The sequence below is a fragment of the Pteronotus mesoamericanus genome, unplaced genomic scaffold (assembly GCF_021234165.1).
Source record: "Pteronotus mesoamericanus isolate MK-2021 breed Mesoamerican mustached bat unplaced genomic scaffold, CSHL_Meso_final contig_835, whole genome shotgun sequence".
Taxonomy (NCBI): Eukaryota; Metazoa; Chordata; class Mammalia; order Chiroptera; family Mormoopidae; genus Pteronotus; species Pteronotus mesoamericanus.
Genome location: NW_026555266.1, coordinates 63,268 through 181,155, shown reverse-complemented (window position 1 = coordinate 181,155; position 117,888 = coordinate 63,268). Strand labels below are relative to the sequence as shown.

General features: G+C 53.3%; 5 protein-coding genes and 1 non-coding gene across 9 annotated transcripts; 2 read left to right on the top strand and 4 right to left on the bottom strand.

Annotated features, from left to right (window-relative positions):
• Positions 1-4,805: 4,805 nt before the first annotated feature.
• Positions 4,806-7,209, top strand: GPX4 (glutathione peroxidase 4). Its single transcript, XM_054585311.1, has 7 exons — positions 4,806-4,939; positions 5,918-6,012; positions 6,088-6,232; positions 6,360-6,511; positions 6,623-6,647; positions 6,821-6,880; positions 6,956-7,209. Exons 1-7 carry the CDS (start codon positions 4,856-4,858, stop codon positions 6,986-6,988), a joined length of 594 nt encoding a protein of 197 aa, XP_054441286.1. The 5' UTR covers positions 4,806-4,855; the 3' UTR covers positions 6,989-7,209.
• Positions 7,210-8,416: 1,207 nt separating this feature from the next.
• Positions 8,417-57,757, bottom strand: SBNO2 (strawberry notch homolog 2). The gene is made up of 32 exons (XM_054585312.1): positions 57,676-57,757; positions 44,361-44,552; positions 38,960-39,033; positions 38,246-38,354; positions 24,253-24,414; positions 22,524-22,607; positions 22,136-22,232; positions 21,574-21,728; positions 21,158-21,291; positions 20,983-21,073; positions 20,756-20,898; positions 18,294-18,412; positions 17,817-17,922; positions 17,232-17,385; positions 16,197-16,373; positions 15,606-15,703; positions 14,814-14,896; positions 14,232-14,423; positions 13,802-13,971; positions 13,198-13,329; positions 12,577-12,712; positions 12,344-12,456; positions 12,146-12,217; positions 11,957-12,065; positions 11,703-11,777; positions 11,474-11,617; positions 10,890-10,984; positions 10,721-10,813; positions 10,416-10,547; positions 10,110-10,186; positions 9,639-9,829; positions 8,417-9,552 (listed from the first exon to the last, which is right to left on the bottom strand). The coding sequence occupies exons 2-32, from the start codon at positions 44,478-44,480 to the stop codon at positions 9,062-9,064; spliced, it is 4,128 nt and encodes a 1,375-aa protein (XP_054441287.1). The 5' UTR covers positions 44,481-44,552; positions 57,676-57,757; the 3' UTR covers positions 8,417-9,061.
• Positions 57,758-68,302: 10,545 nt separating this feature from the next.
• On the top strand, positions 68,303-71,411 carry GAMT (guanidinoacetate N-methyltransferase). The gene is made up of 6 exons (XM_054585307.1): positions 68,303-68,588; positions 69,441-69,586; positions 69,751-69,814; positions 70,159-70,226; positions 70,368-70,478; positions 71,042-71,411. The coding sequence occupies exons 1-6, from the start codon at positions 68,408-68,410 to the stop codon at positions 71,180-71,182; spliced, it is 711 nt and encodes a 236-aa protein (XP_054441282.1). The 5' UTR covers positions 68,303-68,407; the 3' UTR covers positions 71,183-71,411.
• A 681-nt stretch (positions 71,412-72,092) lies between these two features.
• NDUFS7 (NADH:ubiquinone oxidoreductase core subunit S7) lies at positions 72,093-80,168 on the bottom strand. Of its 2 annotated transcripts, none has more exons than XM_054585310.1 (8): positions 79,984-80,168; positions 78,597-78,630; positions 77,644-77,712; positions 77,008-77,125; positions 75,256-75,435; positions 75,135-75,181; positions 74,167-74,255; positions 72,093-72,226 (listed from the first exon to the last, which is right to left on the bottom strand). In XM_054585310.1, exons 1-8 carry the CDS (start codon positions 79,997-79,999, stop codon positions 72,177-72,179), a joined length of 603 nt encoding a protein of 200 aa, XP_054441285.1. In that variant the 5' UTR covers positions 80,000-80,168; the 3' UTR covers positions 72,093-72,176. The 2 variants fall into 2 exon arrangements, with proteins under 2 accessions (XP_054441285.1, XP_054441283.1); XM_054585308.1 differs by having other exon boundaries at positions 72,093-72,270; positions 79,984-80,131.
• An 84-nt stretch (positions 80,169-80,252) lies between these two features.
• Positions 80,253-80,326, bottom strand: TRNAN-GUU (transfer RNA asparagine (anticodon GUU)). Its single transcript has one exon. It is a non-coding gene; the product is annotated as a tRNA-Asn (tRNA).
• Positions 80,327-83,565: 3,239 nt separating this feature from the next.
• PWWP3A (PWWP domain containing 3A, DNA repair factor) lies at positions 83,566-102,010 on the bottom strand. 3 transcript variants are annotated; one of them, XM_054585304.1, is made up of 14 exons: positions 101,954-102,010; positions 100,701-100,825; positions 100,038-100,117; positions 98,878-98,948; positions 96,675-97,454; positions 95,117-95,218; positions 93,047-93,117; positions 91,341-91,417; positions 90,589-90,649; positions 88,448-88,523; positions 87,985-88,035; positions 87,021-87,457; positions 85,921-86,009; positions 83,566-83,968 (listed from the first exon to the last, which is right to left on the bottom strand). In XM_054585304.1, exons 2-14 carry the CDS (start codon positions 100,755-100,757, stop codon positions 83,914-83,916), a joined length of 2,007 nt encoding a protein of 668 aa, XP_054441279.1. In that variant the 5' UTR covers positions 100,758-100,825; positions 101,954-102,010; the 3' UTR covers positions 83,566-83,913. The 3 variants fall into 3 exon arrangements, with proteins under 3 accessions (XP_054441279.1, XP_054441281.1, XP_054441280.1); XM_054585306.1 differs by having other exon boundaries at positions 101,951-101,994; XM_054585305.1 differs by lacking the exon at positions 101,954-102,010 and adding an exon at positions 101,822-101,943.
• Between the last annotated feature and the right edge of the window lie 15,878 nt (positions 102,011-117,888).

Here is a 117,888-nt window from a genome sequence, read left to right as displayed (position 1 = left end):
GAGAACTGAGGACCAAGATAGTGGTGCCAGGGGTGTGCTCTCCGTCCAGGAACAGTCGGGCTGATTAGTAGTGGCTCCATAAATATTTGTGCATCCTCTTTAGGGAGGTTGTAGGGAAGTCCTCTCAGTTGGCTCTGGGCCACGTGCAACCTAATGGCCTCGGCCTCAGCTTTCCCATCTGTACAATGGAAATAATAAAGTGTCCTCACTTAAGAGGGTTAGCTGAGAATCTAAAGGGGCAACGATGCTTGGGACCAAAGTGGTCGGCATAGCTCCTGGTGCTTATGACTTTTACCCACTTCCTGTCCCCTGAACCCCAGCCCTATCTCTGCCTGGATAGCTCCCTGAGGCTATACAGGAGGCTCGCCAAGCCCAACCCAGTCCCTGCCACTTGGAGACCATCAGTAACTTCTCATTCAGCAATACATTTATTCAATCAGATATTTACTGAATAACCAGGGACAAGCACACTTTACAATCCAGGAGGAGATGGGATAGACACATTGAATGTAATGGACAATAATGTGAGAAGGTGACAATACTTTGTGAAAGGCCAGCTATGGGTAATGGGAGGTTTACAAGTGCCAGATGGGAGGTCAGGAAGGGTGAGGAGAGTTTCCAGCAAAGGCCCAAAGGAGAAGAGAGAGGGAGGTGGGGCTGTTTGGAGGAAGGTGTACCAGGGTACCATCTGTGCCAAGGCTCTGGGGCTGCACCTTGCCTGGTTGGCAGCTGTAGGTCTCTGGGGGGAGGGTAGGAGAGGAAGTCAGAGGATGGGGTGGAGCAGATGTTGCAGGCATTGTTAATGGGGCTGAAAAGTTTGTGTTTTCTTTTCAGCCATTTTCAGAGAGACAAAGGAGGGGCTGCAGAGATTGCCCTGCCCTGAGAGTGGCGAGTGGTGGTCCTGGCTCTAGGTGTCCTGAAGGAGGCACCCACAGGATTTGCATGATGGGGTTTGGAGATGAGGGAAAACAGAGGTGCCCTGACTAGGATGGGAAGACCCAGGGGGCAGACTTTGGGGGACTCCAGTGAGACCACAAGGGCAGACACTGATGAAGCGGGGAGGATATGAGTCTGGAATTCAGGGAGAGGTCCAAATAGAGATAGATGTGTGGGCGCCATGGGCACACCGTGGAGATTAGAGCTGGGAGCCTGGATGAGGTCACTCGCACATCCAGACCAGAGGCCAGGAGGAGGGAAGGGAGCAAGCAGTAGAAGAAACAGAGGTGTTTGCTGACCCTGGACCAATTTTGGCTATGTGACCTGAGGCATGTTATTTAGCTTCTCTGTGCCTCGGTGCCTCCCTCCCCCTACCAAGAACAGTATCCACTTCCTGGGGTGACATGGCTAATGATTGAGCGCCTGACACTGGCATTATATAAGTGATCTTACATAGAATAAAGGGAAGTGGGAGGCTGCCAGGTGTCCCGGAACCAGGTGAAGACGGTGTCAGGAGGAGGAGGGAGCAGCCATCAAAACCACCACACTGCGAGTCTGAGCAAGCCTGAGGACTGGGTAGAGATTTAGCCAAGTTGACATTGTTCATGACCAGGAGGAGGGCAGATCCAAGGAACGGGTAAAAGCCCGGATGGGGCAGGTTTGCAGGAGGAAAGGAATTGGAGATGTGACTAGATGCAAAGAGGAGCAGTGGGAAGAAGAATGAGAGGACCAGGTTAGGTTTTTCCAGGAGAAAGGGCTTGCAAGAGCAAGTGGGCCTCAGGACCCCAGAGAGGCTGGCAGGGCTTGACCACAAGGCTGATGACTCAGAGTCCTGCCAGTGACCATGTGGCCTCAGCGCCAGGACACAGACTGGCAACCTGCTCCTTCACGCCCTCACTATGGCGTTCCACCGGCAGAGCCTGAGGCCCAGAGATAAAGGCCTCCACCCACACACTTGTGCGTGGGCAGGTGAAGTGGGTCAGCCACTGTGGAAAACAGTCTGGCAGCTCTTCAAGCAGATACAAAGAGTTACTACGTGATCCAGCAATTTCACTCCTAGGTTCATAAGGAGAAATGAAAATACATGCCAATACCAAAACTTGTACAGCATTACCAAACCAAAAGGTGAAAACAACCCAAAAGTATATCAGAGGATGAATGGATGCAGAAAGTGGTCCATCCACACACTAGAATATTATTCAGCCAAGGAAAGGACTGAAGCAGTGATACTTGCTACAACATGGATGAACTTGAAAATGTTGACACTCAGTGGGAGAAGCCAGACACGAAAGGCCACAGAGTGCGTGATTCCATTTTCATAAAATGTCCAGGGTAGGAAAATCCACAGAGCTTGGAAGTGAGTTAATGTGTGTCAGGGGCTGTGGGGGATGGGGAGTGACTGCTAACCAGGACTAGGTTTCTTTCTTTCTCTCTTCCTTTCTTTCAGATTCTATTCATCTTTAGCCCTGGCTGGTGTGGCTCAGTGGATTGAGTGCTGGCCTGTGAACCAAAAGGTCAACGGTTCAATTCCCGGTTGGGGCATATGCCTGGGTTGCAGGCCAGGTCCCTGGTTGAGGTCACACGAGAAGCAACTGCACATGGATATTTCTTTCTCTCTTTCTCTCTCCCCTCTCTCTCTAAAAATAAATAAATAAAACTTTTTAAAATTTATTTTTTAAAAAGATTTTATTTATCTTTAGAGAGAGGGGAAGGGAGGGAGAAAGAGAGGGTGAGAAACATTGATGTGCGAGAGATATATTGATCGGCTGCCTTGCCTGGCCTCTTCCATGCCCTCAACCCGGGGACCTAGCCGGCAATCCAGGCATGTGCTCTGACTGAATCAAACCGGTGACCTTGCGGACTGGCACTCAATCCACTGAGCCAGACCAGCCAAGGCAGGACTGGGTTTCTTTTGAGATGATGAACATTTTGAAATTAAATAGAGGTGATGGTTAATGTTGTAAATATACTAAAAACCACTTTAATTGTATACTTTAAAGTGGATAAAATGGTGAATTTTGTGTTATGTAAATTTTATCCCCATTTTTTTAAAAAGAAGAAAATCAGACCACAGGAAAGGCCCTGTCCAATCCTTCCTGGAACTGGCTGCCACTCTAGAAAGGCCTCTGGTCAGTGGGCAACTCACCTTCCTCACTGAGGGAATTCAGCCACCACAGGGTAGCCTCCCTGGAGCCTTGAGAGGACCCCAAAACCCCATTACCCCATTTGTAAAATGGGGTCCCTTTGGCAAAAGCTGTGAAACCCCAAAGGCAAACCCCTTCCAGACCCTAGGGTGTACTTCCCCTACTGGGCAGCTGCCCCACCCCCGTCTCTAGGATTGTCTCCTCTCCTGCTCTTATCTCCTATGTAATTGACAGGAAGTTAGGAATGGGGTGAAGCACCCCATGCTCCATCTCTCCTCTTTGGTGCAGTCCAAGGGAACCTCTCCCTGTGCTGTTTTTCTGGCAACTCCAAAATGAATTACAGCAAATACCAACTTAAACAAAACTGGCAACAGCTCAGCCTTCCTAATGGCCAGACTGGCCAGGGCACCAGTGCTGCCAAGGGGAGGAAATGCTGGGGATGGGGTGGGAGTTGTTCCTGAGAACTGAGAAGGCCCAGCTGAAACAATGCTTCCTCCCCAGGGGTGACTCCCAGAACTTGAGAGAACTGCCATGGTGGCCTGTCTGGAGGGAAGAAGCCACAGTGAAGAACATTGCGCAAGGAGAACTAGCAACCCAGCCTGGGGGAATTTCTCCCTCCACTAGTTTTACCACCTGACTTGGCCATTTAAGAACCTGCTCTGCCCTTTGACAGGCCTGGGTCTGGGGCGAGGGAGAGAGAAGGCTCAATGGCTCCCACAAATAAACCTAGCCCCAAGTATTCCTGCCCCGTGGCCTCTGCATAAATGTTCATGGGAGGGTCTGAGAAAAGGATTTTTACAGAGCACAAGAGGCTGAAACCACCCTTCTGTCCCAAAGTCAAGGTTCAGTAATGGCTGGGGGATGGGGGCAGGGGAAGCCAGGACTGCTGTGGAATTCCATGACTCAGGTCCCAAGAATGGGGTGGGTCATTTTTCTGACCGCTGTGGCCCAGTGTCTAAGGCTTTGAGTGCGGCCCTTCCGGTTCTGTGTGCGCATCTGCCTGTAATTCTCTAAGTGGATACGTCGCTCTGGGGTTGTCTTTCCTTGTAAGCACACACCTGGACATCCCTGCGTGTACTCCCTGGGTGGCAGGATACGAGGGAGTGTTTTAACGAACCCCCCACAGGAATCAGGTGTGACATATAAGCGGCTAAAGCGACGGTTCCCTTAGGACAGTGACGCCTCGGCCACTGTGCGCAATGGCAGACACTGCGGCAGCGGACGACTCCGGCAAGGGCACCCGCCACTAAGTCACCTCCATGCAATCGCTGGGCGCCCACAGATGGAGCCGACGCGCCCCCACAGCCCCGAGAGAGACGGAGTCTAGCCCCGTATGGTTTTTATTGACATTAAAAACAAAACCCCCAGTTTTCAGGAGCTGGGGCGGTTCTTCTGCGAATTCGAGCCATCTCCACTCCGGTTTCCAGTAGTTTTTCAAGTTGTCTGGTATCCCGCGGCGCTCTGGTCTACCATTCACATAACTGTCTCACCGCCGCGAACGAGCCGCTAGCGAACACGCGGCCGCCCACCCGCCAGCGAGCAGGCGCAGTCACAGACAACAACAAAACCGCAGCCCGCGACCCCACCCACGCAAGCCTCGCATTCCGGCCCCCCATTGGCTATCTCTGTGACGCGTAACAGCGCCCGGGCGGCCGGCCAATGAGAACGCTTATGGGCGGGGCCGAGGGCGGGGAGGCGAGGCGCGCCGCCCCGCGTCCATTGGTTGGCTCGGCGTGGGGTGGAGCCGCTGCTTTTCAGGCACCCCCTCCGCTGCGATGAACTTAAGCCGCCTGTGCCGCCTGCTGAAGCCAGCGCTTCTTTGCGGGGCTTTGGCAGTGCCAGGCCTGGCCAGCACAATGGTGAGCGCGGCGCTGGCTGCCGGGTCGGCGGGCCGTTGGGGCGGACGCGCGGCCTCCACCGCGACGCCAGGGGCCATTCATGGTGACCTTGGGTGGGAGGGTGCCGTACGGAGCGCACGCGGGGCGGCTGTCGGGGCCTTGGCTAAGCGCCAGGGCCGAGTTACGGGCGGCGTCCTGGCCTGGGGCGGTGTCTGGGGATCAGCGGGCAGGGCTAAGTGGTTGAGACCCTCGGGTAGCGCGGAGGCAGCTGCGCCTGGGGAGCTGGGAGGCCCTCGGTTACTGGCGCCCAGGCTGGGGCCCTCAGAGTGGGGGCGCCCCTTGGGTTGGTTAATCCCCCTCCCGTCCCCCGCCCTGTACGGCCCGGGACACTGCGCAGTGGCGTCACAGATGGGCGGCCGGGAACCCTGGTTACCGGCCCTTTGTTCCCCGGGCGCGGCACTTGGTGGGCTCAAGCGCATCTGGAGAAGGGTTGGCATGGGCCGTGCAGCCGCCTGCTCCCCCGGTCGCTGCAGACAGCGGCGCCGGTTGCCGGGCAGGCGGCGCCGGCGCCGCCGAGTCCCTGGGCGGCGGAAGGCACGGGCAAACGGGCGCAGGAGGGTGCGCCCCCGGCGGAAGGAACCCTGTCCTCAATGCCTGGGACAGGCACAGCCCGCGGCCTGGGAGAATGGCTGTTGTGTCCAGTGTCAGGATCCGGTGCGCGCGGGGCCCCTACACCCGCCAGTGGTGCCCCTCGCCCGCTGAGGCGCCTGGCGGGATCCCCAACCCTCCCTGGGCCTCGGTGTCTGCGATTAAACTCGCCCAGCCGCACAGGGTGCGTGCACCTTTGAGGAGGAGGAGCCCTCACTTTATACTTGTCCTAGGGCCCTTTCTTTTCCGCCAGGGATCTCCTCTTCCTGTGGGGACCGCGGGCTGAACGAGTGGGCTGGGGTATCTACACCCCGAGGTCTACCAGTCGCTCAGTGCACCCTTGCCTTGCAGTGCGCATCCCGGGACGACTGGCGCTGTGCTCAGTCCATGCACGAGTTCTCAGCCAAGGACATCGACGGGCACATGGTTAACCTGGACAAGTACCGGTGGGTACCTGCCAACCTGGTTGGGGGAAGACAGTAGGAAGGTCAGCGGCTCTGACGATCTCATTCCATCTCCAGGGGCTTCGTGTGCATCGTCACCAATGTGGCCTCGCAATGAGGCAAAACAGACGTAAACTACACTCAGCTCGTCGACCTGCACGCCCGATATGCTGAGTGCGGTTTACGCATCCTGGCTTTCCCTTGCAACCAGTTTGGGAGGCAGGTGCGTGCCTTGTGTCCCTGGGTGTCCTGTGTGTGGACCTGGGGAGAGGGTCCGAGTCTGTGGAGGTGAGGACCAAAATGGGGTACACATTTCTTCTTACTCACCCAAGCACCCCTGCTTGCCACAGGAACCAGGGACTAATGCAGAAATCAAGGAGTTCGCCGCCGGCTATAATGTCAAATTCGATATGTATAGCAAGATCTGTGTGAATGGGGATGATGCCCACCCGCTGTGGAAGTGGATGAAAGTCCAGCCTAAGGGAAGGGGCATCCTGGGAAAGTGAGTGGGGCAGGGGATGGGGGGAGGGCAGGGCAGGATGCCTCTCCAGGGGCTGTATGGTGGTGCTGCAGTTGCCATGGGATTCCTCACGACTTGTTGCTTTTTTTGTAGTGCCATCAAATGGAACTTCACCAAGGTAAGGAAGGGCTTTGGGGGGCAGAGCAGGACAGGACTGTGTCCTAGGCCAGCTCGGTGCCCCCCACCCTAAAAGGCCGTAGGCCTGGTCCTAATGGGGCAGCAAGTGGAGGCTGCTTGCTTGCCCCCAGCCCCCTTGTAGGGGCCTCATGCTAACGCTGCCTGTCCCGGCAGTTCCTCATTGACAAGAACGGTTGCGTGGTAAAGCGATATGGTCCCATGGAAGAGCCCCTGGTAGGTGCCTTTCCAGGGAGCCTGCTGGGAGTGGGGCCACGGAAAGAGGTGTTCCTGACCCTGCTTCCCCTGCAGGTCATAGAGAAGGACCTGCCCTGCTACCTGTAGCTCCACAAGTGTGTACTCCCCATCCGAGCCCACCACCCGTGCCCCTCGGAGCCTTCCACCCGGCACCCATGACAGTCTGTCTAAAAACCAGCCTGCTGGTGGGGCAGACCTGAGAACCTGGCGTGCACCCCTGCCGGAGGAAGGCCCTCGGCCCGGTCTGGCTCGTAGCTCGGCATCCCCACCCCCTGGCTGTCTTGTGGGAATAAAACATACAAATTGGCCTGCTGGGTGATTCTGCTTCCCTGGGGGGTTATGGGGTGGAGTTCCCTTAGGGTTCAGAGGGCTGCACCCACTCTGCAGCCCCGCTTCTAATCTTGGCAGCCCCACCTCTTGGGCACTGGCAGAGCTGATCCTGGAGGTGCTCATTTCTCCTAGCTGGTGCTATTCCTGGCCCAGGGCCTTAACCTGACCACAGGCAGCTGTTTGGAGCCTGCCCAGGGTGGTGGTCTTCCCCAGTGGAAAGAGGTGGGAGGGTCAGGGGAGCCAGGCACCTGGGGTCAATCATCCACTAAGCTGCTCCTGGCACAGAGCCATGCTGGGCAGGGCCTGCTCAACAGACTGGCTTCATTGTGTGGACGCTGAGCCAGGGCACCCAAGCCTCCTCATGGTCCTCACTTGTAAACAAGTTGTTTACAGTCCTCCCTAGAAGTAGGGAATAGCTTGAGGCCAGTGGGTGGGGAGTGGCATAGCTGGAGAGTAGGCGCCCCCCCCCCATCTAGTACCCCCAGGGAAAGCCAGCAGCAAAGGGTGGGGATCTGCAGAGGGAGGTAGCTCCTGCTTATGCAGCTTTCTGATAGGAGACAGCCCTCTGCCTCTGGGTCAGAGGCCTGGTGTGCTTCCCACAGCTCCCAGGAGGGACTTGGCGTCCACTCCTGCCTTCCATACCAGACCCAGCTCTTGGGCCTTCCCATCCCTGAGCTGCCCCACCTGCTGGGACCAGTACCCCAGTACCCCCTGAGGAAGTCTTGGGAGGAAACAGGCCAAAGTCCTACACATGGCGGCGGGGGAGGGGGTGGGCGGCGGGCACGGAAACATTTAAGGAACTGGTCTCACCGCAAGGGTCCCAGCTGGGTTTGTGTCTCTGGGGGGCAGAAGACAGTCAGCTGACCTGCTGTGCTGGTACTGGGACTACACAGTAGACAAGTCCTCTACCTGGTGGACCTATTTCTCCCATCCGGGCTTGTCATCCACAGGGCCAGTGAGTGGGTTGAGTCCTTGTGACCAAAAGCAATGGCCTAGGGATAGGTGTCTGGGCAGAGAGTGGGCCAGTTTCACACACTCCCACATCCCCCACTGGCCACGCATCCCCTAAATGCCCCTTGTGGAGGGGACATGTAATAGTACCCCCACCCTCCCTCCTCACTGCCCCTGCAGTCCAGAGGAGCAGACAGCCTGGGAAGTAGTGAAAAGACACATATATTTAAAAAAAGATCTTTTTACATATATACACTTGAATTATAAATACACATAGAAACCAGGGACCGCCCACCCCTCCAGTTCCACAGGCAGATTCTGGGTCCTGGAAGAGGCACTTGGGCAATAATTTAGGGAGCAAAGAGCAGGTAGGGGGGAATTGCATATATTAATGGGGGGTCTGCCCCACATAGCCTCCCAGAGACGAAGGCCCTGAGAACCGAACCGGGGGTTTCCTGAGTTTCCAGCTCTTGGGGCCACCCAGTTTTGTGTATTTCAGGGGTTCTGGTCTTTCCAGGCCTGATGGGGTAAGCTGGGGAGGGGAGCCCCACCCAGGCCTGGAGGGCAGGATTGAAGAGGCAAGGGGCACCCTTCACCCCTAGGCCCTGCCCGGACATACACACTTGCTGTTCAACCGGGCAGGGTGGCAGCATCTTGAAGGGTCTGCCCAGGCACCGGCCAGGGAAGGCACTGCAGTGGAGGCCTTGAATGGCTGGATGAGGGACGCGCTAGCACCCCCCCTGCCCCGTCCTCTCAGTAGTTGGCAGGGGGACCTGCCCTGCTCACCACCCACTTTGGTACAAGACCATATCTGTGGCATATTACAGATAAATAAGTTTTGTCCTGGGAGAACACCTGGCTGTGCACTGGAGCCTAGACCTAGGAGTTGGGGAAAGGGGGGCTGAACTGGATGACACTCTGCCGCTCAGGGCCCCCACCACCCCCTGGCACACCCACCATCCCTGCACCGCCACCCAGCGCCCCAGGGGGCTCCGGGGGCGGCACAGCATTGAAGGAACGCATCATGTCCTCTAGCACCTCCTTGAAGTTGATGTTGCAGCCCTGGTGCATGAGAGCCGCAGGGTCAGCTGGGGCACTGGGGGAGCCCAGCAGCAGCCCGCTGGGGGTGGGAGCGGGGTCTGGGGGCAGTGGAAAGGCGAAGGAGGAGGGCCGTGGGAAGGCCTGGGCGGGTGGGCTGTACGTGAGGTCCAGGACCTCACTGGGGCCGCAGGACAGCGGGAGTGGGCGCAGGGCTGATGGCGGTGGCACTGGGAAGCCCTGGCCTTGCGCATTCTTGCGCTTCACATCCGCATCCATGCTTTGCAGCTCCTGTAGCACGCGGGGCATGCAGCTCTCAGGGATCTTGATGCCTGCAGGGCACGCAGAGGATGGTGGGTTAAGGCCTCTGGTGCAGCACCCACCAACCCTCACACCCTCTTCCTGCTGGCACGCTCACCAACTTGCTTCTTCTTGTCCTTGGTTTTAAGGCGAACGATCTGCAGGTAGCTGCTGCTGGTAACATCAGCCATGACAGCGGCAATGCGGCCCCACACACGCAACAGTGCCCCGCACAGCATGTAGTGGTGCCGCAGCCTCAGGCCCTGCACGCACTCCTTGCCCTCCTGCACCAGCCGGCATTGCCGGTTCCTGCGTGGCAGGCAAGGGGGCTCAGACACAGTGTCCCATGCACCTACCCCCAACATCCCAGCAGTCTACTCCTCCAGCCCGCAGGTTCCTCCCCAATTCTAGCACCCCTTGTCTCTTTAAGTGCCATCTCCTGGGGGTTCTGGGATGCCCCAGATGCCCAAAGTGCCCCTTGCCCTGTGTATCATGTGCGGACCATCCCTAGTAGAGCTGCCCAGAGAAAATGGGGCAAGACTGTCCAATGCAGTGTGCTCCCCCAATCCAGTCCAACCCTAGTCCTCACCATGAAGTGTGGCTGCAGCGCTTCAGCGACCAGGTGTAGTTACTCTCCCAGGGCTCCCTGGCCTCCTCTGCCATCACCTAGGGACACACAGTCATGTGAGACCCTGAAGGAAAGGCCCATTCATACTTCTGGTGCAGAGACTCAGAGTGCCCCCGGCTGCCTCATCTCACACCTGGCAACCTCTCCTGGAAGTCCTGTCAGGAAGGGTCACAGCAGGGGCACCCAGAATAATAGGGATATATAAACCTGGGGACATGGGCATCCTGGGGCCTCCCTGCCCGTCTCCTCCCCTGCCCCTGCCCCTACCCGGTGGAACTTCCGGCACAGGCTGTCGAAGGTCTCCAGCTGGCTCTGCCGGCCGATGTTGGGCTTGTACACAGTGAAGAGCTTGTTGTGGTTCTGCTCGGCCAAGAGGCAGCTCGGCTTGTTGCCACGAGCCTAAGCAGGGGGTCTTGTGAGGCTGGGGCAGGTAGCCACATGTCCCAGATGGGGGTCCCCAATGCAGTTGTGCTGGGGAGGGCGTGAGGCTGGCAGCTGGACCTCTACCCTCCACTCTTCTACCCTTCCAGCACTGTTCTCCCTTCCCCAAGCCTGCCCCCAGGACTGCCCACCTTGTAGGAGAGGTAGAAGCCATCGTAGGGGCCTGTCAGCTCCAGTGACCTGGTGTATGCCTCCTCCCACTTCAGGCCACGGTCCACAGTGATCTGCCACAGCATTCAGGCATTAGGGGCAGGGGCAGGTGCTTGGGGCAGGGGTCAGGGCAGGCCATTGTCCTCTCACCTTGTATAAGACCACCTGCCCATCCTGCGGGTGTCCGGGGGCCAGGAATACCTGCTGGCTCTCTTCGTAGATCTCCTCGATGCCTGGAGCCAGGTCTAGGGAGGACACCAGGGTGAGCAGGGTCCCACCTAGGGGCCATAGAGCACTCCTCGCTTGAGTGAGGCCCAGTCCTGCTCAGCTGGCTCCAGTTTCTGAGCTTTGGGGGGGTGTCAATCCCAAGTTTTCAGGTGTGCCATAGAGGGGGAGGTTCCCCCAGCATAGCCAGCCTTGTCCAGACCTTGCCCAGCACCCTGGATTGCGAGGAGCCCCTCCAGCTTGGTGGCCTGGACATTGTGGGGTCCCAACCACAATGTGCAGGCCACTCACACCAGGTGTGACCACAGACAGCGTGCCTCTTGGGGTCCCTCTCTGCACGGCTGTCCTGGGGACAGTTCGGTAGGGGTTTACACCCTCTGCAGATTTTATGAATAAAGCTTTATTGGTAAGAGGCCCCTCAGCCCTTGGTGTGCTTGGTGAGGAACCGGTGTGTGGGGTGCTGGCTGTCGGTTCCTTTAGGTCCCTCCTTCTCCCTTGGTGGCACTCACCCAGGATGCCCATGTCGTATTTGCCCTCCTTCTTGTCCACCTCGATGAGGTGGTCAAAGGTGTCAGAGAAGTACTGGAACAGCGCGTTTTGCTTGTGCACCTCCAGTCCCAGGATTCGGTTGAGGAACTTGGTGATAGAGCAGTCTGTGGGGGCAGGAGGGTCTCAGGCTGAGTCAGCCCTGCCCGCCCACTCCTCACCCAGCCCACCTGGAAGGTAAGGGGGACTCACCCTTCTCCACATCCAGGCAGCCAGACCTGGACTCCCGCCCACCGATGCCAACTGAGAGCAGGCCCTGCTTCATATCTGTAGGAAGAGAGGACTTTTGCATGTTCCCCTTACCCCAGCCTGCCCCTGGTCCCTCCGCCACCAGTGTCCCTTAGGTGGTTGTTGGAGGGATCTTTAGACACAAATCCAGTCTACCAATCCCAGTGCCCCAAACTGGTCCCCCAGGGAGACCCCCATGTGCCACACCGCCAGCTCACCCCGGAAGAAAGCGGCGTCCCCTCCTGGGTAGCCCTGTGGCAGAGGCACCTTGTTCTCTGTCTGGCTCAGGATAGTAGTGAGGACGGAGCTGAGGGCCCGCGCGCCATACTGAGCAGAAAGGCCAAGTCAGAAGCTGGGTCCAGGCACCTGGGACCCCTCCTCTCCAGAACCTCCAACCTCCCTGGTACCTTGTTCTCAAAGTTGTACTTGCTCAGGTCTCGAGACTCAGTGGCTCTGCGGTCCCCGTGTGTCAGAGCACCCTGTCAGGGAGGGGGAAGCCTTTGCACATTGCCCGCACTCTTCCCCATTCTCCTCCTCAGGTAGCCCCACAACAGCCCCCATGACCAACCCCCGCTATCTCACTCTGGCCCAACCCAACCACTCACCAGGCTCTCTAGTCGCTTGGCGACAATGGAGGCAAACCTGCGCTCTCCAGCCAACTCGGAGATAAGGAAGATGTATTCTGGCGCAGAGACCTGGTTGGACCGATGGGTCCGGCCTAGAGACAGAAGGGGCTCTCAGGGACCGCCCCCAAAGGGGTGGGGCCAAGGTGAGGGCAGGTGTGGGGCAAGGCCTGGGTATCCTGGGGTAAGGTGTCCTGGGGAGGGGCAGGGCTTACCAAACTGTTGGATGGCGCGATCGGCACTCCACGGCAGCTCAAGTGTCATGTGGACCCGGCGCCGCTGGTTCTGTACCCGACGATCGGCTTGGAGAGAGACACCAGAGCTGGAAGCCTCTGAGATGATGGCCACAAGCTAGAGGGACGTGGACAGGTCAGGTTGGTAGAGCGGTGGCAGCCTGCTCTTCATTGCCCAAGTACCTCATATGCCCTGGGTCACCCTGATATGTTTAAGGTGACCCACACAGCAAATCGAGATGCACTCCATGGCAGGGGGTCATGTGGGCTTAGAATAAAATGTAGACCATCCCCAGGTCACCTCTGGATGGAGTGGCCGCCCCACCACTGCCCGCTTCCCTGCTGTTTCCTTGGGCAGCTTCCACTGGGGGTAAAGGTAGGGCAGCTAGGGATGCCTGAGTCCCCCCACTTGGGCACATACACCCAAACAAAGCACACTCATATGCACACAGCCACAACCCGGCTGGAGTGGTCAGAGGTCCACAGCCAGCCCTCTGTGACTCAGGACCCCTGCACCTCCCCTGGCCAGCAGACCCTCACAAGCTCTTCCTCCCCGCCCAGGTGCACGGGCACACAGGGGTGCCCTGCCTCCACGTCCCCCACCTTTTCCCCTCTCATGAAGCGCTCCTTCTCCCTGAGGTTCACGTGGTCGATGGAGAGGCCCGGCTCCGCCCGAGACTCGAAGACTACAGTCCCGTCCGACCTGGACACCACGCGGCCCTTCCTACCAGTCATCTGTGGCAGGGCAGGGGCAAGGGACAAGCTGTCAGCCTGTGTGGCTGTGCAGGAGCTGGTCCCCGTGTGCCTCAGTTTCCCCATCTCCCTCCGCCCAGCCTCTGCCTTGGGTGAGGAGAGGGCTGTACGCCCTGGGCAGAACATGACCTCTACCCTGGGACCAGCCACATGGGGCCACAGAAGATCTGAGGTGGCACCAGAGGGACATCCCAAGAAAGGGTATAGTGTGGGTTGGAAGAGAGGACAGGCAGAGAAAAGTGGGGGAGATGGAGGTTCAGTGTGGGCCCTGAGACCGCACCCAGAACCCACAGGCCCTGGGGCATATGGGGTGTGGTGGGAGGTGGGCATACTTGCCCCTACTGGACGCTGGACCCTGCAGTTGGCCCCCCACCTCACAGTGCCAGCAGGGACTTGGGTTGGCCACCAGGGGGCACCGGAGTCTGAGTCCTAGTGGGCTCTTTCTGGAGCTCACCTCTGCCACCTGTTCAGGGCCCCCCAGCTGGTCGATGAGCTCATCCAGAGTGTTGACTGGCAGCTCCCGGCCCAGCACCTGCACCTTGGCCAGCAGGTCCTGCTTCAGCCGCTCCACCCGCTCCAGGATGCCAGGTCCATGGGGGTCCCGCTGTGGGGGGCACAGGGGGCCTGTGGGGCCGCACGGTCAGGGGGGGACCAGCCAGGTGACTTGACCAAAACCCCACACACAGAACTCAGCCTTGGGTCCTCAAGGATAAGGGGGTCCCCTCTAGATTCAGGGATAGCCAGGTGCAGGGAAAGTATAGGGGCCAGGGCAGTCTCCCTAACCCCAGGCTGCCTGTGTAAACCCAGCTCTGCTGCTGACCGGCCATGGGGCGCTGACCTCCCCTCTGCTGTAAAGAGGGGAGATCCTGGGTCACAGTCCTCACCGCGGCTGTCAGCTGGGAGCCCCACAGCATCCACGATGACCACATCATCGTCTGCCAGGGATTCCGGGGAGGAGTGGAAGTCGCTATCCAGGCCGGCATCTGACTCGGTGCTGCTGTCATCACTGATTCGGATCACGCCTGCTATGTCATACACTGGCCTGGACACCTTGGCCCCTCGGCCTCTAGGCCGTCCTGAAGGGGAGGAGCCAGGGGTCACCTCGGCCCAGCCCTGCTCCTCTGTCCTATGTGGGTCTGACTGGGGGCGCAGCTCAAGGCAACTCACAAGCGGGCACTGCGGCTGGGGCTGCCCGCACCAGTTCTCTCGGGAAACTGTCGTCAGGGCGCTCTATGCCTGTTGCCCCCATGCCCTCCCTGCAGGTGGTATGTGGTTGCACACTTCTCCAGCCCCCTTTGCAGGTGGACGGTGGGAAAGGGGCACCCCCCGCAGCAGAGGGAGCAGCAGGAGTGACTGGCTGGCCTGGGATGAGGCTCAGGAAGGAGGGGCTGAGAGGCAGCAGGAGAGGACGGGAGGGAGCCCCAGGAGGGTCACAAGCCACAAGTGCGGGCAGGACGGGCACTTACGTTTTCTCTTACTGCCTGCTCCTCTGTCTCGCTTTCTTTTAGTTGAAGGAAAGTGCTTCTGAATTAGTGACAGAAAGACGCCCCTGAGAGTGAGAAGCAGGGTTTATTCTTACTGTGAGGACGAGCGTGCTGTCCGCCAGGAGACCTGGAGGGGGGCGTCAACCTGTATGCAGTAAGGCCTGGAGGACAGTGGGGCAGAGCCTCAAGGGGGCGGTTTTGCTGTGAGGGGCTGGGTGTGGGCCGGGCTCTGAGTGGAGCCAATCAACTCTGAGAGACAGGGGAGTGGACACATTTGGTGACTCTCAAGATCAGGGTAGGCAGGGTGGGTGCGTGGGCCTGGGGGCTTCCTGGAGAAGGCAGGCAATGTTGGGCTGTAGGGGATGAGCCAGAGTGAGGAGTTGTCATGCTAGAACCCTTGCTCACTATGGACTGGGAAGAGGCTTGGGGCTTTGGGGACCCTGAAGACCAGTCCCTCAATTTTGAGGAGTCTTCCTTAAAACAGCACCATCCCCACGTGAGATGGGCTCCTAGAAGCCTTGTTCTGAAATTTTGGGACACTCCACTGACCCTCTGATCCCTAAGCTACCACAGTTCACCTTTGCAGCTTTAAAACAAACCTGGGCCTGAGGTCTCAGAGGATGATGCTCAGCAAATGTGTCCCAGCCTCCCATGGGTGAAGCCATGGGGCAGGACCAAGCAACAGGTTACTACTGGGGGGCGGGGGTCAGTGAGCCACAGGGTGAGGGGGTCTCTGGAGTGGCCACCCTGCCCACCCCCACGTGCAGCACTCACTCGGCAGCTGAGACGAAGCAGTCAAGCTGCCCATCCTTCTCGTCCAGCACCTCCCGAGTCCGTGCCTCGCCTGTGGACTGCAGCCCAATAACCACGCACTGTGGGAGGTGAGGTGGGAGTGAGCCTGCTTGGAACCCCCTCAACAGCTCTGGAGCAGGCCCCAGAGTAAAGCCCCTGAAGCCAGAAACCCAGTTTGCCTCAGTTTCTCCCTCCTTCCTCCCCTTGGGTCCCAGCTGGTTGCCAGGCCCCCACACAACCAGACCCACCAGGGAACTCTGCGTGGCACCTGCCCTCCGGCCTCAGCTCTCCAGACCCCCTCACTACTGTCTGTTCCTTCTGGGGACCCGTCAGCCCTAGACATGGAGAGCCCAGGGCAAGGCCACACTTACCTCCTGCTGCAGGGAGCTGGGGTCAGGCAGGACCAGAACCTTGTGGACCTCAGTTCACTGTCCCCACCCTTGTCCTCCTGGACTTAGCCCAGCTACACTTGGGCTTGTTTGCGACTGTGAGGGCACCGGTGCCAGATCCACCCACTCGCCCCTCACACACGCATGCAGGGGAGAGGCCTGGCCACCGCTGCTGCCAGCTCACCTTGTCTTTGGCCAACTCCTCCCGGGCCAGCTCCACGAGCCGGCGCACCTTGGCAGCGATGCACAGGTACTTGAAAAAGCGCTGGTGGGCTGACCAGAACTGACCCCACAGGGACTTGCGGGACTCCAGGCCAATCCAGTCGGCTGCCTGCTGGAATACGCCCAGGGCCTCGGCCCACTGCAACGACATGCCACCGAGGCCGAACTCGCTACTGCCCAGCTGGCCCCCACCCTCGCCCTGCTGGAATGTGGGACTGGGGGTGGGGGTGGGTCGTACACAGAGCAACAAGGAAGCTCTGCCAATACCAGAGCAGCCAGAAACATTAAAAAACCAAAATGTGTGATGCGACGTGTGGGCCATGAGTTCAGAAAGGGGAAGAGGCGTCTGCAATGACTCCTATCAGTCACTTGACTGTTGTCACTTTAGACCAAGGACTCTCACCCAGGATGATCTTGCTCCCAGGGGACACTGGACCATGTCTGGGACATCTGTGGCCATGACTGGGAACTGGGATTCCTGGCATTGAGTGGGCAGGAGCCAGCAATGCCGCTCAGCACCCGGCAGCGGCCAGGGCGGACCCCCACGGAGGGTGACCTAGTCCTGCTGTCAGGCGTGCTGAGGAGAAGACCCCGTCTTGGTTTGAGGTGAGGGTACAGCACGGGCAGAGCCGATGCTCAGGGTTTGTATTGTGTGGGTGTGAACTGACGGTGAGAACACAGGACCCCGCCACACACGAAGGAGATGGTGAAGATTAGGGCCAGGCCATAAGCCAAGGGACAAAGTGCTCATGATATGGGAAGGGTGGTGGGACCCACATCACTACAGTCACATAAGAATCCCCGCCTTGAACAGAAATGAGTTGCTGGGCCCCAGCCGAAGACCTCTGCAGGTGGGCTGGCTGCTTCCTCCTCTCTGTAACCTGACAAATCCATGTAGCGTCTCTAAAGACAGATGCCGAAGGTGATGGGCATAATTTCAAGAGGAAATATGCAGTCTGTCTATGTAGTCAGAGACTACCCTGGCCACACTGCTCACCAACAGGGCTGCGTGGTTGTAGACACGCTCGAAGGTTGGGTCCAGCGGGATCTCCTCAATTCGGAAGGTGACGCCACTGAAGCTGAGCTGGCGTGCAATGTACATGCCACTGACCTTCATGTCCATGGCCACGATCTCCATGGCGCCCACGCCCCTGTGGATGGAGACAGGCATGCCTGAGCACTGACAGGGACCTGCCTGACCACATGCTGGGTCCTACTGAGTGATGGAGTCGCTCCATGGAGGGGCTGACACCCAGAACTGAGCCCTGAAGGACAAGGAAGGGCCAAGCACATAGTGGGAATGCAGACAGCAGGTGCAAAGGCCCTTTGCTCCCATTTGCCTGATTTTCCTGCACTGAAGAGGGGCAGGGGGATGCAGGAAAAACAGGAAGGGGCTCTTTTCCCTAGAATAGAAAGGGCTGAACAGAGAAAGGGCAGGATTTGTGTTTTAAGATCCATCTGGGTGCTGGAGGACTGTGGGCCAGGATGCGGACTGGGCACACTGACACCAGTCCTCTGCATGTGACGAGCAGGGACTTTGTGGTCCCAGAGCCACCTGTCACAGGCAGGGAGGGACACTCACCTTTTCTCAATGGCATGCAGAAACTCCTCGAAGGTCCGGAAGGGCGTACCCTCACCCCAGATGCCCAGGCGGCTCATGTAGATCATGTTTCGAGGCTCAGAGGCACCTGGAGGGGAAGGGGTGAGAGTTACTATCAGCTCCTCCAACCAGCAAGGTTAGGGGAGGATTGTGGACATGGCATAGGAAATGACCCGAGGACCAGGCACAAGGACCTGAATGAAGGTCCTAGGGAAGCACCCACAGCCAGGGAGCTGGAGCTAGTTGGCAGAGGGAAGCCACTGATACGGGTTGGCATCCACGAAGCTGTGGAAGTTATTACTGGCCTGGGGAGAGTGAACTCCACCCTTGGGCCAGGCTGCGAGGTCACTGAATGCATGGCACTTGTGATACCCCTCCACGGCTGCAATCAGTGATTGATAATCAACAATTGTGTGTGTGACCAGGCTTCTTCCCTGTCCCTGGCAGCTCCCCCCTCACCTGTGGCACTGGCGTACACCACCCTGGCCAGGGGCAGCTTGTTCTGCAGGTCCAGCACGGCTTTGCCCATCTTGGTGGAGCTGGCATTCTTAGCTTTGTGGCACTCATCAAACACGATCGTTGGCAGGCATGGGTTAAGGACTGTTCTGGAAGGTGACATCTGAGCCTACCCCTTCCTGGTAGGGTGAGGTCAGCAAGGTGCTGGTGGGGGGAGGTGTCTGACTATGGGCGGGGACCTGGGCGTATGCAAGGTCACCAGGGCAAGTGGGAAACAACCTCTGGGCCCCTACATGACTACTGAAGGAAATGTAGTACGTGATGGCCTTGTGAAGACCTTACAGATGACACTGATACAGACATGCAACAATGAACATGAAGAGAAAGGAGCCTTGGAATGAGAGAGGTGGGATGTGACTTCCCATGGGGAGCTGGGGTCTCTCTCTATGACTTCTCACAAATCTACACTTATCCCATTAAAAAAAAAAAGATACTGAAGAAACAAATGGTACGATATAGAAAGTTCTTACTATTTTAAAGGGGAAAAGGTTACAGGCATGCGCTCTCCCTTTTGGGAGCATGCCAGCGCCTTTCCTGTCCTCCCCCCATCTTGTGTTACTTTTGCCTTTTCTCCTCTCATGTTCCAAGGGCCTTTGTTTTGCTTCTGTAACTTGTTTCCTGAGGCTACGCAGCCCAGCTGGCTCACTTCTATTACTTTTATAACTTTCTAAGTAAACTTCTTCTCGCCCTGGCTGGTGTGGCTCAGTGGATTGTGCGCTGGCCTGCAAACCAAAGGGTCTCCAGTTTGATTCCCAGTCAGGGCACATGCCTGGGTTGCAGACGAGGTCCCCAGTTGGGAGCACACAAGAGGCAACCACACATTGATGTTTCTTTCTCCCTCTTTCTGCCTCCCTTCCCCTTTCTCTAAAAATAAATAAAATCTAAAAAAACCCAAAAAAAACAAACAAAAAACTTTCTCTTATAATTTGAAAAAAACATTATAGGCAAGTATGCTTATTATGAGTCTATTTGAAAAACAAGGCATGTGTCTACCCAGATGTGCACATATACATGTGATATGCATGTAAACAGTTGACAGAGGATTCGCAAAATCCAAATAAAAAGGTAATTCTGGGGCTGAGCATTCATCCCTCGGGGTCAAACATCACTGTTGTACTTTTCTATGCTATCCTTTCCCCCAGGCTATGCGAGGTGTCCTGTGGATGCCCAGGATGTACCAATAACCGTGTTTTTAATTTGGGCACAGGGCCCGTGTTCCTATTCTTATCTCTGACTGTGACCAGGAGCTCCAGAGCTGGTCACCCCACTTCTGGAATGGCCCCGAGGACACAGTGGGAATGGGTGATGGGCTCACACAGGGCTGTGTATTACACAGAGACTGGAAACCCCCGGAATGTCCCTATGATGGGGAAATGGCTGAGTAAGAACAGAATAGAGTTGCATGATGCACAGTGACAGGCAAACCTGCCCTGGCTCAGGTGGGGAGAAGAGGAACATGGGTTGGCACACAGGGCACAACTTGGGGAGGCGGTGCACAGGAGGATGGGTACCCACAGGATGCCCACAGCACTCAGCCAATGTGGGGCTGCACAGCGGGGCTGTGGGATGCACTGTCCACGCCATGGGCAGGTCCTGTGAGTCAGGGGGCAGGGTGCTGCAAAAATCCTCAGGAGCTGAGGGCCTCCCACCCAGAAAGTCACTTGAGGGGTGAGCCTGGGGGGCTGGGATTTGCAAAAGTTAAAAAAGAGGCATTAAACTGTCTGAGCTGTTGCCGCCACTTTTCTATTCTTTGCTTTTCCAGTCTAGTAGCAGCAGAAGACAAAGTTATCCAAGTGTCTAAGTTTTGAGAGAAAAGGAGGAAAAGGTCAAGAAACCCCCAAATCTTGGGGTGGAGACAGGAGGAGGAGGAAGGGCTCTGCACCCCACACCTCTGCCCAGGTGGCACTTTCCCACCACCAAACACTGCCCAGAGTCTGGGATGACAGTCCCGCCAGCTGGAGCCAGGAGGCCCAGCTGGATTGCGAGGGGCAGATGGCTGCGGTCACTGAGAGGAAGCTTTCCCTGAGGGTGAGCCTCACAAGCAGAGTCCTGTGACCTCTGACGGGAAGTCTTCCCACACCAGGGTGACGTAGCTGGACTCCTTGGCTCCAGGAGCCCCTTCAGCCCCTCCTTTGACCCCGCCCCTGAGCCCCGCCCAGGCAGCCACTCCTCCCTCCCCTCAGCCTCAGCCTCAGCTCTCCTCCTTCCCTCCACCCGCCTCCTCCAGCCCAGATCCACCCTAGGTGCCCACTCCTCCCCCTCTTCCGATTGCTCCAGTTCCCTCATCCTCCCACCCTCGGTGCCCACCTTGCCCCTTCCTCTGACACACCTGCCCCTCCAAACCCCCCACCCTTTGTGCCTACTCCCCCCTCTCCCTTCCCACCCCACCGATGGGCCAGGATACCACGCCATCAAAGGCCTCCCCGCACCATTCGAGGATCTGCCGGATGCGCGTCCGATGCTGCCCGCCAGCCTGGCTCTCCCCAATCAGTGCGGAGTAGGTGGCGAACAGGACGCCCTCTGAGGTAGTGTTGTCACCATATTTGATCTGGGGAGAAGGGTGGGCATGGGCGTGCCTGTGTATCACCAGGACCCTTCAATGGGCAACACGGAGGGGGGGCTACCCACCCACCTTGCTCAGCGCATGCACCGCGATGTTGGGGGCATCGATGTCACGCAGGTCACGCTCTGCATCATACTTGAGATCGTTGGAGACGCTGAACCTAAGGGGTTGCGGGCTGATGGGTGTCAGCTATCCCCCACCTCCACCGACCCCACACAACCCATGTGCAGGGGGGGACACTCACCACAGGGACTTCTTGCGGCCCCGCAGGTAGTTTTCAAGGATGATGCCGGCCACTGTGCGCCCTTTGCCCACACCTGCACCGTCGCCGATGAGGAAGCCTGCCCGCTGCCCACTGGGGAGCAGGATCTCATGTTGCTGCGGGTGTGGGGCAGTGATCAGGACCCCCACATGGGACAGGGTCAGTGGGCATCAAGACTCCCCCCATGTGGGATTGGTCAGGTGGGTACTGAAAACTTCCGGAGTTGGGTGGTGCATTGAGACCTCCCCAACACGGTACATGGTCAGGTGGGCACCAGGGCACCTCCATGTGGGACAGGTAGGGTGGGTACTGAATACCCATGAGGAACAGAGTCAATTAGGGCATTGAGACCCACCCCCCAACAGAGAACAGGGTCAGGTGGGAGACTCTGTGGTCACCTGGCAGGCATAGGTGATGGCCTCCAGCTGCAAGGCAGACAGGACCCCGCTGTCTGAGACAGGCAGGGTAAGGGTGTAGGTGATGTCCGGTGGTGGGACGCTGGACAGTGTGCTGGTCTCCACAACGCGGTCTGGGTGCTGCTTCCCGACCTTGGCTGGAGGGGTGGGGTCAGGGTCTCAGCTGGGTGGGACCAGGATGAGGCCCAGCCAAGCAGGGTTGGGGGAGGGGGCCCATCAGTGCTTTGCACAGAGGACAGCTGGGCAGACCCATCAAACACTCCCTCGGCAGGGAGGAAGCTGGGACTGGAGGAAGTGGGCTTACTTTCCACTGGAGCCTCTGAGCTACCTCCACCTTGGTTTTGGGCAAGGTTTGGATTACGACCAGCATTACAGACCCACACCTCCCTCCACCCCTACCAGGCCCACCTTCGCTGCTTCAGGGACCCAGAACTGGGCACCCCCCTGCAGGAGCCCTGAGGCCTGGTGGGGATGTGCACACCTGTGGTCACCTGCTGGGGGTGTCCTCCCACATGCCAGAGGCCAGGGGAGGCCATTCACTCACACTTGGATGGCACATAGTCCGCGTAGATCTCCGTGTGGCCCAGCTCCTCTGCCTCATCCTCCTCCACCTCATCCTCCTCCTCCGGCTGACTCTGAGACTGAAGGCCAGCATTGTCATGGCAGGGACAGTCCTGTTGCCCAGTTAGGCCAGCCTCCCCCAAAGGGCAGGGACCTGGTCCACCAGTCAGCCCACTGATGGGGGTGGTGGGGAGAGAGCCTGCCTACCATCCCCAGCATGATGCCTCTCGGGACCTCAGCTTCCCCACTTGCAAAATAGGCTGACGCTTCTAAACCAGCCCAGGGTCTAACACACAGTAGGCGCCTGAGTGCAAATGGCCCTCCTTAGTCCCAGGAAGGGCGGGCAGAGCCAGAAAAGGGGCCCAGCTCACCTGGTAGCTGACAAGAAGTGGGGTGCTGGGAAGGGAGGGCACAGGGTCCTCGAGGCCAGTAAATGACCCACTGGGCAGGAACAACTGGAGGAGAGATGAAGGGGAGGGTGGACATGCGCCTGAGGGCTGGATGTGCCAAGGAAGCACCTCGACAGGACCACTGGCCTGGAGTCAGGCCTTTCACGCCATCCTCATGCCCCCTTGCCTCTTTCCTGCTGCCTGCCAGCTGGTTCTGGTGCAAGACCCCTCCCCTTGAGGTACAGGCTGAGGACAGGCCTTCTTCCGGGAGTCTGGTGGTCCAGACCTACTGTGTGATTCCAAAACATGCTTCATCAAAGTAACATGTGGCCATCCTCATCCTCCTTGGCCCTGCGCAGACCCCGCTGTCCCAGACGAATGACTGTGAGTGCTGGGTGCCCCAGGCCACAAGTGTCATTTATGCTCTCAGAGGAACAAAGGTCATCAGGGCATTTAGTAATGTGATAAACAACTTGATTATATGACTCCAGCTGTTTCCAAAGGCTAAGAACATGGCCAAAGTTTAAAAAAAAATAAAAAAAAAAAACGGAAGTCAGAAACCTATGCTCAAGTCCCTCTCCAATTTTTTTTTTTTTTTTTTTTTTTGAATTAACAAAAACAAATAGCCTCAGCCAGGTTCCCAGAAGGCTGAGTCAGGGTTCCCGGCGGGTGGGCTGGCTCACTGCACAGCACTGCATAGTCCAGTGTTGGGTTTCAGCTGCCCTTACTCCCTCCGCCTAGGAGCTGGGAGCTTCCTGAGGGCCCCGGGAGGGGTGGGAGATGCCAGTGTCCCATTGGGCTCCTTCACCTAGACACTGGGATGGGCCTGCACTGTCCACCAAGGCTGCCAAAGGCGGGGATCTTGCTGGGCTGCCCTGGGTACTCCCTGTCCCCCGCCAGTCCCATGCTGGGTATCCCCACTGCCTGGTCCTGGGCATGGGCTGGAATCTGGGCCTGGCATACCTAGGGACCCTGCTCACCTGTGACTCCTCTTGGCTGGCCTCACTTCCTGGCTCCCACCCGGCCAGACACAGGGCCCACCACTGACCTGGGTGCACATCAGACTAGCTCCTGTCACAGGGTCTTTGCACAAGCTGTTCTTGTCACCTGACCTGGCCAGTGACTCCTCCTCCAGCCTTCAGCTCCAAAGTGGCCTCTACTGAAGGATTCCCACCACCTTTCTAGCCCATCATGTGACTTTAGCTAGCCCAAGGTCTTTCCCCCTTGGCACAGGTGAAATTGAGATTGGGTCATTCTCTGTTGGGGGCCGTCCTGAACACTGTGGAGGGTTGAGCAGCATCCCTGGCCCCCATGCACTCGATGCCAAGAGCACTCCCGGTTGTGACAACCACAGATGTTCCTAGAAATGGCCAGGTGTCCCCTGGGGGCAGGACCACCCTGCGTGAGAACCAAGCGATATTACATTTTGCTCCTATCCTGGGAACCCCCATCTCCTCAGCAGGTCCAGCACAGAGCAGGGTGTGGAGACTGAGCCACCAAAGGCACTGGACAGGTGGTGCCTGGCTGTGACACCATTTACACAGAAGGAGGAGTAAGGTGCCCAACATGGACCTTCTCCCACAAACCCTTGCATTTTCTGGGCTGCAGAGGAAACGTGAGGATCCTGGACCAACAGCCTCATCGATGTCTGAACAGCCCTGATCCATCTATCACCCCATCTATCAGCCCAGAGGCCTCGGGGTAAACTGACCTTGTCGTGGGCGGAGGCGCCGGTGCTCACGTCCCAGATGGTGGGCACCTGACTGAGGCTGTCGGCGGGCAGGAAGTCAGGGGTGTCTGCAATGTCTGAGAGGGAGTCCACAGATGAGGAGAAGATGGAGGCATTGGAGAGGTCATCGAGGTACGGGGATTCCTGGAAGACAGGCCGGGTGAGGGCGTGGCTGGGGCAGGCACACGAGGGGCCCGCCATGGGGCAGATGCTGCCCAGCCATGAGTGGAACAAAACTCTGACATGGGCATGAGCTGGACAAACCCTGAAGACACAACACTCGAGAGAAGCCAGACCCCACAAGCAGTGCACTGACTCCACTGAGGTGACGCCAGGAGAAGATGACACGTGCCCTGTGTCTTCCCGGGCCCATTCCTGTCGAGGAGGTGATACCAGCATAAGGATTTGTTAGGACTCAGAGGCCCCACACCTTTGGGCCTGCTTCACAGAGGCTACACACAGTTTACAAACCTAAATTTAAAGAAAATTGGGTACAGCACCAGAGACATGGGTGCCGTCTCCACGCTCCTATCGCTCAGGCAGAGGCACTGAATGCCTGCATGTGCCTAGCCTGCACTGGACATAGGGGCATGTGAGGACCAGCCCCTCAGGGTTCCTGGACCAGGGCGCAGAGAGCCACCAACCAGACTCCCTTGCAGCACCCACTACCTACAGAGAACAGTGAGTGTCCGTTTTGCAGACAGGGACCCTGAATGCCCAGGAGCTGGGGAGGGTGCATGGGAGTTGCCTTTGGCCAATGCTACGGGGAGAAAGCCCCACAAGCCCTCCCAGGTGAGCACCTCCCCTCTAGCCTGCCCTTGAGGCCACAGAGTCCCAGTCGCGCTGACATCAGGCACCAAGCATTTCAGTCAGCCTGTGGGAGCGTTTCCTGAGTAGGTGGGGCCAGTGGCATTGGCAGAGGCCACACCGACGGTCCAGGCAGGGCTGCCCTCCTGGAGCCCCAGACCCTGTGCACCACGTGCACGGCATTGGAGAGCCATGGCCAGGTGTGCTGGGACACGAGATGCACATGTGTCCCACCAACCAGTGGGGGAAGGAAAGGAGAATGAGTTGATAGATGGGGGTCTCGGGGCCCTGTGGGCCCAGTTCAGTGGACTCCAGGGAGGAAGAGTACCCTGGAGCCTACTCTGATGAGCCTACCATGCCACAGCTAACAGGCCCAGGCTCAGCCAGCACCCAGGCCTATCCCAAGCCTCTGTGAGGTCCATGTTTCTGGAGCTCCACTCTCCAATCCGAGTTGGAATCAGATCCCTATTTCTGGGAGCGAGGGGATCTGATCAGAGCTTTGGGGAGATCCATCAGTTTCCCCAAAGCTCTGACTCTGACACCGGTGTACATAAAGCCCCAGAAACAGGCAGGTTCCAAGGGGATGGCTGAGGGAGAGATGGGAGTGGGGTCCACCCAGTGGCCTCTCCAGGGACAGGTGGATGCAGGAGTCTCAGTCTTGCTCATCAGCTGGACAGAGTCTGTCCTGGGGCCAGCCAGGAGTCAGGGGGCATGCAGGGAAGACCACCGTGGGCCAAGGCAACTAGCTGGTTCCAGGCCGGGGGCCTTGGCTGAGCGTCCTGCCACGCCCCTAGAGCCCTGGTTATCTGGGTACACGGGGAGCCATAGGCGCCAGTTGCACTCCCCTGCGGCGTGCAAGGAGAGAGCCCAGACCACCAGGCTCATCCTCACCCCTGCCCCTGGCCGTGAGCAGCCTGGACCCATGTGGGGGCAGGGGTGGGGCAGACCCGGCCCGCCCCACTGCTTCCAGCAGGCGGGACTCGGTGACCTGCACAGGCCCAGGGAAGGAGGTGGGGCCTTCAGCTTCCTGATGGAAGGCAGGAGCAGCTTAGGCACCAAGCACAGATGGCGGCCTGGTGAGGTGTATAAAAGCCCTGAGTTCCAGGACAGAGGCAGGAGCCAGAGAGAGTGTACCTTTATACTCCAGGGGTGCCCAGACCACTCACACAAGAGCCCAGCAACTCGAAAGGCCAATGCAGCTATCTTGGGAGAAAATGAGGCAAACTGAGGCAACCAGAGGCAACTGTGGGCAAGTCTAGTCTGCTGACCCCAAGGCTGGACCTCCCCTGGGCTCTACCGCTCCCAGGGAAGCGGGGCTCAGAGGGGGCCCAGCCCAAGTCTGGTGGACAATGTGAAGGAAGGCCAGGCTATAAGTCTTGCTACCTGGTCCGTGTGAAGTGACAGGGGCAGAGGCCCCAGAAATGCCAGCAGGCTGGGCAGGGTGGGGTTGGGTGCAGGGGGAGGGAGCCACATGTCTTTGGTGAAATCCCTCTGGGGCCACATCTGAGCACGGCCCTGGTGGGCACGGCCTGAGCCTAGTCAGAGGAACACTAGCTCCTGAGGCCCTGAGAGGTGGCCCTGCTTTCTAGAGGCCAGGTGGTCCCTGAGTGGTGGGCAGGGCCTGGGGGACAGAGGAGGAAGAATGGCCTTGGCAAAGAGAGGATATGCAGAGGTACCCCCAGCCTGAGGGGACAGCAGAAGGGAAGGGGACTTGCAGTGGAGAAGCCAGACTAGCCCCCCAGCCAGGAGATGAGGATCTATATCAGCCATGAGGAGCCATGGGGACAGCAGGGACCCCGATGTGACAAATGAGCAGGGCACACCCCTCAGTGCAATCATGAGACCAGACACCAGAAAACCCTGACTGGGGACATCCTGTAAAGACACAACAGCCCCGGGCACCCATGTGAGAAAGGAAACCGACTCAAGGGGGCGGGGGAGCCCTAAGGGCATGTGATGGCTGGATGCAACCTGGGGTCCTGACGGGGTCCTGGGGCAGAGAGAGGCCGTCAGGGGAAACTGAAGAAATCAAGTAAATATGGGCTTCAGTTATTAATGACGTCTCAGTCCTGGCTCATCAGCTGTGACAAGGGTACTGCAGTGATATTAGGTGTGAACAGGGGGACTGGTAGGGGGACCCAAGAAGATACACCATTCACAATAATTCTGTGATCTCTAAATCTGTTCTGAAATATATTATCTGTTAAGAAAGTAGGCGCTCTTGCCCCACGCACACTGTGGACACTGCCTCCAGACACCCAGGCCAGCAGCCAACAAAGTGGGGGCCCCTCAATTCTTAGGCAAAAGAAGGAGAAGCCTCATAAGAGTCACCAGGGGTCAGGGGGAGGTGAGGCCCTCAGGGGTCCTTCCAGCTGCGCCCCCTGTGCAGGGTGGGCACAGCTGGATGGAGGTGAGAAGGGAACCGCCCCCTCCCCCCACCTCGGGGTGGGGACCTGATTCCCAGCAGCCAGCAACAGACCCCCAAGACCACTCACACCCAGAACCGCCCTCCCCGGGTTCCCGCCTGAAGCACCTCTCCCCGGACCCCAAGCCCCCATGCTGCTCTTCCTGCTGTAGCCCCTGAGTGCGGAGGGAGCCGCTGGCTCCTCCAACAGTTCTGAGGGACCAGGAGAGTGTGGGGTCACCCGCTGCAGCTACCACATCCGCCACATTTCAGGGACCCCTGGACCAGGTGAAGAGATGGCAGGACATGACAGAGCTTCCACACAGTGCCCCTCCCCCATGCCACAGCCCAGCTGGATGGGACAGGATGGCTCCCCACCTCTGACCTAGCTCTGGAACCCCCCCAAGAGGGCTGCAGCAGCTCAGCACCCTCTCCCAGCCAACACAGACCCCAAGAGTGACCTTCAGATGGGTTTTCTCACTGCTCAGGCAGGGGCTGAACACTTGCCTGGGTTGCTTGCCCGGGTCTGTGGAGAAAGGAGGAGTGGCACGGACCCATTCCTACCTGTCTGTGAGAGTCAATTCCAAACCGGGTCTGCCACTGCTGGCAAAGAGACTCTGCCAGCTGCCTCAGGACACCACCCCAGAGCCCGAGAGACTCTCAAGGTCCAACGTTCAGGCCACCCAGACCAGAGCAGGGACTGCAGGCACACGGGACACAGCCCCTCCCACCTCCCCGCTGGCTACAAGCACTTTCATTTTGTGGCGCCTCCCTGGTCCCTCCCCACCTCCCCACTAGTTCTCAGAAAACTCCTGCAGATACACTGCTGCTGCCAAAAAAGCCAACAGGAGCCAGGAGGAGGGGAAGAGCCCGGGGTCTGGTGGGTCCAGGCAGTCCTCAGAATCAGAAGGTGTTCTAAAGGTCCCTGCCAGGTGGGAGGGGGCTGGATTACCCTGAGGCCCAGCGGGAGTGTTACCTTGTTGAGTTCTGCAAACTGCAACCAGAACTGTAGCTGGGACATGGCGTGGCCGCCGGTGGGTCCCCTCGAAGCAGCACTCCCTCATGACCTTGGGCGCTGGGCCGGCAGACAGCAGCCAGCTCCCAGCTCTGCTCTCAGCCCCAGCCAGGCTGCATTTGCATGTTGGTTTAGTCACCACCAGCGCCTACTTCCCCTAAGGCCGCTGACTTTCAGGAAATGATGCCTGCCTGGTAAGTCAGGGCGATTACTGGCAGTGCAGGGACAATTACTGTACAGGGCGGAATCTAGCCACAGACGCTGTCAACAACGCACCAGCCCGCCAGGTCGTACCCTGCCGTCCTCGGGTGCCCCGTCGACGGTGGCCAGGCCCTTCTGCAGGCGCTCAGGGTTCGGACGGGATGCTGGGGAGCAAACTGGAACACCAGGCAGCTTCTCCCTGCCCAGTCTCAGCTTCCCCAGACAGTTGGGTTCTGTTCTACCTGACCCCCACCCCTCACTGGCTGGGCCTGGTAGGGACCCTCTGCTGCTCCTGAGATGCCTGCAAGCAGTGATTCTAAGAGGCACAGCCTCCCAGGACACAGGGAGGAAACTAAGGTCCCGCTCTTCCACGTCCCCCTACACCCTCCTGGGCCCAGCCCCCAGCTCCTCAGCCTGAACCCAGCTCCATGGCCTTCACCTGCCACCCTGGAGCTATCTCCGGCACCTCCTGGGCACCTGAGGGCCTTTGCCCATGCTGGGACTCCACCTGGAGGTCCTCTTCTTGGGCGCCCAGACCCACCCTGCTGCTTATCCTCCGGACTTGCCAAGGACTCTGCCTGCCCCGGAAGCCCTGTTCCTCCCCACCCCACCTGCCTCCCTCAGTCCAGCACAGGGTTAGGACCAGGAATGGCTGGTAGGCAAGGTATGCAAAACCATCATGCCCTGCGGGCTCAGGACCCTACGCATAAGTGCCCAACCAGTGGGAATGACTGAGTGGACACAGGGTCCGACTCTGCAGTCCAATGAGGCCCCTGAAGCAGTCCCCATCCTGTCCCCCCACACAGCCGGGGGGCAACGCGGACCCCAACAATGACGAGAGTTGCTGTGGGGTGCCTTGCCAGGCTGTGGCCACCACAGACAGAAGAAAAAGGGTACGCATGGCAGTAAACTCATGAAAAGACACTTGACGCCACAAGGCAACAGGAAAAGGCAGGTCACAAGTGAGACGCACTGCACACCCAGGGGACTGCTGGGTTCAAACAGATGACAGTGACAGGTGCTGGTGAGGACGGAGAAGAGTAGGAGCCTCCAACGCACTGGTGAGAATGTACAACAGGCATCTGTCTCTCTGTAAAACAGTGAGTGGTTCCTCCAAAGATCACACAGTTACCACATGACCCTGCAGTGCCGCTGCTAGGTGCCCACCCGAGAGAGACGCAGGCATGCCCACAAAGAAGCCTGTACACACGCGCCCACTGAGGCGGGATTCAGAACAGCCACAAGGCAGAAACAGCGCGAATGCCCATCAGTGGACCGATGTGGTCCATCCACACACTGGAACAGCACTCAGCCATGAAAACGAGTGAAGCACTGACACTCACTCCAACGTCGATGGACTTCATCATGCTCAGTAAGAGAAGCCAGACACAAAAGACCACATGATGTGTGATTCCAATGTTGTGACATGTCCAGGACAGGCACATACACGAAGACAGGAGGTGGGTTAATGGTTGTCGAGGCTGGGGGCGACTGCTAAGGGGGACAAAGCTTCTTTTGGGGGTGAAGAAACATTCTAGAACAAGATAGAGGTGATGGGTGCACAGCACTGTGTATATACTTTAAAAGGGTGAATTTTCCTGGCTGGTGTGGCTCAGTAGACTGAGTGCTGGCTTGTGAACCAAAAGGTCGCCAGTTTGATTCCCAGTCAGAGCACATGCGCGGGTTGCAGGCCAGGTCCCCAGCTGGGGGTGTGCAGGAGGCAACCAATCAATGTAGCTCACATTGATGTTTCTCTCCCTCTCTTTCTTCCTCCCTTCCCCTTTCTCTAAAAGATAAATAAATAAAAAATATTTTTTTAAAAAAAGGTGAATTTTAATGTATGCAAATTTTGTCTCCATTTTAAAAAGAATTTCTTGGAATCTTTAACAATAGGAAAATGTAATAATAAAATAATTTAAAAAAACAAACTTTTTATTACTAGGTGTAATGGACATAAAATTTGTCAAGTTGCCAGTCAAGTTTGTAAACTCTGACTCTCTGTCCTTTGTATATTGTCAGCAGATGGTTGGCCAACTGGCAAAGGTGACCCTGAGGAGACAGGGAAGCCCAAGATGTGGCTGGGGGTCTGAGGACAAGGAGGGGACCTTGCTTAGGGAAGTCATCACCCACTGGGCACTTGGAAACCTCATCCAATCCTATCCTGGTCTGCCAACGGCCCTGCCATCCTGGCAACCATGGGCTGGGGGTCTGCAAAGGGACTGGGTAGGAGAGTGGGCACGCACTGAATCAGGGCTGTGCGGAGGCCCTGATTGAAGTGAAAGGGGTTCCTTGGTGGGTGGGAGCCACACTCAAGGACATGGATGGCCGTGGATCCAGCCCCGTAAGTGCAGCCAGGCCCTGTCTGGCTGTGTCTGAGCTGTGGGGCTGCCCAGATGCTCCAGGTTTCCCAAGAACCTCCTCATCTGTTCGTGGGGTCTCACCCCTTACCTCCTCTACCTGCCCCGTCAGTTTCTGTATATACACTCGAGGTCTCAGGCAACCATTGACCTGGCCACCGGTAGCCTATCCCCAAGTTACAATGAGTTAAACTAAGGCTGGGGAGTGAGCAGCACTCGCAGGGCAGAGGGGTGGGAAGGGTACTGCAGGTGCCCCTCAGGCACACCTCACTGCTAGATGGTTCCTGTTGAAGGCTCAATTGTGTCCCCCAAAACAACAGGTTTGAGTCCTAACCTGTGAACTGGTCCTTATTTGGAAATAGGGTCTTTGCAGGTATAATGAGCTCAGATGGGGTCACACTGGAGTAAGGTGGCCATAATGCATTGACCGCTGTCCTTAAAAGCAGAGAGAAATTTGGACAGACACACAGGGAGAAGCAACATGAAGACAGAGGCAGAGACACTACAGTGGCACAGCCACAAGTCCAGGATGTTTAGAGCCCCTAAAAGCTAGGACAGGCAGGAAGGACCCTCCCTGAAGCCTCTGGAAGGAGTAAAGCCCTGCAACAGCTTGATCTCAGACACCTAGCATCAGAACTGAGAGGGCATAAATCTGGTTCCATGCTGCCCAGTTTGTGATACTTTGGTGGGGTAACCCCATGAGGCTCCTACAGCACCCCGCTCAGAAGAGCTCTGCTGTCAGCCCATCGTGGGGCCAGCTGCTTGGTGTGGGCCCAGCGGCCTCGGCAGCATGCCACCCCTGAATGTTTTTCAGCACTGCAACTGGGGCCGGGGGCGGGGTGCTGGACCCTGACCCGGGGCTTCCACAGAACCTAAGGGACAGCCACTGGCCTCCAAAACCTCCCTCACTTCCTTCTTCCCTGGTGACTGGATGGCCCAACTTCCACACAGGGACCCTCAGGAGATAACCACGCTCCTGCTCCCACAAGGTCCTGGCTCTTGGCAAAGACCATGGTGGGGGGTGTTCCTGGCTGTGGCCCTCAGCGCAGACTTTGGAGGGGTTCCTGGCTATGGCCAGGTGTGAACCAACGGGCTCCTATGAGAAGAAATCTCACATTCTCTTTTTGCCAATGTTGGTAACTGCTAAGAACCCACTGGCGAGCCAAGACCTCTGACCCTGTGAAATCCACTTGCCAAGCAGTTGATGCCACCCACCCCTCACCAAGCAGGCGGGGAGCTGCCAAGAGTTTGCAGAGCATTTTTCTGAGCCATGACCTCATCTTGGTTTCCCAGAAGCCCTGAGACGCCATGCTGCCTGTGTGAGGGGTGCTTAGCACATGGGGAAGAATCATCCCCAGAGCCTGACCAAGATGCTAGGGGTCCAGGTGGCCTTGGGAGGAGGTGTCAGGGCAGCACGTGCTCCAGGAAACGAGCATGTGGGGTGGTGGGGAAGATGGAATGCTGAGTCCCTCACCACCAACCCTGACCTGACATATCCCCAAATATCCCCACCAATCAGATCAGCCACATCTGGAACACATGTCCACACAAAGGCCTGTACATGATGTTCATAGCAGCAGGATTCACAACAGCCCACAGGTAGACACAGCCCAAATGTCCACTGATGACTGAATGGACAAACACAATGTGGTCCATCCACACAGTAGAATATTACTCAGTCATGAAAAGGAGTGAAGTGCTGACACTCATTACAGCAGGAATGAACCCCGAAAACAACACTCAGTGAGAGAAGCCAGACACAAAAGGCCACACTGTGTGATTCTATTTATATGAAATGTCCAAAACAGGCAAATCCAAAGACAGAAATTAGATTCATGGTTGTCAGGGGCTTGAGGAGGGAAATGGGGATGGGGACTGCTCGTGGGGAGGGCATTTCTTTTGGAGGTGATGAAATGTTCTGATAGAAGACAGTGGTAAAGGGTACACAACACAGTGAGTATACCAACAGCCACTGAATCCTCTGATGTGCAAACTGTATCTCAACTTAAAAATAAATGACAAAAGAAAAGCTGCATGTTCACACACCCCAATGTGAGCCCTTTGAGCTGTTCGGATCGCAAAGGGACTTGGGGCCTGGGTGGCTCCATGCCAACCAGTGTCAGAAGGAGAGGAGGTCCTTCCTTGGGGAGGTAGGAGATGCAAGGGCCAAGGCAGGGAAAGTACAGCATGAGTCTGGGCCAGCCTGAGTTGTTACAAGGGAGGAAGTGCTCCCAATCGGGACACAGAAGGACTCAGGAAATCCCAAGCAGACAATCCTGATGGTGCCTGATCATAGTCCACATTGATATAAATGAATGACTGAATAGCTAAAGGGAGGGAGCAGCCATCTGTACAGACTGCCAGCTGATCAGTAGAGCAGTGAGGAAAACAATCTCTGCTTAGATGGACGCCTCAGTCACAAGTGCTGAAGCCGACACCCACTGACAAATGATAAGGCCATTCCGGCCCCCACCACAAGGGGCCAGCACACCTGAACGACTTTGTGTGACTCTCCCAGGATGAGAGGGGCAAGTAGCAGCTTGAGAGTGGGCAGAGGAGGGACCCAGTGGAGGCTGCCGCAAGAGGGGTCAAGGTCAACCCTGTTGGTAATACCAAGGCCTCAGAGACAATGCACCGAGGCAGACACAGGGTCCGCTCTGTGGGACTTCTGCCATAAGCACAAGGCCCCAGACTCAGCAAGTGGCTCCCAGGCAAACCCATGACCGAACAATGCTCTTCAGAGACCTCAGTGTTCACCTGGCACATGTGTCTGTCACAAGCACTGAATCAGGCTCATTTCTGCCCTGGGAGACCTGGGTCACGGTTATGTAGGATGATGACGTGCATGGAAACTGGGTGAATGAGGGCAGCTGGGGATTCTCAATACCATTTTTGCCACTTCTCTGAACATCTAAAATCTTTTTTTTATATTTACTCATTTTTTAAAGAGAGGGTAAGGGAGGGAGAAAGAGAGGGAGAAAAACCTCAATGCAAGAAACATCCATTGGTTGCCGCTGATACCTGCCCCTTACTGCATGGGTCCCAGACTGGGAGCCAAACCTGCAGCCTATGCATGACCCCTGACTGGGAACCGAACCAGCAACCTTTTGCTTTGCAGACGATGCCCAACTGAGCCACACCAGTCAGGGCTCTAAAATATTTTAAAATTTGTTTTGTTGTGAGAACATTCAAACATACAGAAAAAGGCATCAGAGCTTAACTTTCCAGAGAGCCCCGGGTGCGTGAGCCCTCACCACATTGGAACCTGGGTCTCAGGCCCTGGCAGGGCGGGACGGTGCGGGGCCATATCCAGCACAGCTGCCTTCAGGGGCATGCGGACTGCAGGATCCCCCAGGCTGGGATCTGTGAAGGGTGGGGGCCCACAGAGGCGTGGCCAATCTGTCCCCGGTGTTTCTGGACCCAGATAGGCTCAGGTGTGGAATCAAGGGAGAAACCTAATACACCAGGGGTTCCATGATCCCTCCGAGGAGATAACAGAAGAGCGAAGACTTCACACACAGCAAAGCCAAGGCTGGGGCCAAATAGGCTGGGGAATCAGGTCTGGACGCATCCCCTGTGGAGGCAGGGGACAGGATGCTGACACTGGGGGACTGCTCTGTGCCCCAGAGGGCAACTGAGAGAAGCTTTGTCCTTGCCGGTAACAGAAGTCACACAGCTCCTCTCCTTGCTCTTTTTGTTTTAGCTGCCAGGAAACTTGGGAATCGAGCTTAGTTACCAGGAAGTATATTAAGGCCTACGGGTTTATTTATATTCACTCGTCGACCCCAGCTAGCTCTAGAGTTTTCATTCCAATTCCTCCTGATTTAGACAACAGTGGGGAACATTTCTACATGGTATATCAGTTTCCTTTTGCTGCTGTAATAAATTACTGCAAACTTCCTGGCTTAAACAACACACGTTTATTACCTTATCGTTCTGGAAGTGAACAGTTCAACGTGGGTCTCACAGGGCTAAACCCAGGTGTGGGCAGGGCCAGTCCTGCAGGAGGCTCCAGGGGAGAATCATTTCTGGCCTTTTCCAGCTCCTAGAGACATCACATCCCTCCCTGGCTTGTGGCCCCTTCCTCTGTCTTCACAGTCAGCAGCACAGTCTCTTCCACCTCTGGCTCTGACCCCCCTACCTCTGTCTCTCTCTTATGGGGATGCTGTGATGACACTGGGCCCCCCCGGGGAAACCAGTGTTGTCTCCATCTGAGGGTACTGACTTAACCCTACCTGAAAAGCCCCTTTACCATGTGAAGTGATATTCACAGGACCAGGATGGGGACATCTTTGGGGTTGTGTTCTAACACATCCACTCAGTGAAATGCACTTTTTCTTTCTTTTGGGCTCCTCCAGCTCCTATATGTGGGGCTCTAAAGCAACCTGTATAAACAGGTTTTTTAGAGCCAGGTGCCAGAAGGGTCTGGGGAGCACTTGGCTTGGCCAGGGGGCAGACAAAGAGAAGCTTTCCAGCCCTAAGCCTCCTCCATGGGCCCAGACAGAGGCTTAGGTGCCTCAGAGGGGAGGGTCCTGGGCCCCCTGAGAATCCAGCTCAATCCCATCTCAGGATCCTTGACTTAATCTCATCTGCAAAGTCCCTCTGCCACACGAGGTGATGTGCACGAGTCCTGGGACCAGGATAAGGACATCTTTGGAATGTCCTTACTGAGCCAGCCACCACGGTGATGTGACAGCCTAAATCAGGAGCAGAGGGTGCCTGTGGTGGGCGTGAGGGGCCACACTTAGCAGAAAGGGTCTCGAATGCTAGGCTCAGCCTGGACTCCCTGGCTTGGTCCACAGGCTCAGGGGTCTTGAGGGAAGTGCAGGACGCTGACTGGCAGGGCCTCTCAGGACCCCTCACCCTGAGAGAACTTTGATTTCATGTTTGTCTGATCCCATACTCAGAACTGGGGTGGTATTTTGCTGGAAGGTTCTGCTGCTTTAAAGGGAGATCTGGGTCCAGGGTACCCTAGCAAGGCGGCTGGAGGGGGTGATGGGCTGTTATACGTTCAGCAGGCGCTCAATAAACATCTGTGGGATGGATACATGAGCTCCGAGTGCTAGGAAAGGCAGTGCGGCGCCCCAAGGGGTTCTCGGCTGAGAAACCACGTCGATTCTTGGCAGAGCAAGGGAGGTGGTGGGAGCCAAATGCATTAGAGAGAGAGATGAGCGAGTACGTCTGGGTGGGTTGCTGCAGGGGTCGGGAGGCTTCCAAGGGCCCTAGACTCCTCACACCCCATGTCTTAGTTTCTTCATTTACACATCAGGTGACGTCCAAGCTGGGGAAAGTGTCAAGAGGTAACAAGTCTGGATATTGAGTCTGGATATGGAGACGGGTCAAGAGGAATTTGATCAGAGCTCTGAGAAGGCCCCCTGTACTGCAGGGTAAGCCAACACCCAGAGATGCAGCAGATGAGGGAGGGTCTCGAGCCAACAGCCAGGGCGCCCTGAGAGGCTGACCCCTGCTGGACCTTCCTCTCTGGACACTGGCACCTTCCCAAGGCGGGGCAATGGCACCTGCCAAGCCACAAAGGCCCGGGTGTCCTCATGCATTGGAGCTGGATGCAGAAACCGTGAACGTGCCTGGAAAGGTTGGAGGGACATGTCCACAGGGCCTGTCATCTCTGTAACATCACTGCCCTTATCCTGGGAGACATGGGGGCCCAACTCTCTCCTGCATGACCCCTGAGGGGCAGATGAGCCCTCCGCTCCCATTTCCACAAGACCCAGCCTCATCTTTTCCTGAGTGGTCACAAGGGTCACCGAGGGCAGCTTAAACAACAGACACGTGCTCCCACAGCCCTGGAGGGCGAATGTCCCAGGAGGGTCCCTCTCGCCTCTCCAGCGTTTTTGGCTGTGGCCACATGGCCCGGTCTCTCCCTCCATGGTCATGTGCTCTGTTCTCTGTGTCTGTGTCCCCTCTTCTGTCTAAGGACTCGCCAGGTTTAGGGCTGTCCTCTCACTTCCATGTTTAGCTGATCACTCCTGCAAAGACCCTAGTTCCAAAGAAGGACCCATTGAAGGATCCAGGTGGATGTGGACTTGGGGGGGGACACTGGTCGCCTCAGTACATACCCCTCGGTCCAGCTCTCTGCCTGGTCCTGCTGAAGCCCTAAGTGCAGAGAACAGCGGGCTAAGGTGGGTGGGTGCAAGTCAGCTGAACGGCCTGTCTGGATCCAAGTGAGTCTAGTGGGTTTGAACTGGCTGGTTTGTGCCGCATCCCTCAACAGCCCATCCCCTCGTGGGCCTCACATGCTCCCACTTCTCAGCGGGGAGGAGACTGAGGCCAGGAGCCAAGTGCCTACTGTCTCCTCACTCCCTGATTGGCCTTGGCCCTGTCACACCTGGGTGGTTCCCAAACTGTATGCCAAGCCCCCTCCTCGCCCCTGCCACAGAGAACAGGCTCAGGCCAAGTATTTGAAGTTTTTGAGGGAAATGCAGCGCTGAGGCTCCGGTGGCCCCAGGTGATCACATTAGAACAAAGGCGCCAGTATTCGATCGCGAGTGGGCTTCTTCGCACAAATCATCTCCACGGAGCTCGGTTTTCCAGAGCTGCCACAAGGAGACAAGGGTACCACATAAGAACCCTGAAGACGAGGCTGGGAGTGCAGGGTCCACTTGATTCCCGCAGGGCTGGGTTGTCCCATGTCCCCTCAAGAGATTAAATCAAACATTATCTTCCTTTGGCTGGTGTGGGTCACATTTTCAAATGACCACAGGGTTTCGGACACAGACACTCACTGTGATGTTTGCACCTGATGGGCATTGCTCTGGCCGCAGCACGGGGACCACAGACCCCTGCCCCCAAGACACTAAGGCGAGCACAGAGCCTCTGCTGGGAGAGGGAGGAAGGCACCGAGTTTGGGGAAAGAGTATCAAGCGCTTCGAGAGGTTGCTCCATTACCTACACACAGGACATGAGCAAAGGGGTGACGGGGACAGCCCCCATCCTTCTTTACACGACTTCTGACCCAGATCTCCACTCTGGTGAAATAGCCTCTAACAGATCGGAACATTGGGGCCACACAGTTCAGGCTGGCGGGGCCGAGGGGCACGGTTATTCCCCAGAATCAGCCACATTTCCACATGGCCCCTGGCTCAACAGAGGTTGTTGGTGCCACCTGAGATGCAGCAGGGATCCTGTGGGCAGATGCTGCGTCACTGGGCTGCTCAGACTTGAGTCTCCTACCTGAGGAAAGTCGCTCTTTGGCAGGAAGCTGGGGGTGGTGGCCGAGGGGCCGTAGCTGGTGTCCGCACAGGATTGGCCCACAAGGAAGGAGGTGGAATTCACAAACTGGCTGGAGAGAGACAGGGAAGAAAGTGAGCTGTTGGGTTGGTGGGGGCACTGTCATCCCCGCCTTGATGGCAGACAGGAGTGGGGCCACCCGTCGAAAGGAAAAACTCTAGCCTCTCAGGAACTCAGGGAAAGGGCCCACGCACCCACACCTGAGGACACGCACCCCGGAAAAAGAGGGCGAAGCTACACATGCTTCCAGGCCCTGCACACAGGCCATTCCTTGGCCTGCTTCCAGGCATGCTCCCCTGCAAACTCCTATTTATTCTACAAAACCCAGCTTCTATTGCCCTCTGTAGGAAGATACCCTCCTGGTCCCTTTCGCTCTCCGTTTCTCACCCTACCACACCTGTTGTCATCCCCCACAGTGGAGCCCTCCCTGGTTCCTGTCCCCACTACCTTTACCCCTTTCCCTGGTGGGTTCTAAGATCATAGCTGGATGATCTCAACTGCCTCTCAGCAGACAAGGCCAAGTCCATGGTCTACCTGGCAGGAGGTTGAAGCCCTCCGGCTGCAAGTTCTAGTTTTGTTTAATCTGTGACTGCAGAACAGGAAGGCAGAGTAAAGCCTCTGAGGGCGGTGTGGCTGAACCTGGGCAATGGCACTTACTGGCTTTCCGTGGAGAAGGCTGGATACGGCGCAGGCGGGAAGGTGCTCCACCACGGGTAGTGCAGCACGGCGCTCTGCAACAGAGCGAGCGTGTCAGGAGGAGACCAGAGAAGATGGGAGAAAGGGGACCCCCCCCATCACTGGATAGGGTTCCAGTGGTCCAGAGCCAGGGGCTCTGAGGTTAGGGTACGAGCCTCACCCCTGGCTCCCAGCTGGGTCATCTGGGAATCACTTAACCTCTGTGTGCCTCAGTTTCCTCACATGCATGAGAGAAGCTACTGAGAAGGCTGCAGTGAAAATGAAGATATTGACCAACACATGTGCAGGACCAGGTGGGGATGGGTGGGAGTGGTCCCAGAATCCCGGAGGCCTAGGTAGCCAAGACCGCCAGCTACCTGGGGTTTTGACACTTAGACCTGGGGCCAGGAAACTGCATTTCATGAGGACCCATGTGCTGGTGGCCCAGGACCCTTCTTGGAGTCTCCCCACCCTCGTTCTACAAAGTGAAGGATAAGACTAGATGCAAAGCAAGACAGGGCGAGTCCCTGCAAAGCCAGGCCCCAAGGAGATGTGTGGCCCACCCAGGGAGGGGGTACTTCTCAGAGGGGAGAGGGCCAAAGTCAGGGCAAGGGGCTCCCTCCAACACCGTGAACCGGCCCCTGCCCTAGCAAGGGCCTCATGGCCCAGCCCTTCTTCAGCAGGTTGGGTGGTCATCCCTCCTGGATCTCCCATGGACCAAGGGGGCTACCAACGTTGGCCAGCTCTGTCTGGCTCAAGAGCACACCATGGGCAGGGGTTCTAAGGAACCTGCTTTGGGAGACACCGGTGGGTGGCTGGAAGAGTGAGCCTGAGGTCGGTGGGGGCATAAGGGACCTTGCACTGGGATTTGACAGGACCAGCGTGGAGGCGTGAGACCATGAACACTCCAGCTCCTCTGTATAGTTCGAGTGCCATGTCCTACCTTGACATGTAGGTCAATTCTGCAGGGCTCCCCTCCCCTAAAACAAGCCACAGCCTCATCAACAATGAAGCCCACATAGGACCCCATCAGGGAGGCTATTCCCTTGGGAGAGGCCTACTGGCTGCTGTCATGGTCCCCGCTTCTCCTGGCTGGCCCAGCTGGATGGCGAGTCTGAGGCAGGAGCCCAGGAGCCAGCAGACTCCCACCCCCTGGACCATGAAGGTCTCGGTCTTTGGTTAAGGCAGCTGGATGCAAGTCCCTAGGCTGCTATGTACTCCCTCTCTGAGACCCTAACCTAGAACAAGTCCAGAAGCAGCCCAGATGGCCAAAACCACCATGGCGCCCTTCTCCTGTGCCCCCTCTACGCCAAGGGGAGGAGTGAGCCATGAATTCTCAATGCTGCGCCCCATCCCTGACCCCTGAAGGGGCCTGCCAGGGCCCAGATGTCCAGTCCCATAGAATCAATGCAAAGAAGAAAGGGAGAGACATTATTGGGTGGCAGAGGCCCCAGGGAGGCCTGCCTGTTCTCAGCTTTTTTGCACAGGCTGCAAAATTTTAAAAAATGAAAATAAAGAATTGGGGGGAATAGAAGCATGGGGCCTCTTCTCAGCATGAAGGCCAGCGGTACAAATACTCTTACAAGGAATCCGCTGTGGAAGCCTCCGGTGGAAGCCATGCTGTGGCCCAGGGAGCAGAATGGGATCCCCCAGGTATCCCACTTCCCCCCATGGCCCTGGTCCAAGGTCACTTCCCCCGGTGGCCCCATTTGAGAAGAGAAATCCAGGTCCAAAGGGACATGAACTTCCCAAGGTCACGGGCACTTCTGGAACATTCTACTCCAGGCCATGCTCAGCCTCCTTAGATGAACTAGCACAACTGGTCTCAGGGCATGTAGATAGCACCTGGACCAGGCCAGTCCAGGGAGTGGGGGCCTACACTGTGGGCCCACAAGGGGCACAACTGTTGGCCTGAACGCTGCAGTATTTGGGGATGGGGAGGCTGAGGGGGTTGTTCACTCCCCCAAGCTCCTTCACCTACACCGAGATCAGACCTGGGGAGCCCTTGTGGAGCTCTTGGGCCAAGGGACCCCTAGGTCCTCAAGGATCTCAAGGCCTCAGCTGGGGAGGCAGGATGGTGGGGGTCACTCCTGGCTGTCCACCCAGCAACTTCGACCTCCTCCCCAGTACTCCGCTTTAGTAAGGCTGCCTATCAAGAATATCCCAGTCCTGCCCCACAGACGTGGCACCATAAAAAGTGAACTAATCAGAGCCTTCCTTGGGATTTTCCAGTGCAGCCAGAAGTAGTGGCTTCTAACCCTAATCCCTGGAATGTGATTGGTCCAGAGACAGGAAGCTGACTCCCGCCTGCCTGGGGATTCTCCCCCTGGAAACGGAGCTGGCCCTCTCCGGGGGAGGGCAGGCCCTGGGCTGTTAGTCCTAGCTGCCTTGCCCACCTGTAAGCTGACCAGGAAGATGACACTCCTGCTAGGGAAGCAGATAAAACACAGGATGTCTAGTGAAACTGGAATTCCTGCTAGGCAACAAGTAATTTTTAGTGTAAGTATTACATGGGACACACATAATAAAAAAAAAGATGCATTTATGTGAAACTTAAATTCCACTGAAAAACTGTTTTTATTTGCTAAATGTGGCTACTTTAGTGACACTGAAAATCCTGGGGCCAGCTCCACCTTCTCCGTGGTCCACTCTGGTTCCCCTTCCTGAGCTTGGTTCCGCCCAGCTAGAAGGCAGAAGGCACGTGTTGCCCCATTGACCCACACAAACTCACAGCCTGCACGGACTGCAGGGGCTGCAGGGCCTGATCTGCCGTGGCCTGAGGGGTGACCCCGACAATTTGTGGCCCAAGAGGAATAGGCTGAGAGAACAGGCCTGGGGAGGGGCAGCTCAGCCTTGGTCGGCTGGGCTCTGACTGCCCACAGGGGAACCTGATCCAAAGCCAGGACTTGACTGGCACCTTCCTCGCACCAGGGTCTCCACTGCTGCCCAATGTCCCAGTTTCTGAGGCCCTCAGGCCTTCACGAGCTGTTCAGGTAGAGCTCACATCCTGGCCCCCCACTGGCTTCCTGGGTCACCATAAAGGGGATGTGGCAAGAACACACATTTCTGTCCTTGGCTACTCACTCTGCGTGAGTTCTGACCCAGGAATTTTATTCCAGAAACAGCCAGGGGACGAATCCACAACAGGGGGAAAACACAGAGCCTTATTTATAGCAGCAGAAAATTGGAACTGCCCCAAAGGCCCAACATTACGGAAATAATTAAGCAAATTATGGGATGCTGAGAAGGAAGAATCCTGTGTGTTATAAGAACAGCAAGTTTGCGTTCTGAGCACGTGAAACAGGCGCACTGGAACCACTGGAACAATCACACTGCCACTCGTGGGACAGCACACAGGGACATGAAGGGGACCAGAGGGGGAATGGGAAGGTATCAGCTGTGATGACATGAGCAATGGCTCAGGGGTAGGTGGAGGCATCAGCTTCAACAGGAAGGAGAGAGGAGGCTGGACCAGTTCATGGCAGTGCCTGGACCCTGATAGAGGCCCTGTTGGACCTCGGCTGGACCTTAGCCAGACTTTGAGCTGCAGGTGGTTATCTCAACTCAGTGCTGACTTGTTGCTGACCCAAGGCCCGAGGCTGACTCTAAGTAAGTTCAGACTGTGTTCCCTGTCATGTTATGACCCCGTGTGGGCACAGCTGGGCATGGAGGGAATTCAGAGTCTGAGTCCTCCCAGTCCTTTTGATGCTCTGGTTATGGGCCTGGTGCCTCTTGGTAGTTCCTAGCACTGGAACCTGAGCTCTGCCTCACCTGGGCCCACTTCCCGGCTCCTCTTAACCCTGATCTTGATTCTCTCTCCCTCTGCCCACTTGGCCTTCCACTCATCTCTGCTGTTTCCCAAGCTGTTCTCTGGCACCCGGCACCCTACCTGCTCTTCTCCCGGCCCCCAGCAGCTCTAGTCTGCCCACTGAAAAATGCAGCTTTTCTTTCTACAGCAGAAGAGGAGCCCTGCTTCCACCCAGGACAGGAAGTGCCAGGCTGACTCACTGGAGAATTCTGGAGACTTCTCCTGGCACTTCTTGGGCCTCTGTTATACAAGGGCCCAGTCGTCACCTGTGGTGGTTTTGTTACTTATGGTACTCATTACAGTCGTCAAAACCAAGACACCCTTCGGGAGGTGATGGATAAACTGTGGTCCATTCAGACTATAGGGTGTTACTCAGTGCTAAAAAGGGTGAGCTATCCATCCTTGGCTGGTGTGGCTCAGTGGATTGAGCATCAGCCTGCAAACCAAAAGGTCCCTGGTTTGATTCCTGGTTGGGGCATATGCCTGGGTTGCAGGCTAGGTCCCCAGTTGGTGGCATGTAAGAGGAAACTGATCGATGTATCTTTTGCACATTGCTGTTTCTCTCTTTCTTTCTCCTTCCCTTCCCCTCTCTCCAAAAGTAAATTTAAAATCTTAAAAAAAAAAAAACAAACCTTAAAAAAATAAAAAATAATGAGCTATCCAGACACAAAAAGTCATGAAGGAATCTTAAATGCATATTACTGAATGAATGAATGAAGGAAGCCCATTTGAAAATCTGCATATTGTATGATCCCAACTCTAGGACATTATGAAAAGCCAAAACTGTGGAGACAGGGAAAGGATCTGCGGGGCCCAGGACAGGGGAGGGATACACAGGCAGAGTACAGGTTTCAGGACAGCGACTCTCTGATGATGCCGTGAAGCTGTAATGGTGGATACATGTCACTGTACGTTTGTGCAAACCCATAGTGTCTAACACTGAGAGAGAGGAGAACCCTGATGTCCACTGTGAACTTCAGTGAATAACAATGTATCAATATTGGCTCCCCTGTTGTAAAAATGTAGCTCACTCATTAACCACGGACATTGACACCACCAGGATGTAGGGGAGGGATATATGGGAATTTCCTGTGCCATTTTCCTATAAATCTTTAAGAAATAGTCTATTGGCCCTAGCCAGGTAGCTCAGTTGGTTAGAGCATTGTCCCCATAGACCAAGGGTGAGGCTTTGATCCCCAGTCAGGGCACATATAAGAAGCAACCAATGAATGCATAAACAAATAGAACAACAGATAGGTGTTTTACTTTCTCTCTCTCTCTCTCTCTAAAAAAATCAATCAATAAAAAAAATTTTACTGTGTATTTTAATATTAGAAAGAAAGAATTATATTAATTGACAAAGGAAAAAATATTGAAGAAAAATAAACCCTGACCATTGCAGGGGTCCCAGTCCCACAGGTGAAGGCAGCAGCCAGGCCCAGATGGCTCCCTGGGGGCCAGTCACGGCCTTTGCAAAAAAGCCTAGTGGCTCACAGCTGAAGACCTTGGTGGCACTAGGATTCCCCCACAAGGGCAGCGTCCCACCCCAAGGCTGACTCTGAGGGCTGGGCTCACCTGGACACTGGACCCGCACAGCGGGCTCTGCAGGGGCGGGGCACTGTACAGGACGCTGCCAGCTGGCGGGGCCTCATGCTGTGGGAACTCCCCGTCCATGGCGGGCCCCACTGCCAGCATCAGGCAACTCCTCGACCCGGGCCACGGGGGTGTCTATCTGGGCTTCTTGCTACGAGGTGGAGGCATCATGACCTGGGGAGAGACAAGACACGTCCTGAGGTCACCCTCTGACCCCAATGGGCAAAGGACAGGTAGGTTGGGCTTACAAAGAGGGAGTGGGGTCAGGGCTTCCCTGACAGGCTCTGCCTCAACCGCAGGACCCCATGGGCATGCACCACACCCCCCGCCCGCCCTGACTGCACCACCTCAATGCGAGGGATGTGAGCTGAGGCTCCCCAAATACCACAGTGCTACCAGGGGCCCCTCTGTGTTCCCAGCCTCTACCCAGCAGCTATTCTGGGGAGGGGGCCCCTCAGACACCAGGATAGGACTTCTACTTGGCCTCTATGCTTCAGGTCCACAGGGCCCACTGCCCTGAGCCCTGTCCTGGGAACAATGGGTCTGTTTGGAGCTCCAGGATGAGGGCAACCTCTTTGGCATGGCTGGCTGACCCCAACTCCCTGTGGGTTACAGCAGCATCTCGGGTGACCCGGCCCACCAATTAACAAATACATAGGTTTTAAAGGCTGCTCCTGATACGCACAAAGAGAGCCTTGAGCTCTGGGACCCATGGTGTGAGGGGTGACCCTTGGGCACCTGGCTCTGTGACCAGTGCGTCTGGCTGGCAGGCAGAGTCCAATCAGCCGGCCCCTCTGAGTTGCAGGTGCCCACCCAGGAGAGGTCTGCCAGAGAGTCAGGGCCTAGTGGAGCCAGGAAAACTTCCCAGACCTGGTTTGGAATAAGGACACACAGCATTCCCACTGAGAATGTCCTTGTTCTCCAGGGCAGGAACACCCAGCCAGGAAAAGCCACCAGGGTGACTCCAGCCCCCCATGACTTTCATCTGCTGTGCGGCCTGTGACTGAGCACCCCCTCCCTGGGCCCCAACCCCCACTATAAGCAGGGACCCCAGGCAGACTAGCATGCTCCTCAGGAAGGGGACCACCCAAGGACGTTAATCTCCCAGGGAGGCAGGAAGGGGAGGCAGCCGCCACTCCCGGCCAAGCCCTGAGTGAAGAAATCCTCAGGACTTCCAGTAATCACAGTCGCAAGAGCCGCTTGTGCAATCCTGCAGGGGGGAGGGGGGGCTTCTCTCTGCGCCCTGCTGGCCATGCACCCCTCATCCTACAGCCTGCTCCAGCCTCCACCCATCTGCTCAGGCTATCAGGCTCCTGCCTGCTGGTAGGACAACCCTTCCCACGCCCCCCAAAGGCCTCAATCCTTGGAGGTGCCAGTCACTTCCTGGATGCACCCTTCAGGTCCCACAGGCCAGACCTAGTGGAACACAGGCTTAAATGGTGCACGTGGGAGGCCCTGGGGTTGCCCAGGATGAACACATAGCTACTCTGGGAATGTGGTCTTGGTCAGTCTTTATAAAAATGTCGGGGTCAGGCAGACAGGTCAAAGATTTGAACGGTTAGATAATGGGACAGCTCAGGGCACCTTAGCCCCCAGAGCCTTTGTTCACATATCTGGAAGATGAGTTGGTCAGGGCTTTGTAGACAAGGCTTGTAAGGCCCTTAGAACCAGGGGCCTCTGCAACCCAGTGGCCATTCAAGTGACTGCTGCTTTCACCGAAGCCCCAGGAAGCACCTCGAATTGAGGGAGATACGCTTCGAGGAAGGTCTGTTCCCAGCACCTGGGACAGCAAGCAGGTGGAACCAACTCTACTCAGCAGAGAAGGTTCACAGAGCTGACTGCAAGCGCTAGTCGGCCCGCTCTCGCCCCTTCTCTGCAGCAAACACTCAGGACAGGACATGATCCTTGTCCAAGCCCCTCGCCCCAAGGCTCCCCTTCGAGGCAGTCACGTCCCCAGACAAAGCAGACCCCATCCCACACAGGGTGCTTCTGGGCTCTGCAGCCACAGGGCCTGGCTGCTTCCTTGGAAAGCACCATCCAGAGCTTGTGGGTGTTTCCCAAGGACCCCTCGAGGCCCCTGTCCCAGAAAGCAAGGTCGACTGTGTCCACAAACACATCAAGGAACCTGTTCTGAGTGGCATCCCCAGAAGGCTCAGACACTGTGTCCTCACCCGAGGTGCAGCCATCACATTCCTCCAGAGAAAGAGGTTTGTCTCCTACAGGGAGGGCTCCAAGCCCGCTGGGAGGCAAGGCCCAGAGGGCTGAGACCCTGGGGAGCATGTGCTTCCTCTCCTTTCATAGACATGGAGGGGAGGCTGTGCCTTGGAAGCCAAGGTTCGGGCCCATGGAACATGAGGCAGGCGGGGATGTAAAGTGGTATGGCCACAGATCCAGCAATTCTGCACCTAGGTGTCTACCCAAAAGAAAGGAAGACACATGTCCCCACAAAACTTGTACACAGATGTCCACAGTAGCACAACCCACAACAGCCAAAAAGTGGAAACAACCAAAGTGTCTATCAGCTAATGAATGAACAAATACAACATGACCCATCCACACACTAGAACAGTGATTTACAGTTGTTGTACCATATGAACTTTTTTTTTTCCCAATCGTCACCCAAGGATATAAAGAAACATCAATTGGTTACCTCCTGTACATGCCCTGATTGGGATCAAACCCATAACTAGATATGTACCCTGACTGTGGATCGAACCCACAACCTTTTTGTGTACGAGACAACACCCCACCAGGGCACCATGAGAATTTTTAAAACACGTAATACCTGACTATTTAGTCAGGAGCACTGACCTCTTTTCTCTTAGATTATCAACTGAAAGGTGACAACAGCCAACACAATAGCCGTCCAGTGTGAATGAATCAAAATTATACCTATTTTGTCAGATTGGCAACAAATATATTTTGGTGTGCTGCAGAATTTTAGTAATTAGTTTATGTGTGCTGATGAGAGGGAAAAGGCTGACAGTCGCTGCACCAGAATCTCACTCAGCCATCAACAGGAGTGAAGCACTGACACTCGCTACAACAGATGAACCTCGAACACAGGACGCTTAGTGAGAGAGGCCAGACACAAAAGGCCAGAGTGTGTGATTCCATTTTCGTGAAATGTCCAGAACCGAGAAACCCACAGAAACAGGAAGTGGGTTAGTGGGTGCCAGGGTGTAGCAGAGACGGCTAGGAAAAAGGGAGGGACACTGTGCCACTGCCATCCTCACGCCCCCAGAGGCCACCTCTGTGGTGCCCCCTTCCGCCGACACCTGGGTCCAGCATCGCCTCTCACTGCCCCCGTGCCTCCACAGCCTCAGGCTTCCTGCTCTCCCGTCCCCCTAAACACAGCCTATACCATCACCCCCTCACTTTACGGCCTCTGCTGACCACCCTTCTGCCCTAAGCTCTGGACCCTGCTCCCAGCCGCCTGAGCTCCAGTGTGCAAGTCCCTCAGCCCAGAAGGGATCCACCCCGGGGGGCACAGCGCGGAGTCTCAGGGCATGCAGGTCAGAGCTGGGTGTACAGAGGGCCTGGTGAGTATTTTTAGACTCTCATGACAGGGGAAGCGTGGGTGCTCTCGGCAGGTAGGGGCCTGCAGTCACCACCATGGTTTATTTTCACACGATTTCCTTTTAAGATCAGGTTTTCAAATGAGTCATCAGAAAAGACAAAGATCAAGGAATCAGTGGCCCAGAGAGGGCCATTGTAAATGGAAGGTTTGGGAGAGCCTGATCCCCAGGACAGGCCACAGGTCTCACGCCACACTGAGCTCTGTTGGCTGAGCCCCCAGACACACTCTGAGCTGGCCGCCTGGACCCTACTGGCCACTCATTACCTCTTCCGTGTACCCCTGGAGCGGCACCTGTGAGTGGCAGCCTTCCAGCCATCTCTCCCTCGGATTCCAGGTGATGGCCCTGGGACCCAGACGGGGCGAGGACTGGGATTCCATGGGGCTCAACTATTAGGGCAGGGGGCCCAGGTGGTTCCTGAGGCCTGGCTGGGCCCAACTTGGCTGACCAGGACTATCTGGGGGAAGGGACACCTGTGAAGTCCACAGAGCCAGGTGTAAGGAACCCCCTCCTCACCTTACAGGTCAGGGCCAGTCTGGGATCAGCTTCAGTGAGGGACCCAAGAAGGAAAAGGAGCAGGGGCATCCCAGAGAGGCTGCTCTACTCCCAGATGAAGGTACTGGGCCAAGATGGGTCATACAGGAGTCGGGGGCAGAGATGGACAGCTGCAGGTCGGGGCGCTGAGCCAACAGAACTCAGCATCAGGTGAGACACAGCAGCCTGTCTTGGGGGCACCAGCTCTGCACTAAGGTCCTTCCTGGGCTTGTGGACACAGTTCAGCTCTTCCAGGACTGCCCAGGGGGGACTTGCCCTGGACAGCCACCTCTGTGGGTGAGCTAGAACCAAGGACAAAAGGGAGCTGTGGAGGTGCCTGAGGGACAGGACAGCTCGGCTCTTCGCTTCCCAAAAGCCTCAGGAGTCCATTCCTCATCTACTGACCACTGAAATTTCACTGGATGGCTGTGTTTTTATTTGCTAAATCTGAGGCCAGGGGGTACTTGGGTGGGATGCAGGGGGACAGGCAGCAAAGCGGGGAGGAACACAGGGCCAGGGTGAGATCCCAGGGCCCAAAGGTCAAGAGGAGGATGGACACCAGCTGGGGGCAATGGGGGATTTGGTCAAGGCCCATGGTTCCAGGGGAAGTGGGGGGACAGAGCGGGTGCACTGGGGCAACTGGTGTTCCCCAAACTCACACCCACTAGGAACCTGTTAATGGGTCCTCATTTGGAAATCAGGTGTTTGTAGATGAAATTAGTTAGGATGGGGTCATGCTGGATCAGAGTGGGCCTAATATAAACTGGTTTCTTACCCCCTCCCCAGATTTGGACACAGACATGTGGGAGAAAAGCCATGTGTAGACAGAGGCAGAGACGGGGGTGATGTGCCACAAGCAAGAGACGCCTGGAGGCCCCAGAAGCTGGAAGCGGCCAGAAAGACCTTCTGCGGCCTTCAGCACAAGCACGGCCCTGCAACACTTTGATCTGGGACTCTGGTTTCCAGAGCTGGGAGGGCACACATCTCTGTGCTTTCCTTCTTTTTTCCTTTTTTAATTTTTTAAATACACTGGCTATTTACTCCATTTACTTTACAAAGTACAATCTCTGCTTTCAGCAGCCCAGTGTGTGGTCAGTATAGTCATCCCAGGACACTTGGGCAGGAGCTGGAGGCAAACCCCAGCTGGAGCCACCCTGACCCTCGGCCTGAATCCCTGTGGTGCCTGGTGACCCGGAGCTCTACTGACTGGGGTCAGGCCAGCAGCAAGCGTGTGACCTCAAATTTCTACAAAGCCCCCAAGAGGCATCTGGAACTTGGCAGCTCTGGGATACGAAAGATGGCACAGGCCCCTGCATACACTGAGCAGGGTGGGACTGGGGACAAGGAGGACGAGATAGGCCACTTGGAAGGCCCATCTGAGAGTGTAGGCAGCCAGGGGTTGAACTTCCAGTTTTGCACCTAATCAGGTAAAGGGTGGGCTACAGGACCCCAGGGTCCCCCCCGCTTGGACCAAGCTCACACTTTTCACCCACAGAGGGTGTATGAACTCACGCAGCCGTCGTTTGCAAAACCTCCCAAATTGCTGGACACAAAGCCTCAGCCCCTGCGCTCCAGGCTGAGGCACCAGATGGCCATCTGGTGGGACAGGGACACCACAGTTCCTCTGCAGGGACGAACAGGGGGGTTGCTCAAATACGCTGGCTGTGGCACTAATCAAGACCTGTCTGGCCAGGGGCACCAGTAAGCAGTGAATGGAAGAAGCCTTGGTTGGGAAGTGACCGCACAGCTTATCACCCCAGCCTCACACCCTAGAGTGAAAGCAGCAGAGCTGGACCACCTGGGGCCAAAGGGGTGCACACACGGTGACCCCACATGTCATCCCAAGAACAATTCTATTGGTGTAGGAGCCTGGCACAGGAGGGAGGTACATGTCTGAGGGAGGTACAGGCCTGAGGAAGGACCCAGCAGGTAAAGTGTACAACAGGTGTTGATGCTCTCCGCCACACACACGCCTCGGACAACAGCCAGGAGGGAAAGGAAGCCCATTAGGAGAAACTGCACCTGGGGAAGCAGAACCAAGCCCATATTCAGGGAGTGCTACTTGGTGAAACGAACGCAGAAAAGGAGGCCCCTGGGATAGGTTCCAGGTGCACCAATTAGGGGTTACCTTGGCTGGCTGTCTCTGGACAATGCATCTGCTGACTGCAAGCTCACAGACCAGTCCACTTGTCCAGGACAGACCAGGGGGCCACCGTGACGCCTCCAAGTTGGACATGGCAGAATGATGATGCATTGACAGATGTTTGGGCGAGGTGGGTTCTTTAGAGCAACTTAGACCGCAGGGCAGCCTCTGAGTTTACAAGGACAGGGCAGAGTTGTGCAGCCTTCAGGAGGCCAAGCATCTTCAGTGCAGGCGTCCACTTCTGGGAAGTGCCTGTTCAGTTCTTGTGTTTACTTGAGGTCTTTAAAAAGCGTTAGACACACTGAGCTTGTGGTCTCCTCTGACCCTCAGGTCTTCTTCCCCTAAGTGAAAATGAAGCCAGGTCCTCCTGGCCCTGACTTCCTGGTCTTTTTACACCAATTTCCACAGTCCATGTGGGGTTCATGTGGAGGGTGGACTGTCGCTCCTGGCATAGCATGCCAGTCTCTCTACCCAACTCCTCAGAAAGCCCCGAGCAGGATAGTGGCTGGTGCTGCCCACAGCCAGGTCACACTAGTCCTAGATGAGCAGCGTGAGCACTCAGCACCATCCTTGGGCTCCTTCTATCCAGCCTGGTGCCAAGAACATCATAAGGGGCCTTTGCCCCAGCCTGAAGGGCAAAGCAGGAGGAGGAGGCCCATTCTGGTTTTGGGAGAAAGGCAGAGGCCTCTGAATCACAGTAGCAGGAATCCCAAGACCTACCAACAGAACCTGGACCCATTTCTCCTACTGTGACGAGTGATCACAAACTTGGCAGCTTGAAATAATAGCACAGTGGGCCCTCTCGTAGTTCTGTGGGCTGAAAATCCAAGCCAGCCTGCCACCTCGGCCCCAGGACTCCCAGGCCAAGCTCTGTGCTGCATCCTCTGGGGAGATGCTGCTTCAGCACGGTTGGGCCTTGGCTTCTAGAGGCTGCCTGCCCGGGTCCCCAACACATTCTGCCCATCTTCACAGCCAGCAGAAGCACATGTGCCTCCTCAAATGTCAAGTCTCTCACTTCCCTTCAGCCCCCAGTGAAGAGAGCTCTTTGCTTAGGAGGACCCTGTGATGACACTGGGCCTCCCAGGAATCCACAATCAGCCCCATCTCAGAATCCTCAACTTAATCCCATCTGCCAAACTCCTCTCCGTCTGCAAAACCCCTCTGCCATGGGAGGTGATATGTCCACAGGTCCCAGGACTAGGACAGGGATCGCACTGGGCTGTTAGTGAGATAGGACATAGCCCGCAAGCGCACCAGCAGGCAGCAAGGCCCCCCAGCTCCGCTCAGCGACAGGCTCTGGGGAGGCGGGCCCCACTCTCCCTCGGTGCCTGGAGCAGCAAAGCCCACATGGCCCCCTCTCCCAAAAGCCTCCTCAGGGCCCTTGAAGGGGCTGGGCAGCGGGGGGGCCGGCAGGCGCAGGAATGTGGTCGAGGCTTCAAGAGAAGTGGCAGGTCTGGATTTGGAGGTGGCAGTCCCTGATTTCTCAAAGCTGGCAGTCCAGCCATCGTGCCTAACCCTCCCTGTGGGGCGCCTTCCTCCAGGTGCTGCGGACAGAGCTGCTAAGCCCCTTTACTACCATCTAGCACCCCCGAGGGCTATATCTGACAGCCCCCCACATCCACCTGGGATCTCATTCACCCCGAGCCCCCCAAAACAGTGGGCCAAATGCCACTGGCCAGGCCAGCTCACTTCTTCACTGATGACACAAGGAAAGGTTCCCACACTGTTTGTCACTAGCGCCAAGCTCAGACCCATCTTGGGCTGGGTGGGGACGGCAAGTGGCCCTACACCCCCACTTCACAGCCTACAGGGTGGAATTATACCCCCAAACCACCAAACTATCCTGGACCCTAGAGCAGCCCTGCTGAGCTCTGGTCATACAGACCTGGCCACTAGAAGAGCTAAGGGCATGAGGCGGCATGAATGTAACTTTCCCACCCAACACCTGTGCTGTACCAGTTCTTGGGGGTGAGCCTTTCCTTGGTTTACCTCACGTGCAGAAAAAGAAGCCTTCTCACTATGGCCAGACTCAAGAAGGCTGCAGATTGGGAGGGACAGCGGACACACCCAGCGCCTATGGGGCCATCTCTGCAGGTGAGTCAAGGCCATAAAAGTGTACTGCCCTACTATGACCAGTGTGGCTCAGTTGTTTGGGCGTTGTTCCACAACATGAAAGGGCACCGGTTCGATTCCCAGTCAAGGCACATGCCTAGGTAGTAGGTTCCATCCCAGTTGGGGTGTGTGCACGAGGTAACCGATTGATGTTTCTCTCTTGCATCCGTGTTTCTCTCTCTCTCTTTCTTCCTCCCCTCCCCTCTCTCTAAAAGTGAGTACATAAAATCTTTATAGCACAAGTTTACTGCCTGCTGGGACCCTAGCCGGACACCCCCTCCTTCCTGCCATCCCAGCTTCCTGTGTCATCAGCCTTTCACCCTTGGGGTGGACTCCCAGGAAATGGGTGACAGCCTTCTGGGTGTGGAGGCATTGCTTGTGAGACCTTGGAGCAAAAGGACCGAGACCTCTTTCAGTTTCACTTGTGATTTATCCTAAGGGGATGGAGGCCAATCTGACAGGAAACCAGAGGCCCGCTCTACATGCTGACCGGGAAGAGTGCAACATGGCTGGAGGCTGGCGCCGAGCATGTTTTGGAAGCAGAGAGAACCCTGAGCCTAGCTAGAGCAAGCCTGCCGAGGTTCCCCACTGCAGGTGACAGACAGGCTCAGGAGAGGCGTCAGAAACATCAGAGGCCCTGAGCGGGTCTTCCTTAACTGCCCCATTGATCTCCCTGGGCTGTGTCCCTGCCATCCACACCGTGGCCACTTTCTGCCCTGTGGGCCGCACAGGGGGAGGGAACCCCCCCAGGCTGACCCAGGAAGAGTTACATGTAAATGGGTGAATTTGGGGGGGCACTCCACATCAACTCTCTGGGGTCACTCTCCTCCCTGCTATCACCTGGCCTCACTGCAAGAGTTCCAGCTAATCAGGGGAACCTACAGGAGGGCCAGGGAAGTGCCAGCCCCCAGCCTACCACCTCCACTGAGTTGACTTCAGGGAGGAACTGCTCTCTGGGCCTCCCTCCCCCAAGCCCCTACCCCGTCACATCCCACCCAAGGAGTCTCTGCACCAGGAGTCCAGATCCCCCAGGACCACCTCTTAAAGGGTGCGCTGGTTTGGGGCTGAGCAGGGGCTTAGTGAGGGGTGCCCGGAAGCCTCATTCACCTTCCATTAAACAGAAGATGGCACCTCCTCTGCCCTCCCCATGGGGCCAGGGAAAAACACCTGACAAACCACCCAGCGCCTGTGTGTGAGCTGGCAGCAGGGAGCCACACTCAAGCCACTCCCAGAGGCCACCCACCCCCAGGCCACAGCATGTGGGCATTGGAGAGGCAAGGACAGGCCCTGCTTTCTTTTCCTTTTTTTAACACTTTGTTTTATGAAGACACAATTCACATGCCACACACTTCACCCATTACAGTGCACACCTCAGGGGTTTCTAGTGCATTCACAGAGTCGTGCAACCAGCATCGTTATCTATTTCCAGAACATCCCATCAAGAAGCCCGTCCCCATCCACAGTCACCCCCATCCCTTTCCCAGTCCCTGACAACTATGAACCCACTTCCTATCTGTGGATTTGCCTGTTCTGGGCATTTAACACAAATGAGATAGCGCACTGAGTGGCCTTTTGTGTTGGGCTTCTCACTGAGCACCATTCTGAAGATTCCTCCATGTTTTACAACATAAACAACAGGCCTTGTCTCTGCCACCCTAGGGGGCATGGCAAGCCCAGGACAGCCAGCGATGAAGCCCCAGCATCAGAAACCACAGTTCAGGCCCTCATCTGAGTCGCCGGCCTGCCGACAGGGCGGCCAACCCTCCCAGTGAGAGAGGCAGGCCTTAGGGCAGCCGTCACAGGCAGTATGATAAGGGAAGTCTGCTTTCCCTCTCAATCCCGCTCAGGCTGCTCCTGTGGGGCGGACCTGCCCATGGCAGGAGGAGGGAGAGGGTAATTCCAAAGGACAGGGACTGGGAGTTCCACTCAGGAGAGAGGAGACTCATGCTTGCCAGGTGCCCAAGACACCAGGACTTGGGGCTGTGCCTGGGCGTGGACAGAACAGGAAATTGGGGCTGAGCAATAACCAGTCCAGGCCTGGACCAGGTCTGGGTGACCACACTCTCTGACTACACCCAGCAGCCTGCCATGTCCAGCCTCCCTGCAGCCTGACCACAACACCCTGTGGCTGGGAAAAAGTGGTTGGAGACGCCCCAAGCCTGTCCACAATGAACTACACATGTGCGTGTGACATGCACACACGTGTGCACACTCATGCATGACACAGTCACGTGCACTCTCAAATGTATACCCACATGCAACCCACATGCACTCATACACACAGAGGCCCACTCACATGTATACATATTCAACAGACATGGACACAAACATGCATGTTCTCACAAGCACATTCATACATGCTCAGACACAACATGCACACGCAGTATACATCTACACACAAAACCTGCGCTCCCACACCAATGCACACACAGGTACACGTGCAGACCCTGGGACTGCGTTGGTGCCTCGGGAAGCTGCCTCCCCACTCAGCCATGGCAGCCTCGGGCTGTGTTTACACTTTGATATTACATTACCCCCCATGCTGGCAGTAAAGGCTTCATCGGGGAGAGGCCATCCTGGGGGGAGGTGGCCTCTGGGGACTGGACACAGTTGCCTCTTTATTCCGACTAAGCTCGCTCACGTGGCCAGAGCCCTGTGCTGGGTCAGCGTTTCCGGACGGCCCAGATGGAGGGGCATCTGAGACTTTGCTGGAACCGAGCTGGGCCTGTCCTTGTTGGTCACACCCTGGTGGAGGACTGGAGTGTGGGCTGTGGGGGTCTGGCTGCAGTGCCCCCCATGGGAAGGCAGTGACTGGACCAAGGTCACAGAGCTGGAAAGCACTTACGCTGGGCTGCCCACCTGTGGCCTGCCTAGCCAGCCCCAACTTCAAAACTAACTGCTTCCCCTGGAAACCCAGACCTTCTTCTGGCCCCCAGGGCTCTCCTACCCCTCTGCCAGAGCACAGACATCTCCCCCCAACACACCACCCACACACACACACCCACACACACACCCCCCCCCAGGGGTCCTGGCTCCAAGCAGGTGTGAGCACACATCTGCTCAGACACTTAAGAGTTAAAAGCGTTCTCATGCCTTCCAGAACCCCAGAGCACCTTCCCCTGGGTCCCAGCACTGGCTTGTCCCTACAGACAGTGTCTAGCACTCACAGGACTCCTCAGGGTCTTCCGGGAACCTATATGAGTTTCCCTCACCATGGGGGGCCCTGTTCCTCCCACAGCCTGACCTGCCCTTCCCTGGCCCACTCACCCAGTGGCCCAGATTACATATTCAGTGTTCTCCACAAGGGCTCAAGGCAAATGGCCTACAGAGACAGTAGCCCCCAAGCAGACATCCATGAGCAGCCCTCACCCACTTCTGGGACCTCTCCTGGGAAAATCCAGGATACATGGAAGAAAGGATGCAGACAGGCTAGCATGGGGACCCAGGTCTCAGCCTCAAAGAAAGGGCCATTCCTTTGCTCACAGGGTCGACAAGAACATGGTGCCACCCAGCAGCCAGGCACCCAGATCCCAATGCAGGGAAAAGCCACTGCCTGGTCAGACTGAGCCCTGGACTGCCTAGTTGGAGGAAGGTGCCAGTCTCACATCTACTGACTGAGGCCAGCCTCTGACGGTCTCTGGGGCTTCAATGCCTGTGACAGGTAGCCTTTTTCTTCCCTCCAGGGCCTGCAGTCTCTGGGGCCACAGCCCCATTTTCCTTGAACCTTTCCAACTCCTACCAGGACAGACTCAACCATGCCCTGCAGCCGTTAGGCAGGTTTCCAGCGAAACTTAGTCCAACACCAGCTCCCTTGTCACACCCTGAAACACTCACTACCCCCTAAACTGCCAGCAAGCTTCATCACAGCCGGCTTCCAACCAGGCATTCTCCTACACTCAGTGCAAACACATGGCACTAAACCCGGCCTGGGGGGCAGTGGACAGGCAGGAAGAACATCAGGGCAGGTGGGTCCAAGGCACATTCAGGGAAGCAGAAACCTGAGTTGCCCCAGACATACCTTTTACTCAATTCCTTTTCCCTTTCTAGAACCTTAATAATGTTATGCAGGGAGACACTCCACCATCTCCCTGGCTTCTGCCTGGCTGTCCACACCCAGTCCCTCCAGGGCCCACCAGCCTCTTGCTCTGGGGTTCTGGGGTGCTAGAAAGAAGCTCTGGTGTGCAGGACCGGCCTGGCAGCCTTGCCTTCCCCATCCACCCACACAGGCTGCATCTCCGCCCACTTCTGGGGTGGGGGCCATCTCTGCTACCCCCCCACCCCAACATGCTCTACCGGGTCAGCTGACACCAGCAAGGCCCCATCCCAAAACCAAGGGAGTCTGCCCTTCTTGGAGCGCGGGGGACAGGAGCCAGGAAAGGAGTGGTGCTAGCGGAGGGGTACCGAGGAGAAAAGTGAAGGGAACCCTAAGGAGACTGGGGTCAAGAGTCAACAAGATGGGAGAGATCAGGGGCCCCCCAGAAAGCGAGGGGTTGGAGTCACGGAGGTTGAGGGTCACAAGAAGGGAGGGATGGAGAAATCGCGGAGGAGCGATGAGGAGGTGTCGGGGGGGTCACACGATTCTGAAGTGTCACGGAGATGATCAGAGTGAAGGGTTACCAAATAAGTAAAGTTCTCTAGGTCAGCAAAAAGCGCGGGATATGGGGTCACCAAGAAGAGAGGGATCAGAGAATCACCGATGAGCTGGGCGAGGGCTCGCCGCTCAGGAGCGTCGGACAGGGGTCATAGAGCAGCCCAGGGTCGGGGGTCGCCGTGAAGGAGGGGGACAAGCCGCCGCGCTCCCCCCGCCCGTGGCCCCGGAATCCCGGAAACCCCGGCCCAGGGCGCCTGGGCCCGCGCGGGCTGGGGAGCGAGGCTCAGGTCGAGCGGAGACAGCGGAGTCGGGGCGGGGGTCGGACCGGACGCGCCTCACCTCGGACCCGGTCCGGCTGCCTCCGTTTCTCTAAGCTTCACCGGTGCGGCGCTACTTCCGGGTTTTGGGCGCCATCTTGGAACCTCTCGCACTTCCGGTCACGCCCCCCGCGAGGCGGGGCCTCAGGGGGCGGGCCGTGGGCTTGGTACTGATAGGAGTTCCTGAGCCGGTTGAGGGGCTGGGACACCCGTGGGCTTCGGATTTGAATTCTGACCCCACCACCTACTGTGGAGGCCCTGGCACGTGGCTTACCCTTGCTTACCTCAGTTTCTTCCTCTGCAACATGAGTATAGAACCAACCACTTCGACTTTCAGGCCTTTGCAAGGGCTGTGCCATCTCCTAGTGCACTCTCACCCTTGCTTCTAAAGCCGACTCCTAAGAGACTTTCTTGCAACCATCTGAAATGGTCTCTGACCACCTAGCCAGTCATGCTGCCTCCCTCGGTTGCCTCTCTGCCAATAGTAGTTGGCTCATTAATCTGTCCCTAGCCGAATAGGAGTCCTAAGACCCAGGGCCCCCGAACGCAGAGCCTGGCACATGGGGTGGGGGGCCAGGTAAGTCCCAGGGGCCCCCGGAGAGAGAGAGCAGTATCCTCTCCTACAGAGTGCAGGGCCACAGGGATCTGAGTGAATCCCTGTGGGCTTCTTCCCCACTAGGGCTTCCAGGAGCCTGACGCAGACTGGATTTGCAACACTTGCCAGGAAGAGGGCAGGGCCAGGCCCTGGCAGAGAAAGCCGTTTTCCTGTGACTTGAGCCCACTGGATCCACTATGCTTTGGGTTGGCTGGTTCAGGGACAGATCCAGTGTAGGAGGCACAACTCCCTCCCCAGCCTGGGTTATCAGCAATGAAGGCACTGCCATCTATTCCAACCCCTAAAATTACAGGTCATCTCCCCATGTGTTTCTTTATTCATTCAGTGAATTTTTATGGATGCTACTCTTTTCCTGGCCTTGAACTCAGCAAAGCTGAGGCCCAAGAGAGGACTCAGTTCTCAGCTCCACCCTCAGGAAGCACCCAGTCTAGGGTGGACAAAACAGAACCACACTCTTATCTGCAAGATCAGGTCTGAGGCCCAGGGAGGGGTAATGCTCTGCCTAAGGCATTATGGAGGGCTGCAGGGAGGAGGGGGATACTGACACTGGGGTTTTAAAGTTTAAGTAGGAGTTTGCCAGACAAACAAAAGTAGGAAGGGTAGTCCAGGCAAAGTATAAAAGCTGTTCAAAGGACTCGTTTGGTAAGGGGAGGAGTATGTTTAAAAACTTTTTGCCCTACAAAATTCAGGCCAAAGACCCCCTGTACCCAAACCCACAAGCACAAGGGAGCAGATGGAGAAACTGAGACCCAGAGAGAAGTGATTTATCCAGAGTGAATATTGCTTTGGCAATCTAGGTTGTAGCCTTGACTTTGGGACTGTTTTTCAGAACTAATGAAAAGAAATCAAATTAAGCAACAGACACTGAAGATTCAAAAGGGTGAATAAGCCAGTTTGGTATCTGGTTATGGTTGCATTTTCCCTATTCCTTGCATACACCAACAGCCTCACAATTTGTAAGGAACAATGAGGAATGACAATGCGGGGCCCCTTGTTTAAAAAGGGCTCAGAATTTTAAGATGGTGACAGCAGAAATTAAACCAAGCTGGGGCGGCCCTGAGCCACAAGTGTTGTCTTGATTCGTGGACATTGCATACTCTATCCCTAGTCAGGGCACATACAAGAATCGACCAGTATCAACCAATGGATGCATAAATAGGTGGAAGAACAAATTAGTGTTTCTCTCTCTCCCTTCCTCTCTCTCTCTCAAATCAATTAAAAAGAAAGAAAAGAAAAGAAATAAGCAGAGTTTCCTAACCCCAGCGAGGAGCCCAGTTGAAGTTCGAGTCACAACACACAAGGTCAGCCCTGCTCCCAATGGCCCTCAGAGGCAAGGACCGATGTTACCTGTATTTTGGTGGTGGGGAAACCGAGGTGCAGAACTGGTCAGTAGCTGGCCTGAGGTCACCACAAGTGGTAGGGAGGCGTGGACTTAACCTCTGCCACGTCCACCTTGGGAAACCACAAGGTCTTTATGGGTAATTTCTCCTGAAATTGGGGCAGTTTGTCCAGGCCAGGGTGGGTTCAGCCATCTCAGCATGGAGGAATCTGCCAAGTCTGGAGATGTCTAGGGAATTAGTCAGATTCGGGGATTTCCAGGGAATCAAAAGAGGCAGGCTGGGAGAGCAGGAGGGACATGGTTCTGGAGTTCTAGACCCAGTCCCCGTCCAGTTGTATTTGCGTGCTGTGTAACCCCTAGAAAGTTACTTAACCTTTCTGTGCCTCTCTTTCCCCACCTGCAACATGGGGTGGTGATGATAATAGCAGCTGCTTTTTAAGTTGTTCAAACAGCTAAGTGACCAGTGCCTAGTATTTACCCATTCGCATGCCTGCGGGTGGCACTACTGGACTACAGGTCACCTAAGCGAACATTCAATGGTCATATGTTCCCAAGGCCCCATCTGCAGTGGGGCAGTGCTCACACAAGGCCAGAGTTCCCCCCAGACACTATGACCAGGCTCATGGAATTAGGGTTGTCAGATAAAACACAAGATGCCCAGTTACATTTGAATTGCAGGTACCCAAAGAGTAATTTTTTTTAGTGTAAGTACATCCCAGGCAATACTTGGAACATACTTAAAGTAGCCTTCATGGATCTAATGTTCACACACACCCAGGTGTGCTATATTTTTATTGGTGAAATTGGGAGACCCAACTTGGGGAGATCACAAATAGAAATGGGGTCCCAGAGCCAAACTAGGGGAGGCCTGGGGGGGCAGCTGCCTCTCTCTGAGCCTCAATGTCTCCCCTGCTAAAGGGATGTGGTCAGAAGACGCAACGCACAGACAAGAGAGGGTGTGCAGTGAGTCTGAAGTGAGGATCAGCTATTTTAATTACTTCAAAGAGCAGAAAACTTCAGAAAAACTGGAAGGTCAGGTCCCCTGGGGTCTTCCCTGTGAACCCATGAGATTCTTGGGGTACCCTCAGTTTTCCCCTCTGGGAAGTGCCACTGCTTAGATCCCCAGCCTCAGTTTCCCTCCTGGGAAGGACTCTGGGGCTATGCCCATCTTGCAGTTCAGGAGACAGAGGCAAGCAGAGGGCACGCCCAAGGAGGCAGGTCTCTCAAACCTGGGCAGGTGAGGCCAGGAAGGTGGGCCAGGCCCCAGCAACCGAGGGCGGGGACAAAGCCACTTCCTGTTTCTCCACATTCTGGAAAGCCCCTGGCGTTCCTGATCAGTGGGAGCACCTCCCTCCCGGCCACTCCCGGGCCTGGGTCCCTCACCACTTCTCCTTTCCTCACCCACTTCCCCTCACTGGCCCCCCCCCCCCCCCCGCCCCCGACCCAGGCCAGTGGCTCCATTCCTGCCCTCCCTCTTCCTGCTCCTTCTCCTCCCTTCTTTCCTGTCCCTTCTCCCATGCCCCTCTTTTCTCTCCCTCTCTAATCTCAATCAAGCCCTTCCCATGGTGCAGAAGAGGAGACTGAGGCAAGGGCAACAAGGTCTGCCCAGGTCACGCAAGCTATTCTCTTACCCTTTGCCTCACTGTCCCAGTCACTCTCCTTCTTTCCCTCCCCTTTCTCTCTTTCCATCTTTGTCAGCTTGTCCAAACCTCTATCTCTGTCCCTGGTTAGCCACCCTCCCCTTCCTTTATCTTGGCCCACCTGCTACTTGCCCCGAGGTGTTCTCAGGTGGTTCTGGCTGGCAGGTTGCAGCTCCCTTGGTACCGTCTTGGCCAGGCCTGAGGCCTGAGCAGGATCCTGCCAGGCCTGGCCAAAGTTGCCTCTGAGCCAGGACAACTTCAGGGAACATCGAACCTGTCCAACGGGTTTGAGATCCGCCCTGGACAGGCCTTCCTGCCTCTGGCTGAAGCTGAGGCACTCAAGCTGCAGGAGATTAAATGTGACACCAAACAGAGTACCCCCCAGGCTGGGTCAGGGCTGGGCCCTGAGGGTGGGGTGCTAGAAAGAGAAGGAAGATCAGCTGTCCACCAGTCAAGCCCGGAGGGGAAGGACTGTTAGGAACAGAGAGTAATGGGGGGAAGAAGCATCAAGGAGAAGGGCAGTGAGGCTGGGAAGGAGGTGGTGGGAATCATGGGGCTCCCAGAGAACTAGGGCAGGGCCTTTATCCTGGAGGCAGTAGGGAGTTATGGAAGGTTATGGAGCAATGGAGTGGTACGGTCAGTGTGGAGCTGTAGGTCACTGGATCTGCCCATATGGGCAGGACAGTATTGTACTGAGGGGCCACATCTTTGAAGCTCATGTGGTGGCAAAACTGAGGCCATGGAGGTTGATCTACTGCCGGAAGCCAAGAAAAGGAGTAAGACTTTGGATTTCTTTCTATCAAGGGTCCATTGTGAGTCAGGACGGGAGTGGAGAAGAGTTGAGGTGGGGGAGGGGGGAGGCCCCTCAGGATGCTCCCTCACCCCTAAACCCATGCCAGAGAGAGACACGGCTTGGCTTTGTCCCTTAGTGATCGGGCATTACTGGGAGATTTAGAGTACCAGGGGAGATGCGGCTAGGGGGCGTGTGCTGGGGGGTGGCACAGGTGGAGGAGCACAGGAGGAGGTGGGCCAAAAGGCGGCGGAGGCCGCATATCCATCTGAGGAGCATTTACTGGGTACCTTTTGGGGCCAGGCCCCAGGGACACAGTGGAGAACAGAGGCAACCCCATGATGCTCCCAGGGCCATGAGGGAGTGGGACATCTCTGCAGAACAGGGCATTGATGTGTTTGTCCTTCCTGGACCTTCCATCGATGTGTTGACCAGTCTATGTAAATGAGTGCCCAGTGAGGGTCTGACAGGGTGAATGGAGCCTCCACCCTCCCCCAGACTATATCCCCCTCCCCCCCCAGCACTGATGTCACCTGCACTGGGACTTCCTGAACCTTCACCTTGGATCTGCCCTGCCCCACAGGGAAATTCCAGGGCAGCCAGCTGAGTGACTCACAGCAGGTCCCAGTGGCTGTGAAGGAAGCCAGACTCCCCAGCCCCAGTTAGGGCGTCCCCATCACAAATCTGCAGAGCAAACTCCAAATCTGGGTTTCAGCAGGTGAGATATTGAGGGTGAGTATTGGAGCTGGTTCAGAATGTTTTTCCTCCCCTGTTGGTCATCTCTGTGTCCCAGGGCTGTAAGTATGACTGGCAGAGTAGAGCTTCAGCAGCGGAGCACCAGGGTTCAAATCCTGGCTCTGCCACCTAGTAGTTGTGTGAACACAGGCAAATTACTTAACTTTTCTTTTTCCCATCTACAAAATGGGAACAATCATAGTAACTCCTTTGGAGGGTTTTTGTGAGAATTTATTGAGGACCAGTACGTGTTAAGTGTTTGGAGAGGGGCTTGGGATGTGGTAAGGACTTTATGGTAAAATGTTTAAAAAGACAAATTAAGAGCAGCAGAATTCGTAACAGCCAAGAAGTGCAAACACTCAAATATACCTCGGCAGATGAACAGAAAAACACAATGAGTCCACCCATGCAGTGGAATATTACGCGGCTATGAAAAGGAGCAAAGCACTGACACTCGCTACAACGTGGATGAACCTTGAAAACATGATGCTCAGTGTGAGAAACCAGACACAAAAGACCACACAGTGTGTGATTCCATTTATGTAAAATGTCCAGAACAAGCACATCAGTAGAGACAGAAAGTGGGCTAGTGGTTGTCAGGCGCTGGGGGAGGGGGATTGGGATGACTGCTGATGGGGATGGGGTTTCTTTTTAGGGTGATGGAATGTTCTGAAAATAGAGGGATGTGGTGGCTGCACAGCATTGTGAAGGTGCTAAATGGCACTGACCTGTACACTTTGCAATGATTGATTGCATGTGAACTTAACAAAAAAAAAAAAAAAAAGACAATTACTCCTGGCCAATAAAAGAGTGACAGATGTCACAGCCAGGTCCTCCTCACATCTAATACTAATGTTGCAGACCTGCTAATGTTCAAGGTTGGGGTTCTGACTCTGAGCAGCAGGCCCCATGCTTGAGGGGTTCTGTGGCCGCTGACTGTGATCAGCTGTGTGGACAGTAGGGACCCTTGTTCTGGCGGAATGGGAAAAGCGCCTCACCTCTGGGGTCTCGCCCGCAAAACCCATGACCTCATCTGATTAACCCTAAGACAAACCCCAACGGAGGGATATTCTAGAAACTATCCAACCAGTCCTCAAGACTATCCATATCATCAAAAATAAGGAAAGTCTGAGGAACCATCACAGCGCAGAGGGGCCTAAAGTGGCATGTCAGGTGGGGTCCTGAGGCAGAAATGAGACATTAAGAGGAAAGAAATTTGAAAAAAATGAGGACTCTAGGTAATGATAATACTATATTGACAACAGATGTCCACACTAACATGAGATGTTAACAGGGCAAAGTGTGTGGCAGGTATTTCTCCATATTTTTTTACAACTTTTCTGTAAATCTAAAACTAGGCCTATTTTTATTTTGTTTTTTATCGTCATCCAAGGACATTTTTTCTTATTGCTTTTAGAGAAAGAGGAAGGGAGAGAGAGAAGCACTGACATGAGAAACACTGATTGGCCACCTCCCATGTGCACCTGGACTGGGGATCAGACCGCAAGCTAGGCTTGCGCTCTGGCTGGGAATCGAACACTAAACCTTTTGGTTACGGGACAATGCCCCAACCAACTGAGCCACACCGACCAGGGCGAAACTAAACCTCTTTTTAAAAATAATCAAATTGTAGGGGGGCTTAACCCATGTCCTGCCACCCAGCTATTGTCTCACCCAGGGCGCTGTGCTTCATGGAGGTGAAGTGCACCCAGGCCAGCGATCTGCAGCTCTCATCTCCCAAACCCCCTGCATGTGTCTTAGCCCCCATATTGGTTAGAATCTTTTGGTGGCAACTCACAGAAACCGAAACTGGATTTTTTTTTTATGGGAATTTTTTGTTAATAGAACTGAAAGGTCCAGGGATACATGTAACTTGGGTTTTTTCCCCCTCCTCAGCATGGCTGACATTTGAGATCAGCTGTTTCTTTGTGTTGAGCAGCATCCCTCGCTCCTACCCACTCAGTGCCAGGAGAACCTCCAGTCATGACAACCACAAATGTCCCCAGACATCACCCAGTGTTCCCTGGTGGGTAGAATTGCCCCTGGTTGAGACACACTGGTCCACCTGGTTCCAGGCTTGACTAGATCCAGGACCTTCAGACAGTGCCTCAAAGATTCATCCATCTCGTGGCTCTGTCATCCTCTGTCTTAGCTTTTACCTCAATTGTCTCATTTTTTTTATGGGGAGAAAGATGGTGCAAACAGCTTCAGACCAGATACCCTCATCAGCTTAACAGCCTCAGCAGTTCAGCACTTCTTCCTCGAGATGGACAGCAAAAGTTCAAGAGAAGATTATGATTGGCCCAATCCTGGTCACATGTCCTTGTTCAATCAATTGTTGTGACAAGGCAATGGAAAGACCTGACTGGCTAAAGTGGGGGTCACATGGTTATATGGAGTTAGCCAATGGAGTGAAGACCCTATGATGTCAGCCAGTGCTGTATGCACCCAGCCAGTAGGGTGAGAAGCATTGGAAGCATAGGCCTGGGCAGAAAGTCTGGCAGTCTCTCAAACACATTCAAAACATAGAATCACCATATAATCCAGTAGCTCCACTTCTTCTTTCAAATTCACACAATTGAAAGCAGGACCCAAGCAGATACTTACCTCTACATGGCTATTCACAGCAGCCCGATTCACAACAGCCAAAGGTGGAAACAACCACTGTGTCCATGCACAGAAGAACGAACAAATGAAACATGGTTCATCCACACTCTGGAATATTATTTAGCCTTTAAAGAGAAGGGCATTCTGACACCTGCTACAACATGGATGAACATGATGCTCAGTGACATAAGCCAGACACAAAAGGACAAATACTGTGTTGTTCTGCTCATAGGAGGTCCCTAGAGGAATCAGGTTCATAGGGACAAAACCTAGATAGTGGGAGCCAGGCACTGTGGTGGGGGGCAAATGGGGAGTTAGTCTTTAATGGATGGTCAGATGGTTGCACAGCAATGAATGCACTTAACGCCACTGAGCTGTACGTTTAACAATGGTTAAGATGGTAAATTTTAGGTTATGTGTGTTTTACCATAATAAGAAGTGTACCCAGCCCTGGCTGGTGTGGTTCAGTGGATTGAGTGCCTGCCTGTGAACCAAAAGGTTGTCAGTTCGATTCCCAGTCAGGGCACACGCCTGGGTTGCAGACCAGGTCCCCAGCTCAGGGCGTGTGAGAGGCAACAAATTGATGTATGTATTGCACACTGATGTTTCTCTCCCTCTCGTTCTCCCTCCTTTCCTCTCTCTTTAAAAATAAATAAATCTTAAGAAAAGAAAATCTTAAATCTGAAGGTAACCAAGATTACATTAAAAAATGTACCCATATTCAAGTCTCTCCCCACAGTGCCGTGGCTGTGATGACCAACTCCCTGAGTGCCCTTCCAGGACATCTCTGTGAGACAAGGCCCCAGCCTATCCACACGCACTCCCATCCCAGCCGGTGGCACACCCTACATTCTGCCTCCCCTCTGCCTTTTCACCTAATGTCTGTTGGAGGTGGTTGCATACACATTCATAAAGGCTGCCAGTTCCTGTTGCTAGCAGGCGCTCTCTTGCTGGCTCTGATGAAGCATGTTGTCATGTTGAGGATGCCCATGTGGCCAGGAACTGAGGCCCAGGGGCCCATGGCCCATGGCCCAAAAAGAAGGAATGCTGCCAACCGGTGAGTGAGCTTGGGAAGGACACTTCCCTGGCTGAGCCTTCAGATGAGGTCTCAGCAGCTGAGGCACCTTCACTGCAGCCCGTAAGACATTGTGAAGCAGAGGAACCAACTGGGCTGCACCTGGATTCCTGACCCGTAGAAACTGGGATCATAAACATGACTTGTTTTAGTGGCTACATTTGGGGTGATTTGTGACATAGCAAGTGCTAATGAACATAGCCTCCTTCTCCTGTCTCAGACAGGCATTCCAGGGCATCCCTTGAATTGTGTGACATTTAGTGAGTGCCATCTGTTTTCACAGGATGTGCAAGGAAGCATCGTGGACCACATCCCTTGGGCAGCCCAAGGATGGTGGGAGACAGGAGAGCAAAGTGTCCATCACAGTGCCCGCGATGGTAGCTGCTGGTGGGGAAACTGGACCAAATGAACTCACATGAGGTGAAAAGCAGCATATGACCAACCCCGGTGTCTGAGGACATCTACTCATCCTGCCCCCTCCTGAGATTCTCATGAAATCAGTGATGTCACACCCAAACTGCATTAGACCATGACGTGCACTCAGGATGTATCAAGCAGGCACTTTCTATGCACCAAGGCCATCAGACAAACAAAAGAGCCATGAAGAAATAAATATCTTCAGTTAGTGAAGGGCCAGGGAGAAGTGCTCTGAGATAAAACAGCCTAGGGTAGCTGGGGTGCCTCCCAGAGGAGGTGTAGGCTCAAGCAAGAAGCCTGCAGCAGGTCAGGAGAAAGGAGAAGCTGTCCAGCCTAAGGGAAGGGCAGGCACAAAGGCCTGGGGGCAGGAGGGACACAGGAGCTCTGCAGGTGGTGGGCAGAGGTTGTGGGGAAGAGTCTGGAGCTTGGTCAGTCAGGGTTGTGAGAGAGAGACAGAAGTTCAGGGAAGGGACTGAACTTGAGAGCTGTTTAAGAGGATTCCTGGGTTCAAACCCTGTGACCACAGTGTCTCTGAGCCTCAGTTTCCCCAATGTGTGCCTTGGTAAGGCAGGAATGGAGTGTTCAGGGCTCATGGCCAGTGGCCCAACGTGCAGAGAGTTGGAAAAGGGGAGTCACATTACAGAGCCTGGAGGCCAATGCTTGTGGCTATGTCCCAGGTAGGTAGGCAGGCAGGCAGAGGATGCAGCTGACTCCAAAGGGCTGCCCTGGCTGGGACAAGGCCTCAGTCCCATGTCGCTGTAGGGCTGCCCTACCTGACTTCCTGGGCATGAGGGACAGCAGACTGCTGGAATAGCATTTCAGTCCTCAGAACTGCAGGCCTCTGCATGATGAGCCCCTTCAGGATCCTGGGTTCTCAGGTGATCCTCAGCTTATGCAGATGTGAATTCCTGAAAGAGGAGAGGCAGCTGGGCATGTGGTGGAAGTGGGGGCTATCAGGGTTCTAATCGCGAGTCCTCACCCTCCCACCCCCCACGCCCCGTGGCCATGAGACTGCTGGCTGGGCCTCTTGGATCCTCAGTTTCCCCAACTGTGAAATGAGGCCAATGAAGAATCCACTGCAGCATCTCTGAAGATTTAATGATTTTTTAAAAATACCTAAGGCACTTCCACAAGCGCCAGGAAAATCATTAGATCCTCTCACCCCAGCAAGGAAGAGGGGCCTTCTGAGGCGATGACAGATGAGGAAGCTGAGGCAGGAGAGTCAAGAGAAGAGGCTCTGGACCCCGAAGGCTCTCTGTTGCCGTGCTCCTTTCGCAGACAAGGTCCGTGAAGCTCAGCGAGGAGGGACAGTGGGCCGGCGTCCTGACCCACAGGGGCCGTCTTCTCCTCCAAGGCCGCTAGGGGCCACTCGAACCACTAGAGTCTCTGAGCAGTCCTCTCAGGCCCGTCCTACTCACGTCACGCCCTCGGCAACGCCCCCGCCTGTCCAGATCGCACACCCTGGCCCAGAAGGCCCTGCCACAACCAACCCTGCACTTCAGGACCCGAGTCTGCGGTGCCCGTCAGCCTGCAGCATGAGCGCCCCCGCCGCGACCCCCATCTTCGTGCCTGGCGAGAACTGCGGGCCAGCGTGGCTGGCAGCGCCCGCGTCCTACGACGCGTCAGACACGCATCTGCAGATCTTGGGCAAGCCCGTGATGGAACGCTGGGAGACCCCCTACATGCACGCGCTGGCGGCCGCCGCCTCCTCCAGAGGTAACTCCGCGCCCGGCCCGAGTGTAGGCGCTAGGGGAGCCAGACCTGGCACCAGCCTGCTCTCTGGCTGATGCGCATAGGAGGCTCTCCGTGCCTTTCCTAGCCTGGAAAATGGGCCTGCTAGCAGCGGTTGGGGGGACGGCGGGGAAATAAGAGGAACGCTGCAGGCACGGGGCATGAACCTAGTAGGCGCCCCGTAAGTATCGGAAACTTCCTCTCCAGGGGAAGTGGGTCCTCAGCTACAGGATCTCGGGTGGAACCCAGCCACTTGAGGTCAGGGACAGGGTGGCAGCGGGCGCAGGGCGCTACCCAGGCGCACGTGAGGAGCTCCTGCGCCCGTACACCTGCTAAGAATAGCTCTGGGAAAGCTGAGGCTTGGAGACAGCTGTGGCCAGTGGCTGCTCTGGTGCCAGAGCCCGAGAGGTGCTCAGGTCCCCAGGGGCTGCACGTGTGGCCCTAACTTTCTGCGGTGCAATTACTCCCAGATTGTTCCAGGCCCCAGCCTGGAATCCTGGTCTTCCCTTTCTCTTTGCTTATGAACATCGAGGAGAGGGTGGGAGGGGGAGAGAAATGCAACCAAGAGATAAGCTGCACTGGTGCACACAGCCAGAACCAGGCTCAAAGTCCAGGGTCTGATGGCCCACCCCCCTCCCCGGGCCCAAAAGCCGTTCTGTGGCCTTGCTGGCAGGCCATCCCTTTTTGGCTGCTGGCCAGGGCCCATACTGTTTCCCTCAGGGCCACTGTATCCCTATGTCCACTATGCCCTCCTGTCCTAGTTTCTCTGTGCCAGGGCGCAGCCCCTGCGCCTCCTTCTCCAGGTAGCCTCCCAGCCCTGGCCTTTTGTATGTCCAGGGGGCCGGGTCCTGGAGGTGGGCTTCGGCATGGCCATCGCAGCCAGCAAGGTGCAGGAAGCCGCCATCGACGAGCACTGGATCATTGAGTGCAATGACGGTGTCTTCCAGCGGCTCCAGGACTGGGCTCAGAAGCAACCACACAAGGTGCCACCTTTGCCTGCAGGCACCCCCGACCCACTCCTGGCGGTCTCCGGCATGCGGGTGGGGGGTTCGCCTCCCTGGGAAGTCCTTCTGCCCTCTCCGTACAGTGGAGAAGTCCTGGGGGCCCCTCTGACGCTCAGGCTTCTCTTTTTCTCCCCTGCTCCAAGGTGATTCCTTTGAAAGGCCTGTGGGAAGAGGTGGCACCCACCCTGCCAGATGGTCACTTTGATGGTGAGAGGGGCTCTGGGCACTGGGCAAAGGGGAACCTCTGCCTGAATCTCCTCCTTACTTGTGGAGGGGCCTTCTAAAGAACACATGTCGACATGTCACTGGGGCAACAGAGCCTGGGTGGGAGGCACAGACACACAAGGCTTGGCACTCAGCAGGAGTGTGATGATACCTAAAAGGAACGACTGAATTGCACAAGATACCTAGAGGAGGCGGCAGCCTAGTGAACTGGGGGTACAGCTGCCAGGGTTCCTAGGCCATGTTTGAGTCCCACCTCCGTGTCTAGCCACTGTCTTGGTATGACTGCCACTGGCCCTGACCATGTGGCGTCCGTCCTCTCATTGCAGGGATCCTGTACGACACTTACCCACTGTCCGAGGAAACCTGGCACACGCACCAGTTCAACTTCATCAGGGTAGGACCTCGCGGAGAGTTGGGGTCTAGAGCACCCAGCCAAGGGGATCAGCTGGGTGGAGGCGCCTACCATCCACACACAGGGTACTCCTCCTTCCACCTCATTCTCTGATCTTCCTCCTGACCTCTGATCCCCTCCTAGGCCCACGCTTTTCGCCTGCTAAAGCCGGGGGGTGTCCTCACCTACTGCAACCTTACCTCCTGGGGGGAGCTGATGAAGTCCAAGTACTCCAACATCACTACTATGTTTGAGGTGCAGTAGCTAAGGCTCCCTGGGCCCACCCCTATCCCCCTCACCCCAGGCAGGTTGGGGAGGTTGCTACAGTCACCTGTGACCTGGGAGGGTCTCTTGCCCCTGGGCTGCTCTCTTGGGTAGACTGTGCCCTCTGCGTGGAAATCAGGCAAGGTTCCTCCCCAGGGCCCTTGGGACATAGGGACTCAGCTTAAGCTCCCCACCTGGCTGACAGGCCCCATACCCCTCACTGGGTCCTCCTCCACCCAGGGTACCCCTGCATGTTTGGCCAAGTTGTCTCAGGGTCTTTGGCCAAGCTCTTCCCTCTGCCTGCGAGGACAAGCAGTTGAGCAGCCTGTGACAGCTAGAAAGTTGCTGCCTCAGTTTAGACACCTGGAGATGACCAGTCAGACTTGGGCTTCCATGTTGTCTCAGCAATTCGACCTGGGGTGGGGGCTGCTGCAGTCCCTGGGGGCCTTGGCACTAGCAATGCCGTGTGAGGATGTGCAGGCACGGGGTGTGTGCTTGTACATGTACCATGAAGCCTCACAGCCTGAACATGACCTGGCACTTCCCTGTCACAGGAGACGCAGGTGCCAGCGCTGCTGGAGGCGGGCTTCCGGCGGGAGAACATCCACACGCAGGTGATGGAACTGGTCCCACCTGCCGACTGCCGCTACTATGCCTTCCCACAGATGATCACACCCCTGGTCACCAAGCATTAAGTCTGGTGGCCACAGGATCAGCCACCCATGTCCCTCGTTCTCCTAGTGCCTTCATGGCCAGGAGCTCAGTCTCCGGCCTCAGCCCAGGCTCTAGTTGAGGCCGCACCAGTTGAGTGACACTGGCCACCTTCCCTAATCTCCAAGGGGACCAGCAGCAGCCTTCTTCTGGGGTCGGGGGGATAAAATAAATGCCGACACTGGGCCAGCCAATCAGTGGCGCAACACAGAAGCGCACTCTCACTCACTCCTCTTGTCCCTCCAGAAAGAAAAAGGAATCTGTCAAATGAGCCTTCGGGGAGCCAGTAGGCAAGCTGTCCACTCCATTGTGTCGCCCACGAACCCCATCCTGCCCATGGGGGACATCACCAATCAACCACCTGTGGCTTCTTCCCCCAGCCAGCCAGGACAGCTGCCCCTCCTTCCCTGGGGTCGGCAGCTGGGGTCCACAGGGGTACAGAGCTAGGTCAGGACTGCAAGGAAGATAGCAGCCCCACGCCCAGGTCCCTGGGCTACTGAGAAGGGTCTCTGGCTCCACCAAGTCAGACTGAACCTCAGAACAAAGCAAAACCTTTACATCTGGACTCTCATAGGACCCTCTGCTACTGGAGTACAGTGCCACTTGCTGTCTCGTTTCCTCTGACTCAACACCGTCTTCAGCCCCCGTGCAGGGGCAGCCCAGCCCTGATCTGGCTCCCCTCCTTCATGGTGGTAGGGCCTGGAGGAGACCAAGTGCAGGGCCCCTAAGAGGGGCTGGTGTGGACTGAGCCCCGCCTCCAGGGCCTCAGCATCTCTGACAGACCCTGCCCAAGGCAGCGCTCGCCCATCCATGCCAGGCACAGGGGGTGCTCTCTGCTCTGTGGGCACCTCCCTACCTCCCAGGGCCCCCTGCCCATAGATGACAAGGCCAGGCTTTGGTCCAGGTGGGTTTCCTGGGTTTATTGACCATCTCTTGGGGTGATGAAGAGGACACAGGACGGTAGTCGGGCGGCACTACCTACGGTACCAGATCTTGAGTCTCTTCTCCCGCTTGATCTTCTTCTGCAGCTGCAGGATGCCATAGAGTAGGGCCTCAGCTGTGGGCGGGCAGCCTGGGGGCGGGATCTCATCTCAGTGTCTCTGCCCATGGGGCGGGGGCCGACAGCCCCGGCTCAGCCAGGAACCCCTGACAAGTGACTGGATTCTGGGCCTTGCTAGGCACCACCCCTCCCAATGCTGCCCGGCAAAGGGCAAGCGCACCAGAAGGAAGATCAAATCGTCTGGCTGGGGGCAACAACTGCGGGTAAAGTGGAGCAAGAGAGGCCTGGGCCACCCAGGGCCCTGAGATGAGTGACCGGGGGCTGCAGGTGGGCTGAGGGCTGACTGGACACATCCAGGCCACTTCCCAGGGTAGAGAGGGGCCCCCACCCCAGAATCCCATCAGTGCACTGAAGAGGCTCGGTGGGCAGTTTGGCACACAAGTGAGAAGGGAAACTCCAGAGAAACAATCCTCACAGTCCCTGTCCCTGGTGTCTCAGGTGAAAGGAGGAGGACACGTTGCTACCTGGAGGACTTGCTAGGACCTGACAGACCTGCCACCTCCGGTGGCTGGATTAAAAAACTTCATGGTCATTTACTTCCAGCTGACTCTGGGGTGCTCAGTAGCTACAATATGACTGCATTAGGCCAATTCATAGATGGGGAAACTGAGGCTCAGGGAGACTTACCTGAGGTCACGTGTTAAGCAGTAACTGACCAAGGGTCTGGCTCTTGGTCCAAGTTATCAAGCCTGCAAGGTGGACCTCTATGCATCTTTTGAAGCCCCATTCTCTGCGCCCTCTGCCCCCCAGTAGGAGGGGATGGACGTGTCTGTGTGAGGCTTCATGCCCCACCCCACCCCCACAGGGCCTAGCCCAGGTGCTGAGGCTTCTCTAGGGCCCAGCATTGCCCAAGCCAGGCCCAGGCCTATAAAAAACACTCAATAAATTGCAGAATGCTAAACAAATCAGCTCCATTTTCCAATGAGCTCCAACCCAATGTGGAAACCTGCTTCTCTGCCTTTGGGAGATGCCAGCACATGCCTGGGAGGCCACCCCCTACTGATCATCCAGATGAGAAGGCATGTGAGTCCCACAGGGTGGCCAAGTAAAATAAAGATTGACCAGTTACATGAAAACTTTAGACAAACCACTAATACTTTTTTTAGTATAAGTATATGCTGAATATCATGGGACATACTTATAATGAAAAAGATGTTAGTCATTGTTTTTCTGACATTCAGATTTAACTGGGCACCCTGCATTTTTGTTTGCTGAATCTGGCCACCTTGGTGATCTTGGCTCCAAGTGACGGGGGGTGGGGGGTGTGTGTGTCTTACAACCCACTGTGAGGATGAGAGCTCACAGATACCATTCATGTCCTCCAGGAACTTTTTCCTGTTTGTTAATTGCATTTCTTTGATTTTGTTTCTATTAAGTGGGATCATATAAAACTATAGCTTAAGAATGACCAACTATAAGCAATTCTGTACAGCTCAACCTAACCCCTTGATGTTGGCCCGTACCAATATCTGGATGAAATCAGGGAGCCCATGAAGGGACAACAGAAGGAAAGGCTGGTGTATCATCCTTCTTAGACCCAAATCTGTTCATTCTTTTTTTATTTTTTAATTTTTTATTTCCTACCTGAGGACATGCTCACTGATTTAAGAGAGAGAGGGAAAGAGAAAGAGATGCAGAGAAATATTGACGTGAGAGAAACATCAGTTGGTTGCCTCTTGCATGTGTCCCAACTGGGGACTGAACCCACAACCTAGACATGTGCCCTGACTGAGAATTGAACCCATAACCTTTCGGTTTATAGGAGGATGCTCTAACCAACTGAGCCTCTCTGGCCAGGACCTGCTCTTTCTTAAAAAAGGGAGAGCTGACTGTGTCTGCAGGAGTGTGGGGACTCCTTTGCGGGAACCTAAGGGCCTGGTTGTCTAGGGACATGGGCAGTGGACTTACCTGGAACATAGATGTCGACAGGCACAATGCGGTCACAGCCCCTCACGACAGAGTATGAGTAGTGGTAGTAACCTCCTCCATTGGCACAGCTGGAGGGGGAGGAGTGCTGTGAGGGCCTCCCTTGCCACTCTGGCCCCGTTCCCTCCTCTGGTCTCTGCCCCTAACCCACACCCACCTTCAACTGCAAGCAGGTGCCCAGGCTGCCCCAAAAGGACAACAATCGGATATGAAGTCACAGGGAAGGCAATAGTCACCTGAGACCAGACAGAGCAAGGCTAGTGGATGGATGCTCAGTGAGAAGCCAGACACTAGAGGCCACAAAGTGCATGATTCCTTTATATGAAATGTCCAGAACAGGCGCAGGACAGGAAATGGGTTCATGGTTGCCAGGGACTGGGGGAGAGGGTGGGGAGTGACTGCTGATGAGGTGATGAGGAGGATGGCGCTTATTGTTGGGGTAATGGAATGATCTAGAACTAGACAAGATGGGATGGTTTTACATGTTGTGGATGCACTAAAGCCCTCTGAATTGCACACTTTAAAAGGGCACACTTTCTGCTATATGGATTCTATCCCAACAAAAAAATGAAGCGATTAAACAGGTTTTAATGATGTGGGGCAATGACTACAAGTTAAAAAGGCAAGGAGAATATAAACTGTTCACAGAGGGGGTGTTATTTATGTGTTCATAAAGCAAACACAGAAATCGGACGGGCTGTTGGGATGGGGGAGCGATGATAACCCACAGCAGGGCACATTCTGGGGAGTGGGGAGTGTACGCAGCAGAAGTGTCAGAACCACTGTCTTGCTCTCTGCAGCTGTGGGGTTTTACTGAGTGTGAATTATACCTCCATGACCTTGTCAGACAGAAGCCCAGATAAAAGACTAGGGAGAAACATGCCACTGTGTCACAGGTAAGTCTTGTCACTGGAGCCAGCTCGCGGCCCCCAGCCCCACCTGACACTCACCTTCCCATGGACACGACATAGCGAGGCTCTGGCATCTGGTCATAGACCTGGAAGAGACGACAGGATCCACATGAGGCTCCAGCCTGGGCAGCGCGTGGACAGGGGCCAGGGCCATGCCTACCTTGCGGAGCGCGGGGGCCATCTTGTTGGTGAGTGTCCCGGCCACAATCATGACATCTGACTGGCGTGGGCTGGCTCGGAAGACCACACCAAAACGGTCCATGTCGTAGCGGGGTGCTGCCATATGCATCATCTCCACAGCACAGCAGGCCAGACCGAAGGTCATGGGCCACAGGGAGCTCTGAGGGGACCAGGGTGGTCAACCCGTGAGTGGACAGTTGTCCCCATTGTGTTTTAAAAAAACTGGGCGATTTCACACAGAAAAACAGATTTCTAGCTTTTCTTGAAGAATGCCACACCAGCCATTCCCTGCCCCAACCCCACACAACAGCCACATGACCAGAGCTGCCCAATGAGAAGGTAAAATGAGCTAGGCCTGTGGGTCAACACTTGCCAGTAGCCACATTACCCTCCGCAAAAAAAACTTAACCCCCCCCCCCACATAATATTAGTTTTAATAGTACCACTGATGTAACCTAATACATCCTAAACCCCATCTTTCCGACATGGGCACTTGCTACTCTGAATGCCTGGCAGCCAAATGTGGTACAGACCTAATTCTGAGGATCTTGTTCTGGATACCTCCTAGTGTCCAAGAACTCTGAATGCCAATTCTTCCAGGAAGCCCTCCTGGATGGCCTCAGCTGCCCTCTGACTCTTTTATCTGTTTGGTGCCTGATTACCCTACAGCTGGGGTCCTCAGCCAGACCTTTCTCTGACCCTCTGCATCTAATGCAGGACCAGGAAGTAGTCCCCACTGCTCCACTGATGTGCCAGTGCAATGACGGCGCAACGGTCGCACAACATGGCAAGACCACCTGACAGACTGGTGCCTGAGCCGGCTGACCCTGACCTCGTGTCTGGGTGTTCAGTCATAAACAAGGCTGCAGTGGACATCTCTGTCCTGGAGCTAGAGGCCCTGGCAGGGTGTTCATTGTGCTGTTGTGATACAAAGACACACAAAAGACTGAGCCAGCGTACGACCATCAATGGGAGATTGTTAACGTGGCCTGTCCCAACCCCGCACAGCTCGGGCATTGAAAGGAGCCCCTGTCTTGGGAGACAGGACACGTGTCCAGTGGGAGACATGCCATGCACATGACTTGAGGGACTGAAAACAAGAAAAAACTGTTTCCTGGCTGATCCTGGGGGTAGGGCAGGCTTTTAAGATTTTTGCCTGGAAGGAGTTACTGCTTTCGGCAGACAATACTATTCTAGTTAATATGGTTATGTTTAGCCTGGACTGGCGTGGTGAAGTGGCTTGGGGGTCGTCCCACAAACCAAAGGGTCTCTGGTTAATCCCAGTCAGGGCATGTGCCTGGGTTTCAGGCCAAGTCCCCAGTTGGGCAGATGTGAGAGGCAACTAACTGATTGATGTTTGTCTCACACATCGATGCTTCTCTCCTTCTTTCTCTTTCCCTTTCCCTCTCTCCGAAAATAAATATTTTTAAAAAATAAATAAAAATGGAAAGGTTACTTTTATGTTAAGAGAAAAAAGAGGTAGTAACAGAAAAGAGAACTACAGAAGGGAGGTGAGCCATCTTCACTAAGGGCTGAGGGAGAGACACTGAGTCGATGTCGGCCAGGAGCGATGTTGGGGTGCACAGAATGAGTCTAGGCATAATCACGACCCTCTGGGGGAGTCCAGTCTGCTCCGTGAAACACAGGGTCAGGTGAGCATGTGTGCTGCCCACGTGCATACGTCCAAGCGTGCAGCAGAGGCTGGAGAGATGGAGGAGGGTTGGGGGCTCACCCGGCGGGCCCAGTTGACGAGATCATCCAGCTTGGCCACCACATACTCGCCCCGGCTGCTGGGAAGTGAGCTGGGTTTGGGGACCACGGCTCCGGCCTTGGACACGGCGGGCTGCATGCTGGGCATGGGACACGGCACAGGGAGGTGTTAGCCAAGTAGGAATCCCAGGAGATGAGTGCTGGCCACTCCCACAGCATCTATCCTGGGGCCTAGCACAGAGCAGCCTGTCAGAGCACAGGACAGGTCGCTGCTGGTCCCGAGGGCAGGGCCAGGAGGAGCCTGGGGGCTGGGGATGGCCCTGGGGCTGCAGAGTCCCAGCATCCAGGCCTGGGTCTGCTGAACAAAGAAATGAAAGACCTGGACACATCTCAACCTGCCTTGCTGTGGCCCCAGGAAGCTCAGTCTTCTTAGGAACTCAGTTTCTCCCTCTGGAAAACAGGGGCCAGCTGACATACTCTTTAGTGAAGGCCCTTTGGTTTGGGGATGTGCAACCACTGGCCTAGATATGCAGAAGGGGACTGGGCAGGGCCCACACAGTCCTGCTGGGTGTAGGAAGTCCCTGGAGTCACCTTGGGTACTGTGCTGGGGGAGGGGGCTGCTTTAGGGTGTGTGGGCTACCAGGAGGGCTGGCCTCACCTGCCTGGGCCATCAGCAGCCAAACTTGCATGGACACATCGTATCTGAACAGCCGTACCCACACTGGAGCTGCAGAAACAGAGCACATATGGGAGAACAGCCTGGGATGCCTAGAGATGCTGTTATGGGAGCTACTCTGGAGCAGAGATGGGGAAACTGACCCTTCATCTATTTTTGTACATAAAGTTTTATTGACACACAGCCACACCAATCTGTTTCTGTGCTGTCTGCAACTGTTTTCATAAAGGCATAGCTGAGTAGTCTCGACAGAGACCATCTGACCTGCACAGCTGAAAACATTTACCATCTAATTCTTCAGGGAAAAAGTCTGCTGACTCCTGGGCCATAAGGTATCTGATTTTCATTTTATACTTCTCTCACTTTTCCTTTGTTTTATAGTGAACACATATTTTATCCCTAGAAAAAAGACTTCCAAATCCATGCCTGCCTCAAAGCCCCTGACTTCTCTCCATTAGGAAGACCCTCTCCTTAGATCTGCCATGTCCCAGGTCCCATGGTGCTGAGGGTTTGATTTCCGGGCTCTGTCCTCAAGGAGGGCCCAGTGGCCACCTGCCTTCCTGTCCTGAAGAGGCCTGCATGGGGCTGCCATCTGAGCAAATGCACTGACTGCTTTCCTGCAACAAGTAATAAATGAGCCCTGAGGGCACCAGAACAGGCAGACAAGGGTTAAAACCAGGCTCTGCCACCACACGGGTTGTCACCACTGTGGGTCCTGCATACCACCTGCTGGAGAGTAGACTGCCAGCCCCAGTGCTGCCCGGTTCGCTGTGTGACCTTAAGCAGGCAGGGCTCATTTATAGTTGCCCAAGCCCTTCCCAGCTCTGCGGTCCTCTGATCCCATCCCCTCTCCACCCCCCACTCCCAGTCTGATCCCTTCCTGAAGAGCCTCTGGATGGGTGGCCATGGTCAGTGCCAAAGACACAGGTACTCACCACCGAGCGAGGACTGGGCGGAGCAGGCCAGGAGCTGCAGAGAGAACCACAGGGTCCAAGCCATGAGTTTCAGACAGCACCAGAGGCCACAAACTCTTGACACCTAGGTCAGGTCTTTCCTTATCAGGCCCCCTGCCTGGTGCACCCTCTCTACCCTTGGTCTATCTAAATTCTACTTTAACAAATGTTTGGTAAAGAGGTGTCTTTCAGAATATGAGCTAGATAGTGCCACTCCCCTGCTTAAAACCCCACAGTCCCTGGAAGAAAAGCCAGGCTCCATGCCAGGGCCGCCTTCTCTTCCTCACAGGTGTCAGAGTTGCTCCTGCTTCAGCACCTCGTCACATGCTGTTCCATCTACCTGGAGCACCCTGCCCGACATGTGCACATGGCCAGCCCTTCTCATGGGGCAGGTTCCAGCTCTAAGTGGGTCTACAGCAGACCCCAGGCTCTCTCAATCCTGTCACCCTGTTTTATGTTACCTGTGCATGTTTGTGTGGTGCCTGCCTCCCCAGCAACAATGCTAAGATCTCCTGAGGTAACCCCAATGTCTCCTCAGCCTTGACTGTAGCTGATGAGTGTGTGTTAAGTAAACAAACCCACAGAAACAAGCACAGGAAGATGGGCTAACTGCCCAGCCCCAGGCTCCTGTTTGAGCTGCTTCTCTCTGAGCCTCAGTTTCCCCACCTAAAAATTTAGGGCTTTGCACAAGCTCACAGCTCAGTAAATGCCCTTAACAAATCAGTAGACCCATGAACTTCCACAGGAAATAAAAATACCGTCTTTGTTGTCACCATCTTATTGAAAATTGGCCTTTCTTTCAATTCTGAATGTTGTCAACAAACCACAGGACCCGTAGTTTTTACCAAAAGAGATCACGGACATTTCCCAACGGCGTCACAAGGGCTGCAGACATTTCCACCCATCCTTCAAAATCATAGCAGCCACACTTGTTGCTGGATTTCGAGCGTTAATAACCAAGCACCTGAACGAGGAACTCGCCAACTCGGTTTCAAGACAAAATCCTGTCTCGGGGAAACCGCTTTCCTTTGCAGAAACCCAGAAACCCTGTGGATTTCATCGTATGCGTTTAACCACTAATTCCAAGACGAAGGTCCCGGGAGCAGGCCAAATTGGGACGCCTGCTGTGCGAGTGATGTCACCTTCCTGGGGTGTTTCGACCCCCTTCCGGGCCTCAGTTACCCCGCCAGTCGGAGCGGCAATCCACAAGCCGCTTCTCTCGGAACCTTTCAGGGAAGCAACTTGGGCAGAGCCAGGACCCCATCCGGGTCCCGCCCTGGCGCCCTCCCGAGGCTGGCGTGCCTGTGTACGCTACCCCAGCCTCAGTTTCCCCGAGAGAATCCTGACCCAGGTGCCCCGGCTCGCTCACCCGACAGCGCCGCCATCTTGGCCTCGGCCTTCAGATAACCTCTGCGGTCCGTCAGCTTTAGCGATCCGGGTCTTATCGATCCTCGCCCAAAGTGGTTCGGCGAGTGAGCGGAAACTGGAACCTAGACCCCGAACGTTCCGCTTCCGCGGCCGTCCTCTACGACCTGCACTCCTGACGCCCCACGAGGGGTAAAAGGACGTGGCAGTGTGTCTCCAAAAGAGCAAGGGTCTGCCCACTTTTTCCTTAACCGAGAAGCCAAAACAAGATCGCGTCCCTGGGTGGGCTCGAACCACCAACCTTTCGGTTAACAGCCGAACGCGCTAACCGATTGCGCCACAGAGACACAGCTGAAAGTTTGCTACAAACGCTGCCCTACGAGGCATGCGCGATCGGTAAATGTGACGCGAGATACGCCTGCGCGGGTCTGTCTGCGTGGAACCGGATAGAATGCAGACAATAGCGACACCTGCTACCCATCCGAAAACCTTCAGCTGGAAAAGTGCGGGACTGAAGGTTTAAAGATTCCTGGTTCGATCCTGGGTCTCGGCAGGATTTTCAGCGCCCCTGGCTAGAATCCTTATCCTTCCCTCCCGCCTGGTGCAGTTTCTGCCTTCACCAGAATGTGTCCTCATTCGGCAGATAAAGAGTGGGGCTGCCACTCATGCCAATGTGGGACGAACAGAGGAAGGTACTTAAACCCCTGTTCCACCTCCAAGACTATGATTTTCAGCCTAAACGTCCCATTCCCCCAAGCCGATTTTTTTTTTTTAGGGGTAGCATTACCAGTGTTAATTATAAAAACAAGCACTATTGAACACCAAAACTGGCAAAATAGCTTGCAAGAACACTTTTTACTTGTATATCGTTTATTTTTTAAAAATCCTGGTCCAAAGATACATTGATATTAGAGAGAAAGGTGGGGAGAGAGAGACAGAGACACATCAGTGTGAGAAACATTGATCGATTTTCTCCCATTTGGCACCAATCCGACTGGTACTGAATCTGCAACCTAGGTATGTTCCCTGACCAGGAATTGAGCCGTCGACCTTTTGGCTTGAACTATGATGCCCTATCCACTGAGCCACACCATTCAGGGCAAAATTTTTTGTTTTTTTGTTTTTTTAACTTAAGACTTGCAGAAGTGCCAGCGCTAAGCAATGAGAATCCAGGAAGTGGTTCTGTAGAAAGGTGCTACTTCCCTGAGGGTGGGTTTGACTGCTCCATTAGGGAGGTTGGTGCTAGGAGTCAACTGACCATAGGGGAAGGCAGTGTGTGGTCACAGGGTCACAGGGTCTGGATGAGGTTCAGTGGAAGGCTGGACTGGGGAAGGCAGGGGTGGAGGGAAGCGCCCCAGGAGGTCCTGAAGGGAGGACAGGGGAACAGCAGCAGAGAGAACCCAGCAGATGTGCTAGCAACTTTGAGCAACTAGCCTGACAAAGCTCCCCGGAAGGGGCAGAGGAAGCAGGTAGGAGTCACTACCTCCATAGTGAGGGTGACAGGGAAAGGCAGCAACATCCCCATCAGTTTATGAAGGTGCTCCTGGCAAGTGAATGGGGCCGGGGCTGCAGCTGAACTCCACCTTTCCCACTCCCACCCCACAAACTTGTGTTAGCAGTACAGAGGGTACAGCCGCTGTAAGGTACACAGGCTCAGCTGCCAGAATACAGAAGGGAAGCCATCACCATTGAGAACAGGGGGTGCAGGAGGGTGTGAATGGGTGGAGTACTCTTAACTGTGCTCCGCCTTTTGTTGGGTGAAGTCCATCTTCTCTATCCTTCAGAAGCAGTGAAGTGGCCCTAGCTTCCCCAGGGGCAGTGGCCACCTCTCAGGCCTTCTAGGACATTCCTCACTTGGCAGGTAATCTGGCTGTGACTTCCTGAACTACCACCACCACCCATTTAGAGAGAAAAGAGACCCGTACCGACCCCACTAGCCACCACTACCAAATACAAATACCCTTAGAATCCACAAAAACACATCAAGCACTGAAAACACCTTTTGGGACTGGGACCAGGTTGTGAATTAGAAATCTCCTCAGATGGGGCTGAGGGAGACTGCATGTCTGCATGTGGGCACGTGGAGCCTAGGAAAGCAGTCAGATCTCCCAAATGACAATTCCTTCCCATCGTAATGGTTCAAGTCTACAAGCACAGATTTGAAACACAGTGAAGATTAGAGGGAAAAAACCCACCAGGAATTTAAAAATACTTCACAGTAACAGAACAGCCCCATGTAGGCCACAGGGTTTCCACTGGGCCCCATGTACATTTGTCACTCAAGAAAGCAGCCAGTGTATTCATTCAGACAGGAAACTCTTCTCTGCTGACTGGTCTCAGGGAGGACTGCTGTCAGTAGACGGCGCTGTTGGACTTTCCTGGAAGGGAGCCAGGCCCATTTTGGCAGTGCGAGTGCAGCCATCCTGTGTCTGGATGGAGGACTCTGCTCAGAAGGCTGACCTGTGCGGAGCCAGGTTACCAAGCATCGGGGGCCTTCGCTATCAGATGCAGACCCCCACCCACCATTGTTTTGGCCTTGGGCCACCAGTTCCTTCCTCCCAAGCCACCCTTGGCCAACCTGGGAGGGACAGCAGGGCCACCAGAGCCACATGTAAGGATTTCCTGCTCTTATATTTGAGCAAAATCAACTGATACAAAGATCACCAGCAGAGTTCTGGGGTCCCAAGGTTGCATGCCATTTCCCCAGCATGTCCCACGAACCAACCAGAGGTGTTTCTGAGGTGAACCAAAGAGTTGCAGAGGTGTTTTCTGCAACTCTTTCCTGCTCAGACTTCTTGGGGCACGATGGTACCCCTCCTTGTGCATCCCATAAAAACCTCCTTCTGACTACCCTCTGTGGTTAATTCCTGTTGGGTGAGTGGGACATCAGGAGAGAGGGCACTGTTATCACAGTGGGGGCACTGACCTCAGCCCAGTGGTGACAATGAAGCCAGGGTGGTGACAATGGGGAAGGGCCTTGATGTTAACATCACCAATGTTTACTGCCACATCATCTTAGAATAAATAACTCATGGGTGTGTGGCTCTGACTGGTACCCATATTCGAGGCTTGGCCAAGTGAAAATGAGGTATGGGTCTGCACACAGCTAGGGTCCCAAGCCAGGGTCCTTGGGGCTGAGACCTGTCTCATGCTTTCCGGAAGGAACGAGAAAGCCCAATTCCGTGCATGATGACCTTAGCTGTCCGTGCTGGAGCAGTAAACACACAGGATCATCACAGGTACCCATGCAGATTACTGAGACCACAGGGTTGGCTGGGTGGTAACAGTGCCCAGCGCTTCGACAAATGCTGTCATGCATGGATATCCATAGAGGACAGGCGGCCTTGGCATCTGTCTGGAGCACAGACCCCCCGCATGAGACCGAGGGGAAAGAGGTCATGGAAAGATTTACATCCATCTCTTGTCCTGCACAAGCAACACAGCAAGCGCTAAAGCACAAGAAGGCAGCTGGTTTTTGGTTCCATCTTTTATAAACACTAGTTTTCCTCAAACAAGTACAAGGAAGCACACCAAACTCAGGAACCATCTTAAGAGGAAACCACACAAGGCAAGGGGGGGGTGGGGGGAGGTGGAAAAATACACAATGTCTCTGGAGCTATACATTCATATCAAACTTTTTTTTTTAAAACTCCTGTTTAATATCGGATACAATGCTTTTTAACATAAAAAGACAAATGTGTACCTTATATTAAACTATTCCATACAGTCACAAGTAATGATATAAAGCAAAATAAGTCATTTTTGTCCTTCTAAAAACCTTTCAGGACACTGTATCTTTCCCAAAAAGCCAGGAAAATAGAAACCACAGATACATCTGATATACACATCTCCCCAATCCCATCTCCAGAAAACGTGTTCAACAGAACAGGGGCCTCAGGCAGCTCTCACTACCACACGATGGTGCTTTCCCATGTCAGCATCGCTGGTTCCTTTCTTCTAGGAGCTGGTTGTCAAACATTTCTTTTTCCCTTCAGAAGACAAAAAGTGACATCTTCATTTTAGTAATTAATCATGTTTTAAAGAGCATGAAACAGAGGAGTTGGTGTATGATGGGGCAGAGTTTCAGTTTGAGAAGATGGAAAATTCTGGAGATGATGGTAGTGACGGTTGCACAACACCGTGCATTTGTTTAATGCTGCTGAACTGTGCACTTAAAAATGGTTACGATGGTGATGTCATGTTATGTATATTTTACCACAACTAAGTAAAAATAATTTTTAAAAGTCTGAAATATCAAATTATCCTTAGGTGGCTCCCTGTTACGAAACACTGTGTTAACAATCACTTGGCTGGCCGCAACATTCAGGATAGAGGTGAACAAGGAACATTGATTCTGAGATTGCCTAGCAAAACATGGGAACACTGGTGAGGTGAGAGACAGAGAGAGAGAGAGAGAGAGAGAGAGAGAGAGAGAGAGAGAGAGAGAGAGAGAGAGTCAGATCAGAAAAAGAACGCAGGCAGCTGGAAAAGAGCACGGCGGAAACAGCATGCACTGCTCACCGTCCACACACCTTTGCAATGCAGTGTCATAAAGGCAGGTGTGTGCACCACCTCTTAACTTACAAGGGGAGAGGAACACAAAGGTGAATGGATCCTGTGACAGACAGACCATGTGGCTGAAAACAGGTCACATGATAGGAACAGGCCAATTGCTAATCGTGTTCCTTAGACCACGTCCCTGAGAGAATAAAATGGGGCTGGTGTTTTCACCCTAATTCAGTGACAGCCAGTGAACCCCATTTTCAGGGGCATTTCACATGTTCGTGGCAGGCAGAGGCAGCAAAGACCTCCTAACACTCAATGCCGGCAAGCCAGCAGAAGGAAGGAAATGGAGGTGGAGATGCAGTCACAGGAGCAGAGGGCTGCGCTCCGAGGTGCTGCTGCTCTGCTCTCCACCTCCCAAGGCCACAGTCCTTTTTTCTGTACCCTCGTCCGAGGATATTTTGAATTATGGATCTTAGAGAGAGAGGATGAGAGAGAGGAACACCAACTGGCTGGCTGCCTTTTATATGTGCTCTGACTGGGGAATCAAACCTACAACCTAGGTATGTGCCCTGACCATGAATTGCACCCGCAACCTTCTGGTGTATAGAAACCTCTGATCGAGCCACCAGGCCAGGGCCCAAGACAGCTGCACAAAGAGCCAAGTGACCCTTCTGTGGGCAGCTGCATAGAAAGCCTGTCATCCACCGTGGCTGCCAGGTGGCCCTCCCTAACCCCCTGCATATGTTTGGGCTCTTCCTGGGAAGGAAGCCGAGCGTCTTCAACCCTGTCCCATGACAGTGCCCAGTCGACCCTGGATGGAGTCCCTGGCCTGTGACTCTAGTTGAGTCTTCAGGCTGTCACTGGCACACGGTCATGCCTGTTCCCAGCAAGGACTGGCAGCACGCCCAGACGGGATTAGGGGCTTTGGGGCCAGAACTCCAAGGGCAGCTAACCACACCAATGTGAGAGAAACATCTTGATCCGAGCCTTCTCTAACTGGCAAAGACCCATCAGGCCAAGTGCTGCCTGTTCTCAAGTAGCTATGGCACTGCAACAGGAGAGTTGGAAATACAAACATCAGCCCCCAGCAACAGGAGATTAGGCACAGAGGCCTAACCACATGTCCAGTGGTCACCCTGCTGCCCCATGGGCCTCTATGTGGGTCCTGGGCTTGTGTCCATTTCAAGGGCCAGGGCCCATGGCCCAAACTGGCCAGAGGACAGAACTTTCACTGCTGGCTTTAACAGTTCATCTGGTAATTCACTGGCCAAGTGTTAATGTGTATTTTTAGGTTTATGCGACTCATTTACCAAGTGGGCATCTGGTCCAACATGTCAAAAAGAGGGGCTTCAGTCCCAGATACTAGTATGTGTGCACATAAAAGCCTTGGAAGATAAGCTGCAAAATGATTGGGGCAGGGCTCTGAGCAGCCTACCGGTAGCTCAGCAAAGGTCCTTTGATGTACTTCTCCTCGGCTGTCTTATAATCTACCGCATCCACCGCAGAGATTGCACAGATGATGGCCTGCAAGAGTGGGGACAGGTCAACACCGGGCCAGGCCACTTGTGGCACTAAACTCTGAGAAATCCACATGGGGCCAGTTTGACCACATGCTGGCCTCCACATACATCCCCGTTTATGGCTCAAAAGGTATGGATGGAACCTGTGATGGCTCTGCTTGTAATACAAGTTTATGAATTAAATCAGTAACATTACCTTCTGGATTAGAGATGAAAGGTCCTGTCCTAAAAACATATAATGAAAAGTAGCACCCAAACAAGTGCATTTTTGAAAAATTTTGAGTTTATTGTTAAAAAAAGGTACGATAGTGGTGATTTGAACAACTAATAGATATCTGGTATCAAGTAACTACTGTCAATTTCTTAGGTGAAATAACAGTACTGTAGTTACATCAATAAGCATCAGGGCCAGATCTCTCTGTGGGGTCATCCTGGGCACTGTGAGGTATGGAGCAGCATCCCTGGGCCCAACCCCTCAATGCCAAGAGATGAACACATAGGGCTCTTGACATTCTTTTGTGTTTGTATATATAAGACTTTTTCACAAATATAAAATTGAACACATTTGCATTTGACAATGTCTTGTTCACACTGTGCACATATGCCAGGCAGTGCCCTCTCTGAACTTAACAGTAACTGTGGAGCCATATTTGCTCCTTGGCCAGCCCAGTGCCAACACTGAGGAAAGTTAAAACTCCCTTTACCTGAGTAAATTCCAGAACAGTCACTACCTGTGCATGCAGATGAAACCTGCATCTCCTTCTTCCAGGGCTGGCAATGAAACCAGAACATCTCGGATCTGTGCCACCGCCCATGGAGTGGCTAGGCAAGTGCTGGGCTCCACAATACAAAGGTCTCCAGGCAGATTTTGGGAGGGTAATATCCCAGCACCAAACCGCCCCACGCCCCGCGCCTGGTACAGCCCATGCCTCAGCAAAGCTAGGCTGGGATTCCGGTTGGGGCCACACCACAGACCCCCACCACCCTCACGCAGAGAATGCTGCGGGCCACTCACTTCAGGCAGAAGGACGTCCAGGATGAAGCGGATCCTGTCGCCACTGATCTGTGTCAGCATCCTGCTGCTCGTCTCCTGGTACACCCCCTGCAAGTACTTCACCACGAGGTCCAGCTGCTCCTCATCCTCCAGGTATGTCTCCACACACGTCATGTACTGCCCCGAGTTCAGAAATGTGTTCAGCCACCTGGATGGCTTCCTATTCTTTAAGATGGCCTGCAGATGGCTCTCAGCGCCCCTCGCCTTCACGATGTACTCCACCAGCTTCTGGTTGGCACGGTCCCGGGCGGCCCGAGAGCGGTCGGGCAGGACTTTTCTGGAGGGCTGCCTCCTGCCCCAGGGGCTCCCAGCCACAGGCATCTCGGGGTCCTCCTGGCAGAGCTGAGGGAACCGGGTCCCTAAGACATCCTGCTGGATGGACTTGCGGACAGGATAGCCTGCAGAGGAGGCACATATCCATGGGACCGCCACCCAGCCAGCTGGGATCCCTTTCACATCCTGTGGGGGTGGGAGAGGCTTCAGGCCCTGGGGACACTGGGGCAGCCACATTCCTAAAGGGCTCTTCCTTTGTCAGAAGCCCTCACCTCTCTCCCAACTCTGCTGTTCAGCCAAGTTTAACCTGAAATTTCAGAGCCCCCTTGCCCCCTGAAAGCAGCATTAATTCATCTACCTCCCTCTTTAAGGACAGAAGGAATGGGATAGTATGTGGCTGTCAGTAACTGAAAACAGAAAGAGAAAAGCAAAGTGCTGTTCGTGTATTTTAACATTTGTGTTACTGCTGACAGGACAGTTTTGGACATAGACCTGCCATCCAGGTCCCTAGAGCAGGGAGAGGAGACCTGGGGGTGCCCTGTGGACACCAGGCTAGGCTGCATGGTCTCAATTTCCAGGAGCAGGCTTGGGGCATCTGTTGCTTTCAGATTTTAAGTGGGTCATGCTTTTCAAGAGAAGCTGGTGCACTTACTTATATCAGCTGCATAATATTCCAGGAAAGAGCCAGAGAAGGAACCACAGCCTGCAGAGGGGAAAGGATGGGAGAAGACATATCACACGAGGTTTGCTCTGGAAACTCCTAGGCTGTAGGGTCATGTTTCAGGTCCGAGCAGACCCGTTCCAGCGAGGGCTAATGCAGCACAGACCTTGGAGCCCCTGAAAAGGCCAGGCATTTCTGCTAACAAGCCTGATTCAGATTCCCAACAGCCCAACCTGGGGTGGGCTGAAAACAGCTCTGATTCAAAACTTTTTTTCCATGCCCAAAATCCCCACTTCTGCCTGGGCACCTACTCACCCCCTGTGCTGGGGACACGACTATCAGGGCCCTCGTCAGACTACCATGGGGAACGGGCCATGCTCAGCCCTGACTAGAGGGTCTGCAAAGGAGGCCCCACACTGCTGTCTCTGCCCGATGCCGTGGAGGTCCCACATACCAAGCCGGACCCTGTAGTCAGTGATCAGGGAGATGCACCAGCCAATGGCCTGGTCGAAGTCCTCCTTGGCTTTGTTCTGCAATGAGAGAGACAGCAAGCATCAATGGGAGTCTGCTGGTGGCTCACCATTGCCTGCTATCTCAATGCCCTTGTCCAGGTACTGGAACCACAGCCTGCAGAGGAGAAAGGATGAGCGTTCCCAGGCCAGGCTCCCAAGGCCTGCAGGGAAGGCCTGGCAAGGCTCAGGGCTGGGGTTGGACCGCTCACAACATGGGCCCTTTTGAGCCTGGCTCTGGACCAGAGACCTGGGCTGCTCACAACATGGTATTTTGTGAGCCTGGCTCTGGGCCAGAGACCTGAAGACTCTAAGAAGGTGGTGGGTAAACACCCAAAATTGCAGTTGCCATGACCACCACAGGGAGAAGACATTAAAGTCGTGTAAAATAAATCCCTCTAAGAGATGTCTTTGTGCTCCGCACTTGGGAGTGGGGCAGCATAAGGCTGGAGGGAGGGACACTTGGCAACTACCAAACCAAGGACAATACAACTGGCGAGGCTTCCTGAGATGGGGCAAGCTCCCAGGAAATGCCCACAGGCTCAAGATGAACCTGAGACCCACATCCTGAGTTACCACTGCTTTGGCCCAGTCTCTCCCCTGTGGTCACAGCATGAAGCAAGCACAGGATGTAAGCATAGCAAACAGCTCTGGTGGTGGGGAGAGGAGGCCTAACTGGCTGGCACCTGGCTTGGTAGGCAGTGCGGCTCCTCAGGAAAGGAGACACAGGGGGCCTTACAGATGCCACAAAGCAGTGACAGTCAAACAAAGGTCAGCAGAGGCTGTGAAAGGCAATCCATCAACAACCCAGAACACGCAACAACTACCCCTTGGAGGTGCTGCTCACTGCTACTCAGAGGAAAGGGGCCCTTGTGCTCCCCTACACATCCATCTTACAGATTAATCTGGGGAACAGGAAGCTGGCCATGGATGTCCCCCAGGCATCTGAACCACACAAAGCCCATGTGCCATCCTGCATCTCACAAGATCTCAGAGCAAAATTCCCACTCTCCTTTCTGTACCCTCCGTGGGAAAGCTACAGGCCCCTAAGAATGCACACCACACTTAGAAGAGTCAGGTGGCTCCTGGCCTGGAAGGCTGGGTGAGCAGCTCCACATACAAGCAGATCGGCATTCAGGGATGCTGGGACCCAGGCCCCACTGACAGGCACTTTGATAGGCACTAGGTGCCTGGCGCTGGTTGTGGGTTAGACATCGCAGTGAACAAACTCAGACAAGACAGATGGTGTGAGGCTCATGTTCTGGAGATGGGCAAATCAGGGAAATAAAAGGGCTGGGGTCTGGTGTGGTTTCCAATCTTCTAAACACCCGCCCACCCTTGCAGCCCAAGGCCTGTTATCCTCAGGGAAATGGCACAGGCATAGGCAGCAAGCTTCCCAGATCCCAGCACTGAGAATATGGCTCAGATACAGACTGCTTCCCAACCTCGAAACCCAGGAAACCCTGGCAACTGCTGTGGGGACTCCTAAAGTAGGGTGCAGGCAGGAGTCTCCCCTGAAGCCCAGTTTGGGTTTTTTGAAAGCTGGAACAACAAAAAGCAGTCTTTCAAGGCTGAAAATGCAAGTCAGCATTTTGAATGGAGCGGCCCCTCATGGCTCACAGACTCCTGTACAACAAAGCTGATCACAGAATGGTGGGGATGCGGCCACTAGAAGCACAGCAGGTACCCTAGGGAGTGTCCTGGCCCCGCCCCATGCTGTGCTCAGGTAATAGGTGGGGCGGGGTCCCTACTCTAAGGGGCCCTGGTGCCTCATCCCAAGAGGGGGCCTCAGAAGTAGCTGGAAGGAGTGGGCCTCATGCCCAGGCTCTCTGCCACCTAACCCCCTAGCCAGGAACAAACAGCTCCTTGTACCGCAGCCTCTATTTCAACCCTGAACAACAGGGCTGACAGGTGGCAAGCTCCCGGCTGGTTGAGAGTCCCATGCAGGAACCCACAAGGGTAGTGGCAAGAGCTGACACGGCAGGCACCTAGTACCCCACGACAGTGGTTTCAAAGATTCCACAAAGGACACTGTCACCAATCACAAGGGAACTATTTAGCGAAGGACAGGTAACAAGCCACCTACCAGAAGTGCCTGTTTCTCTTTACAGTCGAAGTGCTTCAGCCTCCTGAGAGGCACTGTGATGCTGCAGGAAACAGAGAAAAGGTTATATACGTGGAGGACACTGCATGACCTAAAAGAATACATTCTCTGCCTCTGACAAAGTTAGTAGGAGCTATGCTGGGGCCTCTGCCAGACCTAGTCACCCAAGGCAACTACCATCCCCAGCTGCCTGAGGAAGCCCCTTGTAGCCAGGCCCTGGGATAACGGGTACCCTTGACTGGGCCCTTAAAGAGACATTGCTGGGGCCACTGTGCAGGACAGGCAGATACCAGGGCCCAATCTTCGCACTGCTAGTGACCAAGGGAGAGGTGGCAGCACCCAAGTAACAGAGGGTCAGAGAGGATCAGCTCCACAGACACCTCGGTGACTAGGAGTCTCATGCCTTCAGAGCCCACTGGGAACACAGTGACACATTATGTGCGTTCTTACCCCATGACGAAGGGCGAGTGCAGAAAGACGGGCAACGACCCACATGGCAAAATTCAGATTGCGTCAGGTTTGCTGCTTATGACCTGCATGAAGGGAGCCACCTTTGCTAATTTGTGGAAAATGGGGGTCTGATGCACATCTTGCTGGGCGGCCTTTCAAGGCCAACAAATAAAGGTGGGAAAACTGAGCTGTGGAACTGTGGAATCTAGCACCACCCCCCCAGACGCCTGCTCCCCAGATCCTGTTTCAGGAAACATCCATAGAGCCAGGGATGGTGGGCTCACCCTCGCCCTTTCGGGTCCATGTGTCCTTCAATGAAAAGCACACTTGCCTTCTTGTCTCTCCGCCTGATGCTCTTGACCTATGGGTGAAGCCAAGAAAACAAAAGTATCAAGAACCCAGGAGAAGCAGTGGGTTTTAAACTTTTCTGACACCATTTGGTTGAGTGAGAGATGACTAACTGATATGTGTGACAGGGTATGCCACTGGCTGGGGGACAGAGGTGAAGCCCACATGGTAACATTCTTAGGAACTGCCCAAATTTTGCTGCATGCATGGCTAAGAGGCTTTACAACTCAGCAGAATAAGACAGGGTTTTCTTACGTATTTAAATAAAAGCTACCACACCTGCTGCGGCCAGCCATCTCCAAGTAATCATCGTGGCTGACTGTCCTATGGCAGAGGAGGGCTGGTTCAGGACCAGCCCAGGGCACATGAGAGGGAGGCAGGGCCTGACCCAAACCTGCGCTCTCAGACTGTGAAGGCCAAGGAGCCCCTTTCTGCAGCGCCTCACAGGATGCACACAGGTTCTACTGTCAAGTGTGGCTATGGACACTCGTGCCCCTGAAATGTCACCCAAAGAATATGTCATGTTGCTGACCTGTTAACCAGCATGGCCCCGAGCGAACTGGTGAAAACAAGGAAAGGGCATAACGGGCTGAAAGGGCCAGGAAAAGGGTACCTACTGCAGGTAGGATGCAGTACACGCTGGAGGGAGGAAGAGGGACCAATAAACAGCCACAACTGTGCCAGGGGCTGGACTGTGACGCCCTGCTCACCAGATGCGAGCTCAAGCTATAAATTCTACCCACGACACTTCAGGGTCTGGTTCTGCCCTTCCCATAGCCATGCCGCCCCATACAAGTAGGCCCTGCTGACTTGCAAGTCAGACTCATCCAGACAACACAGCTGTTCCTGACTACGAATAATACCTTTCCAACTTAAATGCCACTGTCTCTCGCTATAAATTATAAGACTCCATCTAGAATCATGCAGATCCTGTCTCAGCTGGAGGAGGATAAAAGGGGAAAGGGGGAAAAGTTGCCAAGACAGTGCCTTTGCCTAAACAACAAACTTACCATTTGCAATGCCTGGCATAGACAGAAAGCAAAGCCACAAACTTGGCTACATGTAAGCTCATTCACCACACCAGGGCACTGAGCAGTATCTCAAATGCCTGTTTTTGTACATACAACATGCCCCACCCCAAAATCTAAAAGATTCAAAAGGTCCCACAAGAGGGCCTGGATGGTGTGGCTCAGTAGGTTGGAGCATCATCCCATAACCAAAAGGATGCAGGTTCTCTCCCCGTTCTGGGCACATACAGGAGGCAACCAATCAATGCTTCTCTTATACCGATATTTGTCTCTCCCTTCCTCTCTTAAAAAATGTCCTCGGGTGAGGATTAAAACAAACAAAAAAACTCTGAAATGGAAAACCTCTGAAATGCACAACATTTAAAATAAGCAAATTGTGGATATTTTTTTTTCAGGCAAGTTTTTCTACGCCTGGTTGGTAAAAATTTGACCTGTAAATCTCACTCTTGTTGGTGCCACGACTAAATTCCCTTTATTTAGGTACATGTGTCTCAGAAATCCTACTTGTAAGCCCATCACTTTTCCTAGTAATAATGAAATGGTGAAAACATTTGCCCAGGTCCAAATCTCGAGGGGACTGAGTAACCCCACTTAGGAAATAGAGTTGTTCTTACCACTGCAGGCCAAAAGGGGTACTTTTGGTATTTAAGCCAGACCAACATTCCTACTTCAAATGAACGTGGTTCTAGAATTAAAAAGAAAGGAAAACAAAAAGAACAGACAACTCAGATCCATGTCAAACAACAAACGCATCAGCTTGAGAAAACACAGTTACTGCGATAATGTTTAATTGCGATGTTAATTAACACAGTTCACTTAAAGGACCGAAGAGGTATTTAACTTTCATCCTGGAATGTCAGGGCTGATTATGAGCACACTGAATGGTTGGCACCACACTGGTTTCCTAATGGTGACAATATGCCATGGTCACATAGGTGGTGAAACAGGAGAAGCTGGTAGCAGGGACTCTGTATCATGTTAGCAATGTCTCTATGAATCTCAAATTATTCCAAAATAAACATTTCTTTGTTTTTTAAAGTGCTGGTAAAAAACCAAAATGGAGCCAATGGTACACAATGAAGACCCAATGTGAAAACTTTCTGAGGAGCTCATCTGTGAGAAACTGGGGGCTTTTAAGGCGAAAGAGAATTATTTAAATCATCATCAGAGAATTACAAAATTATCTCTGAACAAAATTAAATTACATTCCACCAAAACCTCCCCAAATGAGTAAATAATTTAAATGTTTAAAAAACTGAGTAACAAACCCCTGGAGAAAAGAGGCTGGTATCTGACACAGAGCCAGGATCCTCCGTCTGACACACTGTGAGGAACGCGAAGCCATGCTGTCCGAATACCTAATAGTTAAAACTCTACACAGTAAGAAGCAAGACTGAGGGAGGGCAAACTGAGAAACTGCCTTCCACAGGTCTGTGAGGGGCAGTTACCCCCATGACAAGCCTCCCTTTCTCAGAGGACAGTGGGTCAGGGCGCAGATGGCCAATTCAGAGACCAAGAATAAAGACCCTCATAATCAGGATGACCGGAAAAACCCAAACCAAATGGAAACAGGAACCAGGAGAAACGGCAAATGTTCAGGTTTTGGGTGCCTAGGCAACCTGACCCGCATCTGGTGGCAAATATGCCTCCTGGGAAAAGGCAGTGTCCCTTCTCTGTGGCCCAGTAAGCCCTGCTCAAGGAGCTTACGCTACAGAATTATTTTGCAGAAGCATGTGCCACGGACACTGTCCCCCATAGTCGTGGGACAATCTAAACACCCAACAGTGGAGGAGGCTCAGTAAGTGACTGCCTGTCACTCCTAGTAAAGAGTAACTAGTTTCCACAGAAAATAACCAGAACACTATGTGGAAATGTAAAAAAAAAAAAAAAAAAAAAAAAAAAGTCTAAATTACCATTAGGTTTGGGGAAAAAAAGAAAAGGAAAATGCAAACCTGTAAGTACAGTGACAGTGAGAGAAAAGCACTCAGTGGTTTGGGAGGAAAGACTGACAGGGATACTTAGGCAGCACAGGAAACATGGGGACAGCCTGGGTCATGGCTTCCTGGTCTTGTAGGCTGTTGCCGTTGGGAAGCTGGGGGAGAGGTCCCCATACCTCCCTGTGCTATTTCTGCAATATCCTGTGAATCTATAATTCTTCCAAAATTGAAAGGTTAAAAAAGAAAAACAGGCAAGACTCTGTTAACATGAGAGGTTAATGGATGAATCTAACATGGGAATTGGTTCTCAATCACTTTTTTCATGAAGCAAACCGACTTTGTGTGGTCAGTTTGCAATCTGGGCCCCTAGCTGACCTGTTCAAGGTGGTGTGCTCAGAGCAGGCAGCATGTGTGGGAAGATGCAAACTCCTGCCTCTGAAAGACACACGGACGCCGTCTCCAAAAGCCTGTGAAGGGTGTCAGGTCATATCCTGACGGTGGTCTGGGAGCTCACCTATTCACTTGGTTGTCCTGTTCCGACAAGGGAACAGCACAGTAAGGGAACAAAGCCATGTGCTAACAGAGTCCCTCCTTCCTTTGTGTGGCTAAACTTAAGGCAAGGAACCAGAAGTATGGCACTTTCCAAGGTCTTGGCTCAGCAAAAGAAAAACAAAGGACAGATAGAGATACCTGAGATCATGCCCACCGGCCCCAATGCCATTCCCTGGGTAATTCTTAATGTCTTACCATGATATAAAAGGATTCTTGGGAGCTCCTCATCCTCCTCTTCCTCCTCCAGAATGGAATTAATGGGATCAAACTCCATTGACTCTTCAGAAGACTGACGGTCTGCCAATAATGTCAGATTAGACTTTCATGGTCAGTGGCTCATCCCAAGAAAAACACTTCGTGATCCGTGACCATCAGTAAGAACAGATCCCATGTTACACAGACTTCCACACTGCCCGATTCAAGTGGGGTGCACTTCCATTAGAGGGCATTTAAAAGACAAATAAATGAGACACAGGGTGAGACAGAGAGGGGGATGCCTTTCACACTGAAGCTGGAAGGCACAAAAAGCAATGGACATCACAGGAAGGTGACTGCATTCCGGGCGGGATCCCTTTTGCGGGGCTTATTTCTTTCCAGTGTGAAGCTGTCAGTCAATGTCAGGGATGGGGGTACAACTGAGGGACAAGGCAGGGCTGTATTCAGAACATGGGGAGGTGGGAGGTGAAAACCAGTGTTCTGGGGAAGTGCAGCCTGTGAATATGTCAGGATGCGAGCCTCGTGAAGGAAGCTTGGACTCGGGACAGAACTCTGGACGGTAGGTGCGTAGCAAGTGAACTCGAGACACCCCAGCAAGCAGAAATGAAGATATCCTAATTAGCATTTCAAAAGGAAGTGGGATGCTACGATGTGAAAATGGGAAAAAATCACAGCGTCCAATTGCAGCAACACAGAAATGTGTCTACATTGGAATTCCGGGTAAGTCAAGAGCCTCTAGAGTTCATCACTTGGAGGTTCCTGTGTTCTCACTTCTGCAACCATCTAAGAAAAGAGAGCCCTGGCTGGCAAACTCAGTCGGTTAGGTTGTGGTCCTGATACACCAAGGTTGTGTGTTCAATCCTCAGTCAGGGACCATACAAGAAAAAGTAAGTGGAACTGCAAAGCAGTATTTCTCTCTAATCAATAAAAAATATTAGAAAATTATGAAATAAATATTAGCCCTGGCGGGTCTGGCTTGGTGGACTGAGCACTAGCCTGCAAACTTAAAGGTCGCTGGTTCCATTCCCAGTCAGGGCTCATGCCTGGGTTGCAGGCCAGGTCCCTAGCTGGGAGCGCGCGAGAGGCAACCAATCAATATCTCTCTCACACACTGATGTTTCTCTCCCTTTCTTTCTCCCTCCCTTCCCCTTTCTCTATTTTAAAAAATTTTAAATTTTAAAAGACTAAAAATTTAAAAAACTAAAAATTTAAAAAAGAAATTAATCCTGGGGACGGAGGGAGCATTTTCACAGCCACAGTGCCTCCCACAACAGGGCTACACAGAACTGTGGGCCAGCTGCCCCAGGCCCCGCTGTTCCCTTCCTCCCCTTCCAAACAAAAATGACACAAATATCGTGAGAAGCAGGAGTCATTAGAGCCCAGTGGGAGAAGCAGACAAAAAGGAATTGGGAAATTTCTGTCTGATCTATTCCGATACTGACCTCATTAAGATCTGGTTTAAAAAAACTTTGGGCTTGGCTCCAAATCTGGCTGAGGACCAGAACCCCACCCTGTCCCAATGGTGGGACAGACCTACCTTCCTCCAGGACATGACGACTTGTGTCCTCTGAGGGAGCAATGGGGGTGGGCCTACTGGCACTGCGCAGAATCATGCATCCCCTTGGCCCTGATCTCTGGGTGCTACCGGAGCACAGTTGCTTAGTGGGTGGGTCTCGAGAATCCAGGCAGGCTGAGTGCATGGTTGGGCTGCCTGATGGCAAACCCAGGTGGCGCCCTTTGGCACAGAGACCGTGCTTCCTAACTGCAGAAGGTATGCTCTGGGCTGCTGGGTCGCCCTCCTCTTCCTCACTTTCTCTTTCCCCATCTCCCACTGGAAGGGAAGGGCCATTCCGACACCCACTGGGCTCCTGTGCCAAATTTCTTCCCTTTTTACTCAGGGTCGTCCCATTTTCGAGGTGTATTCTTGATCTACTCCGGTCCTGAGAACCACCTCCAGCTGAGATCACCAGGGCAAATGGACTTTCACTTTCCCCAGTCCTCTTTTTGTGGTCCGCTTGGCACTTGAGGTCACTTTCACCAGTGGATGAGCGTGATAGCCTCTGATACACTCGTTCCCTTCTCGCAGGTCCGGACCTCTTCAACACCCCCTCATGGAGAAGAAATGAAGGACTGGGATCACAGAGTGAGGATGCCAGTTCCATGTGTTTCTCTCCTGCAGTCACAGCAGTTCCTTCTTCCCTTGAAGAGCTTTCTTGGGTCGAACAGGTTCTCTGATTCAAAACTTCCAGAGCCACTCGAAGCGACCGTCTGTAGGTTAACTCCTCCACAGGTTCTGCTGAAACCTCGCTCTGTGAGGCTGAAGGATGATAAACAAAGCCTGGTGACATCCAGACACCCTGGCACTGCCATCAGAGCATGCTTTACAGGCTTGCTCTCATCCTATAGCTAGTTTTTCACCTTAAGGGAGGACTAACACTTCACCCCAGTCTTCCCCAAAGAGGGACAGGGCTACGAAACCATAGCTGGCTGTGGGATTTATGTTCAGGGCTGCAGGGCTCCGTTTAAAAAACAAATAAATAAAAATAATTGAATGACTCTGACCTGATTGGGTAACAAAAATAAATTCCTCCAGATTACAAAACAATCCCGCCAGCAAAACATATTCAGATGGTTCACAAATCCTCTTGCAGCCTGACAACTCCCAATTCAATCAGCGTCAATGGGAACCCACTCCAAAGAAATAAAGAACTGGAAGGCACTGTATTCTGGGGTGGAGGGTAGGGTGGGAAAGAATGTATTGAAAGGACTCCTTGTGGGCTGGTCAATTTTCCATACTTCTTTGCATGGGCAGGAAAGAGCACCCCGGGCATGGAGTTCAGCCTGGCCTCTCTGCCGCAACAGCATCATTTATTCATTCTGACACGCACAGACCTGGTGCTATTCATGGGAACCAGGTGAAAGATGCAATCTTGTAGTTCAGTGGGCACAGCCTCCATCAACACAGGACTTTCTGTGTTTCATATAAAGGCACCCACACATAACTGGCCCCCAACATGAACTGAGCAAACAGATGGCGGCGACCAAGAGGTGATGGCTGACACACCAGGAGTGTGCAGGGGTGAAACCTGCTTTGAACAATAAAAAAACGCTTTTCCAAAGACATCAGAACATAGACTATTTTATAAACACCATCAGAAGGAATTCTGAACGACTCTCTCACAACAGAAATAGTCCCTTGCACATGGGACAAGCACTCCCACACTCTGAGAAAGAAAATTCAGGGCTGCCTGTGGTCGGGGTTTCCTGGGAAGTGGGGGTACCTCAGCAGTCCTCAGTGGGGCCAGGCCCAGGCAGTCTCTCTCCTATGCAAAATAAAAAGGAGGCGGGGGGGGGGGGACGACACTGAGTTCCAGCAATACTGATGTCAGGCCAGGCCAGCCACATAGTGCCATCTCCACTAGGCTCAGCTTCAGAATTGAATTCCATCTCTCAAGGAAGCAAACCAATTCTGTGTTCTGTGTACCCTGGAGGCCATGGATGTGACCAGCAGATGTGATACCTGGCTGTTCCGGGAGTCAAGCACAGACTGACCCTAGGGGCAAATTCTAGAAAGATTTAAGAAAGTGCACCTATTTTCTTCCTTTCCTTAAGCCCAGGGAATTCACATTCCCTTGTGTGACAGGACTAACTGGTGAATCAGATCATTTTGACCTGGAGAGTTGTATCCCTACATGTCCCCAAACTCTCCTTTCCTTTGTTAAGGTCTCACAGATCCTTACCCAATAAAGTAGCAATGTCCTCAATGTGGGACTTCCTTAGGACCTCGGCTTCCGTTCTTTTCACTCTCATTCTGCAAGGACAGAAACGAGTCATACGCTACACCATACCTGCCAGGCCTTCGAGACATTTTCAAACACATTTATCTTCAAATGACAAAAGACTTAGGCTCGTTTTCTTCCTTCACAACTCTCCAGTTAAACTAAGTTACAACCAACTAGGAATCATGTGCCTGAGGTTAGAGGCAACAAGGACTCTGGTGAATATGGTTTTTCTTTCCCCTTTTTAAAACAGAAAAGGTTGGCTGGATTTAAGAGTAAAAATGAATTCAAATTGTGACTTTTACAAGGCAAATCCTACTTTCAACTGCACATATAACTCCTTTGTTGTATTTTCAGAGATAATGTCACTAAAAGCTGTTTACAGCCTAGCAGGTGTTTTTGTTTAAAAGGATGTGCTTTCCTTTCAAATTCAAGTATTCAATTATCTCCCCAGCCGCAGGGAAAGAGTGAGCTGGGGACTGAGCAAGCTTAGAGGGAGGCTCTGAATGAGGGTGGGGACCTGCCACGGGAGCCCTCTGGGTTGTTTTAATTCTGTTTATAACAGGGAACTCTTCCATCAAACACACGATACCAGTCTTACATAATCTAAGCATTTCAATCTTCATTCTAGATGATTTTATGTCCTTCCATCCCGGATAATCAAGAAAACAATAACGTACTGCCAGAGTCATGGGTCTGCCTTCTCAACACTAAATAGTATTTTATTAGGGGGACAGGCTCAAACATCAAATATTTCAAAACGGATAGGCTCATCAAACAAGTTTCTGAGGGGGGGAAAAAAGACACACAAATAAATCCATAGGAAGGAAATACCCTATTTGAACACCAATGATGAGTTTACCCTGTTGTAATTTATATTTATTCCATTTTTGTACTGGTCTCTCTGGATATCACACAAAATGCCTGGTGTAGATCTTCAGTTTCCAAACTGGTATAAAATTAAATCAGTTGTTCTCCTAAGGTCATTGTGAGCACTAATCAGTTACAATAACTAAAGAGTTAATTTAATAAGCCTTTAGGCATGAACTTCATTCTTCTGGAGGGGTATCAGAAATCCCGTAAGGGAAAATACAGTATAAAAAAACCCGTTAACACTTAACTCTTCGCCTACGGAGAGTATTTGAACATTTAGAAACAATTCCTTTTTTCTCTTAGGTAACATCTCAGTTCCAGTCAAAACCTGTTAAAAAAACAAACAAACAAACCTTGTTATTACAACACAACGAACAGCTGACAAAGTAAGAAGCACTGACAACAGATACAAATATTGTAGATAATTCTTTAAGTATACAAGCACAGAACTTCAGAGATATTGTTTTATCTTCCTTATTTTACAGGTGCAGAAACAGATGCACAAGAGGTCAATGGAACATCCCGACAAGGATGGACTTCTGCCTTGCAGTTTGACTTTCTTCCTACCACTTGGCTCGAAAGTGTCCCCAGATCCTCCCATTATTTACTATCATAGGGCTCCCTGCCAAAAATTTCCTTGAATTAGAGCTGTACATGCCTTTTAGACTGACTGTTAATATTTTTTTAGAGTGGGAAAAAAAAAAAAAAGACACTTCCAGCAGTTTAACCTTGTAAGCACTCCACCAAAACCCCATTAAATGGGGAACAAGATTTGGTGCCAACAGAAACAGCAGCCAACTGTTCAGGCTCAATTATTCCACTGAAGCAACGCTCATGTCTCTCTTGATAAAGATTTTAGTTGTCACCTGAAAGTCGTTTCTATTCCTGAAATTAGACAATAACGCTGTCACCTTTGCAGGCCATAATCGCTCTTTCCATTTGCAGAGGACATAGGTGGCGTCCGTCATGACTTGGACTCATGTGGCAAGCGGTAAGGATTTGGCACACGGTGCCTGAAGGTCTGGTGCGATGGACCCTGCAACAAAATTTGCAGAGTGGTTTCTACCGTGGTTCACTGGCGATTTTAAGACAGACCGAACCCTAAATATCAAAGGTTATGGGAGTTTATCCTCACGTTGTAACCCTGCATGGAGATACTTGATACCAAAAAGAGATGACTGGCCCTGGTACCCAGGGAGGCACCTGGTTTTTTTCATAAATAACAGCCAAATTCCCTTCCAAAACCCTGTATTTAGATTATTTTTTAAAGGCTCCTGAATAAATCATCTCTATGATGAAGGCCGCCTTGCACCTCAGTACGGGAAGCATTTTAAGCAGACGAAATGCGCAATGGCCCCCCATTTAGGGAGCTACCAGTTGACCGCAGAGCAAAAAAATAAAATCGGAGAGGAAGGCCTGTTCTTTTGGCCGCCATATCTCTGAAGGACGGGACAGCTGCAGAGGCTCCTTACATCAATGGGAAAGCTGGCTGGGCTGTCAGCATAAAGGCAAATGAGGTGGGGGGTCGTTTGTGCAAATGAGGAATTCACCACAGCAGCGAAGGTAGGTCAGTTAGCAGGGCTGGGGGTTAGGGCAGCAGAAAAGGGGTTCAATCAGAAGAGGGGATTCAGGCAGGGATTCGAGCAGCAGAGGAAGGGTTCACACAGAGAGAAGGGGGTACAGGGGGACAGAGGAAGGGGTTGCGGGCAGCAAAGGAGAGCTCACGCAGCAGCGTGGCGGCGTGGGGGGGGGGTTCAATTAGTAGAGGATAAGGTTCGAAGAGCAGAGAGGGTCTCACGCAGCAGAGTGGAGGGTTCAGGCAGCAGGGGTGTTCGGGCTGAAGAGGGGGACGTCAGGCAGGAAGGGAGGTTAATGAACAGAGGTGGGGCTCACGCAACAGGGGCGGGGGGGTCCCGCGGAAGCGCGGGTCAACGCCCCGAGGAGCCTCTATCGGGGTTCGCCACTCCCCACCCTCCAGGCCCGGCCGCTTCTGTATCCGGCCGACCCGAGAGGTACAGCCTGCCGGGCTCACCGAGCGCCCAGCCTCCCCAGCGCGGCGTCTCCGAGGCCGGCGTGGAGAGCGAGGAGGCCGCGGTGGCTAAACGGCGTTGGCACCCGCGCCGCCCAAGCCGCTGCCGCCACCGCCCACGCCCGCGCTCACCACCTCCTCCGCCGCCGCCGCCGCCGCCGCCGCGGTTCCCTGCGGGCTGGAGGCGGAGCCAGGCTCGCGGCGCAGCTAAGTTTTTCCCCCAGCTGACCAATGAGGAGCGTGCGACCGCATCGTGGTCCCACCCCTTCCGCCGGGCCGCGAGCGAGGCTGGCTGACGGACAGGTCGGCGAGGGGCGGGCGGGCGCAGATTGACTGACGGGCGTGAGGTAGGCGGGCGCGAGACTGATTGACGGGCGCGGAGCGGGTGCAGAGTGAAGGGCGCGGGTGGGCCCTAACGAAATGACTATCGAAGGCCTGGGAGAGAGACGTTCCTTGGGGTGGGGTGGGGTGTGTAGACTGAGTGCTGAATGATAGGTTGATTGTGCCCGGGCGAGCGTGACTGGAGAGCGGGCAACCTCCATATTCCCGGACGCTTTCCTGCACGAGTTTGTGAAGGCCTTTGGCCCAGAACTAGTTGTAAACCCACTTCGTGGTGCCTACTGTCTCCAGTCAGACCCACGCGGCTGGTGCAGACCCTGAGGGAACCTTCGAGAACCTTCCAGAGCCTTCTTGTTCCTGAGGAGCATCTGCTGAAGCGATTAAAGTCCAGGGCGGTGTTGCACACCCACAAAAGGGAGTCGTGTGTGATGCAAATAACCCGCATACTTGGTCCAGTACCTGGGGAAACGTGGTCTCCGGAAGCCCTGCGCGCAGCGTCTGTCTCTCTGACTTTAATGCAATTAGGTACTAGGAGGCTAGTTTTTAAATTCTAGATAAAGTCGACATAGAACGTGACAGCCATCCCTTCCATTTGTGGGGAATGGTTCCAAGACGCTCAGTGAGGCCTGAAACCGTAGGAAGTGCCCAGCCCCCTACACAGATATTTTTTTTCCTCTATGGTTGACCCTTGACCCAAGCAGGGATCATGTGTGGGGACCCTGTGCCACGAAAAATCCTTCTATAACTTTTGACTCCATCTTCTGCCCTTTGCATCTGTGAAGATGACCAACTGCAGCTGGGACTGAAGGGGACCAAAACTTTGCCATCCTGAAACTGCCTTTTGGAATACCGATTTGCAAACCTGGTTATTAAGAAACAAGACTCAGAAAGAATTTTTGACTCTACTCCATCCTGCCCCAGAGATTCAGAGGGAAACACCTGTTCCAGGAAGAGAAATCTTAGGAACCAGCCTTAGCAGCCTAATTTGCTCTAAGTATGGTGGATGGGAGGGCATCATATAAGGACCAGTTTGGTAGATACCCCCCCCCCCCCCCCCCCCCCGTCCCATCGTTCCTGGGTTGTTACTTAAGAATTTACCTGCTGTGTGTGTTCTGCTTTTCATCAATTAACTATAAAATTGCTCTCACTTCTGACATCTAAGACCCTGTCTCTACCTTTTCTCTTTTGTCTAAAATGTCATATACCCAATGCTGTCTCAGTGTCTTTGGAATTTTCACACTTAATGTGAATTCCCTATATGTACGTATTAAAATTTGATTTTCTCCTGCTAATCTGTCCCTGTTCATCAGATTATTAGCCCAGCTAGAAGAACTTACACGGTGGGAGAAGTATTTTTTGTAGCTCCCACAGTTTTGGTGAGCCAGCCGGAAGAAAATTAAAAAATCTACAGTTGGGAATGTGGAAACAATGTTTTCAATCAGCAGTTGACTGAATTTACTGACTTGAACCCAGCAAATGTGAAACCCACGAAGGGCCAACTGTACTTATTGAAAAAAATCTGTGGATAAGTGGACCTGTGCAGTTCAAATCGATGTTGTTCAAGGGTCAATGGTACATGACATTTAAATTATAAATTAGGTACAGTAAAAGACTAACAATAAAATGGAATGATTATAACAATATGCTGTAATCAAGGTTATGTGAGAGGCTTTGGGGCTGTTATTAAGCAAAAGAAGGGTGACTTGAACTCAAGCACTGCCAGTAAGTCTTTCTGACAACCGTGTGTACAGAACAAAGGAATGATTCACCTGGAGGGGACTGTGGGAATGCAGCTGGTCGTGAGAAAATTCATCCCACCACTCAGATTGGCACAGAGTTAAAAACATGTGAATTGTTTGTTTCTGGAATTTTCCATTTAATATTTTCAGACCATAGCTGGTTTGGGTAACTGAAACCATTCATAAGGGGGAACTACTATATCTTAGGGTCAGGTGTACAACTTAACGATTTGAAATATGTATATATTTTCTGTTGCTTCTTGACATATTTTAATCCTGTTCAAACAAGGGCCCATTGTGGAAGTGTCATGTCAGGTAGAAAATAAAAGGTGGAGAAAATAAAAATTTAAAAAATAAAAATTGTTCAGTTTACATCTTCTCAGAGTTGAGGGCCTTTCAGGTCCTAATGTAGCCTGAGGGCTGCATTGGTGGGAAGGAAAGGTATGTATCCAGGGCCTGAATCCTGAGGTCTTTGTCTGTCTGCCTGCCTGGAATGTCACATCTGCCTCCTGCTTTCTGAATTTCCTGTGTTAAATTTGGCTGATTTAAGGGGAACTGTCATTGGCACCTGTAAAGCTCCTGTAGGGCTGTGACTGGCAGTTTGTTCATGCCAGCGATTGGATTGCAGTTAGTGTTAACAAGGTCAAGGCATGGTCAAGGTTTCATTGTGGTCCCCTTATGGCCTAATTAGGAACTTGAATGGACTGAAATACTGGGTGAGACTCAGTTCAGAGACTATTTTGATGTTACACTTCAATCACTTTAGAAAATATAGAGTCAATTCTGGTTCAGGCTGGCTCTCTAGCTGTGCATGGATGAGTAGGTTTTAATCTTTGATTCAGTTCATGGTTCAATAACAAATTTATATATTTTTCACCCATCATCAAATTAACAAAGAAGAAAGGCATACTCATTCCTGGCCCTAGTGAAGGGTTAGGTGGGCCTTAATAAAGGTCACCTGGGAGATGTGAACTGCAACTTATATGTCAAATGCCTTGAAAATGTTTCAGACCCTCCAGCCCTGCCATTTCCACTTCCAGTGATTTATCATAAGGACACAGACAAACATGCCCCAAAATGTGTGTGTGGCATGTTTTCTGCACCATGATTTATATCGTGGAAAAAAATCAGGAGTCACCTGAAAGTCCAGCAATAGAGGTGCAGTTAAAGCTCCAATGGCTCACTACTTTCCCCTTGGGTGTGGGTAGAACCTGTGATGTGATGGGGGTTGTACCCCTGATTATATGATCTTATATGGCAAAGGGGTTTTCAGAATGGAATTAAAGTCCCTAAAGAGTTGACCTTTAGTTAATAAAAAGTGGGCCTGGCCTAATCAGGAGAACCCTTTAGGAGAGGGACTGGGATCCTCCTGAGGTCACAGAGGCCCTTCTGTGGGCCAGGGAGAAGCGGCATGCCGCCGGTCACGCAGCTGCCGGGAAGAGAATTCCACCAACAGCGTGTGATCTTAGGAGAGACCCTAGTCTAACCTCAGAGGAGACACAGCCCCACCACCACAGGGATCACCAGCCTAGAGACCCTGAGCAGAGGTCCCAGCCCCACAGTAGGAAACGAATCCATATGGAGCTCCTTCATAGGCCTTGGTGGGATTACCAGTTCCCTCCCCCACTTTAGTCAGTTTCCATTTTGTGTCGGCCTGCCCCTTGGTGCTCCATGGCCCAGCTCAAGTTTTAGCTTTTTTGGGAAATCCTTCCACAGAGCCCGCAGCCAGTCTGCACCTAAATCATGGTGGCCACTGGTGCTGTTCCAGTCTGGTTCTCCCTCCTCTGGGCTGGGAGGATGGGGCATGTAGTGATTTCTCCGCTTGCTTGGATGGATACCATGTGAGCAAAGTGCGGTGGCTAGCACACATTTCCTTTTATCATGACGCTGACCTGCTGGGTGTTTATCACTGCAGTTTTGCCTCAGAAAGTTGGGCTAATTTCACTGTAATATAATTATTGGTCTACACACTTGTCTTCCCCCAGATGCTGACCTCCCACTGACAAAAGATGGTGTATCATTTATTATTGTATCGTAGAAAATTGGAAAAATTAATCTGACCAGCTGGCACCAAAATCATTTTAGAGATGTATTTTAGAGCTTGTTTAGGCAAATACCTTAATTAATACAAGGGGACAGTAAGGGAGGCCCTGGTGGCACAAGATGAAAGGCCCAAAAGTAACATAGCTGCTGTTTGGGAGGAGAGGGAGAGATGCTGTGAGAGGTGGGGGCCATGAAGATCAAAATATGGAAAGACAACCTTGGGGGGGTAAAGGCAGACAGGTGGGAGTCAGGGACCATTGATGTCCTCTTCATCACTCAGGCTCAGTCAGACCCTCCCTGAGTTGGATGCGCTCAGTCAAAGCAGATAACAAGTCTGCAGAGCCCCAAGCCTGCCAGGAGGAGCCAGGGCACCCAGGTGCCCAGTCAGCACCCAGTGGATGAACAGTGTTGGCCAATGGGGTGAAAATTAACATGATTATTGGAAAACACCTACAATTCAAGAAACCCAAGGAGAACAAGCTGCTAATTAAAACCCCAAAATGCTCAAGTCACCGAGGGACCAAAGCTGTAGACCTGGCCCAGTCACGATGACTTTGTGCTGACATTGGCTAGATAATGGGTGTGTGGCTGTCCTGGAGGAGGGGTTACGCAGGATTCTGGCATGTTCCTTAGCTTCCTTTGGTGACCTAGGGCCCCTATTTGGGTTAACCAAAAAGCCTGTTACATTTTTTTCCCATAAAAGACACATTTTTCATTTTCACCATAACTTTATTGATTTGGATATTCTGAGTACACCAGCTATCTCCCGTTATTGGCTTCTAGTGGGAAGAGGCCAGGGATGCTGCTAAATGTCTTCCAATGCATAAGACAGCCACACAACAAAGAATTATTTGGCCAAAATGTCAATAGTACCAAGAAACTTCGCAAACCACTTTTGACACGTTTGATCAGTCACAGCACCTTCTCCATACACTGCACAAATCCTTTCTTGTGTTTCAGTTGCATTTTTACCTTTCTTGAAATAATAAAGCATAATACACTGAAAATCTTGCATATCTTCTTCCATCTTCAATATTAAAATGGCTGCACAAAACTTCACCAATTTTGATGAGTAGTTGTTTTTTTTTTAATGCACGCTGATATGACAGCTGTCACAATACAATCTAACAAAATTGTTTCAAATGAAGTTAAAGACAACTAAGCCCTACTAGAGCCATCATTTGGAAAAAAACATAACAGACTTTTTGGTCAACCCAATATTTTGTATTGTTTTTTAAGACCAAAAACGTTAAATTTAAACCATCTACATAATGCTTACCCTTCCCTGATCTGGAACTGCCTCCCTCCGGATCCTGAGATGTCGTATACTGTTATCAAACTAACCAGTCTGTGCCACACAACATGACCCCCGCCCACACAGCTGCCCTGCCACCAGCTGTCCCAGGAGCTAGTTTGGCCTTCAGGGCTCACCGATGGCTCCACTGACAGCTGTGAAGGGGCCGTGCACCTCCCTCTTTGCACTGACCCCATCATGACACTGACCAGCTTTAATGCCTCAGAGTGGGGTCTCTCCCCTTTAGCACTGGGGACACTGGAGCCAGGTCACTCTCTGTGGGGGGGCCTTCCTGGGCATTTTGGGGTGTTGAGCAGAATCCCTGATTCCCCTCCCCATTCAATGCCAGGAGCACCCCCAGCGTGACAATCACAGATGTCCCCAGACATGGTGCAGTGCCCCCTGGAGCCAGCATCACCCTGCTGAGGCCGCAGCCACAGACTGAGTGCACCCCAGCCACCGCTCCCGGAGACGGCTGCTATGGGCTCAGCTTTCTCCCTGGGCTGTCCTGTACCCAGCATCCATACACCTGGTATATGAAAAAAGTGAAAGGCAATTTCCCTCCAGGACCTTCATCTGTTCATCAAGACTTCCCTCTGGGGTGGGCCACGGCAGGAGAAGAGGACAGCCCAGGGGCCGGATGGACCCTCAGGGACCTTCCCCTGTTCCCACTGTCAGCCACCCCATCTTTCTCCCTCCACCAAATCCTGACAGTCTCAATGTGGTTTTGGCAAACTTGGTTTCCTTTTCACCGAGAACACTCCTTCCTGACAACTAGCCGTACACATCAGTCACCAGCCATTTGCATTTGGCATGTCTGAGGTCATTCCTCTGGGGCCCACAACTTGCTGTCCTGACATGGGACAAACATACCTCAGATGAGATGCTAACAGGTGACAGCTTGGAGTTCCTGGCCTGAGTTTCTGCACAGAACAGGCCACCTCTGTGTGATTGCCCTAGGGCTGCTGTAACAAAAGACCACAAACAAATTCATTGGCTCCTTGTTCTGGGGACAGAAATCCAAACTCCAGTTATAGCAGGGTCTTGCTCCCTCCCCAGCCTCTGAGGGAGGGTCCTTCCTGCCTCTTCCAGCCTCTGGTGGCTCCAAGGTCCCTTGGCGTCCCTTGCTTTTGGCTACATTACTCCAACCTCTGATTCCACATTTGCACAGCTGTCTTCTCCCTGTGTGTTTTCAAATTTCCTGTATTTTATGAGGATATCAGTCATTGCATTAGGGCCACCCCACTCCAGGATGTCACCTCATCTTAACTGATTATATCAACAAAAATTCTACTTCTAAATAAGGTCATATTTGTGGGTTCCTGGAGGCTAGGACTTCAGCATAAGTATTTAAAATTATATTCTACTGATTATGCTATTACAGGTGTCCCAACGTTTCCCTCTTGGCCCCCCTCCACCCAGCACCCCCACTCCCTCAGGCCATCCCCCTACCACTGTTCATCACCCTGAGTTATGTGTATAAGTTTTTTGGCTACTCCATTTCCTATACTGTACTTTACAACCCCATGGCTATTCTGTAACTACCTATTTGTACTTCTTAATCCCCTCATCTCTTCACCCGTTCCCCATATGCCTCCCCCATCTGACAACTATCAAAACACTCTCCATATCCACGATTCTGTCTCTGTTCTTCTTGTTTACTTAGTTTGTTTTTTAGATTCAATTGTTGATAGATTACCAAATGTGTAGATTGTGTATTTATTGCCATTTTATTGTTCATAGCTTTGATCTTCTTTTTCTTAAATAAGTCCCTTTATCATTTCATATAATAATGGTTTGGCGATAATGAACTTAAGTTTTTTTCTTGTCTGGAAAGCTCTTTATCTGCCCTTTAATTCTAAGTGATAACTTTGCTGGGTAGAGCAATCTTGGCTATAGGTCCCTGTTCTTCATCACTTTGAGTAGCTCTTGCCCGTCCCTTCTAGCCTGCAAGGTTTCTTCTGAGGAATCAGCTGACAGTCTTATGGCAACTTCCCTGTAGGTAACTAACTGCTTCTCTCTTGCTGGTTTGGAAATTCTCTCTTTATCCTTAACCTTTGGCATTTTAATTACGATGTGTCTTGGTGTGGTCCTCTTTGGGTCCATCTTGTTTGGAACTCTCTGTGCTTTCTGAACTTCTATGTCTATTTCCTTCACCAAATTAGGGAAGTTTTCTTTCATTATTTTTTTCAAACAAGTGTCCAATTTCTTGCTCTTTTCTCCTTCCGGCACCCAAATGACGCAAATGTTGTTATGCTTAAAGTTGTCACAGGCGCTCCTTACCCTGTCCTTATTTTTTTGGATTGTCTGGGTGGGCCCTAAGTACCCCAAGTGTCCTTGTGAGAGGGATGCGGAAGATTAGGCACACACAGAGGAGGAAAAGCCACATGAAGACAGAGCAGAGACTAGGATGATGTGGCCACAAGCCCAGGGACTCCTGGAGCCACCTGAAGAGTCAAGAAAGATCTTTCCCTGGCCCTTCAACACATTGATATCAGACTTCTGGTCCCAGAACTGAGAGAGAATAAATTATGTTGTTTTAACTACCCCGTTTGTGGTAATTTGTTCCAGCAGGGGCTACAGGCTGACTTGTGTCTCCTCAAAAATCTATATGGTGGAGTCCAAACCCCCATGTCCTGGAAATGTGACTGTATTTGAAGATAGTGTGTTTAAAAAGGTGATTAAGTTAAAATGAGGTCAGTAGGTTGGGCACTAATACAGTGCGACTGGTGTCCTTGAAAAAGAGAAGATCAGGACACAGAAATGCCCAGAGGGACAACAATGTGAGGGCACTAAAGAGAAGACAGCTGCTTACATGCTCAGGAGAGAGGCCTTAGGAGGAGCCAGCTCCACCAAAGCCTTGATCTTGTACTTCAAGCTTCGGCTCTGGAGACCATAAATTGTTGTTTAAGGTGCACCGACAGGCAACCAGAGCAGCTAACCCAGCAACCTTGGGTAACTAATGCCAGATTTTTTTCTTTTGTGTCTGCCACCAACAGGCCCCTCTGTACCCAGAGACCCCATTCCCAGGTCATCATCCCCAGTCAGCTCTCCAAACACCAGGCCCCCGGTCTCTAGGGGATGCTGTGTGCACATGCCCGTGCTGGAGTCCCCCTCTGCTGGGCTTGACCAAGAGCTGGGCTGCAGGCGCAGAGGTAAAGTGGGACAACTGCTCTGAAAAACAGGTCCCTCAAAAAAGGTAAACACAGAATTACCATATTACCCAGGAGTTCCACTGCTGGCTCCGTACCCAAATGCCTTGAAAGCAGGGACTCTTAACATACATGCACACCCTATGTTCACAGTAGCAGGATTTACAACAGCCGAAAGGGGGAAACAACCAAGTGTCCATCAACGAATGAATTGACAAACGAAACACAGTCCCATCCACATACTGGAATATTAATCAGCCACAAAAAGGAATGCCATTCACCTGCCACAACCTGGATGAACCTTGAGGACGTTATACTGAGTGAAATAAGTCAGACACAGAGGGAAAACTAATGTGTGATTCCACTCACAGGAGGTCCCTGGAGGAGTCAGATTTATAGGGACAAAAGGTAGATGGTGGGAGCCAGGGAGCTGGAAGAGGGGGAAGATTAGTGTTTAATGGGGATGAAAGTTTCAGTTTTGAAAGATGAGAAAGTCCTGGCCCCGCCGGCTGGCTGGCTCAGTTGGTTGGGATGTCATCCCATACACCAAAGGGTTGTGGGTTTGAATCCTAGTCAGGGCACATCCCTAGGTTGCATGTTTGATCTCTGATCAGGGCGCAAACAGGAGGCAATGATTGATGTTTCTCTCTGTCTGTCTTTCTAATCCATAACCATATCCTTGGATGAGGATTTAAAAAAAAAAGGACGAAAGAAAAAAGAAAGATGAGTTCTGGAGACAGATGGTAGTGAATGTGCTTAATGCCACTGAACTGTACACTTGAAAAATGGTTAAACTGGTTAAAAATGGTTAAAATTTTATGTTGTACCTATTTTGCCACATTAAAAAAATTTTAAAACCCATTCATACAAGCAAACATTACCCATACCATGTGGGATGTTGCCTGACGTGTTCACAGCTCAGATCAGAGAGTGACAGACACCCTGCCAGGAATGTGACCCCATTAGGAACACGACCCCCCTCCCCCACATTGTTCTCTTATCTCTGTGTCCTCCCCACCAAAAAAAGGGCAGGCGCTGCAGTGTCTCTTCAACAAAGAGTCAAGGATTAGGCCCGTTGCATTTCCATCCTGTTTGCCTTTGATTTTTTTAAGCAAGCCTTTCATTTTAACTATTAGGCATTTCAGGGCAAGCTGCACAGTGTCATCTGCATTTCAAAAAAGTGCCTCACAAGGATTTATTTTCTTCCTTTTTTCCTTTCCTTTCTTCTCCCAGACAGTGGATAATCTACAACCATCTTTTATTTGTTTTCTTCAAGGTCCTCTATCATAATACCTCACATTGTTCCCATGAATAATTTTCCTCTTTGTCTGAAACTCTTACACAAGGACACAGCTACCAACCCCCACACAACCGCCCCTCTCAGTCCCCTCAGCGTAAAAGCCAGGGCCCTACCTGGCACAGAGAACTCAAATTTCTCAGGGTCACTCCAACCGTGTTTTGGTTCCATCCGAAACACTCTGAGTAGAAGTGAGGATTCTGCCTTAAGTCCCCGAGAACCTGGGCACCCCACGCCAGGGCACTGAGGGTGTATGCAGAGAGTCCAGCTTTTCCCTGCAGGCTACACCCCGGCTAGGACTCACTCAGATCATCTGGACCTTAATCATACTGACTGTCACCTTCATCCCACCCAAGGAAGACGTGCCTCAGCTCAGCAGTCTGGATTTGAAATGGATTCCAAGGAACCTTGTTTATTTCTACATCTCATTCTAACAGAGTGGCAGGGTTTTTTTTAATCCTTACCTGAGGATATGTTGATTGACTTTAGAGATCAAGGAAGGGAGGGAGAGAAAGAGGAAAACATTGATGTGAAAGAGAAATATCAATCAGGTGCCTCTCATAGGCGCCCTTACCAAGGATCAAACCCACAACTTTTCGGTGCACAGGACGACACTCCAACCAACTGAGCCACCTGGCCAGGGCAGAGGGACAGCTTTAAAAATTGTGGTAAAATACACATATTATAAAATTGACTATCTTAACCATTTTTAAAATGCACAGCTCAGTGGCGTTAAGTACATTCACATTGTTGTTCAGTCATTCCCACCATCATCTCTGTAACTTTCTCATTGTCCTAAACTGAAACTCCCCAACCCCTCCCTCAGACACAAGATAGTTTTCTTTAAGATTTTATTTTTATTTATTTTTAGAGAGAGGGGAAGGTGGGGGGAGAGAGAGAAATTCAGCATGTTAGAGAAACATCAATCCGTTGCCTCTCCCATGCCCCCAGCTAGGGACCTTATTTTTTGCACATGCCCTGACTGGGAATTGAACCAGTGACCTTTCAATTCACAGGCCAGTGCTTGGTCCACTGAGCCACACCAGCCAGGGCCAGTTTTGAAAGTTGGGTTATATTTTCTGTGTTTCCCCAATCTGTCATCTGGACAGAACAGTCCCATCACAAAAATCTGGTTAAGAAATTAAAACCACAGGCATTTCTTTTAGTTGACTTGTATTTTATATCTGCTGTGGTTCCTGGGTCAGCTTGTGGTATGAACCATAGTGTCTTAAGGTTTTAAATTCTGGCCATGAGGACCAGATGAATTCACTTTCCCACCTCACTAAAACGAAGTGTAACCTGGCATCAGGAAGTGTCAGTGTCCCTACCATTCTGAGCTCCTTTCTCTCAATGTGAAGCTGGTAGACAAAAAATTGTCTAAAACCTACAAGTCCATGTCAGTGTAATAAAAGCTGGAGACACAGTAAGGTTTCCAAGATGACAATGAGAATGTCAGGAAAAGAAACCCGCTGTTGGCCGGTGTTTGTGTCCCCCCATGTGCAGTGGGGATGGCTCAGTGGTGTTATGAGTCTGTGGAATACCCCTCCCATCACTAGAGCCCCTCCTCCTCATTAGGGAGTTCAGCACATCGCACGCCCCATGCACTCTGCCTGGCTGTGGGAGCCACTGCGCGTCACTGCTTACCAGCGTGCATCATTTTTCTTGGGTACAATATAGCTGTAAATGTACCTGTAAGCACTCCCTTTTTATTCTTGGTTGTATGAGAATCCTAGGCTCTTATACCTGCTGTCAACAGCACCATATATCAGAATATAAGGGAGCAAGGGAAACTGAAGAAAAATAATAATAAACTTTTTTGGTGACACAATGTATATTTGCTATTTCCTGAAATCACGGATGTGCTGATGCTGTCTGCTCAGTGATCTCTTTGTCCCCAGAGTGCTCATGGCAGAGTGGCTCCCGAGTCTCTTGCGGGAAAGGGAGGCTGGGTGAAGGTAGGCTTCCTGGTGGTGGACAGCACCCTTCTGTAACTTGACTGCAGGAGCAGTGACTCACATCTGCAATGTGATTGAATAGCATGGAAACACAGGCAAATACGTGCATGTGAGATTGGCATGATCTCATTATGCCCTGTGGTTGTTACTATGTTGGTGTCCTGGTTCTGATGCTCCAGTACCTAGATACTTCAATTTCTAGGCACTCTTCTATCCAGGTACTCTAGAATCCAGGTACTCTGGTACCTAGGTATGCTGTTTTCTAGGCACGCTAGAACCTGGGCACTCAAGTGTCTAAGTACTCTGATGCTTAGACACTGTAGAATCTAGGTACTCTGGTAATTAGGCACTTGGTATTTAGTCACTCTAGAATCTAGGTACTTTTGTACTTAAGCAATCTGGAATCCAGGTGCTCTAGAATGTAGGCACATTAGTGTCTAGGTGCTCTAGAATCTAGGTACTCTGTTCCCTAGGCAGTCTCGTATCCACGTACTCTTGTATCTAGGTACTCTAGCTAGTGTCCAGGTAGTCTGGCACCTCAGCACTCCCGTTACAAGATGTCACCACTGGGGGAGGCTGGGTGAAGGATACACTGGGCCTCCCTTTATATTTATCTTGCACCTTTCGGTGACTCTAATTTCAAAATTAAAAGTTTAAAAGTACCTTTAAAAACATAAAAAAAGTAGTTCTCTAGAAATATTTTCTCTCCCCAAGTGGGTGGGGCTACATTGCGGATAGAACAGGCAGTGCCCACCTAACTATGTGGAAGACTGACCAGTGAGCCTCCTCGGGGGGCAGGGAGTGGAGCGAGGCTGTGGCGAGGCAGCAGGCCCTTCCCGCGTGGGGAGCTGCCTTGTTCCTGGGTTCTGTGGGCCCCTCCACAACCCATTCAATCAAGATGAGTTCCCATCTGTCCAGGAGACTTGGGGGTCTTAGAGCAGCCCCAGCACCCCCTCCCATGTCCCTCCTGACCTCACCATTCCCAGGCTCACAAGTGACGAGCTCAGGGGGACGGGGACTGTGTGTGTTCACTGACAGGGTCCCAGTCCAGCAGGGACAGAAGCCTTGCAATATATTTAAAAACCCCACAGTAGTCCTGACCGGTGTGGCTCAGTTATTTGGAGCGTCATCCCCTCACCAAAAGGTTGTGGGTTCCATTCCCACTCAGGGCACTTATCTAGATTGCAGGTTCAATCCCCGGTCCAGGCGCCTATGGGAGGCAACCAATCGATGTTTCTCTCTCACATCAATGTTTCTCTCTCCCTCCCTCCCTCTCTAAAAGCAAAAAAAAAAAAAAAAAAAAAATGTTCTTGGGTAAGGATAAAAAAAAAAACCCCACAGTACACTGTGTTTCTGCAAACTCATCATCATCACCTACAGCAGAGACAGACATTCTGTCTTTGTTAGAATGAAGGAGGATGTTAATATTCCACTGCATAAGCAAAGCTTCCAGAGAGATGGGGAAAACACAGACACGAAGGAACCCACAGGACTCCAGGCTGGAGGGGAGTGCAGTGGCTTAAAATAAAGTCCCCAGAAGTTGTGGTGTACAAGGAGCCATTGGGCCCCGGGGCCGCTGTCACCCTCTACTCATTGTCGGGCCTGGGAAATGCAAAACAGTGGGGACTGCCGTGGTTCCCTGAAGAAGCCTGTTCCATCAGGAGACACTGTCTCCCTAGAACCAGGGGACAGGGAGCCACTCCAGACCGCTTCCCTGCAAAGGACAGGCCCACAGATCCAGAGGCCAGGGCGGGATGGTGCCCTCATAACTAGAAGTCCTTCCCCGCTTGGAAAACAGCGCCAGTCCCCAGGACGGAGGAGGCGAGTTGAAAGTAAGCTTTTAAGCAGCAGGCCTGCCTCCTGAAGCAAACAGTCCTGACACAAAGACACACGGGAGGATAGGACTAGAATCCAAAGAACCTTGACAAGCTATCAACGTGTTACGTTGGTGGCGGCGACGCCAGTGTACAAAGAGAAGGCAGGTTCAGGGCTTGAATTGTGAGCCCGAATTCACATGTTAGAATCCTAGCCCCTGGGACCTCAGAACGTGACCTGATTTTGAAATAGTGTCATTTGTTCAGATAAGGTCACACTGGAACAGGGTGGCCCCTAATCCAATGTGATAGTACGCTTATAAAAAAATAATAATAATAATGAGAGCCCTGGCTGGTGCAGCTCACTGGATTGAGTTCCAGTCTGTGAGCTGAAAAGTCGCAGGTTCAATTCCTAGTCAGGGCACATGCCTGGGTTGTGGGCCAGGTCCCCAGTTGCTTGCACATCGATGTTCCTCCCTCTCTCTTTCTCCCTCCCTTCCCCTCTCTCTAAAAATAAATAAAATCTTTTTTAAAAAATAAGGAAATTTATGGAGGCAGAGATAAATGTATTTAAAAAGAAAGAAAGAAAGAAAGAAAGAAAGAAAGAAAGAAAGAAAGAAAGAAAGAAAGAGAAAGAAAGAAAGAAGGAAGGAAAAAAATAAGGAAATTCAGACACAGACATATACACAAGGGAATGCTCAGTGTAGGGCAGGACTCCCTTTGGACACTGACGTCATTGGGCAAAGTCATCTCTGTGGGGGGCCATCCTGGGAACAGTGAGGTGTTAAGCAGCATCTCTGGCACCCACCCACTTGATGCCAGGAGCCCTCCCAGTCCTGAAAACCACAAGTGACAACCACAAGTGACAACCACAAGTAACAATGACAGAAGTCCCCAGACATGGCCCAATGTCCCCAGGGGACAGAATCACCTGAGTAGAGAGTCACTGCTGTGTAAATCTCTATTCAGGTTGCCTCAGCTGATGTGCTGTCTCTTTCAGGTAAAAGAACACACAATTTTAAAAATGGTCCTAGAGAGAAGCCACCAGCCAGTAAAAGAATGATTTCCTTTCTTTGAAATTCAGAAAAAGGCATACTTTTTTTCATATGAATAATCAAAACAGTTGAGTATTTAAAAAAACACAAAACTGTTACTTTTTATTTTCAGATTCTGGAAGCTGAGTTTTTCCTTTAATTTTCCCCCCAAATTATGATTGAATTTATTTCAAGTTTGTTTGTTTATTTGTTTGTTTAAGATTCTATTTACTTATTTTTAGAAAGAGAGGAGGGGAGGGAGAGAGGGAAACATCAATGTGTGCTTGTCTCTTGTGCGCCCCCTCTTGGGGGCCTGGCCCACAACCCAGGCATGTGCCTTGACTGGGAATCAAACCAGAGACCCTATGGTTTGCAGGCTGGCACTCAATCCACTGAGCCACACCAGCCAAGGCTCTTTCAAGTTTAAGAGCAAGACAAAGTCGATATTTTGTGTAGAATTATAAAACATGTGGTATCACTTAATTTTTTAAAAAGATTTTATTTATTTATTTTTAGAGAAGGGAGAGACAAAAAGAGGGAGAGCAAAATCGATGTGCAAGAGATACATCAATGGGGTTGCCTTTCGCCTGACCCCAACTGGCGTGTGCCCTGACTGGGAGTCAAACTGGCGACGTTTCAGTTCACAGGCTGGCACTCAACCCACTGAGCCACAGCAGCCAGGGTGGTAGCCTTTAATTTTTAAAGGTCATAAAATGAGTAAAATACACAAAAACTCCAAAACTAAATAATTTAGAAAATGGAAGAGCCCAGTTATCAGTGATGGGAACTACATGAGTGGTGCTGGTGGGCCCTGAGATCTCCCCCTAAGACTAAGTCCACGAGTTCATGGAAAAACCCTTGGAAACCATGTGGACTGGGGACTCCTTCCTCAAAACCCCCACCCCAGTCTGACCATGACAAACACACCAGACAAACCCCAACAGAAGGGCATCCTCCTGACTCTGACCTGTCCTCACGACTACCCAGGACATCCACGCAAGGCGCATTGGACAAACCAGCACAGCTCGAGGGGCCCAAGGAGAAGTGTCAACTGACTGTCAAGTGGGATTTGGGGGCAGGGAAGGACATAGTGGAAACTGAGGAATCGGAACAAAGCATGGATGTTAGTGAATAATGACATATCAATACTGATTAATTAATTGTGACAATGCGCTAACACCAGATGTCAGTAATAGGGGAAGCTGAGGGGAGGGCGCAAGGGAACAGTTGATGCTATCTTCATAATTTTACTCTAAATCTAAAACCGCTCTGAGTTGAGAAACGTTTTAAAAAGCAACAGGAAAAATGCATTTGGCTTTGAGACATGGTCTTAGAGATGTGAGGACAGAGGAGCAAAGGGGAGAAATGAACGTGAGGGCTAGGGGCTGTGCAGGCTGCTTCCT

Bases quoted from the DNA above. Each gene is read 5' to 3' on its own strand.
- SBNO2 (XM_054585312.1), bottom strand. From the start codon at position 44,480: ATGCTGGCAGTGGGGCCCGCCATGGACGGGGAGTTCCCACAGCATGAG. The intron at 22,608-24,252 runs GTCAGTTTACCC...TCTCTCCTCCAG, and splicing joins GCGCCTCCGCCCACGACAAG to TTGTTCCTGCCCAGTGGGTC. The intron at 10,187-10,415 runs GTAGGGGCAGGG...GTGTGTCCCTAG, and splicing joins TGTGCCGGAAGTTCCACCGG to GTGATGGCAGAGGAGGCCAG.
- GAMT (XM_054585307.1), top strand. From the start codon at position 68,408: ATGAGCGCCCCCGCCGCGACCCCCATCTTCGTGCCTGGCGAGAACTGC. The intron at 68,589-69,440 runs GTAACTCCGCGC...TTGTATGTCCAG, and splicing joins GGCCGCCGCCTCCTCCAGAG to GGGGCCGGGTCCTGGAGGTG. The intron at 69,587-69,750 runs GTGCCACCTTTG...CCCTGCTCCAAG, and splicing joins CTCAGAAGCAACCACACAAG to GTGATTCCTTTGAAAGGCCT.
- NDUFS7 (XM_054585308.1), bottom strand. The intron at 77,126-77,643 runs GTGAGGCCAGCC...TCCCATGCCCAG, and splicing joins GCTGCTGATGGCCCAGGCAG to CATGCAGCCCGCCGTGTCCA. The intron at 75,436-77,007 runs GTGAGCCCCCAA...TGGTCCCCTCAG, and splicing joins TCGTCAACTGGGCCCGCCGG to AGCTCCCTGTGGCCCATGAC.
- PWWP3A (XM_054585304.1), bottom strand. From the start codon at position 100,757: ATGACGGACGCCACCTATGTCCTCTGCAAATGGAAAGAGCGATTATGG. The intron at 88,524-90,588 runs GTAGGTGGCTTG...CTCTCATTGCAG, and splicing joins AAGAGAAACAGGCACTTCTG to AACAAAGCCAAGGAGGACTT. The intron at 87,458-87,984 runs GTAAGTGCACCA...CCTCCTCTGCAG, and splicing joins ATATTATGCAGCTGATATAA to GCTATCCTGTCCGCAAGTCC.